This window comes from Gobio gobio (genome assembly GCF_949357685.1).
Source record: "Gobio gobio genome assembly, chromosome: 14".
NCBI lineage: Eukaryota > Metazoa > Chordata > Actinopteri > Cypriniformes > Gobionidae > Gobio > Gobio gobio.
The window spans coordinates 26,616,935-26,752,000 of record NC_137107.1 but is presented as its reverse complement, the minus strand read 5'-3'; the positions used below and the strand labels follow the sequence as shown (position 1 = coordinate 26,752,000).

General features: G+C 39.9%; 9 protein-coding genes across 12 annotated transcripts; 4 read left to right on the top strand and 5 right to left on the bottom strand.

The window, feature by feature from the left end:
- Positions 1-18,576: 18,576 nt before the first annotated feature.
- Positions 18,577-19,551, top strand: LOC307136955 (odorant receptor 131-2-like; the record flags this gene model as incomplete). Its single annotated transcript, XM_079834358.1, has 1 exon — positions 18,577-19,551. The coding sequence occupies one exon, from the start codon at positions 18,577-18,579 to the stop codon at positions 19,549-19,551; it is 975 nt and encodes a 324-aa protein (XP_079690484.1).
- A 3,737-nt stretch (positions 19,552-23,288) lies between these two features.
- LOC307136956 (odorant receptor 131-2-like) lies at positions 23,289-24,260 on the top strand (the record flags this gene model as incomplete). Its single annotated transcript, XM_079834359.1, has 1 exon — positions 23,289-24,260. The coding sequence occupies one exon, from the start codon at positions 23,289-23,291 to the stop codon at positions 24,258-24,260; it is 972 nt and encodes a 323-aa protein (XP_079690485.1).
- Positions 24,261-31,796: 7,536 nt separating this feature from the next.
- LOC307136957 (odorant receptor 131-2-like) lies at positions 31,797-32,765 on the top strand (the record flags this gene model as incomplete). Its single annotated transcript, XM_079834360.1, has 1 exon — positions 31,797-32,765. One exon carries the CDS (start codon positions 31,797-31,799, stop codon positions 32,763-32,765), a length of 969 nt encoding a protein of 322 aa, XP_079690486.1.
- A 444-nt stretch (positions 32,766-33,209) lies between these two features.
- Positions 33,210-45,829, bottom strand: ppme1 (protein phosphatase methylesterase 1). The gene is made up of 14 exons (XM_079834354.1): positions 45,572-45,829; positions 44,286-44,377; positions 44,074-44,168; positions 42,900-42,957; positions 42,660-42,711; positions 42,046-42,200; positions 40,932-41,022; positions 39,592-39,657; positions 39,346-39,478; positions 37,711-37,840; positions 34,190-34,234; positions 34,039-34,103; positions 33,892-33,959; positions 33,210-33,799 (listed from the first exon to the last, which is right to left on the bottom strand). Coding segments are annotated over exons 1-14 (1,134 nt in total). The 5' UTR covers positions 45,655-45,829; the 3' UTR covers positions 33,210-33,798.
- A 5,339-nt stretch (positions 45,830-51,168) lies between these two features.
- On the bottom strand, positions 51,169-60,722 carry sms (spermine synthase). Its single transcript, XM_079834356.1, has 11 exons — positions 60,529-60,722; positions 58,699-58,819; positions 58,005-58,092; positions 55,736-55,800; positions 55,427-55,602; positions 55,167-55,321; positions 54,979-55,068; positions 52,831-52,945; positions 52,662-52,741; positions 52,458-52,573; positions 51,169-52,181 (listed from the first exon to the last, which is right to left on the bottom strand). The coding sequence occupies exons 1-11, from the start codon at positions 60,572-60,574 to the stop codon at positions 52,151-52,153; spliced, it is 1,083 nt and encodes a 360-aa protein (XP_079690482.1). The 5' UTR covers positions 60,575-60,722; the 3' UTR covers positions 51,169-52,150.
- A 7,411-nt stretch (positions 60,723-68,133) lies between these two features.
- On the bottom strand, positions 68,134-113,194 carry cnksr2b (connector enhancer of kinase suppressor of Ras 2b). 2 transcript variants are annotated; one of them, XM_079834337.1, is made up of 22 exons: positions 112,700-113,194; positions 100,307-100,470; positions 97,219-97,421; positions 94,122-94,227; positions 92,192-92,233; positions 91,480-91,599; positions 90,697-90,756; positions 89,156-89,224; positions 87,860-88,006; positions 86,161-86,294; positions 84,381-84,571; positions 83,981-84,070; positions 83,165-83,370; positions 83,022-83,073; positions 82,154-82,329; positions 81,991-82,064; positions 77,154-77,225; positions 76,872-76,939; positions 74,850-74,953; positions 72,735-73,257; positions 70,997-71,196; positions 68,134-69,080 (listed from the first exon to the last, which is right to left on the bottom strand). In XM_079834337.1, the coding sequence occupies exons 1-22, from the start codon at positions 112,761-112,763 to the stop codon at positions 69,030-69,032; spliced, it is 2,916 nt and encodes a 971-aa protein (XP_079690463.1). In that variant the 5' UTR covers positions 112,764-113,194; the 3' UTR covers positions 68,134-69,029. The 2 variants fall into 2 exon arrangements, with proteins under 2 accessions (XP_079690463.1, XP_079690464.1); XM_079834338.1 differs by having other exon boundaries at positions 94,122-94,209; positions 112,700-113,186.
- A 3,283-nt stretch (positions 113,195-116,477) lies between these two features.
- Positions 116,478-121,914, top strand: nlrc3l1 (NLR family, CARD domain containing 3-like 1). Of its 2 annotated transcripts, none has more exons than XM_079834342.1 (7): positions 116,478-116,738; positions 117,386-117,583; positions 117,845-117,946; positions 118,279-118,374; positions 119,339-119,468; positions 119,574-119,814; positions 119,901-121,914. In XM_079834342.1, exons 2-7 carry the CDS (start codon positions 117,438-117,440, stop codon positions 121,475-121,477), a joined length of 2,292 nt encoding a protein of 763 aa, XP_079690468.1. In that variant the 5' UTR covers positions 116,478-116,738; positions 117,386-117,437; the 3' UTR covers positions 121,478-121,914. The 2 variants fall into 2 exon arrangements, with proteins under 2 accessions (XP_079690468.1, XP_079690469.1); XM_079834343.1 differs by having other exon boundaries at positions 116,488-116,738; positions 117,415-117,583.
- LOC307136945 (hydroperoxide isomerase ALOXE3) lies at positions 121,812-131,200 on the bottom strand. Of its 2 annotated transcripts, none has more exons than XM_079834345.1 (15): positions 130,986-131,200; positions 130,272-130,425; positions 129,951-130,155; positions 129,632-129,713; positions 129,411-129,533; positions 128,061-128,164; positions 127,781-127,953; positions 127,534-127,677; positions 126,100-126,300; positions 124,478-124,564; positions 124,234-124,403; positions 124,011-124,132; positions 123,831-123,931; positions 122,647-122,817; positions 121,812-122,557 (listed from the first exon to the last, which is right to left on the bottom strand). In XM_079834345.1, the coding sequence occupies exons 2-15, from the start codon at positions 130,419-130,421 to the stop codon at positions 122,378-122,380; spliced, it is 2,013 nt and encodes a 670-aa protein (XP_079690471.1). In that variant the 5' UTR covers positions 130,422-130,425; positions 130,986-131,200; the 3' UTR covers positions 121,812-122,377. The 2 variants fall into 2 exon arrangements, with proteins under 2 accessions (XP_079690471.1, XP_079690470.1); XM_079834344.1 differs by having other exon boundaries at positions 130,963-131,005.
- Positions 131,201-132,247: 1,047 nt separating this feature from the next.
- On the bottom strand, positions 132,248-133,608 carry mrps12 (mitochondrial ribosomal protein S12). The gene is made up of 3 exons (XM_079834385.1): positions 133,460-133,608; positions 133,297-133,356; positions 132,248-133,207 (listed from the first exon to the last, which is right to left on the bottom strand). Exons 2-3 carry the CDS (start codon positions 133,343-133,345, stop codon positions 132,825-132,827), a joined length of 432 nt encoding a protein of 143 aa, XP_079690511.1. The 5' UTR covers positions 133,346-133,356; positions 133,460-133,608; the 3' UTR covers positions 132,248-132,824.
- Positions 133,609-135,066: the final 1,458 nt, after the last annotated feature.

Below are 135,066 nucleotides of genomic sequence, written 5' to 3'. Positions count from 1 at the left end.
CTTTAAGTAAAGAGACACAATAGAGCAAAAAGAACACCCCTAAGATCAACATTAAAACCTCATTAAAGCTAATTAATTATTGAAATCTTTTCAGACCTGAGGCACTTGTCATAATTAAGGGGAAAAACAAGGCTTCTTCTTTCGGCCCTGTCAGGAATCCCTTGATAATCAGTGTTAGGTACGTTGCAGATAAACTTGACACTGAATAATGAACAGTTGTATTTTGTATTAACTAATGTGAACAAAGATTAATAAATATTGTTACAATGTATTGCTCATTGTTAATGTTGGTTAATGCATTAATGTTAACTAATGCGATCTTACTCAGAAAGTCTGAGAAGGTTCCTTTTTGTATCTTATTTAATGCAAATTATTACCTAAAGTGTACATATTAGAACCTAAATGGTACATGTTATTTTGAAAGGGTAGCCGACAGCCCTTTTTTTCCTCAGAGGGTAAAGGCTTACCAAATATATTAAGTAAAACTGAAAGCATAAAGAATAAAGTATACAGGTCTGTATTTCAATAATAATTTTTTTAAAATGTAATATTCAATGTAAGAATCAGGGGAACCTGTTCCATCTCTTTATCCATCCAGGGGTTCTTGGCCTGAAAAAGGTTAAAGACCCCTTAGCTACAGATTATGGGTATGTGTACAAACCATGGCCACTGGTTGTGTAAACATGTTTAATCTTTATTTTGTGTGTCTTTGTTTTGATGTGTTCACACCCAGAGGGAAGACTGTTCTGAACAGAGGCTTATTTCCCCAAGGAAGTCATGTTTTCACAAATACAACACATTTGATAGACAGAAGAATCATAAATTATTAATACATGTCATAATGAGGAGATCAGGGAGCAGTTTAGGACAGACTGTTTTGAATTCAACTGTGCCCAGGTTGTTTTCTGTTCTTCTATCTTTAGAGTATTATCAAAAGCCCAGCCAAAGTTCTCAATCATGCCATTAATTAATACAAAAACGATGTAGAATTTATATTTATTTATAAATTCAAATATCAGTCTTCTGATATTAATATGGCAGCATTTATTATCTGCGTGTGGGACAACCTTCTAAATTAAATCTAGATATAATATTTTTAACTTTTCATTAATATAAATAATGAATAGGCCTGTATTTAAAGCAGCACTAGGTAACTTTTCAACCTTCATAATATATTTTCAAGACTCTTGTGATGATACATCGACTTACAATAGGTTGAATGACACGTCTGCCATAGCCTGACGGGGTCTGTATCGTTTTTAATCGTACTTTAAAAACTTTGGGTTTCGGGTAGTAACCCGAGAACAAAAAGAACTACAAAATTCGACTGCTTTACGGCATATACATCACTTCCACCACCACCCCCACTTCCTTAAATTCGGACGTGCGAGCACGAGCCCAACTATCGTTTGTTTGCCTGATGTTATAGTCATGGCCAAAGCAGCACAGAAAAATAAGAAAGCAAAGGTTTTGTCGGAGGAAAGCAAAAAGAGGAAACGAGAAAGTGATCGGATTAAAGGCAGGACGAGGATCAACATTGGGCAAGCGTTTGCTCGTTGGCGTGAGCTGAAGGAGGAGGGGCTACATTCTTGCAAGTAAATACATAAGACGTACAAAATCATATTTTAGGATAACTAACATGTCTGTGATATTTGTTTATTTGTATTGCCTCAAGCTATAATGCAAATCGATAGTTCAAATTTGCACATTCATCTATGGTAGCTTGATATTATAATATTGACGATGTATGGTTATTACCTACCACTCAAACATTGAATTGAAGTATCATATAGATTCTGTAAAACGGGAACCAATAGACTAGGCTACTATAATGACGCTGGCTTGTAAACGTGAGCATCGCGATCATTTGGCGTTTGAAAAAAATAAAACCCATGAAATTATATTCATATGACATGCTGAAACATATGCCACTGTACCTGGGATGAAGACATTTCACACGCGACGCAAGCAGAACACCTGCATGTGAATTCCTCCTGCAGTGTTCAGGGCTATCATAGTTGTCATGTCAACAAATGCACGTGCGATGCATCCACTGATGTAAGATGATAAGAGTTTACGACAGTAGTAGAGGACAATACTGTTTCCCAACTGTAGGGGGACCCGAGAGCAAAAACTACCTAGTGCTTCTTTAACATATTTTTTTTACATTTGCATGTATGCATTTGGCAGATGCTTTTATCCAAAGCGACTTACATTGCATTCAAGATACACCTTTTTTTTACATTTTGTCAGTTCTTGCTTTCCCTGGTAATCGAACCCATGACCTTGGCATTGCTAGCACCACGCTCTATTGTTTGAGCTACAGGAAAGCTCACTTTAAACATATGTGTTTAAATTCTTAATTTAAATTATTTCCTTATGGTTTATTTACATGTAATTTTTTCTTTTATTATTTTTATTTGCCATACAGCACGTCATGCTATCCACCTTATTCTTAACATAAGAATGTGGCTATTCATAAATTGAATGTGTCTGACTTCCGGTGTCATTTGCTTCTAGGTATTTTTAGCATTATAAAACAGCTTGTTCCCTTTCAGTCGGTCACGTTCGACGTACATCGGAACTGACCGACGAATTGGGATCTGTTTTCAGAGACCGACCTACTTCGAGTAATTAAAAACGAGCCAATAAACATTGGCATGCGATCACGCATTCCACGCACCGCCCCGCGTTGCGGGTATAAATAAGGAAGTGGAAGTGCCGCATACCGCTTTCAACTTCGGAGCCGAGCATTGCAGTAATCTGTGTGTTCCTACGAAGAGTTTTTCTACAACGAGTCGAGAGAAGATCCTTACCTGCTTCCAGTGTTCCAGTGTTGGTGTGACGGTGCCCTGCAGCGGTGGTCGCGACCAGGAAGAAAAGGACGAACAGCTGTTCTCACAGCTTGCTGGGCTTTTTTTCTCTGAGTGCTCACAGCGGGCTTGCACTTTTGAACTGCTGTGAGCCGCGGCCATTTCCCCTGCGTGCCTCGGCACTGACGGAGCAGTTTTCTCTCTCTCTCTATCACTAAAAGAGCAACACGGTTTGACCCTGCGTCTTTTTCAAGATGCCATTCAAACCGTGTGTTTCTGGATGCCGTCGATTTCTGTCCCCAGTTGACGGACACGATCGCTGTCTCTCGTGTTTGGGCGCACGCAGAGGCGGCTTTCGTGGATGACTCATGTTCGCACTGCGCGAACATGACCATCGCAGTGCTACGGTCTAGGCTCCAATACCTGAAAAGGGGTGGAGTCCCATTGCGTATCCCCCGATCTAGTGGTCCTCCCGCTGCAAAGCAGAGGGCTGCTACTTTGGCTGATGCCTTTGGTGGAGATCTGAGGGTGACGGTCAGGGCACCCCCGCCCAGTCAACAGGCTGCTCGGGCCCCTCCCCCCTCCGCTGCGCCGGCGCAGTTCCCGGAAGATCGCGGTGGTCCTTCCCATGGGGGGCCACCCGTTTCTTTCGGGGCTCCAACTGAGGATATGTTGTCGATAGCTGCATCGGGGGACGAGATAATGGACTCTGGAGATGAGGATTCGGCTGCGTTGCCCCCTTCGGGTGTGGCACCGTTGCCCGAGTCTGATCCAGAGCTCACGGCTATGCTTTCCCGGGCCGCCGCGAGTGTCGGGCTCGAGTGGAACCCTCCACCGTGTCCCGAACCCTCGCGGCTGGACGATTGGTATCTCGGGACGGCCCGTGCTGGTTCTCAGCGCCCCGCCCCAGTGCCTTTCTTTCCGGAAGTGCATCAGGAGCTCACAAAGTCGTGGACGGCGCCCTACAGCGCTCGTTCACGATCAGCGAGTTCCTCCGTCCTCACTACCCTCGATGGAGGCGCGGCTAAGGGTTACGTGGAGGTCCCTCCAGTGGAACGGTCGGTTGCGATGCAACTGTGTCCTAAGACCGGCTCCGACTGGCGGGGCCATCCGCGTCTCCCCTCCCGGGCGTGTAGGTTCTCGTCCAGCCTAACGGGCAAGACCTACACAGCCTGTGGAGAAGCCGCGTCTTCTCTGCATGCCATGGCGCTCCTGCAGGTCTACCAGGCCAAGGCGCTCAAGGAATTGCACGAGGGTAGTTCCGACCCAGGGGTTATGCAGGAACTGCGTACCGCAACGGACCTCGCCCTCCGGGCGACGAAAGTTGCCGCACGCACCCTGGGTCGGGCGATGTCCACTCTCGTGGTCCAGGAACGCCACCTATGGCTGAACCTGGCAGATACGCGTGAGACCGACAAAGTGCGGTTCCTCAACGCCCCTGTCTGTCAGGCCGGCCTCTTCGGCGACGCCATCGAGAGCTTCGCCCAGCAGTTCTCGGTGGCACAGAAGCAGACGGAGGCCATCAAGAACATCCTGCCCCGGCGACCTGCTGCTGCCTCCACCCAGTCGCCGGCTGCACCTCCGCCTGCTCGTCGCCGAGGGCGTCCCCCTGCGGCCGCCTCCGCCCCTGCTAAACCCGAGCAGCAGCCTCCACCATCGGGGAAGCAGGGTGCCGGCCGTCAGGGTGCCGCCCAACCCGTGTCGGGGCCCGCTAAGTCGGCAGGCAAGCGCAAGGGCAAGCGGCCCTGACACGGGGAGCCCAGGGAGAAGAGGAGCTGCTCCAGGGGAGGTGGTGTCCGCACCCCTCCTCCCCCCGGAGGAGGACCGGGAGGAGAATGTCAAGACTGGTACCGGAAAAAACATCCTGCCGCTGGCCCTCCGGGGTCCAGCGGTACCCACATTCTCAATAAAAGAGCAGTTTCTTCCCTCCCTGAGCCCCGAGAGGGACAGGTTGGCAGTGCGCGACGCCCCCGGGCCTTGCCACTCCTTTCCTTCCCTCTCACCCCTCGCCAGGGGGCAGCAGAGTGGGCACCGAGGACGCCCCCGGGCCTTCTCACCCACTCTCTGCCCCACCTGGAGTATTCAGACAACACTCTGGGCCGCCTCCGGGCCTCCCGAGTCGGGTCTGAATACTCCACCTCGCTGCCTCACCCCGGGTACGTCTGTGGTGCCGTCGGTCCCGCTAGTTCGGTCTCTGGGGGCCTGGCTAGGTCTCCCCAGGCCGTCTCGCTGGCTCATCCGTACCATCAGACTCGGCTATGCGATTCAATTCGCACGCCGGCCTCCCAAGTACAGGGGCATCCTCTTCACCTCCGTGCGGTGCAGCGATGCCCATGTCTTGTGGTCCGAGATCGATGTCCTGCTGGCGAAGGGCGCGGTCGAGCCGGTTCCTCCTGCCGATATGAGGTCGGGGTTCTACAGCCCCTACTTCATTGTACCCAAGAAAGGGGGTGGGTTAAGACCAATCTTGGACCTGCGCATTCTGAATCGGGCCCTGCACAAGCTTCCGTTCAAAATGTTAACGCAGAAACGCATTTTCCAATGCATCCGTCCCCAAGATTGGTTCGCAGCGATCGACCTGAAGGACGCGTACTTTCATGTCTCTATCCTTCCTCGACACAGACCGTTCCTGCGCTTTGCGTTCGAGGGGAGGGCATATCAGTACAAAGTCTTGCCCTTCGGGCTGTCCCTGTCGCCTCGCGTCTTCACGAAGGTCGTCGAGGCAGCCATTGTTCCGCTCAGAGAACGCGGCGTTCGCTTACACAACTATCTCGACGACTGGCTCATACTCGCCCAGTCTCGGGAGCAGTTGTGCGAACACAGGGACATGGTGCTCAGTCACCTCAGCCTGTTGGGACTTCGGGTCAACCGAGAGAAGAGCAAACTCTGCCCCGCGCAGAGGATCTCTTATCTCGGTATGGAGCTGGATTCGGTCAGCCGGACAGCGCGCCTCACTCCAGAGCGCGTCCGGTCAGTGTTGAACTGCTTGAATACATTCAAAGGCAGGACAGCGGTCCCACTGAAATTCTTTCAGAGGCTCCTGGGGCATATGGCATCTGCAGCCGCGGTAACGCCGCTCGGATTGCTTCATATGAGACCGCTTCAACGCTGGTTGCACGACCGAGTCCCGAGATGGGCGTGGCAGAGCGGTCAGTACCGGGTCCTAGTTACTCCTTACTGTCGCCAAACCTTCAGTCCGTGGTCAGACCCCTCGTTTCTCCGGGCCGGAGTGTCCCTAGAACAGGTGTCGAGGCATGCTGTGGTCTTCACGGATGCCTCATCCACGGGCTGGGGGGCCACGTACAACGGGCACGCAGTTTCGGGTCTGTGGACGGGGCCCCAACTGCGTTGGCATATCAATTGCCTAGAGTTACTGGCGGTACGTCTTGCCCTGGCCCGGTTCAAGAAACCGCTTCGGGGCAAGCACGTACTGGTCCGTTCGGACAGCACTGCGGCCGTTGCTTACATCAACCGTCAGGGTGGTCTACGCTCCCGTTGCATGCTCCGGCTCGCCCGCCATCTCCTCCTGTGGAGTCAGAAGTTTGTGAGGTCACTTCGTGCCATTCACATCCCAGGTGCGCTGAACCAGACAGCCGACGAGCTCTCTCGCCAGTCGACACCTCCGGGCGAATGGCGACTCCACCCCCGGAGCGTCCAGCTGATATGGGACCACTTCGGAGTTGCACAGGTAGACCTGTTCGCTTCTCCGGACTCGACCCATTGCCAGTGGTACTACTCCCTGACCGGAGGTACCTTAGGCATAGATGCACTGGCGCACAGCTGGCCCCGGGACCTACGCAAGTATGCGTTCCCCCCAGTGAGCCTTCTCGCACAGACACTGTGCAAGGTCAGGGAGGACGAGGAGCAGGTCTTGTTAGTTGCGCCCTACTGGCCCAACCGGACCTGGTTCCCAGAACTCACACTCCTCGCGACAGCCCCTCCCTGGCCGATCCCCCTGAGGAAGGACCTGCTTTCTCAGGGGCGGGGCACTCTATGGCACCCGCGTCCAGACCTCTGGAATCTCCATGTCTGGTCCCTGGACGGGACGCGGAGGTTCTAGGTGGCCTACCACAAGCAGTGGTAGACACCATCGCTCTACGAGGCGCCTCTACTCTCTGAAGTGGAACCTGTTCGTCGAGTGGTGCTCTTCCCGCCGGGAAGACCCCCGAAAGTGTTCGATTAACGTTGTGCTTTCCTTCCTGCAGGATGGGTTGGATCGAAGGCTGTCTCCCTCCACCCTCAAAGTGTACGTCGCAGCAATAGCGGCGTATCATGATGCAGTAGACGGTAAATCCTTAGGTAAGCATGACTTAATCGTCAGGTTCCTCAGAGGTGCGAGGAGACTAAATCCTCCTCGTTCTACCTCGATACCCTCTTGGGACTTAGCCCTGGTGCTCAGAGCACTTCAGGGTCCCCCATTTGAGCCTTTGCAGTCTGTTGAGATAAAAATCCTGTCCATGAAGACAGTTCTCCTGATTGCATTGGCCTCAATCAAGAGGGTAGGGGACCTGCATGCACTCTCGGTCGACGAATCGTGCCTAGAATTCGGGCCGGCCAACTCTCACGTTGTCCTGAGACCCCGGCCTGGATACGTGCCCAAGGTTCCTACCACTCCCTTTCGGGACCAGGTGGTGAACTTGCAAGCGCTGCCTTTGGAGGAGGCAGACCCAGCCCTAGCTTTGTTGTGTCCCGTCCGCGCTCTTCGCGCTTACGTTGACCGGACTCAGAGCTTCAGATCCTCACAGCAGCTCTTCATCTGTTACGGAGGCCAGCAGAAGGGAAAGGCTGTCTCCAAGCAGAGGTTGGCCCACTGGATAGTGGATGCCATTGTCTTGGCCTACCAGTCCCAAGACGTACCTTGTCCGTTCGGGTTGCGAGCACACTCAACGAGGAGTGTTGCTTCTTCCTGGGCGTTGGCTCAAGGCGCCTCGCTGACAGATATATGTAGAGCTGCGGGCTGGGCGACACCTAACACGTTCGCTAGATTTTATAGCCTCCGTGTAGAGCCGGTATCTTCCCGCATTCTCGCCCCCAGTGGCCAGCAGCGCTAAGTGCCCGTTCTTGTGTCGGCTTGCATACGCCACTCCCGCCCTCTGGGCCGGATACGGGCGTCTATTTTTGCTCCAGTCGTGTTCCCCGAAATTCGGCTAACCCTGTGAGTTCCTCCGTCACCCCTTCGGTGTCAGACGTGGCGGCCGTCTGATGCCAGGCCTGCACCCGTATGCTTGTGGAACGTGTGTGTAGGCTGGGTTCCATATGTTGCGGTCCCCTCTAGGCTACCCCATATGTGTATTTTCCACGGTACCAGCTACCCTACTCGGCTAGCCCCGTGTCTTTCCCTCGACAGAGCTTCCTCTGTCGTCTCTAGTTGTGTTCTTCCCCCCCTGGAACCAGGTTGGGTCCACTCTAGAGACTGCCATTTGTTGCACTACCCTGTTAGGTTAGTCCTTATGTGTATTCCACCTCTCCTTCCATTGAAGGACGTGGTCCGCAGCGTACCATCTTCCGAGACGGGCACGCTTTCCCAGCGTTATCCAATAGTCACGCTGAGTGGGTCTTGCAGGAACAGCAGTGACTGTCCTTCCCTGCCCGGAGCCCTGACTCCCACTCTAACATAGGAGTGGTCCAGCGAGCTCAGGCAGGACGCTGGAAGGGCCAGCCTCCTGGCGTGTTGGTAGGGATCCCAATTCGTCGGTCAGTTCCGACGTACGTCGAACGTGACCGACTGAAAGGGAACGTCTCGGTTACGTATGTAACCCTCGTTCCCTGAAGGAGGGAACGGAGACGTACGTCCCGTCGCCAGGGGCTGTGCTTCAGCTGAAGGCCCGAGCCACTTATCTCGGCTTCTCAGTTGAAAACGGTATGCGGCACTTCCACTTCCTTATTTATACCCGCAACGCGGGGCGGTGCGTGGAATGCGTGATCGCATGCCAATGTTTATTGGCTCGTTTTTAATTACTCGAAGTAGGTCGGTCTCTGAAAACAGATCCCAATTCGTCGGTCAGTTCCGACGTACGTCTCCGTTCCCTCCTTCAGGGAACGAGGGTTACATACGTAACCGAGACGTTTTCCTGCTTGTTATTGCAAATTGGTATTTCTAACCATATTATTGTTATTTATTACCATAATTATAAACACACTGGTTTGTAGTGCAAATATGTGTACTGTTTACTGCACTTTGTTATTCTTAGTTATTTATAATGAATTGGAAGTCTCGCACATTCACAAAACATAAGGTGCACACAACGTTTGAGACCATACAAAAAAATATTTGTAGAATTTTTTTAAACCTGGAAATGAACCAAAATGTTTAGGATACTAAAAATGATGTTAGAAATATTTAATATTTTAATATGTCTGTCACTATTTAATAAGAAATTTGTGATAATTATCACTCATTAGTCTTTAAGCTGAACATGGATGCTGTCACCAGTATTAAAAACCGAGGAACCGAGTTGGAGCCAGGGTGCCGGAAGACTGAGGTGAAGGTGGAGCGACCAAGGACCAAGGAGGAGCTTGAAAGAAGGATGAGCCTGTCGGAGCCAAAGGGCTGGAGGGATGAAGTGGAGCTGAAGGCACGGAAGTCCAGGGTGCAGGCAGAGCAACGACTGACCAAGGTGAAGCCGGAGGGATGAGGAAGCCCGGTGAAGCCGTAGGGACAACGGTCGCAGGTGGAGCCGAGAGGGTGAGGAGCCAAGGCAGAGCAGACTGCTCGACATGCCGAGGTGGAGCTGGTTCTGGGCGGAGCTATGTGGTTGACAATCCAAGGCTGGGCTGGTGAACACTCAGATCAAGGCGAATCACTGGTGACCAGGGCAGGAGCCAAAGGGCCGAGGAAAGGCAGTGCAGGCAGGGCTGGAGTACTGGGCAGTGCAGGTGGGGGTTTAAAAGGGTCACATGAGACAGGCATAAAATTCATGAACAATACTCTTGACCGACGTGGAACAGGCAGGATTTTCTGGAATGACACTCTTAGGCAACTCAGAACAGGCAGAGGCTATATAAAATGATGTGGGTGACGAATAATAACACGGTGCTGGGTGACGAATATGGCTCAGTGCACGGGAAGACAGGCATGACACTCAAAGTCAATCAGCACTTCTCCATCAGCCACTGTAGAGGGGTTTGGGCTCCATGTCACGCCCTTATACTCCACCAATAATCCCTCTTGAACGGTCATTGTAGCCGGCTCACGCACCTGGTCAGACATTATGTCGGGCTCATGCTCCGAGACGGTCCTTAGCTGGAGCTAGGATCGTGGCAGGATCCAGCTCCACGTCTGCGGAGTGCACAGGCTTCACCGTCGCTAGGCTGATGGCTGTGGCTGGTGCGCTGATTTCCTCCTCGCTCTCGCAGATTGTGAATAGGGATCTGCTGTGGAGGAGTTCCCACTCCACGTACTCCTTAAAACTCCCAGAGGCTCATCTCCAGGCACACAACCATTCAAGCCCGCCGAGAAAAACACACGTAGGCTGGCATCGCCATAGTGGACAACATTTTCGCAAATCCAGGAAAGCCTGCATGTGTGCTTGTAGGAACTGGTTGCCCTGCAAAAGCAGGAGGATTCTGACTGCCATTAGATTCATGCTTTTGGGTCAGTTCTTCTGTCATGGTGAGGTTTCCCTTTTCAAAAAGGAAAAATGTTGAGAAACTGTGCACAAACAGTGTCACCACACAGCTCCCTACACGGACATCTCACAGGTTCAATAAAGGCTTCAGGCCCCAGTGTTCCCCTACACACACAAATTAAAAACAAAAAATAAAACGAATCAAATGAATCTGCAGAGAGAGAACATCTCTCTAAACCCCTGCATGTCACCCCTAGTTTGTCCACTAGATGGCGCCATTGCATGCCAAACGAGCCAGCTGGGCGCACACAAAGCCATCAGTGCCTCCCAGGCTCGCGTGGGAACACTCACAAGTTACCAGTAAGCTTGGCGGGCTGGTTCGGCTCCCCAGTGGGGGACGCATACAATAATGCAGGGCTACAGACTGCAGTTTGTAATAAAACCCTGTGTTTCAATGGTGTTCTCTCTTCACACATGGAGGAGAGTGCCGCCCACATTCTGAAACAAGAGTTCTCTTCCCTCCTAAGGGAGCGATTCTGGTGGTGTCCCGATTTTCCAGTCAATACGCGCAACTCATGGTATTCTGAACAGAGGTGCTGCTCACTCTATGAAGATTGGTGCCTCCACCCTCAGATTGTGGGTATGATTTGGATGAGATTCGAACAGATTTATTTGCTTTGCACGACAACAACCATTGTCCTATGTTCTTCTCACTAAAGGATGCACCCCTCGGGGTAGACGCACTAGCCCACCCATGGCCCAAAGTGCTGCTGTATGCTTTTCCTCCCCTGTGCCTGATTATTCCCACACTGGCCAGGGTGAGAGAGAAGGGCTCTCATTCTGATAGCACTCAGGTGGCCCAAAGCACCATGGCTGGGGTAGATCATTCCTCTGTTATATGCCCAGCCGTGTGTTTCCTACAAGACCTTACGGATAAGAGCAGGTCTTTTGAGCCTGGTTTCTCCCAAGGTTTATTTTTCTCCATTAGGTCACCTAATGGGGTTTTGGTTTCCTTGCCACTGTTGCCTCTGGCTTGGCGTGCTCAGTTGGGGACACTAAATTTTTCAACTAAACATCGAAATAAATCTAATTAATAAACTAAATTAACCATATAAACTAAATTACTGATCTAATTATTGATCTAAAGCCCACACTGTCACTGTATGATAATTGAAATGAACTGATGACATCAGCGTTTTCTCCAGAATGGCTTTACAGCTGAATAAAATTATGCTGCATTGTTTTCCTGTTTAACACTGTAAAGCTGCTTTGAAACAATCTACATTGTTAAAAGCGCTATATAAATAAAGTTGACTTGACTTGACTTGACTTTTTCCACAATTAAGGTCTACCTGGCAGCTATTTCTGCCTGTCATGTGGGCGTTGAGGGCTCAACGGTCGGGCAGTATCCTTTAATCCGCAGATTCATGAAGGGCGCCCATCGCTCTTTGCCAATCGTCAGGAGAACTGTTCCTGAATGGGACCTCTCCATGGTGCTGGAGGCTTTGTCTCAATATCCTTTTGAGCCTCTAGGAAGTATTTCCCTGAAGCTGTTGTCTTTCAAGATGGCTTTGCTCTTGGCCTTGGTGTCAGCTAAACGTGTCAGCAGGCTACATGCACTCCTTGTGCACTAAATTCTCCCTTAGTGGAGATATTGTTTTTCTTAAGCCTAATCTGGCCTTTATGCCTAAATGCTTCCCTGCGTTCACATTGGAGGTGTTGGAGCGGTCTGCTTTTCACCCTTCTCCTTTTTCCTCTTTGGAGGATCAGAGGCTGAATGCCCTGTGTCCTGTCCGTGCCTCATAGATGTATATGACCAAGACCAGTGCTTTCCGGAAGAGTGACCAGCTCATTTTTTTTCATGTGTGCTCCTTCACAGGGTGAAGTCCCATATCTAAGCAATGCCTCTCACATTGGCTTGTGGAAGCTGTAGCTGAGGCATATTAATTGAAGGGAGTGCAGCCCCCAAGAGACATCAGAGCTCATTCCACGAGGGGCTTAAGCTCAAGCCTTTTTGGCTTTGTTCAGGGGAGTGTCAATGAAGGACTTCTGCTCTGCTGCCAACAGGGCTTTTCCTCATACGTTTGTGCGTTACTACCGGCTGGATGACATCAGAACCTCGGTAGCACATTCTGTTTTGGGGGTGGGGTCTTCATAAGCCCCGGTGACCCTCCTTTTTCCTTCAATGACACATTGGAGTAAAGGATCAGAGGGTGAATGGGCCAGCAGGCCATACACTCTCCTGTCACCAAGCATGCATTTACATCCCTGCCTAGGCGGGTACATATGTGTTGCTGGGTTTATTCTCATGCGTGTGCCACATATGTATTTCATGCCCTGCCTGTGCACAGCAGTTATGTGTGTGCGTCAGGGTTGTCAGATGCGTGATTTTGGGACATGGCAAGTCCTTCTCTGGCTTACAGAACCTCACTGTGAGTGTATTGGGCAACCGGGGAGCTGTCCATGTCTCTCCCATATGTGGATCTCGAACACGAGATGATGAAAGAGAACCATAGGTTACTGTCGTAATCCCGGTTCTCTGTTCTCTGAAACATAGAGTGGAGAGATCCACCAGCTTTGCCCTGCTTGCCGCACTAGAAGCGAACATACTTACTGGAGAACAGCAGCACGTGCAGGCTAGGGCTGGGCGATATATCGCATGACATTGTTAGGCGCATCTCGTCAGTAAAGCCGGTTTCTTGATTAGTAGTAAATCGCCATCACCTGCTTTCAGATAGAGCGGCATTTACTACACAGAGCCGTAGTTCACTGACAAGCTGAGCCAAATCGCATTAATTATCGCAGGCGATACGTCCGTGATAATTAATGCGATATGGCTCAGCTTGTCAGTGAACTACGGCTCTGTGTAGTAAATGCCGCTCTATCTGAAAGCAGGGGATGGCGATTTACTACTAATCAAGGAACCGGCTTTACTGACGAGATGCGCCTAACAATGTCATGCGATATATCGCCCAGCCCTAGTGCAGGCCTTATGTAAGGGGGTGGGGCCTTACCTAGAATTGGCTGCAAGCTTCTGTCTGTCTAGCCAAACTTGGTGCAATTGGATGCTTCTGCAGAGGTCAGGTACGGATGCCCTTCCCATAGGTGGATCTCGAACACAAAATGTTTCAGAGAACCGGGGTTGGGACAGTAACCTTTTTTTGTTTGTTTTGTTTTTGTTCTGGCTTCTGAAATTACCCATTAGAATTCTATATACAATTCAATATAATTTTTATAATATGCAGACAGCCTGTATTCACTTGTACACTTTCGACGGTTAAAGAAAGACTCTTTTAGGTTTTTGTAACTATAAACAAAATATGTATAGTTTTACAGTGATTCTAAAATAGTTCAGCATTCATTTGTTGAATTTTTTTTTTTTGTCTGTAGAGTTGAGCTTGCTCACAATATGTTCTCTAAACAAACCTGTATAATGTCCATTTGTTGCTCTTTTTAATGTATTTTATTGAATACATTTAAAAATAAGTGTCTGGTGGGGACAGGACCAACACAGTGCACAAGTGTTCAACCTGGTGAGACGCAGGAGGAGCCAAGCCCGGAGTCACCCCACAGTGCCCGGAACTTTCAAGTGTTGCAAATGACTCCCTCCAGCACCAAGTCTGAGAGGAGGCAGATCAAGTGGCCAGCAGCGGCCATGACCTCACTGTGGAATCAGTTTGACAGCGATGTCGACCAGATTCTGGAGGCCACAATGAGGGGAGATGTTGACAGGAAACTGAAAGCCATAACGACAATCATCGTCAGCATCGCATCCGAATGGTTCGCTGAAGAGGTGAAGGAAGGAGGATCCAAAGGATCTCACTCAAAGAACCAACATGAGGAGAGAATCCACAACATCAGGCAGGAGATGAAGACCCTGAAGCGACAATACAAGCAGGCAGGAGAGGAGGAGCACAATGGCCTGGCACAGCTACGAAATATGATCAGGATCATGCGCCAGGCAGAGTGGCACCGGAGGCGCCGCCGCGAAAGAGCCTGAAAGCGAGCTGCATACATTGCCAACCCCTTTAAGTTCACTAAGGAGCTGCTAGTACAGAAGCATAGCGGCCAGCTGGTCTGCTCTAAAGAGGAGATCGATCACCACCTGAAGGAAACATACAGCGACCCAGCGAGAGAACAGGAGTTGGGAGAGTGCAGCACTCTGATACCCCTTTTCCACCAAGGCAGTGCTAGAGCTAGTTCAGAGCCAGAGCTAGTCCCAGTTCATTGTTGGTTCGACTGAGGAGCCTTCTAAGAACCGTTTGCTTTTCCACGGGCTGAGAGCCACAACAGAGCCATGTCTTACGTCACTGTATACGTCTCATCTCTCTCAGCAACGCTAGCGAGGTGTTGCCAAGTCTGCGGTTTTGCCACAGGCTGTTTTTTCATGTCTGTGGATTGAAGCGACCCCAATTATGTGATATTTAGCCCCGGGAATGCGAATTTTAGTAGGCAACCATGCCAAAAAAACACATTTTACCCCCAAATGTGTTTTTTTACAGGGGAAGCCCCCCTGAAATGCGATTGGGCTTGTTTTGAGTAGCAATTGGGCGGGTTTTGTTGTGAAAACCTGGCAACCCTGGGCAGCGGGAAACACAAACAAACCAGGCTTGTTTGAGATGCATCGGCGCTGCGCAGACCGATCCACGTACAATATAAATTTAAAAAACGCATGAGTGAATCAAAAGCATAAGGAGTCATATGCTCTCGCTGGACTCGTTATCATACGTCGATCGGTCTCTGCACAGCACCGCTGCGAACAAGCCTTCCATCAACAATGCAAACATTGCGTTACTATTGATTCACATGGCTTTACGATCCTACATCGGCATCAAAACACTGCGAATCCAACGCATTCATGCAGCTCGCCGTCATTTGTATAGACGGAGATTACAAACGAGCAGCAGCTGTTAGCTCCATTAGCTGCTATTTCAACAATGGCAGATCTCAAGTTTGTGTTGGTCTTGTTGACCCCGCCCCCAGCCCCTGACGTAATCGGTTCTTACTTCTAGCCCTGTTCTAACCCAGCAATGTTTTGGTGCTACTTAAGAACCACTTTTCCTGGCTCGGAGCTTGGGCTTTGGGTGTGGAAACACAAAGAACCGATTTGAAACTAGGCTCTGGCTCCGATCTAGCTCTAGCACTGCCTTGGTGGAAAAGGCAATTGATAGATCCTACAAGGCCAAGTGTGCAGTTCAACATGGCAGAGCTGCAGCTGAAGGAGGTTCGAGAGGTCGTCGGGAAAGTGCGAGCGAGCCCTGCTCCAGGAACAAGCGTCACTTCTCCAAAGTGTACAAGAACTGTGCTAAACTCCTGCTTTGGCTGTGGAAGATCCTGCATGTCATCTGGAGGAGGGGCAGGATTCCTGAACAGTGGATAGTTGCTGAAGGGGTCTGGATTCCAAAGGAGGAGAACTCCAAGAAGATACACCAGTTCCACATCATCTCACTGTTGTGTGTGGAAGCCAATATCTTCTTCAGTGCTGTCTCCAACAGGCTGTGCACCTTCCTCTCAAAGAATAGGTTTATCGACACATCAGTTCAGAAGGGGGGAATCGCAGGAATGCCTGGATGCTTGGAACATACAGGTGTGGTGACGCAGCTCATCAGAGAGGCCAGAGAGAACAAGGGCAATCTGTCAGTGCTGTGGCATGATCTGGCAAAAGCATATGGATCAATACCACACAAGGTTGTGCAGCTTACTCTGACAAAACATCACATCCCCACTAGGGTCAGAGACGTCATCGCTGACTATTACAACAACTTCAGGATGATAACCTCTTCAGGAGCAGTGACATCAGGCTGGCACAAGATCGAGATCGGTATCATCACAGGCTGTACCATCTCTGTAATTCTGTTCTCCCTGGCCTTGAACATGCTCATAAAGTTTGCTGAACTAGAGTACAGAGGGCCCAAGATGAAATCAGCTCAAAGTCAGCCACCGATAAGAGCATTTATGGATGACCACAGAGTCAGTCCCAGGCTGCCGGTGGATTCTAAAGGGTCTCGAAAAGCTAATGGAGTGGGCACGGATGCGTTTCAAACCAGCCAAGTCGAGATCAATGGTGCTGAAAAGAGGAAAGGTAGATGACAAGTCCCGGTTCAGTGTGACAGGGGCAACAACCCCGACTGTCACCAAAAAGCCTGTTAAGAGCTTAGGCATGGTGTTTATCTATCCAGTCAACCTGCACTGAGCTGGACAGATGGCTGAAGCCAATGGATCGTTCTGGATTGCCAGGGAAGTTCAAAGCTTGGCTATACCAGCATGGCATTCTTCCCAGGATCCTGTGGCCACTCCTCGTCTATGAAGTGCCAATCTCGACTGTGGAAACCTTAGAGAGGAAGGTCAGCAGCCACCTCAGAAAATGACTGAGGCTTCCAAAAAGTCTAAGCACCATCGCACTCTATAGTAAGGACTGGTCGGAAATGGAAGGCTGAGGGGGCTGTTCGACAAGCAGAGGCAAGATTACATCACAACAGGCTGGGGGGAGTGATAACAAGAGGCAGGGCTGGACTGGGTTCCTTTTCAACTCCCCACATTGACACCACCAAAGGGAAGGAAAGGCATCGCCTAGTCCAGGAGGAGGTGAGAGCAGTGGTCGAGGAGGAGAGAACCTGCAGGACAGGGGGAATGAGGCAACAGGGTGCCTGGATACGATGGGAGAATGCGATCGAGAGGAAGGTGACATGTGCGGAGCAGTGGAAGGCAGAGCCAGCGGATCAAGTTTCTCATCCAGGCGGTATATTTCACAAACCTTCACATATGGGGCAAAGTGGAGTCACCAGCATGTCCACTGTGCTCCAGGCATGGAACGCTAGAGCACATTCTGAGTTGCTGCCCAAAGGCACTGGGAGAGGGGAGGTACAGGTGGAGACATGACCAGGTGCTGAAGGCCATCGCTGAAGCCATTGCTGCAGGAGTCGAGTGGGCCAAGCGCTCCTGCCTCTCCAAGAAAGCCATCACCTTCATCAAAGCTGGAGAGCAGCCAAGACCAACCGCAAAAACATCTGCAGGCCTCTTGGCCACTGCAAGGGACTGGCAGCTGTTGGTGGACCTGGAGCAGCAACTCAAGTTCCCCAACCACATTGTGACCCACCACCTTGACAAGACCAGACGAGTCCACCAAACAAGTGGTTCTGTTGGAGCTAACAGTTCCTTGGGAAGGCCGCCTGAAAGAGGCCTTCGAAAGGAAGCTCGCCAAGTATGAGGGACTGGTCGCAGAGTGTCGACAAGCAGGATGGAGAGCAAGGTGTCTCCCAATTGAGGTCGGAAGCAGGGGCTTTGCGGCCCAATCCCCGTTTAGAGCCTTCCGTCTGTTAGGCATTCCATCTACAATACCACCGAAGCAGCAGAGAAAGCCTCAAGATGGCTATGGCTCAAGAGAGGAGATCCATGGGGCAAAGTAGCTAGATTCGCCAACTGGACACAAGCTGGGGTCTGATCAGCCTCAGCTGGGTCGCCTGGATGAGGGTGTATGATGTTGAAAGACCCGAAACACCCAAAGATTCCTGGAATATTACTGAAGATGTGTCCAGTAGCATCAGTAGATGTATTTGCACAAAGGGATGACAACGTTATAGCAGCAGAGATGGTCTTACATTTCTGTTGCATATGTTTGTTTATAGGAACTGTGAACATTGTATAGTAACAGCCCCTGGGTTCTTCGATGTTTGCCCAGCTGGCCCACTCATTTAAATCTGAACACATGAGAGTTTTTCATCCTTTTAACTACAATAGTCTACTATACAATGTTAATTTTTACCGCTTATTGCAAGAAAGCTAAGACAAGAAAGGGGCGTTTGCATTTTGTAAAACTAATAAAATAAACCGGGTTCTATTTTTTCTATTAAACTTTTCATTCATATTGTTTTGTTGGTAATACAAAATGACTAATGGTTCCCACCCAACACATACAGCATACCCACGTGGTTCTGTCTGTCACTGTTTAACATCTATTTAAGTTAAGGAGCAGTGTCTGTGTTTGTGGTATCTGCAGCCGGAGCAGATGAAAGGTTGATGTCTGACTTATTCACTGTAGAAAGGCAACACGTTTGTGTAACAGGTCTGTTGCATCTTATGCAAACTTTCACATAATTAACAGATGGAAAAAGAATGCATTAAAACTGCATTGGGCACGATCATCAGTATAAATTGTTCAAATAAGCTTTGTTTCACTGTTTCTTGTTTTTCAGCTTATGGCGGGGTCCAATGGCACAGCTGAGGATGCATCTTTCACTTATCATCAGCAAATATTTTATCAAAACATGGATGCTGGGCTCAGTACTAAAAGTGCAGTGGCTGTGTTAACATCTCTGTTCTTTGTTTTTGTAAACTGTGTGATGCTCTTTGCTCTAGGAAGCAAGCGCATATTCCAGGAGACGCCGCGTTACATTCTTTTTGGCCACATGCTTATGAATGACTCTGTGCTTTTGCTGGTTTCAATCATAATGTACACATTTGCTCAGTTTTTCCTTCCAATACCCAAATCTCTTTGCGCTCTGTTATCCTTTATCTCCTACTGCTCTTTCCGTAATGCTCCTCTGACTCTAGCAGTGATGTCTCTGGAGCGGTACGTGGCAATCTGCTTCCCTCTGAGACACTGCAGCATCGCCACACCAAAAAGAACTGGAATCGCCATAGGAATCATCTGGTTCCTTAGTTCTGTACATATTATAGTAGACATTATTTTTGTTTTAACTGTCGACCCCAATTATTTTGCCAGTATTATATTCTGCACACTAGAAAAATTGTTTCTATACAAATGGCAGCTGGATAAATATCAAGCGTTTGATGTTCTTTATTTTGTGTCTGTTGCAGTGATCATTATTTTCACGTACATTAGCATTATGATCACAGCCAGGTCTGTTTCCTCTGATAAAGATTCGGCTAAAAAAGCCCTTAAAACGGTGCTGTTGCACTTGATTCAGCTGGGACTGTGTCTCACCTCTTTCCTGTATGCCACAATAGAAAGAACATTATACATGATGACTGGAACCAACCCAGCTCTCTTCGTTAATCTCAGATATTTAAGTTTTCTTATTGTTCTTATTCTGCCACGATGCCTGAGTCCTCTGATCTATGGTATGAGAGATGAAGCCTTGTGGCCCTTGTTCAAATATTTCTTCTGCTATCGTTCAGGAAAAGTAAAGCCCTCTATTAATGTACATTAAATTGTTTTTTTGATATGCAAATGGTAATATCCAAAAAGATATTGTGGCTTGCAAGTTGCAAAAACGTAAACATAATATCATAATAATTGCAATTTTTAAACTTGTTCACCAAACTCTTAATCAACTTATATGCCTGGGTGCTGAAATTAAACTGTCATTTTTATTAAAATAAAAATAATTTTGAGGAAAATGATAACCAAGAATAAAAGTACCATAAAAGAAAAAGAAAAAATCTGTTAACACCTCATAAGAATTCTATATAAAATTCCATATGATTATAATTATAAATGCAGACAGCCTGTATTATGCATTTGTACAATTTTGGACTGTTAAAGGAAGTCTTGTAAAGGCTTTTTGTATCTACAAACAACATTTCTGTATAGTTTGTCATACATGTAAATAAACCACCCTCATGTGAGCTTGTGTAATAAATCGTTTATTAAATTATTAACAAATATACAGTGGTCCTAGAAATAGTTCAGCATTCATTTATTGAATATTTAATTTTTGTCTGTATGATTGAGCTTGCTCACAATTTGCATTTGTTGCTCTTTTTAATGTATTTTTCTTCTATTCATCATATCTATTATCTTGTATATATATTATTATCTTGTATATCTATTATTATGTACATGTATTGGGTGTATAAATAAAATAAAATATTATTATTGTACAATAGCCTACATAATCTTTATATTTTTAAAGATACTTATAGATAAACTTTTTTGTACAACATTTGTTCAATCTTACGATCTCATGAAAAACAATTTATATTATTAGGTGTACTGTATATTTATAAATATGTAAAGAATTATATATACACAAATAATATAAAATTAAAAGACTTTTATTGTTAATGTATTGTGCAGCTTTTTAATGGGGCAACAAGATATAACCTTTCAGTGCGTAAAACCATGATAATATGAAACACTTGAAAACCAGTTTATGTTGAAAACAATTTACACATATGCCGAAGTTCCATTTCGAAAGGGAACTACAGACACAATTAATAAATATTTTATGGACTCCACTACTTGAGGGTGGAGTCGCCATTCCCCAGGCTTCAGCCCCTGCCTCGACAGGATGTCTGTGGTACAAGTTTTTAAGCAGGTTAACCTGGTACGCCTGCAGAAATAAAAGCTCTAGCGTAAAGTTCTGCCAGGAAGATTCAATGTTATGTCACTTATCACATTCAGACCTAACCAATCATGTCCTAATTCTCACAGTATAAAAGATGCTCACTTACACATGTCTGAGTTCGCAGATGCTGACGGCAACATTTACCTCCATCTTCCCCACCACCACCAGGATGGTCCCCACCTATACCTCCCAGGGGGTTCATCTTCAGGCAGGAAATGCAGAGTCTGTTACCCTCGAGACGAGACTGGGCCTACGCCAAAGAACCTCTAATTATAATACTTGCTGGTCTGTTAATAAACTTGCTACTTTATTGTACTTCATCTGGCCTCCCGAGTCTTTCTGGTAGAACTGTCATAGTGTCCAGGGAAGCACCCGTGGAATGGGGAAGAAAGGAAAATGGTGGTAGGGAGGCTGCACTCATGCAAATGTGAGGAAGCTGTCATCTAATTTTGAGAGCAAGATTGCCCGTCTCACATCGGGCCAATCTACACTATATTGCCAAAAGTTTTTGGACGCCTGCCTTTACAAGCACATGAACTTTAATGACATCACATTCTTAATCCGTAGGGTTTAATATGGAGTTGGCCCATCCTTTGCAGCTAGAACAGCTTCAACTCTTCTGGGAAGGACAATGTTTAGGAGTATGTTTATGAGAATTTCTGACCATTCTTCTAGAAGCGCATTTGTGAGGTCAGGCACTAATGTTGGACGAGAAGGCCTGGCTCGCAGTGTTCACTCTAATCCATCCCAAAGGTGTTTTATCGGGTTGAGGTCAGGACTCTGTGCAGGCCAGTCAAGTTCCTCCACACCAAATTCGCTCCTCCGTGTCTTTATGGACCTTGCTTTATGCACTGGTGCAAAGTTGGGAGTATGAAATTGTCCAAAATGTCTTGGTATGCTGAAGCATTAAGAGTTCCCTCCACCAAATTTTACACTTAGCACAATGCAGTCAGGAAAGTACCATTCTCCTGGTAACCGCCAAACCCAGACTTGTCCATTGGTTTGCCAGACAGAGAAGCGTGATTTGTCACTCCAGAGAACACGTTTCCACTGCTCTAGAGTCCAGTGGTGGCGTGCTTTACACCAGGGGTTCTCAACCCTGGTCCTCAAGGCCCACTGTCCTACAGAGTGTCGCTCCAACCTAGATCAAACTCACCTGCCTGTAGCTTTCTAGTAATCCTGAAGAGTTTAATTTGCTGTTTCAGGTGTGTTTGACTAGGGTTGGAGCTAAACTCTGCAGGACTGTGGGCCTCAAGGACCAGGGTTGAGAACCCCTGCTTTACACCACCATATCCCACGCTTTGCATTGCACTTGATGATGTAAGGCTTGGATGCAGCTGCTCGGCCATGGAAACCCATTCCATGAAGCTCTCTACGCACTGTTCTTAAGCTCATCTGAAGGCCACATGAAGTTTGGAGGCCTGTAGCTATTGACTCTGTGACGCACTGTGAGCCTCAGCACATTTTAATTGTTGAATCTGTGATTTTACGTGGCCTACCACTTCGTGGCTGAGTTGCTGTTGTTTCCATTGCTTCCACTTTCTTATAATACCACTAACAGTTGACTGTCGAATATTTAGTAGTGAGGAAATTTCACGAATGGACTTATTGCACAGGTGGCAACCTATCATGGTACCACGCTTGAATTCACTGAGCTCTGAGAGCGACCCATTCTTTCACAAATGTTTGTAGAAGCATCTGTATGCCTAGGTGCTTGATTTTATACACCTGTGGCCATGGAGGTGACTGGAACACCTGATTTCAATGATTTGGAAGGGTGTCCCAATACTTTTGGCAATATAGTGTATCTTTAATTTGGCCACTGCACGGGTAACAACTTCAAACGGTGGTTCATACGAGGCTATGTTGAGAGGTCAGTAGCCCAATGGTACTTTCTTTATATCTTTTCATTACTTTAACAATCCTTCTCACATGTGCATTCTTTAACCCTGTAGAGCCTGACATATGAAATACAAATACATATAGACATATGAAGTTATTCTTACATTTACTTTATAAAAATTAGCAAAGATTTCACAGACAAAGTAGCATGTACCTATTTATAATTGTAATAAAAGGCTAACAATCAATCAAACAACAGAAGGCATGTAGTAGATTGTGTACAATATGTTTTTCAGTTTTGATCAAGTTAATCAGTTTGATCAAACTATTATGTTGATAGTTTAGGTCGGGTTCTCTGTGATCAGACAAATGGGGTTTTGTAAAAACCATGGATTAAGCCAGTTTTATGTTTTTCGTTTCAATTAAACTTTCCACTCATATTGTTTTGTTGATAATACAATTTGTAATGGCACATTAAATAAATAAGGGCGGGCTCTTACTCACCCAATGACATACCACCCATACGGTTCTGTCTGCCACTGTTTAAAAGCTATATAAGTTCAGGAGCAAAATTGTTTGTGGAATCTGCAGCTGGAGCAGATGAAGGTGTCTGAGGTCAATTGCATTTATTTTATTATTTAAAAAAAAAAATGTATCTCACATTATCACAATAAACAAAAGAAAATGCAATGGACATGATTATAACTTTGCTCTTATCAGTCTTGTTTCTCTGTTTTTTTTTTTTTTTTCAGCTTATGGCAGGTTCCAATGGCACAGCTGAGGATGCGTCTTTCACTTATCAGCAAATCTTTAATCAAGACATGGATGCTGTTCTCAGTACTAAAACTGCAGTGGCTGTTTTAACATCTCTGTTCTTTGTTTTTGTAAACTGTGTGATGCTCTTTGCTCTAGGAAGCAAGCGCATATTCCAGGAGACGCCACGCTACATTCTTTTTGGCCACATGCTTATGAATGACTCTGTGCTTTTGCTGCTCACAACTATCATGTACACAGTGGCTCTATGTTTCCTTCAAATACCCAAATCTATCTGCACTCTGTTAGTTTTTATTTCTCACTGCACTTTCCGTAATGCTCCTCTGACTCTAGCAGTGATGTCTCTGGAGCGGTATGTGGCGATCTGCTTCCCTCTGAGACACTGCAACATCGCCACACCAAAAAGGACTGGGATCGCCTTAGGAATCATCTGGTTCCTTAGTTCTATAAATTTTATAACAGACATTATTTTTGTTTTATTTGTCAACCCTAGTTATTTAGCTGGTATTATATTCTGCACACTAGAAAAATTGTTTCTATACAAATGGCAGCTGGATAAATATCAAGCGTTTGATGTTCTTTATTTTGTGTCTGTTGCAGTGATCATTATTTTCACGTACATTAGCATTATGATCACAGCCAGGTCTGTTTCCTCTGATAAAGATTCAGCTAAAAAAGCCCTTAAAACGGTGCTGTTGCACTTGATTCAGCTGGGACTGTGTCTCACCTCTTTCCTGTATACTATAATAGAAAGAACACTGTACATGATGACTGGAAGCAGCCCTTCTCTATTCATAAATCTCAGATATCTTAATTATCTTATTGTTCTTATTCTGCCACGTTGCCTGAGTCCTCTGATCTATGGTATGAGAGATGAAGCCGTGTGGCCCTTATTTAAATATTTCTTCTGCTATCGTTCAGGAAAATTAAGGCCCTCTGTTAATGTACATTAACTTTCTAGTCTAAAAGATATGAATTAATAATTTGACATTCACAGTGGTAATATATCAGGTAGGCTACACATCCATATTGACTGGTGACACGACGCACAATGACAGTTGGGTGATTTTAGCTCTCCACTTCCTGTGAAGTGATGTATCGATGTTCCCTTATTCCCCACGGCGTTCGCAGTGCCTTTTGAACTGAACATGTTCGCTCCCTTCGGATTGGCATTAATCGGAATTACGAGTTTCCTAGTTAAAAATTCCACATGAATGCCCTTTGAAGTCACTCACTTCAATGCAACGATCTTGTAATCATGACTTCAGAAGTGGGAATTACAAAACACTTGTTTTATTGTTTTCATGAGATTGAGACACTTTTGCCAGTCAGTGTGATTAAATGTGCTGTATACATCCTTCAGATCGAATGTTGCATACTTTTTATTTGAAGACCTATACTCATTTAATGAGCACTGTTTAAAGCTCTATGGTACCATTTAATAACTTATAATTGAATGTAACAGAATTCCTGCTTTATTTATTTTTATTTATTGCAACATCAAAAAAAAAACACAATTACAATAAGGCAATTCAAAATCATTTACAAACTCTAAATAACAGAGTACAACTAGATAGAAAGGAAACAAAAGAAAAGAAAAAGTAAGGGGGGAAAGGTAAATGACTATATATATTTAAACAACTGGGTCTTCCAATAATTTGAATTTCTTCAATAAACCAAGTAGTCACAACCACTTTTCAATTTTAACCTTCTTAAAGATTTACAGAAAATTATTTCTGAAAAACAGAAAACAAATTAAAGCTTTGTAAGGCATTTGCATCTATGAATATAAAAATGTTTAAAAAATTGTTTGGTAAAAAGTGTATGTGTACATCTTCCATTATTATAGCCTACCAAAAATTATGTAATTTTTAGAAAATGAAGGAATCAAATTAATTGTAATTTTAAGCCACCCGTAGGCCTATGTCAGCCCAAAAGGCTCTAGCTAGCCTATACTCAAACAGTCAAAAAAGGATCAATATTAAATCTAGAAGCTCTAAGGATGGGTAAATATAGTTAAAAATTTTAAAATGTAGGGGGAGAGTGGGGCACAATCTAACGCAACCTAACTTAATTTTTCATCTCTTTTTTTTGTGTTTATTTAAAATAAGATAAATCAGATATTATTTTAATCTGATATCTGTTATATAATTGATATAGTTCTTTAATGCTGATCTAACCAGCAGAAGACAGGAGCCGGGGTTAAATCCCAGTTGTGCAGGTGGGGCATGTTGTCACACCGCGTTACAATGAGCCCCTATTAGAATTATGATATTCTATTCTATACTTTTATGAATTCTATTGAAAAAACAACGAGATAAAGGTGAATAAAGACGGAGAGTCAATGTTCAGAAATGCTTAATTATTATTTTTTTTTTAACTATGCTGTATAACTGTGTTTTGAGGTGTGTTTGTTGTCAATCTCAAAAATGTGTTTATTGTTAATTATTAAAAAATTTGATTATTTTATTTGAAAAAGTTAATAATTGTATTTTATTGACAAAATATTTTAGTTTGTCTTGTATATTTTTGATTATATCATATAACATTTTAAGCTGTCATTTGGTCATGTTACAAATACAATGTGCCCCTCATGTTACAATGTACCCCACCTATGGGGCATGTTGTCACATTTCACTTCCATTCTTTCGGGGGAAATCAAGAAAAAAGTATATACTGTATTAATAAAATAAAACCACACAATTGTTCTAGACATGTGCGCAATTAATTGGGGGGGGGGGGGGGGGGGGGGGGTTTGGGGGGATAAATACTCTGAACCACAAACTGAGAAAGTCAAAAAGTGTTAGGTTGTGCCCCGCTCTCCCCACTTCCTTAGCTCACCATCCATAGGTCACCAGCAGGGGGCACAAAGAGAGGCAAAATAAATTAACAACACATTATTTTCACATACATTAGCATGATTACAGCTAGGTCTGTTACCTCTGCTAAAAAAACCCTCAGAACTGCATTTGTTTCAGCTGTGACTGTGTTTAACCCATAGACTGTAAGGCCTAACCCCTTCCTGCATACTAAACAAAGCACTATATGGAGAGCGCTTCTCTTTTCATGAATCTCAGGTATTTGATTTTTTTTTTCTCATTGTACTGCCTGGCTTGAGTCATCTGATCTAGATAAAGCCGTGTTGATGATTTTCCCCTGTGTTTCCCTCTGTTGTGCATAATTGTATGGTATGATATATAAATAATTTAACGTGCAATAATAATTTATCAGTTTGTGTGTGTGACTTAATGCTAGGCTTTTTTATTATGATGATAAATGCCATTTTTAAACGTACACGTTCAAAAGATAATTACAGAACCTTGTTTTTACAGCATTTGTCTTGAAATAAAACATCTGTTAACTGTTAAACTCCTAACAAGAAATGTTTTTTTAAATAATTTTTGCAGCGGCCTGTATTATGCCCTTGTACATGTTGAACTGTTAAAGCAAAACTCTTTTGTGTGTGTTTTTTAAATAAATTTGTATAACTGATCATATACACATTTAAATAATACTTTATCTGAGCTTTAAGTGATGGTGTAATAAAGTAGTATATTAAATTATTAACAGATTCAGTAGCCACTAAATTAATATTACACTCAATATTACTTTTTTTTGTCTGTAAAGGTCTTGGTTCACAAAGTATTTTCTGTACAGACTACATACGTACATACATACTACATTACATAAGTAACCTGAGACGTTGCCTTTCAAATAGGAATTTATATGCTGTGTCATGGCATTGGTACTATGGGAATGTTAATACCCACATCGCCATACCCAGGGAGGATGTCTGTTCAACAAGGCTGTGGTACTCTGGCACAGACAACCGCTGAGAATATTCCCCAAAGGACCTGGGGTTGGATCCACATCCAAACTGTAAAACCTTATAAATGTGTGGAGATGACCTGCCTTCCTGCAGCACAAACATCTGGCAAGCGTGCACCCCTGGCAAGAGCTTTTGAAGACGCAACACTCCTAGAGGAGTGGGCCGTAACTCCTACAGGCAAAGCTCTGGAGCTCTGGAACTCAGAATTGTCTCAACAACCTTGGTTGAAAGAGCAGAATCTGTGAGCTGATACCCTTCAGGGGCGGGACCCAAAGTTTCCAAATCTCCAGTTGGGGGTGGTAGATTGTCCCCTGCACTTGAGACAGAAGGTCTCTCCAGACAGGAATATCCAATGGAGTGTAGTCCAAGAGAAATATAAGAACTGGTGGTGTTAGGGCAAATCTGAGGGGATAGTGTGTCGTCACCTCGGAGGTGAACAGATCAACTTCTGCTCTGTCATACCTCTGCCATATGTCGTCATTCCCCAGGATTCAGGCCCTGCCTCGACATGATGTCTGTCCTGAAAATTGACATGCCCCAGAATGTAAACTGCCCTCAGAGAGAGCAGTTTAGTCTCTGCCCAGAGCAGGATCTGCTGCGCCTGCCTGAAAAGGGAGTGCGAACACGGCCCGCCCTGGTGATTGATGTCAGACAATTTCCCCTTAATTTCAGGAGGAAGTATTTCAATGCTAGAAATACCCCCCTCATCTCGAGATAATTTATGTGCCAAGAAAGATGAGGGTTCTTCCAAAGGCCACAAGCTGGGGTGGCATCGAGAACCGCATTTCAAAACATGAGAGAGGTGACTGTCGTGAGAGTCTTGTGATGACAACATGCTCTGAGAGTAGGATCCAGGTTCAGAAACAAAGGTCTCCTCCAAAGCTGGGGGGTACAAAGCCCTCTACACATAACCCTTATGACACTGGAAGGATAAAAGGGGAGAAAAGAGGTTCTCTGACTGGGAGATATTCCCTTCTTGAGGTCTAATCTGAGCTCCAAACACATCATGTGATATCTCGATGCTGTGCTGCTAGCTCTTTTGACTGGGATAAAATCAGCCAATTGTTGATGTAATTGAGCACTCAGTTGCTCTGGAGTCGCAGAGGAGCCAGGGTCGGAACCATGCACTCCATAAAGGTGCATGGAGTCAAGTCTAGGCTGAAATGAGGAACTCGATACTGGTAAGCTTAACCTCCGAAAGTGAACCTGAGAAACTTTGTGTGTTCTGGCCAAATATCGATGTGGAAATAAGCATCCTTTAGCTCCATTGTCACAAACCAATTCTCGTATTGAATTTGGTCTAAAATCTAAAATCTTTTTTGGGTACTATGAAGAGGTACATTTTGTATAGCCCCCTTTGCCAAGAGAGACTGGAGTTCTTGTTTTAGAAATAACGATTGTTCTTGGTTCACCACTGTTTCTAATACCCCATTAAAGTAAGGTGGATGGAAGGCAAACTGAATTCTGTAACCTTTCCTCACATTATTCAGGGAGTCTGAAGAAGGGATCATTTTTTCAATAGAATTGACCTGTTTGGAACCCTGAATTTGAAAATTGGCAAGGAATGACCCAACAAGCACTGAAGAGAGATCACCTGTGAGCAAAGATGTGACGGATAAACTGCCAGGTGTCTCTGCTTTCTGAATCACCAACGCTGACAGGGTTGGCAGAAACACCCCCTGAGGACATCACGGCAGGCCAGGTACACAATGTTGTGGTGTACCCAGACCCCCCTGGTTCACACATCTCCTATACTGAGTTCCTGCCATTACAGACTAACTCTTATTCTTAAATTCACACACACACACACACACACACACACACACACACACACACACACACACACACACACACACACACACACACACACACACACACACACACACACACACACACACACACACACACACACACACACACACACACACACACACACACACACACACACACACACACACTTTATAAATGTTTCTACAAACACGCATTCAACAGACATGCAGCTCCTGAAGACAAAGAAGCTGATGACATGCATTTCAGCTGATAACGTGCAGGTGTCCGTTTACGGTCTCGTGATGCATTGTGCCACGCTGTCACACCATTCGCTCAGCCAAAAGACCCTTTTCACAGACTGTGATGACGCGTTTTAACGGTCATCAATATTGTAAATCCTGCAACGTTTTTTGTATTTTAATTTTTTTTTTTTTAATTATGTACATTTATAACACTAATACTTTGTATTTTATTACTTTTGCATCAAATTACAATAAAAAAGTTACCGCTGCTGTGAGGGTGTTTAGTAATAGCGTCTATGGGAATGATGGTAAAAATTTACATATTTCTCTCTTTTCAATGCCGTTATCAATCTCACTCTATTTTTTCCCTCTTTTTGAAAGTTGTGAAATCACTACTGTGGCGTTTTTCTTTTGCTATGTGAGCAAATGGGCACACAAAAAAAAAAGTAATGTATTCTCTCATTCACAGCTATAATATTTAACCCAACTATGACGACTTCCGCTCTGAGAAACCCAGAAATGTGAAAAGGGTCTATTGAATTGCCATGTGTATACACATGCTTCAGACACCAGTTCATGCAGAAGCGTTTCCATAGCGTCAACGCCATGACGCAGGGTCAGAGTTCATATTAAAAAGGGAACTATATACACTAGGTGTTTCTCAATGTCAAGGATACTTCCTCTGCAGGACTGGTCCTTCCAAGTCACTTCCTTCAGAGGCTAGGCGAGGCTCCTCTTTAGCATTCGGAGAACAGGTAAATGGAACAGGCTAGCAAGTGCACGTCATTGCGTCATTACATCAGTGAAAAGGTCCGTTAGCCATCAATAACGTAATTTGTATAATATCAATACGGTAGTCATTTGTACTGGCATTTAAATGTTAAACTTTACTTATATTTACTATGGTTATAACAAATGTTTGGTGACGTAAATATTACCCCGTTAGCGCTCCGACTCTGCCAACGTCCGATATTTTGTATTTTTTGAACAAGATAGCAAAGCTGCGCGCATAGGATTGTGGGTGATTTGAGAGCACGAAGTGCGCGAAGTCTACTCGTATGCATCCTTTCCTGTATATGGCATATTTTTTGAACAAAGGACTCAGACCTTGGTTGAAATTCCGAGGATCCTCGACATTGGAACAGCCCTTCGACGGCTGTCGATGACGTAGCATCCTCGGAATTCTGGCTTCCGAGGATCCTTCCTTGACATTGAGAAACGCCTACTGCCCGGCCCCAAAAAAAAGCGCTGTTTGGATTTAAATTGGCAAATGCTTAAGAGTCAATGATTGAATCATTATTGCAGTCCTTCTTATGTTATAAATTCATGTTATATGTTTGGCAACAGTTCTTCTAACCCTAATTGATTACGTGTGTAGCTTTTCATTTCTTAACCATGTAGAAAGACATCATGGCCATAATCCAGGATGACAATGTCAAGATTCATCCGGCTCAGACTGTGAAAGAATGGTTGAGAGGGTGCATGAAGAATCATTTTCCCACATGAATTGGCACCTCTTGAGTCCAGACCTTAAATTCATTGAAAGTCTTTGGGATGTGCTGGAGGACACTTGACAGAGTGCTGGACTCTTGCATTGTCAATACATGATCTGGACCAAAAATGTATGTGTATGTATTTTGGTGTGTGTGTGTGTATATATATATATATATATATATATATATATATATATGGCAGAATGCAACCTAAAAGTCCAAATAACAAAACCACAAGGTACACACAACAGTTTAAAAGCCCACAAATCGTCTCATCAATGCTTGCAAAGGTCACCAGTACAAAGACGAGGAAAAATACATTAACCCTGAGTCCATTATTGAGAATTTATTGAGAATAAATTATGTTATATTAATCACTTGCACAATATGTATTGTGCATTTATGGTATTTTTTATTTTCTTTTATTTCTTTTTTTGCTGAACTATCTTGGGAAGTTGAACAAGTGATATATTCCTTTTGTTAATGTTGTCCTCAACAATCAATGATCGCCTCAGCATGTTAAAGCCTCTGTGGTAGCCATGAGCCTCAACAACAAAATCTGTGATTTTTATACAGTTGATCAGTTATGTAGGCTACAACGAGCCAAGAGGATAGAGATTTTACATGGTAACCATAGTTTCTGCCAAAATACTACTAATAAAATAAATGTAAAAACCACCACGTTAACCACCAAGTTAACTATACTTTTCACTCAAATTCTTTTGACCTTAGAGTAAATATTGATATTATAAAATTAGAAAGAGCATTTTCACTAGTGGTCTCTGATTCTTGGGCCCCACTTTTAATTCTTAAAATGACACCCACACACATCTCTCTTTTGCTCCCTCCCTCTCAAACACCCAGTGGCACGTAGGGCATACCCATGTGGTTCTGTCTGTCACTGTTTAACATCTATATAAGTTCAGGATCAGAATTTGTTTGTGGAATCTGCAGCTGGAGCAGATGAAAGGTTGATGCCTCACTGTAGAAAGGCAACACGTCTGTGTCTGAGGTATGTTGCAAACTTTTTCAAATGTAATTTTTAAAGAAGCCTCTCAAAATACATTTCTATCAGTATAATTGCACAATTTAAACTGTAAACTTGCTCTAATCAGCCTTGTTTATCTGTTGTTGTTGTTTTCCTTCTTTCAGCTTATGGCGGTGTCCAATGGCACAGCTGAGGTTGCATCTTTCATTTATCAGCAAATATTTAAGGTAGACATGGATGCTGGGCCCAGTACCAAAATTTCAGTGATTATTTTATTATCCCTGTTCTTCTTTTTTATAAACTGTGTGATGCTCTTTGCTCTAGGAAGCAAGCGCATATTCCATGAGACGCCGCGCTACATTCTTTTTGGCCACATGCTTATGAATGACTCTGTGCTTTTGCTTCTCACAACTACCATGTACACTATGGGAACGTTTTACCTTCAAGTAACCAGAGCCGTCTGCACTCTGTTAGTTATTATCTCCTACTGCTCTTTCCGTAATGCTCCTCTGACTCTAGCAGTGATGTCTCTGGAGCGGTACGTGGCGATCTGCTTCCCTCTGAGACACTGCAGCATCGCCACACCAAAAAGAACTGGAATCGCCTTAGGAATCATCTGGTTCCTTAGTTCTATAAATATTATAACAGACATTATTTGTGTTTTAATTGTCAACCCCAGTTTATTTGTAGAGGTTTTATTTTGCACACAAGAGAAATTGTTTTTATACAAATGGCAGCTGGATAAAACTCAAGCGTTTGATGTTTTTTATTTTGTGTCTGTTGCAGTGATCATTATTTTCACGTACATTAGCATTATGATCACAGCCAGGTCTGTTTCCTCTGATAAAGATTCAGCTAAAAAAGCCCTTAAAACGGTGATGTTGCACTTGATTCAGCTGGGACTGTGTCTCACCTCTTTCCTGTATGCCACAATAAACAAAGCACTAAACATGGTGACTGACAGCCCCTCTCTCTTCATAAATCTCAGATATCTCAATTTTCTTATTGTTCTTATGCTGCCACGTTGCCTGAGTCCTCTGATCTATGGTATGAGAGATGAAGCCGTGTGGCCCTTGTTCAAATATTATTTCTGCTATCGTTCAGGCAAAGTAAGGCCCTCTGTTAAAATACATTAACTGTATAGCATGAGATGATTTGAAAAAAGCTAATGTGCAATAATAATTTTAGCAAAAGTAAATGTTTTATGAATGCCATATTAAAAAATGTTTATATGAGAAGGATAAGAGAACCATATACTTTAACATTAAATTGCATGGTTCTATTATTTAAAAAGAATATAAATGTATTTTTATACTTAAATTTGTTTTCCTATTATATGATTTTTTTGTTTTTTTTACGTCTTGCTGCAGAAACGACGCATCCTCTGTTAATTGGTAACAATGTTTATCATATATGCATACAGCTTGTGTTATGCACATATACACTTTGAATGTTAAATGTAAAATAAAAAAAAAAATTGAATAATTAACAGTATAAAAAAGTTTAACATTTGTCTGTAGAGTTTATCTTACAATATTTTAGTATAAGCTAAATGAAATATATTTTCTGTACAAATGATTGTGATTCTTGATGTATTTTATTATGTTCATATATTGATTCTATAAATAAATGTACATATGAATTTGATTATGACTCATTTGGGTATATTTCATTTAAAATTCAGTGACAATAGGCATAGAGTAATATATTGATTTCAACACCCTGTGAAAATCAACACTTTTACCCAGAACTAAAATGAATGAGAACAAACTGCGGAAACCTCTCTTTTTATTGTTTCCCTTGAAATCGGCAAACAACCAACACTTTGAACACAATATGATGCAATTATCCTAATTACAACGACAAACAAGCAAGGCATCAGAGGAAATGCAAAAGAAATTAGTTAAAGGGGAAATAAAAATGTAAATATACATAACGATTTTAAATTATAAGTATTATTATTTCCTGCCAAAGTAGCCATGAGAATTGTAACGACTACAGCAAACATACATAAAGTCATACAAAACTGAATATAATTTAAGAATGAAGTGCTAAGAATGAGTTCGCAGTAGAGGAGTCATCATGATTTTGGTTGTATTTTAATCCCTGGTGGAGAGCAGAGAGGGATGACAGCGCTGGATGAAGACTACGAGTTGAGGCTACACATCGTCTGTTGAACACGCACAAAAGAGCAAAAGGCAAGATTAGAAAATAAATAAAAATACATGAATTATACAATTCAATCAATATCTGACTTCTTACCAGGGGAAACCGTCCTTGAATTCAGTGAACTTGTTACGGACCATGAAGGTGGCTAGAGCATCAGCTACCTGCAAAACGACATATTATAGTTCAGAAGAAGTTCTACATTTTCAATGACTGAGACCCTGTAATACAAAACAGACATACTTTTTCTGGGGCATCTTCATGAACAGCATGGCCACATTGTGGCAGAACCTGCATCTGGAACTTTCCTGTAATAAAAACCACAAAAGACATGAAGGACCTTCTGGCCACAGTAACGTGACTTGCCTGAAGAGCAGGAATATCAATGCCTTACCTTGCATTTGCCCAATGGTAAGATCTTTATCAAGCCTGTCAACACCTGTGGGAGACACATTAAAGTCACTATGAATTCAAGATTGACCATTTACATTTTTAATATTGAATATTTCAGTATTTTATTTTTTAATAAAATTATTTATCCATGTACATCATTATTTTTTTTCATTTTTTTTCATGTGCCCTTGTTATCTTTAATCAAAATAACTCCCCCTCCCTCTTGCAGCGAAATCTCTTCTCTGATGACGTGTTTACTGGCATGAGGGCAGGACAACCTGTCTCCCACATGACATCACAGCAATAGCAAACGCCAACAATCAAATCAATTGCTGATAGACAAAATTAAGTACTGCCATACATTTTTTTTGTTCAAGAAGCCGTTTCACTGGTATGTCACAATGGAGAAAAATACCACGACTTTAAAATGCCGCTATCATGCGATTTTATATGGAGGACCAAATTACTCAAAATGAAATAATTAAATAAATAATGAATTCAATAAAACAACAATTAAATGTACCAGTTTATTCTGAAATAATTAATTAAATAAATAAATGTATCTATTTATTTTGTAAAATTACATGAAAACACAACATTTATTGTTCAATATATTTCTCAATAATCTCTTTCACACACTATTGTTATGCTTAAAAATATATTTTTTCATTATTAAATGTGATATTTCAAAAATCTTTTTTTTATAATAATATGCTGCATTTACAAAGGACGCCTATTTGACGAATCATGCATTTCCAAAGCACGATTTTCATTTTCAGTTTTTTTCATAATAATAGAGGACATTTCACAAATGCCAATCAACAGGCAGTGGGCGCCTGGGCGGTGCTTGGCACTGATTGGTTTGAAGTTAAAGAGTCAACAGACATCACAAATCGATCTTTGTGTGGTGACATCACGGAACGCCAAGGGTGCTTCTCATTTCTTATTTGTGCCTGAAAATGTAGTTTGACTTGACTGAATTTTCTAAAAACCTGAAAACTATGAGAACTGTGGCAGAGCTTCCAGGTCCAAACGCTCTCTCTCATATCACAAGAAAAAAAACAAATGGTGCTTAAAGGGTTAGTTCACCCAAAAATGAAAATTCTGTCATTAATTACTCACCCTCATGTCGTTCGACACCCGTCAGAAATTAAGATATTTTTGTTGAAAGCTGATGGCTGAGAAAGGCTTCAGATAGGCCTCCATTGGCATTAAGTACATTCACACTTCCAAGATCCATAAAAGGCACTTAAAACGTCGTTACAAAGTCCATCTCACCACAGTGACTCTACAATAATTTTACGATGCGACGACAATATTTTTTGTGCACAAAAAAAAAAAAAATCAAAATAACACCTTTATCCAACTTGTTCTTGTCTTCCGTGTATGCCTCCACGACGCATGCGCGAGAATATGACACAGATCCAGCGTTCGGACATATGACCCAGAAGCGATTTGTTTACAATCAGAGGAAGACGCGCGTGTCTAAGCTGTTGAATTCTACATTGATTGTGCTTTAGGTCTCTGCGTAGTTCTCAAAATGGGGCTTAAGTGTGCATTTCATGGATTCCCGAACCCCGGCGCTACGTCATATTCTCGCGCATGCGTCGTGGAGGCCTACACGGAAGACAAGAACAAGTTGGATAAAGGTGTTATTTTGATTTTTTTTGCGCACAAAAACTATTGTCGTCGCATCATAAAATTATTGTAGAGCCACTGTGGCGAGATGGACTTTGTAACGACGTTTTAAGTGCCTTTCATGGATCTTGGAAGTGTGAATGTACTGAATGCCAATGGAGGCCTATCTGAAGCCTTTCTCAGCCATCAGCTTTCAACAAAAATATCTTAATTTGTGTTCCAAATATGAACGGAGGTCTTACGGGTGTCCAACGACATGAGGGTGAGTAATTAATGACAGAATTTTAATTTTTGGGTGAACTAACCCTTTAAGGAAGCACCCTTGGCATTCCATGATGTCACCACACCACACAAAGATCGATTTGTCATGTCTGTCGAATCTTCAACTTCAAACCAATCAGCGCAAAGCACCGCCCAGGCGCCCACTGCCTGTTGATTGGCATTTGTGAAATGTCCTCTATTATTATGAAAAAAATCTTTGGGAAAATCGTGCTTTGGAAATGCATGATTCGTCAAATAGGCGTCATTCGTAAATGCAGCATATAATTATGAAAAACGGCTTTTTGAAAAATCACATTTAATAATGAAAAAATAGATTTTTAAAGCATAACAATAGTGTGTGTGGAAGAGGTAATTGTGAAATATTACACAATAAATGTGTTTTCATGTAATTTTACAAAATAAATTGATACATTTATTTATTTAATTAAATTAATTAGTTAATTATGAAATTAATTAATTAATTAATTATTTCAGAATAAACTGGTAAATTTAATTGTTGTTTTATTGAAATTTTTTTTTTTTTCATTATTTAATTTTGAGTAAATTTTAAAGGTTCCTATTTTTGTTTTGGAGCTCTCCTACAACAGGTTTACATGCATCAAAGGTCAAAAAACACTTTCATTTTCTCATATGCGATCTCTGACCCAGTTTGTTTGCTGGCTTCCATGGCTGCTGAAATAGGCTGCTTTTCTGCCAACTGGCAACCTGGGGTGTCGAACTACTATTGGGTAAACTGGCAATGTGCAGTTTCGCACAGACCAAAACAAAAGCAGACAAGCCGACACAGAACGCACATTTCAAAGTAGATTAACTGGCTGTAGTATTGATTTTTTTCAGAGAAGCAAGTAGGTGAATTTAACATGTCTCCTAAATATCTGCAAACATAATATGGTATTCTTATGCTTTAGTAAAGTGAAAAAAATACATACAGCACCTTTAATTTATTGAACAATTTTCATTGTCTTTAAACTGTGATCCTAAAGGATTTGCTATCCTGTGGCTCCCTCAGGTGGACAACATTAGTATTCATCTCTGAATCGCATTGATATAGATGGCTGATATTTTTTTTGATTACACATTTTTTAATGACTACTTTATTACTAATAATACACCCACATCAAACTCAAATGCACTGATTTGTGGTACTTTATTTCAACTTTCATTTTTTTGTCTATGCAGTAATGATGCATTTTTATATCACTTGTTAAATGGTGCTGTTGGAAGTGTTTACAAAGAGAATTTGCAGAAAACAGAGTTCTCTCGACATGTACAAACACCAACCAGCTACAGTGTTTGAGGGCAGGTCAAAGTAGACGTTGTTCGCGAGCAGCCAATAAAGACCATAGGCGGGCATTATGCTAATTTTTTACCACACTGGAATTGACTGGAATTCCTGACGACTCGTTTTAGGCGGTTCAGAGTCAATTCTTTCTTTTGGGAGATAATAACTTTATTTATCGAGCACTTTCGACTTTACAACTTTGCAGGTTGTTTACATTCACAGACAGCTATATTACACACTGCATGAAAGGCAATATTCGAAAAGCATAATTGGGGCACTTCAAGAGTTGTTTAAGTTTAAAATTCACATCTAAGCCTTACCAGCAAGCAGGAGGAGTTTTGGCACGGAGCAGCTGAGAAAGAGAGAAGACAATCCTTTAAACCAGCCCTCCCAGTACTTCTCTGTCTTTGAGAGTTCAATACGCCAGGTGTACAGACATTCTTTCTTTATCTGTAAAACAGAAAAATCATCAATCATTTGTAAATAAAATAACATGCTTAATTTTCATTGTGAAACATAATTAATAAAGTATGGGATAATGTACACTACTGTTCAATAGTTTGGGGTCTGTAAGAGTTTTTGAAAGAAGTCTCTTATGCTCACCAAGGCTGCTTTTTTGGGGGGGGGATAAAAAATACAGCAAAAACAGTTATATCGTGAAATAGCATTACAATTTAAAATAACTGTTTTCTATTTAAATATATTTTAAATGTAATTTATTCCTGTGATGACAAAGCTGAATTTTCAGCATCATTACTTCAGTCTTCAGTGTCACATGATCCTTCAGAAATCATTCTAATATGCTGATTTGGTGCTCAGGTAACATTTCTTATTATTATAATCAATATTAAAAGGCACAATATGTAATTTTCTCCGCTAGAGGTTGCTTATTCAAAACAAAGGTGTGGCTTTGATTTCGTGGAATCATGGGAGATGTTGTCTTCGCCTCTACAGCTGGTGGAAAATAATCCGACGGGACACTTCATGAATGAGCTAATGTGTTAAAGATTTATTAACGTTACTGTAGAAGCTGTTGGAACAGAACAAGGTCGCTGGAGCGATTGCTAATGAGAGACAAGCGTGACATGGCTCAAGAGCAGTGGAGCTTTTATTATGCCGCAGACGAGTGCTTCCACTTCTGGTCAAGCATATGTTGGGTAACAGCGCTGTTTTATCATATTAGATACATTTGAGTGTGTTGAAAGTTATGTTATGTTATAATGCTACTCTGTGTGTTCGCTCAGCAGCTACTATGAGACACTTGTTGCACACTGCAGTGAGCTAGATCGATTTTAGGCTTGGTAAAGCATGGTACACTCGCTGTAAATCAAGAAAACGAGATTGAAACAATTAGACTAACTGTTGAGTTATATAACAATGAATGTATCTAAACAGTTGCTCACCTGTCTAATAAAACACATAATATATTAAAGTATTTGGTTTTTCCATGGTTTCTACAAAATAAATAAAACCCAGAAATCGTGGGTAAAGTGGGTATGATGTCATTGATAGGCAACGCACGCACACGGTACGTGTCCTGGTTAAAATTGCTTATTTCTCTGGATTTAAACATTCTTGGAAACATTTGGGATAATGTAAGTACACTAGTCAACAAAATATATAATAATGTTCTAGTGGTTTTTGCATATTTTAATCCAAAAATCGTACATATTGTGCCTTTGTGCTGTTTGTGGAAACCGTGATATTTCCAGGATTCTTTGATGAATAGCGAGTTCAAAAGAACAGCATTTATTTAAAATAGAAATCTTTTGCAACATTATAAATGTCTTTACTGTCATTTTTGATCAATTTAATGCATACTTGCTGAATAAAAGTATTAATTTCTTTAAAAAACATCCACTGACCCTAAACTTTTGTATGGTAGTATAAAGTCAGTGATTGTTGCAAAATAAGCCCTGGCAGGGTGGTCAGATAAGAATTGAAATATTTATTACCTCTTGGTCATCCTCTTTCTTCCTTTTATGGTTAGATTCCCCTTCTTCTTCATCCTCCTCCTCTTCTTCTTCTTCAATAACGCCTTCACTGATGCTCTTGGAAACCCCTGGACTACTCAATGGCTCATCGCATCTAAACATCCAAACACATCTGATCAGTGCAATTTATACAATAGCTAAATATTTCTACAAATGTACAACAATTCCTGTAGTTAGTTAAGGGAATCCATACTAGGGAATACTTACTTTTTCACCTGTCCAACCATGGACACTCGTGCAGACTCAATATTTCTGATCTGGCCACTTTTCACACTGGAAAGGGGGAAAAAACAAAACACAGTTACCAGTTGGGATATATGAAGCATACTGATCTGGACCATGTTTAGCAAACTAAAATAACTGTATAATAAATCAATTTGATAAACAATATGGGCTGCATTTCTCAAAAGCCTCCTAATCATCCCCATTGTTTATATATATAATATATATATATATATATATATATATATATATATCTCCACCAATCAGCTGATGGGTGGTGGGAGTTCTGCCGCAATATGGCTTTGAGTGCCTAGAAAAGCGCTATATAAATGTAACAAATTACAATCTAATTAGGTGTACAATGCTTTTGGGAAACGCAGCTCTGATAATTTACAGTTTAGGTCTGGCTTTCAATCATATGGTAATGTTGAATGGTGAATTACTTATTTTATCCCAGAAATTGAAAATAAAATCCATTTAATAGAGGCATCAATACCAGTGGCCTTCTATCATAGTACTTAATAAAAAGATGCCTTTAAACAAATAATTTAAATATAAAATATTCAAAACGCTGTCTTTATGTTGTTTTCAAATTAATTTGGAGATTTATTGTGAAAATTACAAATTTGAATGTTAGGTGCAATTAATAACAACTAATTACAGAAATCTGTGCAATTAATTGATTGACAGCCCTAGGTTTTATATATAATACAGCATCAATTTGCTCTTTAACCTTTGTCCCCACCAGCGTTTAAAAAAAGAAAGAAAAGTTGCCAGCCACTGCCAGTGTTTTTGATAATTTTCACAATTTTCATGGCCCCCAGAATATTTTGTTGCATGCATAACTAAACATGCAATATATCAAAAGAAAGAACAGGGCCTCTGCTTTTAAACAACAACTTTTATTCTAGCTTCATGCATTCTTTTTTTAATCAAAAAGCTGAGAAAATCATGTTTTTGTCAAAGACTACATCCAGATCGGATTCAGAACGATGATCAAAACACAGATTGAGTAGATTTAGTTCATCAACACCCCTAATACACCCCGAACTGGGAGACACAGTCCTATAACACGTCCTGGGTCAACCTTTCATTCAGTAACATTAAGGCAGTTTTGATTAATATGCGGTTTAATGTTGGTGATTGCAATATTTTACAAATGCATGATATCGCTAGCGCCCCCTAGCGTATAACAGTAAAAACACAGAAAGCTGGAAAATTCCATCAGTGGCGGGGAAGCGTTTTCTTTCAAATGACCATTTTAATTTCCATAAATGGAGGGGAAAGAGTTAAAAGCTGTCACTAGATATTATTTAACTGTGTACCTCCATTCGATTGCGTTCTCCACAGATTTAAACGTTTTTGGCCGACCTCTCAGAAAGTTTTGCATGCTGTTCAAGGCATCCATTGCTGTACCTGAACAATGAGCAAAAATGCATATATAACACACAGTCACATATAATCAAACTGCATTGAAATCAATGACAAAACATACAGTGGTTTAATAATGTTGTGTATGCATCAATAACTGCATTTACACTGCTTGAAACTCTGAGATGTCAAAAGAGCAAATTTTTTAATGTATGCACTTTCTCTTGTCATTAAAGGGATAGTTCACCCAAAAACGAAAATGTTATGTTTTTCTGCTTACCCCTAAGGCATCCAAGATGTAGGTGTTTTCGTTTCTTCAGTAGAACACAAATGAAGATTTTTAACTCCAACCATTGCTGTGTGTCACTCATATAATGCTTGTCAATGGAGTCTAATTCTATTAGAGTAAAAAAAAACATGGACAGACAACTTCAAATTAAACCCCGTGGCGACACATTGAGGTCTTAAGACACGAAACGATCGGTTTCTGAGAGAAACCGAACTGTATTTATGCAATTAATTTCACCTCATATCAGACAAACGCTTTAGCTCTCCAGACTGCCATCACTTCCCGTAGGTGAGGTCAAAATTCCGGCCGGGTCATAGATATGTATACGTAGATTCCTCATTCGAGCAATCCACGCCATGATCCTCGCAGGCACTAATGAGGTATCTATGTATATATCTATGACCCGGCCGGAATTTTGACCTCACTCACGGGAAGTGATGGCAGTCTGGAGAGCTAAAGCGTTCGTTTCGTGTCTTAAGACATCAATGTGTCGTCACGAGCCGCGGGGTTTAATTTGAAGTTGTCTGTCCATGTTTTTTTTACACTAATAGAATTAGACTCCATTGACAAGCATTATATGAGTGACACACAGCAACGGTTGGAGTTAAAAATCTTCATTTGTGTTCTACTGAAGAAACGAAGACACCTACATCTTGGATGCCTTAGGGGTAAGCAGAAAAACATCAAATTTTCGTTTTTGGGTGAACTATCCCTTTAAATATTTTTGCTTGTGTGGAGTATGAAACAAAGGAAAATAGGAATGAGGGGTGAAAACTTACCTTCCACGACATCAATAACACAAAGGCCAAGCAGTGATGGTACATGATTGGATGCAGCCGTGTGAACTGCTATTGCTCCACCCATGCTGTGACCAATAATCATGATCGGAGGTGGGTTTTCGCCATAAAGTGCCTCCACCACTTTTCCAATATCCCTGAGAGAAAGTAACATTTCTAAATTAAGGGTACGTTTACCCAACAACGATGTGCTAAAAACTGATTTTTTTTCCCCCCATTGCGCCTTTCACATACAGACGACAACGTTGCCGTTCACATAGATCCATTAAAAATGCTGTATTATGCATGCCAGGCCAGTAATTGGAGAGGTCACTTTGTAAAGAAACACCACGCGCTTGTAGACTGAACATGCAATACACATGCGCATGATGTCACAATTTTCGCAAATTCGCGATAAAAGCATAGTTTTCCAAAACTAGCACTTTGAACCCCGTTTTACAAATGTTTGCGTTTTCAGACCCCGAAAACACCTTTGTTGTGTAAATGAACGGCCAAAACGCATACAAAGTTTTTAGTTGAAAATGGTGCTGTGTAAAAGGCACCCCTAAATTTTCTTTATACAGACATTGAAAGAAGAGAAATGAGTATGTACTCACTTAGCCATTGTTTCAGCAGAGAGGTCATCAGGGTTCTTTACTTTAGTATCACCTGAATTTTATGAGAAAACGTGACATTTGAAAACAGGTCTATTAAATCCTATATATCATATAATTACATGCATGTTATCGACCCATGTGATTTTAAAATGTCTAAATGTCAAAAGTCTATGGTTTGTTATCAGCTAATTAGCTCAAACGAATATGTTTTCTGAAATAAAAGAGTTTGAAATCCCTTACCATGTCCTCTGAGGTCCATACCAACAACCCTGCAGTTAATCCTACTGCAAATAACAGACTGAAAATACAAACATCAGATTATAGAATTTATAATAACAGCGGTAATTATCTGAATTAAATACTTTTGCTTCATATTTCTGTGTAATGTGATAACAAAAAACATTCCAGGATTCTATAATAAACAGAAATTTCAGATATTTTGTTTTGTTTTGTAACAATATAAAAGTCTTTACTATCACTTCTACAAAACTTTTAAACAGCAGTGAATGTGTATGTGTGTATATGGGTCAAAACACAATACTGGTCTCGGCTTGTTGGTAACATGGACAATTAGGGCTCGGCTTGTTGCTACCAACAGGCCTAATTGTCCATGTATGTATATTTAAGCAGGCCTGTCACGATAACTACTTTTTGTTTCGCTATATATCGTCCCAGAAATAATTGCGATAAACGACATTATTGTCATTTTAAGACTATTTTATGCCACTGAATATATTATCCTAATATAACAGCATAATAATGCAAGTAGACCTACACACTTTCAAATGACAACCTTTTAATTCTTTAGATCATGGAAATTAAGGGTAAAAAATATATTATCCTAAAACATTTTTTTTTTTTAAATAAATAGTAATTAAACATTTTCCCTTGTGAAACAGCTTTAACACTCGTCGTTCTGCGTTGACATTTGTGCACCGGAACAGGGGATTGCAGCTTTGAAATAGAGTCCATTTGGGCTTATTCTTCCAAACTGTCAGGAAAACACTATAATGCCTCAAATGGCACCTTTTTTCACCTGTCGATAACCGCTCTGTGTGGAACTGCCCGAGAACCACTTTTGCCTCCGTCACAGAAAACATACAAGATGACAGCACAATCGAATAAAATGTTGGTGACATTCATTATCATGTAAACATAATGGGCGATATATATTGCATCACAAAAAATTATTGAGGTCATGTACATATATTGTGCGATATATCAATATATTGATTATTGCGACAGGCCTATATTTAAGTAAATAAGACATATCTATATACGCATTACACATGCTGCATAGTAGTGCAGCGAACAGAGGGCCTGTTTTGTACATCTGTCTCTGTATGATGCATCATAAAAACAGCACTAAAAGTGACGTAGTGAGGTACGGCTTTGTGAGATGTAAGAAACTCACAGTGAACACTGCCCAGGACAGTGCAGAGTGACCTCCTCCATGAAGGAGCAACAGGACGGGACCATCAGAGCCACTGCTGTAAATTCTGAATGTGTACAGAGGAGTTAAGGAATGTTTTACAGAATAGAATGGATTATATTACATGAGGTACATAAAGCGCAATATTTGATCATTTTCCAAGAGTCTCCTCAAAAGTTAACCAAAGGATATGTCTTTGCTGTTATCATTTTCCACCTCCACATCCTCCATGGTTTCGAAGTATTGACTCCAGGGCAGAGGAGTAAAATCTCGTTTTCTTCCTGGTCTGCATAGAGAGGCGGGAGAACAAAATACAGTCAGTGGCATCCATGCGTTCTTGTGAATAGTTATTAGATCCTTGTGAGGTCAAAGACACCTAGGGGTCACAGACTAAATTATTGACCAAATGGATATAGAGGTTAAAGTGTAAAGATGAAAATGAATCAGAAGACACGCAAGCATGTGATGGGAATTCGGTTTCGTTTAGGCGAATTGGTTCTTTCGAACAGTTTGTGTCAAAGAACCGATTCATCTAATACTTCGTACCATTACATAATTATAAGCTGCTATTTAAAGTTAGCATGAAACAAGTTTTGATAGGCTTTTCCTCCCTGTTGTTAGGTATATCCTAGTGAAACGGCTTCTCGAACAAGAAAAAAAAAAAGTAGGACGAGACTTGATTTTGTCCATCAAGAATTGATCGTTGTGGTTTGCAATTGACAGGTCGCCCAGCCCTCATGCCAGTAAACACGTCTTCAGAGAAGAGTGAATGTTTTGACCTATATACTGAATATTTGGTGTCACATTTAACTCAAACGAACTGGGAGACATTTTTTTCAACTACTCATGAACTCTTTGAAGCCATTAAGTGGAACAACATTTTATCGACAGTAGGTTCACTTCTTGCTAAATTCCTGACCGGTGATTTGTGATTAAAATGGTTAAGACCATTAAAAGTCCAATAAGAATTTTGCCATTTTTGGCTTTTGTTTTTTTTGCCAGGGAGCACAACCAAGTAGTAAATACATTTTATTTTGTATAATCTGTAGCAACTTTCTAATCGCCCGCTCATTCGACTTAGCGACGGTTGTTGCGTTGTTTATGACTGGAGAACCGCTCGAGCCGATGAAATCTCGTTCAATCGATTTATTGAACGATTCAGTCATGGCTAACGAGTCGTGATAGCGGTGGCTAGATGAGACACAACGCAGGAGGAGGCACCGCGCAGACAGTTGACCAGAGAAGCCAAATTTAATCGTGGATGGATGTTAGACTTGCATTTTATTCCGTGCGACAAATATCGAAACAGTTAAACGCACATATAAAGCAATAGATCCCGAGGACAGTTTAGAATTTGTCACTTCATGAATCCAGCTCGTGACAGCTATCAGCTATCTATCAACGATAGTGTTCTTAAAACACCTTGTATGCACTGATGTGCATATGATTATAATGAATGATATGATGAAGTGTAACTCACCCCATTCTTATTTTAGATCCCGACTGCAAACCTGCCATTGGGGGTTTGGAGGCTAGCAAATTCAATTGCAACTGTTTCTCCATGGTGTGAGGAAAACAAAACCCTTCGTGCACGTAAAGCGTCTAGCCCTCTTTGCACCATACGATCCTCTTCTATAGACAGTACAGGTGTACAATTTACACATTCACGATAAATCAGACTAGTTCAGCAGACAGGTACAGAAATCTATGTTCACACGGGTAGTCTCCGCCCACCAGTATTTTGCCCACAAGTGCATTATGGGAAATGCAGTCATGTAATTGGTTCTCAACGCTAACGCTGACGTAACGGCGCATGGAAAGAACTACAACTAACAGAAAACACCAGTTTTGGTTCCTTTGCACGTAATCCACCCTGAAAATATGACGTAATGTAATACAAAGGATGATGGATTGATCATCGTCAGTCCCGACCATATTGTTGATACATTTTGTTTATTGTTGTATACAAAGTTGTATATTATCATGTCATATCTGAATTTTCTTTTGCGTTGTTAATAAATAAAACAATAAAAAAAAAAAAATTGTGAAGCCTTATATTTCATATTCCTAAATAATATATTTTTTAATTATTTCTTGTTAGCAATGAAACACTTCTGCACATAGAATAATAAAATTAGCCATTTCTAAATGGAAGTCCAAATTGACCCCCACTCTGTAAAACATATTTTATAAAAAAAAAATAAGAAATGGCTCAAATTTGTCTTTTTGCATCGTTTTTTATTTTAAATCATACGATTAATGTATTATGCACTCTTTTTTCTATTTTTGAGTCTTATTGTGACTTTGTGAATCCAAACTTAAAGCACTGAATCAATTGTACATGTATTAGTTTAATATTGCATACATTTTGTACAGGCTGTTTTGCAATATATGTCAAGAAAATGCCAATTCAAATGCAATCTAATTTAAAAAGTGATTTGGACCAAGCATTATGAAACCTGAAAGATTTTTGTGAAGGTTATTAAATTAAATTGTAACTGAAAAACAAATTCCAGCAGTGTAAACATGACCTGCTATGCAGATTTGTTGACATTAGTTATAGGTTGACAGTAATAATGATAATTAAAGCTGCGAGCAGCGATGACGGGCCCAAGCCGGTGGCACCGCCACCCCGGTGGCATCAGCTTAACTGTGCACAGCAGGCAATAGGCATTTAAAATTGGAAAAACTAAAAGGACTATGTCAAAGTCATCTGAATTCACCACATTAACTGCAGCAGTTGGTGCTGCTATGACAACGAACCACAACAGCCACATCTATGAGATCAATTAAATTTAAATTAATTTCATGTCAGATGATGTCAAAGGTCAAATTGGAATGAGTTCACAATACCATTCAAATGCTGATGTTGTATTATCCTAACATTTCTCTTCATGTGTTTTTGACCTACCTTAGCTACCGTTTGTGCACCAATCTTATGCACCATAAAGCGTGCTTTCATTTCAATATGGGTGGTCCAATAAAATTTTTTTTATAAGAAATTTTATTAATTGAGCCAAATCACAGTAAAATGCAAAGATGATTTTAATATCAGTGTCAGGTAAGAGTAAGATACGTGTCTACATTTTATGGAAGTTTATTATAAACAGCCACTTTTAGAAAACCATGTGAAATTTACTTTTAATACATTTAAATTATATCAGTAAATTATTCATTAAAAGACATCTGCATCATATGTGATCTTGGCAAACACAGCACATGACGTTTTTATTTCAAGTGATAGTTATTTGTGAAAGCCTAAGAGAGAGTGGCAGAAAGAAAGACATGGAATGTTTTTTTTATCCTGTTTCAAAACTAACACAATGCTGCCATCTTGTGTACATTGAGAGAAGGGCAGCACACACAGGCACAATAGATTATTCAAAGAAATATTTATAATATATATATTAGTGCTGGGCATCGTTAACAAAAAAATTAACTAATTAATCACATTTTTTTCTGTAATTAATCGCGATTAATCGCAAGTTTTTAATATTTTAAGTTTTTAATATTTTGATATTGTAATAATTTCAGTTACTCTCCAAATTAATTTAGAAACAATTTAAAGACAGCATATTGTAAATATGTGTTGTGTTGTCATTTTTTATGAATGAAGGCCAGTATCACTGATACTAAAGTCTCTATGAAACATTAATGACGTTACATTACAGTATAACTGAAAGCTCCCAATTTCAACATTTATTAGGCTTTAAAAAACAACTTTTAATTTAAGTGAACTTAAAACAATCTTTACATAAACCCAAAATAATAAATGTTATATTTACCCATGGCCTTACCTGTTATACAGAAATGTAATAGTTATCAAACCTTGCATAAATAATAAATCAAATATAGATGAATCATCATTAAAGCTACAATTTTCTCTGTTCCCGTTGTTCTTTGATGAACATTAATGACAGGCATCATCAGTGCTACTGTCACTTTAAGAACAGCCGCGGATCTCACGCGCGGTCCCGCGCATCTCATTTCCTCACAGCTCTTTAAAGTTCATTTAAGACGTTATTTAACTAATTTAAGACTCTAATATGAGAATACTCAAAATCCTCTGTGTTATTGGTTGTTCAAGAGCAAAAGAGAACTCGATGTGAGCAGGAAACTAACGCGTGTCTATCTATGCGTCGAGTGTGTGTGTGTGTGTGTGTGTGTGTGTGTGTGTGTGTGTGTGTGTGTGTGTCAGTGTCCCTTGATTAGCTGACATGAGACGCATCCACACAGACAGGACACTGACACACACACACACACACACACACACACACACACACACACACACACACACACACACACACACACACACACACACACACACACACACACACACACACACACACACACACACACACACACACACACACACACACACACACACACACACACACACACACTGACACTGACACAGACAGGACACTGGCACACACACACACACACACACACACACACACACACAGACAGGACACTGACACACACACACACACACACAGACAGGACATTGGCATACAGCGCGCTCTCTTGTGTCTTGTCGCGCTTGGAAGCATTTACATGAATAGGAGCGTGGTGATCATGTAACGCTAAGCAAAAATGGATATAAAAACGGACGCTGCGTTATTTGCGTTAAATATTTTTAATGCGTTAAGCTTCCGTTTCACATTGAACGAGTTTGGTGGAGATTGAATAAATCGCCTACGAGGAGAACGTAAAAACTCAGACCCTGAATTATAAAAATATTCACGTTCAAACAAAAACTTTCTGTGAAAAAAAGACACTTATAAACAGACACTTGTAGAAAACAATGTGAATTTTGTTTTAAAATAAATTTGAACTATGCCAGTAAATAATGAATTTAAAGACAAATGTGTCAAAAGTGATCTTTGCAAACACAGCACATGACCTTAAAGCACATGTATAGAAAACACACTCACACTCCTCTGTTTTAAAAAAGAGTTCTGTCTGAATGAGTACATGGAATCACGGCTGTCAGGTGATAAGATAATTAGTCCAGAGATGTTTTTTCAAGAATTACTTTTTGTAATTGCAATTTTTTTTAACTATCCACTCACCTAATTTAATATATATTTTTGTTATAGCTTATGATTATATATTTTTATTTTATTGCTCAACAGTAGTTCTCATCGCCGATGAGGTCTTTAAATATTTTGAGAAGGTCTTAAAAAAGTCTTAAAAAGGTATTAAAATTTACTTCAGGATTCCTGCATATACCCTGCATATGCATCATACGTGATCTTGGCAAACACAGCACATGACGTTTTTATTTAAAATTAGAAAGTTTTAAATTAGTTAAATTAGATTAGTTAAATTAGAAAGTTGTCCGGCTCGAAGAGAACAATATATGTACGGGGACACATGAAATGTCTACAAATGTATGTCCTCAGAAATCACAGAAGCACACACACACACACACACACACACACACACACACACACACACACACACACACACACACACACACACACACACACACACACACACACACACACACACACACACACACACACACACACACACACACACACACACACACACACACACACAGAAAGAGAGAGAGAGAGAGAGAGAAACAAGTTTTTTTTTTATCCTGCTTCAAAGCTAACACAATGCTGCCATCTTGTGTTCATTGAGGGAAGGGCAGCACACACGGGCACAATACATTATACAAATAAATATTTATAAAATATATATATATTCATCTGAAAAATAGTACAGTCATTTTAAATTAATCTAAGTTCAATTACCAAACATACAATCTTAATTTAATTTAAATCAAAATATTATTTTACAAGATATGAGACAATTTCTGTTCCCCTTTTTTTGTCCTTATTTAATCCCTCGCCATGGCAACACCGTTTGAGATATCCAATATTCGTTCGCATTTTAGCATCTTCCGTATCTTTGTTTCATGTTGACCGAGTTTGGTGGAGATTCAATAAATCGCCTACGAGGAGAACGTAAAAACTCAGACCCTGAATTACATAAATATTCACCTTCAAACCAAAATATCTGACTTCCTGTTGGTCGGAGCTAATGACTGTAAATTAGAAAGTTGTCCGGCTCGAAGAGAACAATATATGTACCGAGTTTGGTGACTGAAGATAAAACTAACCCCCCCACTTTTGTCAAAAGGTGGCGCTAGAGAGCCCCTCATCCCCGCCCGTTTCTGAGGCTTTGTCCATGTGTACTGACTGACATCTCTGATGTGTGTGTTGAGTTTCAAGCAGTTTCAAGCAATTTCAAGCATGCTAAGAGCCTCAAAACAGCCAAAAGATTATTCAACTTTGACACGTTGCCATGGCAACAGTATTTGAAATTTCAGGAATCCATTTCATACGTCTCTATCTGTCATGTTTTCACATTATACTGATGAAGTTTGAAATAAATCGGGTCAAAATAAGATGGTGATTCAAAGCATTTTTGAAAGTGACACACTTCCTGCTGCCAGTTGGTGGCGCTATAACTTTGACTCACAAAAGTCATATCCATGTGATCGGCTTCTTACAACAAACACACAGCTGAAGTTTCATCCAAACCAGTCAATGTTTGCACAAGTTATAACACACTTCCTGTTTCCCTTTTCTCGCCAAAAATTCGTTGCTTCGCCACGGCCAAACCATTTGAGATATCAAAAATCCGCTCGCAATTTAGCATCCTGGATATGTTCTCTTCATGCTGACCGAGTTTGGCAATGATCGAAAAAACGGCCTCGGAGGAGTATATTAAATTCCAGAGCATGCGTTTTCCGAACAACCCATAATAGCTCACTTCCTGTAGGGCTGACGCATAACTTAGAGCACGAAAGTTGTTCGGCCTGATGAGATCTATATGTGTACCGAGTTTCATACATGTACGTGCAAGTGTGTTTGATATATGGACCAAGTTTTCAGACCCCACTTTAGGGGGCGCTGTCGAGCCCCCCTGCCACGCCCGGGTACCAGCTTCAGCCCGGCTCTGATGGCCGCGCATTCCGACGCCCGTGCGAAGTTTCAAGAGTTTTCGAGCATGTTAAGTGCCCCAAAAGTACCCGAGAAGTCGAAAAAAAAAATAAAAAAAAAATAAAAAAAGAATAATCTGAGGAAGAACAATAGGGCTCTGCGCCCTTTCAGGGCTTGGGCCCTAATGAGACAAAAAAAAGGAGATTTGACATTTTTCTCCTTAATTGCTTTAATAGATGATTATCACTCTCATTAACAGAAGTTTCTTTTCAGGGCAGGATCACTGGTATACCGGTATGGTGAAATAAAATCAAATAAATAATATCAACGAAGCACCATAATATGGATAAAAGGCATGAATCTAAGTGGCCTACATTCAGTAAAAACTTTCTTACTATAAAACAATGCAAAAAACATTAAGCAGGGAAACCTACTTTGGACCTAGTTTGTGCTAATCATAAAAAAATTAAACATTCACAGTTCAGAAAAAAAGGAAACAAAAATGAAAATTGCCACAGCAGGGACTTTTTTTTCCCTTTTAAGACATATTTAGGGGCTTCAATAGACTATTTGGTGAAATCCCATAATGCAACACTGCCAATAAACTTCATGTGAAGAACTTAAAATCAAATCACACTCAAGCCAGCAGTTACAAAAGGATGAAAAAAATTCAAACGCAAGAGGTCAAAAAAAAAAAAAAAAAGGAAAAACTGTGGAGCTAGAGTACAACACAAAGAGCATTGTAAAATCTGAATCATAAGAGTTAATCCTCAAAGGCAGGAGTCGGAAATGTGTCTGGATGCTTCGCCACTCACTCGCACACCGCACCACAGCGCTCCCTGGAGGGCCCCACGCAAACAACATCAAACCAACGCTGGCAAACAAACAAACGATCTCAGTCAAATTTCAAACACAAAAATGCAAATAGCCATGTCAAAAAAAGGGAAGGCTGTTAATTTTTGGACGTGAAGGGACAGTAGAAACAGAAACAGTGCTTGGAGAGATATGTGCACGTCTCTCCTCAGTGCATCAGAGGTGAGGGAGAAGTCTTCACATTCCGGCAGGACTTGGAGGAGAGAGTGGAGGCGGAAGAGACATTACTTCTTCCAGATGGTGTAAAACACCCATCTGAGTCAGCGTGTTAAGGAACAGACCATTCATATGAGGGGGGGCTATGAGTGTCTCCCTGTCAATAATGCCACATTTCAGTGGACAACAGCAAAATATATATATATATTAAAGCTAAAAAAAAATTACTTAAATATAAAATAAATAAATAATAATAATAATGTTATAATACATAATTATTTATCATCATATTTTTTTATAAATAACATTTTAAATAATAATAGCTTATTCAGAAACACACGCTGAGGGACTGACCAGGTCATTCAAAAAGGATACAGCTCCATATATGAGGGAACACACACCACCTCTTTGGAAAAGTCCACTTTGCACGAAAGTCTCCCCAAAAGCTTTTCATATTCACCGAGCGCATCAGTCAGATTCACACAATTACCCTGCAGGCAGCAAATAGCATAATAACATATTAAAGGAATGAAAAACAGCAAAATATTCACAGAAATTTTAACCACATGCCTTCCTCACCTGCGTGAAATACTTTCCACTAGGCCGCAAAACTCTAATAGAGAGGTCGAGGATGAGTCTCAGGAATTCCCATGTGGAATCTATAGAACAAGACACATTAAATAATTGATTTAATATTTGTAAAACATGTAAGGCTCAGACAGAAATATGTAGGCGCATATAAACTAACCCTCCTCTGGTGCTGTGGAAATAGGGACAGCTGTCAAGTCATTAATGACATAATCAAACGTCTTCCCTTGCTCTGCAAACTTTTTAAGTACGGGAACACAGTCTTGAACCAAAATCTGAAACAAAGAAGAAGAAATCAGGTGGAAAAAAGTAATTTTCATAGTGGGAAATATACATTCATTGTTAGCCATAAAAAAAAAAAAAAACTGGCAGCTGCCCATAGTTTGGCCAATTTCCCTGAACTGACTACATTGCACTTGTTTCAAAAGCAGGAAAGGGGCCTCATTGTAACTTCAAGCAACTGACAAATGGGTCGGAGAGAGAGACAAAAAAGAACAAACAAACGAGAATGTGTAATACAGTTTAATATACACTACCATTCAAAAGTTTAGGATCGGTAAAAAGAAATTAATAGGGACACATTAAATTTATCAAAAGTGACAGTAGAGACATTTATAATGTGACAACAAAAGATTTCTATTTTAAATAAATGCTGCTATTTTGACCTTTCTATTCAACAGAACATCCTGACAAAAATGTATGAGTGCTTCCAGAATTTTTTTTTTTCAACATTAAAATAAAAATATTTATTTATATACACTTGCGTAATAATGCTGAAAATGTAGCTTTGGAATGAATTACATTAAAACAAATATTCAAATAGAAAACAGTTATTTACTGTATTTTAGTTTGAATGTTTTGATCAAATGCATGGTTACACTTGGTGAGCTTAAGAAACTTATTTAAATTAAAGAATTTTTTTTAAAGGGATAGTTCACCTAAAAATGAAAATTAGCCCATGATTTACTCACTGTCAAGCCATCCTAGGTGTATATAGACATTCTTCTTTCAGACGAACACAATCAGAGATATATTAAATAATGTCCTGGCTCTTTCAAGCTTTATATTTTCAGTGAATGGAGGATGAGATTTTGAAGCCCAAGTAATCCATACAGCTCCGGGGGGTTAATAAAGGCCTTCTGAAGTGAAGCGATAAGTTTGTGTAAGAAAAATATCCATATTTATAACTTTCTAAACTAAAATAACTAGCTTCAGACGGCCTACACAAGTCGACTTACACTAAAAGAGTAACCCCTGACACGATATATGACGTAGGAATTAGGTGTATCTTAAGCTTTGACACCTCTCACGGTTCAAATAGGGCTGGGCAACAAACTCAAGCTCATCTTCTCTTATACCAATATCCTCCAACATTTCTCTTTAAAAATCCTTATTTTAGACTTCTAATTTGTGACCAGTGTTTTGTTTTGCGTCAGGTCAGAGTTAATCTTTCATAGTAAATCGATGCCTAGCCTACGGCCATTTGTCTGAAGCTTGTCATTTTAGTTTATAAAGTTTTAAATATGGATTGCTTTAATGATGGATGCGCTTTTTTGGGCTTCAAAACCTCCATTCGCTGCCATTATAAAACTTGGAAGAGCAAGGACATTTTTTAATATATCTCCAATTGTATTCATCTGAAAGAAGAAAGTCATATACACCTAGGATGGCTTGAGAGTGAGTAAATCATGGATAATTTACATTTTTGGGTGAACTATCCCTTTAAGAAATCCATACACTACAAGATAACGCCTTCCGACAATCTTAAGTAAGAATCTTGATGGTTCTACAAATTATCCTCTCAGATTTTCCTGTGGTGTGAAGCGTGTTAAGAGTGATTGAATCCGCTTGGAAGAACGACGGGGCCGCACTCTCTCTAATCGTAAATATCCAGCATGTTGAATATTTATGATCAGAAATCCTGTTGTGTGGGGGAAACCCCGAAGACAAATGCGCATGCACTCTGTAGATTGTCCCGTTTAACGAAACAATACCCAATCAGAAAGCAAGCTGACGGAAACATAACACGACTTCAACCAAAACGTTTTCTTTTTTCACGCAAATTATCTGTAACAAGCAGTCCAAACACTATTATCGCCATTTCTTCTTGCCCGGTGTCTGCCATGCACACTATAGGAACAAAACATTTTTTATCTTCATGTTTATGCTCTCTCACATTTTTTTAATCTTTTAGTGTGATCCAGCCATTACCGACTTACTTATAAACTAAAGCCTGACTTGTATGTTTAGCAACCAGGACCGACATAAAGAGCTTTAACTGATAAAATGTCACAAAGTCAATCCTTACCTCATAACAATCTCCCTTCAAGTTATCCAAAACATTCCCACACGTCTTCCTCATGTGTTTGCGACATCCATCAATCACCAGCTCGTCAATGTAAATACTTAATTAAGGGAAGTAAATATCTATAACCAATTAGAGAGCTACAAAATACTGAGTTGTTTTCCATTTTTAAGCGTTAGCATAAAGGATATCTCAACCATGGTGATCATCTTTGGTTTGAGCTTTACCGCCTCATGGAGAATTCCACCATCTCCTCCTCCCAGAATAAGTACCTCCTTTCCAGCAAAGTGCTCCTTGCCGCTGCCCATAATGGCCTGAGTGTAGGGCAGATCACTTTCTGCCAGATCTGACATTTGACCACACTAAATTACCACACACTCATATGATACAATAACCCCAAATCTTCTTGTGTATTTGAAAGTAGTAAATAAACAAGACCCTTTTAACTTACTGACATCCCCATTAAGAATAAGTATATTGCCAAACTGCCGCGAATGCAAAATTTTGATGTTCTGGTAGGCGGAATCCTTCTCGTACACAACTTCATCAATGTCGTACTCCATCAGCCTGCCGTCAGCCGTGGGCCAGTATCGATCCACATCACTGCCTCGAACCAGCGCAGGGAGTCTGACAGGACACAGATCACAAAAACGTTCCACAGGACACGTGTTTGGAACGACATGAGTGTTAGTAAACAACGAGAGACGTTTTTTCATTGTCTGTAGTAATTGATTCAGGATGAAAATAATGCTAGTTTCACCTCTTGATCCTTTGGATATTTCCATCCAGGAGAGCCTTTAATTTCTCCTCTAGTGCATTCAGTAGCTACAAAGAAAACATTGTCGTAATTATGACATGAATTCTGAATTTGGGAAGTAAACACATTCTGGAATGGTTGAATCACTCTCGCCTACTGGTTGATCTGTGGCCAGTATGACGTACTGTTCAGAAGTTTTTAAAGAAATGAATACTTAATTTCAGCAGGGATGCATTAAATTAATCAAAAGTGACATTTTTCCCCTCAACATTCTATTGATCAAAGAATCCTGAAAAATGTATCAGTTTCCACAAATGTTTCTTGAGCACCAAATCAGCATGTCCGAATAGTAGTAATAGTAATAATATTTCACAATATTACTGTTTTTTACATGAAAAAAACCTTACCAAACACAAACATTGGATGGGTAGTGTATAAATATAGACTTCAGAGTGTTGAGTAAAAAGTGATTTTATGTAAAGATTGCATCCTATAGTTATCAAGTGACAAAGAATGACTCTTTTTTTTTTAGTTTTAAAAGCTAATGTATGGCAACTGTAAACATAACATTCATTTTGAGATTTGCTAAAGATTACATTTAACAGCGTTTTTTTATTTTTTATTGTAAGTGTTTTAAAGATTAACTCTAAAAAAACAACAACTCTAATATCAATATGGTACTAGTTAGAGGTCGACCGATTTTACTGATAACTATGAAGTGACGTGAAGGATAACCCATACTTGGAATTTGTCCTCTGCATTTAACTCATCCAAGTTAGTGCACACACACTAGGAGCAGAGTAGTGAACACACACTGCAAACTGTGTGGATCGATTTGTGGTTAGGTGCCTTGCTCAAGGGCACCTCAGTCATTACCTGCTGGTATTGAGAATCGAACCCGCGACCTTCGTTTAACCGAAGTCTGACTCTCTAACCATTAGGTCATGACTCCCCCATATAGACAACATGGTTGAACCGCACAGGCCGATAACAGATTAACCAACCGATTAAATTAATTTAAAATGGATACTGAATGAAACAAAAACTAGTCCTGAACTTTATAACCAAAAAAAAGAAAAAAAAAAGTGCTGAACCATTGAAATGTACTGTACTTATTAAATGAAATAGGATTAAATATATAAATATTAATATTTGAATTAACCATGTTAGTTCATAGTGCATTAACTAATGTTAACAGATACAACTTTAACATTTAAAAATGTATTAGTAAATGTAGAAATGAATGATTAACAATGAAGAATACTTCTACAGCATTTATTAAACTTAGTTAATATTACATGGACTCTTATTGAACATGCAATATATCAAAAGAAAGAATAGAGCCTCCGCTTTTAAACAAAAATGTTAAAAAAGAAACATTTTGAGCAAAAAGCTGAGAATCGTTTTTGTCAAAGACTACATCTAGACTGGATTCAGATTCTAAACTTAGATGGAGTAGATCCGAGTCCATCAAGGTCGCACAGTCCTATAGCTCGTCCTGGGTCAACATTTCATTCAGTAACACTCTGCAGTTTTGATTTATATGCTGTTTAATGTTGAAGATCGTGATATTTTAAATATGCCTATGTATGCTATCGCTTGTTTCTGCTTCTTTTTCCCCTGCGTTTTGATCCGGAGATCCTGTACTCGTTCAGAAGATGCTTAATAGCGCCCTCTACTGTATAACAATGAAAACACAGAATGCCGGAAATTTCTGCCAATGCCGGGGAAAGAGTTAATATAAATCCAAACAGTCATGCTTAAACATGGCCATCTTTAAATATCTACACAAAGGCCATAGCATTGAAAAGAGTCCCAGACTACAACGTATGTTTGAGCTGTTTTAACTGAAAGCAACTTGCACTGGCACATCGTAAAATATGTCAGTGCCATTTTTTGTCTCAAGATGCAGACCAGTAATGTTTTTTTTTCTAAGGCACATTTATAAAAGCTGAAATGCCCTAATTGAACTAAGGCCTAATCCTGGCTTAATCTGTGGTCTGTGAAACCAGGCCATAGTGTTGAGTACTTTACATATACTGTGTAGTTGTCTATGTTTTAAATCTGCATCTGAAGTGTCCCGCTCTGTGCAGCCATGACAGCGGACCCTTCTCAGTCGCTCCAGCAATGGACGCAACCCGCAAAATGTATCGGTAGGGATTTTTTGCCGATAACCGATTGTTCCAGCAATCGTGCCGATTAATCAGCAAAACCGATCAATTGGTCGACCTCTGGTACTAGTATCTCTATCACCTACATTCTGTTAACTCACATTGTTCACTTGCACTACATCATCCCCTTCAAGACACTGCAGGTCAAAGGTCACCAGACCACGGGAGTGCATTCGTAAGATGGCAAACCTGATACAAAGAAAATACAGAGGCAAAATTAAAACCTCAAAAATGCAGTCAAAAACAGTCCAAAAAAAAGTGATGCGGCGCTCAGGCCATATTCATCCCAGCTTAAGCCCAAACAAAGCCCCAACAGCTGTGTTTACAGCAAGCCACACACAAAACAGGAAGTGAGTGCCAAAGCCTTTAGATCAGATTCACAAAGCCACTAAAATGACCCTGCGCTCTACTAAATGCAGTCCTTTGTTGCACAGAGGATGCACTTAACTGACCAATCAATGGTCATCCTAAAGAGGGTCTGAACACTGGAGCACACCTGGTGTTTTCAGTGGGGCGTTTGTGTGGTCAGTCATCATTATTGTCAGTTAGGTTCAACATTATGCTTAGCTGTTACAGAGCAAAAATGAAAACACTCCATGGGATGGCCTGATGGAAAGGAAACTCGTCTCTTTCTCCCTCAATTACAGTACGAGTCATTGCGAAACAAATTTGCCATAATGAGAGGACGGTTACAACATAATTCATTCTTCAAATTCCTGTTGAAGAGTTTTTACATAATGTTGCGAAACACTGATGTTCCACTAACTGAAAACATTCAGAGGCAAAAGTGCTCACCTGCCATTCTTGCCGACGAAAGTTGCCAGATATCCGTGTCCCTCAGAGTCGTGGACATTCTCTGTCATTTCCTGCTCTTGAAACATAGACTGCAGGCCACGCACAGTCGCAGAGACATCAGCTAAACAGAGAGGGGGAAAACCGACCGATTCATTTATCCTCCACCTCAACAGACCCTTAAGAAGATCTTCTTACTGAAGATGACTGAACCTAAATCCAGTTTTACTGCACACAGATCAACTCATTTGCACATTTAACAATGTTTCTAAAAATACTTAAAGGGATAGTTCACCAAAAAAATGACAATTCTATCATCATTTAAACCCGTATGACCATTTTTTTAATTGGAAAAGCAGATATTTTGAGAAATGTTTTTTTGGGGGGGTTTTTACATCCACTGGAAGGCAATGGTGACCAAAGTGGTTTGGTTACTAACATTCTTCAAAATATCTTCTTTTGTGGTTCCATAGAAAAAAGAAACGAATACAGGCTTGAGTGGGGTGAGTAGATGATAACAGAATTTTCATATTTTCTTTTTTTTTTTTGAGCGAGCTATCCTTTTAGGACCGATAACTTTAGCCACTATTCACTTGCATCACAATGTTTTCTCATACACTGCAATACATGGTAACTGAGACAGTCATTCTGCCTAACATCTTTTGTTTTCCACGGAAGAAAGTCAGATTAGTTTTGAACAGCATGAGAGCGAATAAATACTTTTTTTTTAAAAAGAATAAAACGTGTTTGTGTGAACGGTCCCTTTAAAACTCACTAATCACAAATAAGTAGCAAAAGGGTTCAGTTGTGGGTCTCTGAACGTTGGAGTAATGGACGTCATGAACGGTTGGGCCGTGCCGAAAGGTAGGGGGCGTGGAGCAAGGTCTTTATCATTGGTCACAAATGCTGTCTGACAGAGTGTGAGGTAGGGTTTCTGTTGTAGCAATACAACTTTTGACATGCCCATTTTACTCTGACCTGCAGCTCTCCCTGTCTCAGTGCGTCTGTCAGAATAACCTAGTTATGCAAAACCCAAATGCAAGCCAATCCATATCGATTCCTATCCATTCTACAGTTTATAAAGTAGGGTGAATTGTAACATATCGATCTGTAGCAGTACATCTATCTAATGTAAATCTATAATAATAATAATAATACATGATACTCTGCACCTGTCACACTGCTCAAAAAAGATACTGCATGTTTGTGTGTAATATCGAAGTATGATCGCTGCAGTACGCAAGTATGGAAAACCCATCGGCTTGCGATATTATTAGCCAGTGAGATAGAGGAACAACTGGCATAGGAGGTAAAAGACGTAAGTTACAGATCTTGTCAACATACAGAAAAACGTCAATCGCTCAAAATTATGTCACGTATCCCTATGGGTTTACACGCTGTGCATACATAATAATAGGTCATACATAGTTGGAAATATCAGTGTAAGTATGCGCTGCGGCTAGCTCGCCTGCTAGTGCATATATTTGTGCACATTTGAGCTCCATTCAAATTCATGATACGGAGCCGACGGCAGCTTCGTCGGACAACCGACATTAGCCTCTGCTAACACCGCTATGCTATCAAAGAAGGTCATTTATCAGAGCAAACGTCAGAAGGATATTATGCACAACAATAGAATTTTCGCTCGCTTGCAATGACATTCATCCCGCGGTTGTCTCGGCAATGCAGCAGTGGCTGCAGCCTCGCTGCTATTATAGAGACAATAAATCGCTTACAGGGCAGTTGCGAGGAGGCCCGTATGTCTGCAGTGCAACACGAGCCCCCCCTTCTTCTCTACCACTCGACCCATCCATACATTTCACTGAAATTTACCTGGCGCACGGAGCTTGAAGTCAAGGGTGTAATGTAGCACTGCCATGATGGGGTAAAGCCGTCTGCCATGCCTGGATGAGGCAGCCGGTTGTGAATCGGTGGAGAGTCTGTGATGACAGAACGAGCACGCCGGAGGGAGGGAGGTGTGTGTTGTGTGCACTGCGCTGTCTGTCTGTCTCTCTGCAGTCGAGTTCGGAAGTGGCCAAGTGGGTGGTGGTGGTTGTGCTGGGGAGTTTGATTCCTCTCAGCGAATCGAATCTTTTTGAATCCGTTTATCAAGGAGATTCGTTCACAAATTCTTTTTAATTGAGTTTTAACAGGGGGAAACTGTTAAACATATACACAGCACGAGCGTTACCTTAAAGTTTTTTTTGTGTGTGTGGAATCGAACGTTCCAGACCAACGGAACCATTGCTGTTTTGTTTTTTTTGGAACCAAAATCTTTTTTGGGGGGGTTGTTTTATCTTTATATAAAAAAAAAACTAGCGTTCCCAGAACTTTCTGGATGTTAATGTTTCCATATTATAATGTATGGGTGTACACATCCATAGACCTTTGTATAATATAGCCTACCGTTTACAGAAAAAGAAAGAAAATTAAATCATTTAAAAAAAATTTTTTTTTGACAAAATATATAGCCTAATTTAGATACATTTTACTTTATGTAGTGATATTATCCAAATTCGTTCAGTGGCCCATGCCGCTTTCTGCAGATTATCTATCATTTTTCATTCATTTTGTCAGTGACATGACATCAGTAACGCCTGATTTGTGTGTGTTTTTGTACTGTTTTGTATTCTTTTTAGCTGCAAATAATTTGAAAATACAAATGTAGCCTACAATTATTTATCATAGCCTATAATAATGGACAACTGACAGAGACGGAACGAACAGATGATTCCGTGCATGGATGGGAACGCAAATGATTCGTTTAATTAGAAGATTCGTTCAATAACATTCGTGGAAAGAGTGGCCCTGAAGCGTCCAACCCCGGTTTCACGAGTGTTGGGCGTGGACTCACTGCTGCAATCCGATAACCACAAAAAAACTCATTATATAGCCTACTAAAGGGTGCGCTTTAGGCTATCAGATGGAATTGGAAGGCTTAATGTTTTATACAGTTATTTTTGCTGTGAACGATCTAATAGTAGATGATTTGTGTCCTTTGCACATACACTTTCAAGTAATAGCATTCACACTATGAACTTGAAATGTTTAGTATAAACAGAAATGCTTGCACAATCAGTGCATTTAACATTTGGAACAACTAAGACTATGACCAGTTGTTGCTTACCTTAAATACTGTGGCAGTAGCCTATCAGATGGTAATAGCCTACCATAATATTTTGATGTAGGCTACCACAGTGTGACTGAGTGATTACAATATTAATGTACCAGGTTTTTTAAGGAACCTCAACGCATTTCAGGTAATGCATAACAAGTTACATAAGGTTACTTATTTCAAGTAGCTACTGGTAAAGTAACGCATTACTTTTAAATTTTCAATAAAATATCTGCCTACTTGCCAACTATATAGTAAGCAAAAAACCTATATAGTAAAAATCAGTATGTCCGAATTCACAGCCTACTCATAAAAGAGTAGGCAAAAAGTATTTGTGGAAAGACATGAAGCAATGTAACTAGGTCACATGATAATGACAGCATGGTGAATGTAGTAGCCTACGTCCGAATTACATACTTTTTAGGAGTTGTGAAGTAATTATTCAAAACAAGTACAGAGAGTTTGCGATTTCAGATGCAACCTACAATTGTGTGTTGGAGGGTTTGGAACTAAACTCTGTAGGGCTGTGGCCCTCCAGGAACTAAGTTTGACACCCCTGTTCTAAATGTGAGCAATTTACTCATCTCATATCTCACAAAAAACAGATTCAGTATCCCTCAAATGCAAACTCAGAATATTACAAAAACCTGCAATAATTAAATGTTAAAAAAACACAAATATACACTGTAAACCTGAATAAGTCGGGTTAACTCAAAACATTTGAGGTAATCAGTTACTTCACATTTTTTTGAGTTATGTTTCCAATTTTAAGTAAGCAGAACTATCAGGTTTTGAGTTTGTACTCATGCATGTTAATTGCTCCTAACTTGAAGTACTGAGTTATCTAACTTATACATTTTGATAGCAATTAACATAAAATATTTAGTTAAATAACTTTTATTTTGAGTTCTTGCAAATCAAATGAGTTGTTTCCTTCACTGTAAACCCTAATAAGTTGTCAGAACTCAAAAGAGTTGAATGAGAATGTTAACAATAGCATGGTACCGCACTTACTGAATGAGTACAGCAACTGAAAACATGTAACTTACCTGCTCTCAAACCAAGCGCCACTTGTCACCATGATGGTAACTCCAAAAACCCATTAACAGAAATTATCCATCCATCCATCCATCCATCATCTTCCGCTTATCCGGGGCCGGGTCGCAGGGGCAACAGTCTAAGCAGAGACGCCCAGACTTCCCTCTCCCTAGCCACTTCCTCCAGCTCTTCCGGGGGAACCCCGAGGCGTTCCCTGGCCAGCCGAGAGACATAATCCCACCAGCGTGTCCTAGGTCTTCCCCGGGGTCTCCTCTCGGTGGGACGTGCCTGGAACGATCCGTCTGTCAATCTCCCGTTCCATCCTTCTCTCACTCCACTTGAGGCAGGAACTCTCCACCAACCTGAAGTGGGCAATACACCCTTTTTTTTCCTGACTGAGAACCATGGCCTCGGACTTGGAGGTGCTGATTCTCATCCCGGCCGCTTCACACTCGGCTGCAAACCACCCCAGTGCACGCTGAAGGTCCTAGTCTGAGGAGGCCAACACGACAACATCATCTGCAAAAAGCAGCGATGGAATCGTATGGTCCCCAAACCGGACACTCTCCGGCCCTTGGCTGCACTTAGAAATTCTGTCCATAAAAATTATGAACAGAACCGGTGACAAAGGGCAGCCCTGCCGGAGTCCAACATGCACCGGGAACAGGTCTGACTTACTGCCGGCAATGTGAACCAAGCTCTTGCTCCGGTCGTACAGGGACCGAACAGCCCTAAGCAGGGGGCCGCCGACCCCATGCTCCCAGAGCACCCTCCACATGATGCCACGGGGAACACAGTCGAATGCCTTCTCCAAATCCACAAAACACATGTGGACTGGTTGGGCAAACTCCCATGAACCTTCCAGCACCCTGGAAAGGGTATAGAGCTGGTCCAGTGTTCCACGACCGGGACGAAAACCACACTGTTCCTCCGGAATCAGAGGTTCCACTATCGGCCGAATTCTCCTCTCCAGTACCCTGGCATAGACTTTCCCGGGGAGGCTGAGAAGTGTGATCCCCCTATAGTTGGAACACACTCTCCTGTCCCCCTTCTTGAAAAGAGGGACCACCACCCCGGTCTGCCAGTCCAGAGGTACTGTCCCCAACCGCCATGCAATGTTGCAGAGGCGTGTCAGCCAAGACAGCCCCACAACATCCAGAGAATTGAGGTACTCAGGGCGGATCTCATCAACCCCCGGGGCCTTGCCACTGAGGAGCTTTTTAACCACCTCGATGACTTCAGCCCGGGTGATGGAAGAGTCCACCTCCGAGTCCTTAGCCACTGCTTCCTCAGACTTGTCGGTGGGATTGAGGAGATCCTCGAAGTATTCCTTCCACCGCCCGACGATATCCCCAGTTGAGGTCAACAGGTGCCCATCTCCACTGTAAACAGTGTTGGTAGGGCACTGCTTCCCCCTCCTGAGGCGTCGAATGGTTTGCCAGAATCTCTTCGAGGCAACCGATAGTCTTTCTCCATGGCCTCACCAAACTCCTCCCAGGCCCGATTTTTTGCCTCCACGACAACCCGGGCTGCAGGCCGCTTGGCCTGCCGGTACCTGTCAGCTCCCTTCAGAGTCCCACAAGCCAGCCAGGCCCGATAGGACTCCTTCTTCAATTTGACGGCATCCCTTACTTCCGGTGTCCACCACCGGGTTCGGGGATTGCCGCCTCGACAGGCACCGGAGACCTTACGGCCACAGCTCCGAGCGGCCGCATCGACAATGGAGGTGGAGAACATGGCTCACTCGGACTCAATATCTCCAGACTCCCTCGGGATCCGGTCGAAGCTCCGCTGGAGGTGGGAGTTGAAAATCTCTCTGACAGGGGGCTCGGCCAAATGTTCCCAACAGACCCTCACAGTAGGTTTGGGTCTGCCGAGTCTGTCCAGCTTCCTCCCCCGCCATCGGATCCAACACACCACCAGGTGGTGATCAGTTGACAGCTCCGCCCCTCTCTTCACCCGAGTGTCCAAGACATACGGCCGAAGGTCAGATGAGACGACCACAAAGTCGATTATCGTCCTCTGGTCTAGGGTGTCCTGGTGCCACGTGCACTGATGGACACCCTTATGCTTGAACATGGTGTTCGTTATGGAGAAGCCGTGACTAGCACAGAAATCCAATAACAGAACACCGCTCGGGTTCAGATCAGGGGAGCCGTTCCTCCCAATCACGCCCCTCCAGGTGTCACTGTCACTGCCCACGTGGGCGTTGAAGTCCCCCAGTAGAACGACAGAGTCTCCAGTCGGAGCACTTTCCAGCACCCCTCCCAGAGACTCCAAGAGGGCGGGCGCACTCTGTCGTTCAGCCCGTAGGCACACACGACAGTGAGAGACCTATCCCCGACCCGAAGGTGCAGGGAAGCGACTCTCTTGTTCACCGGGGTGAACGCCAACACATGGCAGCTGAGCTGGGGGGCTATAAGCAAACCCACTCCAGCTCTCCGCCTCTCACCATGGGCAACTCCAGAGTGGTAGAGAGTCCAGCCTCTCTCAAGAAGTGTGGTTCCAGAGCCCAAGCTGTGCGTGGAGGTGAGCCCGACTATCTCTAGTCGGTACCTCTCGACCTCCCGCACAAGCTCAGGCTCCTTCCCCGCCAACGAGGTGACATTCCACATCCCTAAAGCCAGATTCCGCGTCCAGAGATCGGGTCGTCGGGGGCCTTGCCTTCGACTGTCGCCCGATCCACTATGCACCGGCCCCTTACGCTCCCTCCTGCAGGTGGTGAGCCCACAGGAGGGCGGCCCCACGTCACTCCTTCGGGCTGAGCCCGGCCGGGCCCCATGTGGGGAGGCCCGGCCACCAGGCGCTCGCATACGAGCCCTAACCCCGGGCCTGGCTCCAGGGTGGGGCCCCGGCTGCGCCATGCCGGGCGACGTCTCGGTCCTTGTTGGAATTGTAGTCATAAGGGGTTTGTGAACTGTTCTTAGTCTGGCCCGTCACCAAGGACCTGTTTGCCTTGGGAGACCCTACCAGGGGCATATAGCCCCAGACAACATAGCTCCCAGGATCATTTGGGTACTCAAACCCCTCCACCACGATAAGGTGACAGTTCAAGGAGAGGTAACAGAAATTAATCACTAATAAATCGCCCTTACCATTATTCTTGCACACACACTATTTTAATTTTAGTATTACTCTCCCTTTCGAGTGCCATGGGCAAAGCATACTGGAAAATAAAAAATGCCAGCCCAGTTTCAGTTAAAATTAAGTTTAAATTAAAGGAAATTAGTTCATACAACTCAAAACAATGAAACAGTTCAACATTTATGTGAAATATGTCAGTGTTGTGAACTCAAAAGAAAAAGAAAGTTCTAAATACTCATAACAGTTGATTGAACTGAACTAATTTGTTTAATTTAAGTTTGTCCTACCCAAACCAATTAAGTATTTTGAGGGTTAGGGTTAACAGCGTACTTTATGTATTTAATATCACTTTATTAACCAATGTATTTGCTTCTGGCCTTCGATGATCCAATTCAACCATATTAATAAGCCAAAATTACTTTAGATAAACATCACGTTTTTTTATTATTATTATTGCTGAAGTAAGAGTGTTGAACTTTCTTCTCCTGTCCTATTTTTCTGCAAGCCAGAATGGCAGCACAGCTGAAAGTTTTTTTTTTGAGTTGCGCCCTCTACTGTACAGGTGTGAATTTGCATTTCCTTCTGTCTAAAGGCCCATTTATACTTCTGCGTCGAGTGTACGCCGTAGTGTACGCCGTAGGCTACGCGCGTAGCCGACGCCGTCGTGAGCATTTATACTTCTGCGCTGTTGTCTGCGTCAATGTGCAATTCCACATGCAGACGCTAGAAGGGAGTGTCCTCGGGCATGTTGGTGTAATCAAGACAACAGCCGAAGAAGAAGCAGCTTGATGTGTAGAATCTGTACATTCATGTCGGAATATCAGCAGCAGTGAGAGAGCGGCTTTTCTTGCAGCTTGAGTTGTTGTATCGAATACAAATTTAGCATCTCTAGTTGATTAGTAAAGTTAAATAAGGCGATCTGGCGCTGGAATGCATTTGTGAAACTATGCGGAGCTCGTGGCCGCTGTTTTCAGCAGCGGTGGTTCAGCAAGCGATTGTTGTTGCGGAGACTTCATTCACGAAATATACCCTAATGTGTCCCTGTTCTTGATATACAATTACTGATTAACATCTTTGGTTTTAATGAGAAAATAAATAAACTATATTCAGCGGATCTATGTATTTATTTACTACCATAAAGAATCGCTGGACTGCAAAATAGTGTGTTATAGCAGACGTAAGGAACTATCATCCAATTTCTGGACACACACACACACACACACACTCCTATCGCAGATTTTTTATTTATTTATTGACCTGAGGGAAGGGTTCTGGCAGACCAATCACAGCGCTTGCGGTCCGCGTAGAATTGACGCGTTGTTACATTTTTGGAGAGGTGCGCGTCAGGCTACGGCGTAGGGTACGGCGTATCCAACGCGTCTATGCGTAGGGTACGCCGTACCCTCTGCGTGCACTCGACGCAGAAGTATAAATTGGCCTTAAGGCTTAGGGGCTGTTTACACAACACTGTTTTCAACTAAAAGCGTAAAAAAAATTATGCGTTTTGGCCATTCATTTACATTGAAAATGCAACATTTTGAAAATGGGTTTGAAATGCAAAAACATGAATCTGTGAAAATGATGACGTCATTGCGTCCGTTACTTTTTTAAGGAATAACGCAATATTGTAACGCATTACTTAGTAACTTTCCCCAACACTGGTACCATGGTAATTCTGTTTGAGCATGAAACTGCAGTCAATACAGACAGTGTTTAGCTTTTAACGAAAGCCTCTCTCACCACTTTCAATAAGGGTGCCCTAATTTGAATCCTTACCATTACCCTCATAATGCTGGCTTTATTCCAAGCATTTAATTGCCAACTGAACTAAACTGGGTATTGCACGTTTGTGGGCATGTGCACTGAATGCCTATCATAGGCAGCGCCTGGATATAGGTTAATGTAAGTACAGCCCAGCTGTCATCATCACGATATCAGCCAAGGCCGTAACATGTCGTAACAAGGGGGGGGGGGGGGGTTTCTTTTTTCTTTTTTCAGTTTTTTCTTTGTAAAAAATATATTTTTCTAACCTTTTTGTCAGAAGAACTGCAGCAGAGCAGTGCATTAATTTGGATATTCCACAAATCATAAAATCATAATATTTTAGAAATAAAATCCACTGAACTGTCCTGATGCCCCAGCCATAAAAATAAATCAAAATGTTCATGGGAGACCATACAAGTCACATTGGAACTTAAACTAATGTCAAAACATCAAACAATTTATTGAATCCTTTTTTTGGAGATACTGGAACACTGGTGCTTTCACATGAAAGTTTCATTTTGTTAAAGATATTTCAGGAACACATTAAAAGGGATTTATGCTTGCCGTTATCTTCAGATAACACATAGTTCAGCATACAAAACAATGTACAAACATCTCAATAAATATCATGCTTACAAAAATAGACAGTGTCAAACTAATTAATCGTTTTAGTTCAACATTATTGCAAGAACCTTGCTGCTAGGGTGCAAACGGTCAGAATATTACAACATACATTATATACAACAAACCTAGGCTTTCAACACACCCGCACACAGACACGCAATCATTATATCCTGTCAATTCTTCTCTTACAGTCATAGTAACATTTACCATTGAAAACTGTTAGTTTCAGAGAAGCTGGAATCAACACTCTCAGTTAAGACAGATCACAGACAGAAAATCTATTAACCAGACAATGGTCATGCAAATCAGATTTAGAACAAAATAATTTCTATATCAGTAGTTTTATTCTTTCCCTATGTGTTTTTTTCTTTCAGTCATAAAAGACTACTGTAGGGTAGAGTTCATTTGAAGTGCAGTTATTTGGCCCCAGATGGAGGCCAAAGTCGTTATTTCAAACACAAAAAAACTGTACATACAAAATAATGCCATTATTATCATGTGCGATGACATAGAGAAAAGAAAGTGAGTGCAACGAGAGGAAATTCATGAACGCTGTAAAGGAGTAAAAGAATGAGAAATATTCCTTAAGAAAGCTGTAGATGTTTGATAAAAGCAACTAAGATGAACCCTCCAGGGAAAGAGAATGAATCTTTTTTTAGCAGATGAAATGACTGGTGCTGTGCCCTGCTGCGTTCTCTTGTAACTCTGGCTACACATCCCGATGGATGATCTTAGTTTCTGCCTCTTGAAGAGGGATGTCCTGTCAAAACAAGACACGGCGATTAATGATGCGATTTAAATTATGCAACACATGTCTATGATCATGAGACATAAAACAAAGATTTTTTTTTTCAAAGCTGAAAGCACAAAGATTTTTTATGTGTAAGTTGATGTGCAAATGTCCAAAAATGTTGAAATATAAATACCCCTGGTAAAAATAAAAATAAATGTAGTGCATTTAAAGCTGCCAAGCAGAAGCGTCATGGCATCTTCCACAAAAAAAGTTTCACCCACTGAAGGTCACTTGCTTTAGGCGGAATATTATAGCCTGACAAGCCAGACCCACATCAAGATGTTGGGTCTGGAGATTCACCATTGACAGGGCTCAATCCGAGGGGCGGGATAAACGGTTGTCTTTCAAATTCCCTCTGCACGCAATTGGATAGCGCCATGACCGCCACAACCAACCAGAGCAAAGAAGAAGGTGAAGCGGAGCTAACGTTAGTGGATAGACTTTCGCAGTATCCGGTAGGCAAAATTTGAACACATCTTCCTTTCTTAAGAATGACTTCAGTGCCGTTCTATGTTCTTTTCTCAAAGAAAAGCTTAACTCCAAGTCTTCCAGAGTCGTGGCCAAAGCCGATTCAAAAGACAGCTGTTCGTCGGCTTCTTTGTTTACGAGTAGCACGCAGAACCTCCGCAACTCTGCCGTGACGTGCCGTCATTATGTTAAGCTCGCCCACCGACTCTACACACGCTGTGATTGGCCTGACCAGACTTTGGTTTTTCCAGCTCTCAGGTCTACCGAGAGTTGCTAGACTACACTCGCGGCAAAATACATTTTCTGCCGCTAGGGTACGTATAGATTTCTAGGCTAGGAATATTATGGTCTCATCTACCAATGCACATGTCACTTAAAACAGAGATTTTTTTCTGTGAAAAACAAAAGGAGATTTTTTCCCATGCATGATGATGTCAAGTTTAGATTTTGTTTGGTATATTTTAAAAATGGGAACACTAAAACCTATATTATTAAATGCCAATGTACCGTTCATTGTTAGTTCATGTCTAATGCATCAACTGCTGTTAAAATAATTGAATTTTATTGTAAAGTGTTATCAAAAATGATTAGGAAAAAATAGTTTAGTCAAGTTTAGATTTTGATTTGTCTATTAATATATTTGACAGCACTAATATATATATTAGTGCAGTCAAATCAATTATAACATTTTGTGTTTACATATTATATGTGTGTGTACTGTACATGCATGTATATATTTAAGAAAAATGTTTTATATTTACAATATATATAAAATATGAATATTTATATATAATATAAATTATATATAAAAAAATATATATATATGTATATATATACACAGTACATACATGCAAATATTTCTTAAATATATATATAATATATAAATATATAAATATATATTTCCCTCTGAATTTTTATTTCAAATAAATGCTGTTCTTTTGGACTTCCTATTCATGAAAGAATCCTGAAAAATGCATAGTTTTCACAAAAATATTAAGCAGCACAGCTTCTTCAACATAATATTTAAGAAATGTTTCTTGAGCAGCAAATCAGCATTTATAGTGATTTCTGAAAGATCATGTGACACTGAAGACTGGAGTAATGATGCTGAAAATTCAGCTTTTCCATCACAGGAATAAATTACATTTTAAAATATATTAACAGAAAACCATGATTTTAAATGTATTACTGTATTTACTGTATTTTTAATCACATAAATGTAGCTTTAGTGTGCATAGCATACTTAAAAAAAATCGTACTGACCAACTTTTGAATGGTATACGTTAGGTTGGAATTTGAATTTGAACTACACATCTTTCACTTATGCTATGTTTTTAAAGAGGGTTTTTTGTGGACCTGTTGCTCAGGGAAAGCAGTAAACCAGTTCTGCAACCGGTGTCCCCAGAAAGCCGCACCTTGAACGAGTTTTGAAGGATCCGCAGGCGGTGCAGCTTCTCATTGAGTAACGGATCATTGCAGCGACGGACGAATGATCGCTTGTACTCTAATCGGGAAGAGGGCCTGTGCTCATTGACAGATGATAGACTAGTCCTCTCCAGAGCCCTGTACAAATCCCCCAATGAGTCAGCCTGGTGCCTGCGCTCCCACTCTGGACCTACAGAGGGCAGTGAAGAGTTACTTGCAATATCACCACAAATGCAATGTATTCAAATTAAAATGTAATGCACAAGTATATAGTTTTGTATATTAGTAATGGTTATTTGAAAAATCATCATAAAGCAATGAAATACATGAATATGGTACTATATTATTATAGGCATGTTATTATAGGCCAGGATTAAAATCCGACTCAGTGTTACACAATGGGTTCTCAGCTCTATCTCTTCATCTCTAAGGTTGAAAACCTTTGTTATAGTAAAAAACAATACAATTAGATGTGGTGTTTACTGAAAAGATCATATTAGCTGTTATACACTTTAGAGTAACTATCAGGGAGCTCAGGATGGAAGAAAGAGAGAGCAAATGGCCCTGAAGCCATATTCCTCTGCTTCCATCCTGAGAAGACATTAACACGGACTGAAGGGACTCCTCCTCGTGTGCTTTAAGGCACAGTACAGTTCTGAAGAGCGGTGAATGTGTTGAACAGAAAGGAGGGATGAAAAAGGATAGACAGGGATGAGAGCTGTCACGTTGGATTAGTAGGACTGCATCTAATATGAAGCTATTGGAAGTCTTAAGGGAGATGTGTATTCAGCTGAGATTTGCAGCTACAGTGCATCTGAATCAAGCAGCAATATGTTTATCATTACAGTCAACAATACAAATAACTGGAGCGAAGCAAAATGCAGCATCCTCTCAATAATATTTTGCAAAAAAATTATTCAATCATGATAACTCCCTAATAAAACAACAATGTAACAGTGAATACAGTTATTGTCAGCTTGCCATCAAGCCATTCCCAAAACTACAGAAGTGCAAGATTGTGATTCTTATTGTGACTGTAATGCCTTCTAGTACATTCAAATCAATAATATTATTTCTAAATAAAAATCTAAAAAGAAATGTGAAGCTTAACAAAGATAAAAAATTATTTTACACACACACATTTTCATAAATATGTCAAAAATAACAATCTGTAAAGATAATAAAATATATTATTTATTATAATGATTATTATTATAATGATACTTATTCATAAAATATTTATAAAACAATTAAAATCAATTAAGCATATTTGTTAAACAAAAATAATTAGTATTGGACAAATAATTAATAATTATAAATTATTTATAATCATTATAATAATATCAAGATTATTCAAATATTCATAATATTTATTCAAATATTCAGATTTGTTGATTGCTATTAAAACAAGGAACATTGTATTATGAATCTTAATAAATGTTATTAATATTTATATAATAATATTAATGATATCAACAATGTATATAATATAATTAATATAATTCTTATTATTATATTAATACAATTTATTTACAATGTTTATTGGTTTCATACAAAGATATGTAAGTGAAATCAATAATATCATGACACACTGTCACTCCCTAATCTGGACAAAATATGCCACGGGCAAACATGCAGTAACTACTCACCTCTGCCTACACATGCTAACTCACCCACTAAATTCCCTCTGCATAATAGGCAAAGGCAAGTTAGGAAATGTTTCCTGACCTGTGTCTCTGGCATGGGCCCGGCCCAGGTGGTAGCGCTGTGCATCTGCGTGTTCAGCTGCACTGCTGGCAGCCAGGATGGCATGAAGACCACTGTCACGGGGCAAAGTGAAACTGCGGTGCTTGCTTCCTACTCCACCTCCTTCTACTCCTTCTCCTCTTCCTACAGCTGTGATGGGTTTTTGGCTGAGTTGGGTGGGTGTAAGGGGCGGGAGGTAGTGTTCAGGTGGCAGCCCGTGCTGGGCGGGGAGCGTTGATTGGCGGCGGAGCTCGACGGGCATGATTCGGCTGGGATCGACGAAAACGGAGTCCTCTAATGGCAGAGTCTGCAGGAAATGGAGGCCGGAGCTGGTGAGGGGAGTCTCGATGAGGTCCTGCCATGAACGCCGCTGGCTGGCAGACTTTCGGCCCGGGGAGCTAGCACTGCTCAGGCTGCCCCCCTGTGTCTCGGAGAGGGGGGAGCGAGACTGGATGGTCTCCGTGGAGGGTGGGCAGATGTGTTGGGACTCCTGGAACGGACTCACCTGTAACACAGTGGGATGGACAATATGCAAGGACCTTTTAGTTGGTATATTTTACAACTTAAAGGTTGGTGCAACAAGCATAAATCCAAAACGAAGGACAACTATAACAAGAGGGTCATTTATATCCCTGTTTTCCATTTTCCCTGCTGTCGTCTTTTACAAGCTCACTGCTGTCACCCTTAGTTATGCTCTGCCTGGATGGAATGGTCTAGGACAGCAACAAACACACACGCGCACACACACACACACACAGACACAAGCTGATTTGCATCTCCTTCCTTAAGATTACAGAAGGCTGGAGCCAGAGGACCTCCTTAAAAAGTGTCCTTTGACTATGAATTTACAGTGGCCACAATCATCCCAAGAGTCTAAATAATTAATGTGTCCTTCATCTCCCTTCTCCTCACCCCTTCACACCTCATTCTTCATCCTGCTCTCCCTCCCTCTCTGTCCTTCTCTTGTCCCATCATGTCCTTCTGCATTGCTTCACCGCATTTGTTTCCTTCAGTATTAGTTTTGTTTATATGGAGTACACTACTGTTCAAAAGTTTTGGCACAGTACGATTTGTTTTGTAAGAAATGAATGCTTTTATTCAACTTTCTATTCATCAAAGAATCCTGAATTTTTCTACAAAAGTATTATAAACAGCGCAACTGTTTTCAATATTGATAATAATAAGAATTGTTTCTTGAGATCAAATCAGCATATTAGAATGATTTCAGGATCATGAGACTGAAGTAATGATGTTAAAATTCAGCTTTTCCATCACAAGAATAAAGTACATTTGTGACCCTGGACCACAAAACCAGTCATAAGGGTAAAATTTTTTTAAATTGAGATGTATATATCATAATCGGAATAAATAAGCTTTCCATTGATGTATGGTTTGTTAGGATAGGACAATATTTGGCCGAGATACAACTATTTGAAAATCTGGAATCTGAGGGTGCATATTGCGGGAGGCGAAATATTGAGAAAATCGCCTTTAAAGTTGTCCAAATGAAGTCCTTAGAAATGCATATTACTACTAATAATACATTTTTGATATATTTATGGTAGGACATTTACAAAATATCTTCATGAAACATGATCTTTACTTAATATCCTAATGATTTTTGGCATAAAAGAAAAATCAATAATTTTGACCCCTACAATGTATTGTTGGCTATTGCCACAAATATACCTATGTGACTTATGACTGGTTTTGTGGTCCTGGGTCACATTTTAAAATACACTGCCCAGGCAAAAAAAAAAAAAAATCTTGACCAAAAATGTATGAACCTTTTGATAAAAATAACTGTTGTGATGTAATTTCCATCAAGAGGTGCATCAATTTGCATTGTCAATCTTGTATTGACAATGCAAGAGCCAAACACTCCATAAAGTCTACTCCAGCACATCCCAAAGACTTTCAATGAATTTAAGGGCTGGACTCAGAGGTGCCAATTCATGTGTGAAAATGATTCTTCATGCTCCCTCCCAACCATTCTTTCACGAATTGAACCTGATGGATCTTGACATTGTCCTCACACGCATATTAGACACAGTGTAAACACAGGAACCCACGCAGAAAAAGAAATACTTGACTTACTGAGGTAGGGTGAGGGTAAGTATCATAAGGAGGTGGAGGGCTGTCCTGTTTGGGCGTTGAGGGCATGTGATCAGCATCCTCATGGTCACTCTCGCTCCAGTAGTCTGAGGAAATTACAGCACACAGCCGTTAAATGCACAGGACTTCAAATTCATTCCTATTTAGGAAGTCAAATACTGAAATTTGAAGGCTGCAGAATGTACTATATACTATTACAATATACTGTAAGACAAGCCATGTGCAAATTCATCAGTCAATACCATTGCTGAGTATTTTCTCCTTAAAACTGCAGTGTACCAAAGAGAGTAAAAAAAATACAGTTTGAAATTGCTGGTGTTCTCTACCGCCCCAATCAAGTAAACAATCCTGTCAACGTACAGGGCGGGGCATTTCCTTTCATTGCTATCATGCTCTGTGGTCATTTGAACACAGTGAGCATAAAAACACCTTTAAGAAGGGACAGGTAAAGTCAGGTACAAATAACAATATAGCAGTGAATTATGAATGTGATGTATATACTGTGCTGAGACTCTCGTACGGCTCATGTATTGAGCAGACACATTCAGTTTTTTTGTCTGTTCTCTAACTGAACTAAATTATTTAATTACTATTTTTTTAAAAACAACAGTGGGGGCGGTGCCAAGGTGGGAAAGTGATGTAACCGGTGTTGTGTCTGAACACCGGTAACACTGTCAACACCGACTATCGCAGCAAGCCTAGTTTAAAGTGATAAAATGATTGATTGTAGGGCGACTTTAAAAGATGTTTGTGTTCATTTTCTAGTCATCGTCATTGTAGCATTTATTCATGGAATGATGGAGAAGAACATTCTAAAAACTAGTGCTGTCAATCGATTAAAAAGATGAACTAATTCATCATTTTCATATAATGCAGCATAAAGACAGTAGCCTATATTTTAAATATTTGTTGTAATGGCATCTTTTTATGAAAGAAGGCCAGTATCACAAATACTGCTACTGATGTCTCTATGAGTTGATTTTTGCCATTAATTATAGGCATTCAACATTACAGTATAATTAAAAGCTGTACATTTGAACATTTATTAGGATTTAAAAAATCTAACAACTTTAAATTTAAATGAACTTAAAACAATCTTCAAATATAACCATTATAATAAATTTCACATTTAACTGTGCCCTTCAATATATCAGGGCTCAATTTTTTTTCAATTGGCCCATTCAGACCAGTTCAGATGTTTACTTGCCCTGTCAAAATGCTCAAAAAGTTATTGTTTTCTATGTTTTTGACCCATGTAACCTTGTAAACAGTGCTTTTAGGTAGGTCTAACAGCTAGGATATATACAGAAATTGAATAAAGTTATCATACACTTCACACTCTTCCCTGCATAAAGTATAAAATAAATATAGATGAATCCTTATTAAAGCTACAAATGTTATTCAGTCAAGAGTAGTGAGTGATTTTCTCTTTTTCTTTTGTTCTTTGATTATCCTTAATGACAGACAGCAGCAGGTTTATTAGGCTGTACTTATGAGTATACTCAACAAAACAGGCATTTTGGCATAATTTTGTCAATAATTCAGTTTTTGTCCATTCAAGCGCTGTCTGAAGTGGCTTTCTGCGCACATAAATGTGTGTGTGTAACAGACAGGAGATTCACAGACGCGCGCCAGTACCACACAGCGTTCTCTTTTGTGTCTTATCACGCTTGAATGGTTTAAAAGCATTTGTATGAATAAGAGTGTGATCATATATTGTAACCCTAGCCAAAGGATGCCGGGAGAAAACGGATGTTGGGTTAATTGCATTAAATATTTTTAATGAGTTAAAACCAAATCACATGTGTTCACACGTTTAGCACTAATAAAAAACTAACCTATTCTTATTAAAAATGACTTCCTTCATTTTAACTTAAATGTTCATCCAACATGTTGTACTTCATATGCATATATTTATAGGACTTGCAGACCAGACCACACAAAGTCAGAGTGGGAGAATAATTGATCCGACAGGCTAAGCGGAGCATGAAAGCATCTTCTCACCATGATCCTGTCGGATCCTTTTCTGCTCCGAGTGAGCTGTTGCCGCCATGTTCATCCGACTGAGCCACCTGTGAGCAAACATATAAAAAATACAAGTTACCTGGGGAGCACTGCGGAAATGCAGAGCTGAAAGGGTCTTTTGGGATGTTGCTAAAATTAGTAGCTTTGATCTGCTTAGGGAACATTAAATGAGATTCAGGAGCCAGTGCACGAGAATTCGTGAGGAATCGTGAGTCTTTTTTGTTTCTTATAGACATGTTAGAATGTTTCTTCTCATCTTACCTATTCATATCATCCATGTTGTCCGCAGCAAAGTAGAAGCTCTTGATTTTAGGATGGCAAGCCTTAAAAGCACTGAAAACAAGCAAGAGAAATAGACAATTAAAACATACTGTCCTTTCCGATAGGAGTGTAACGATTCAAGTTTCTCATGGTTTCGGTTTGGTTTGGTAAATACTTGATACACTGCTGTTAGGGGTGCACAGCTTAGAACATTTAAGGCAGATTCCAATAATATAAATTCTAACATGGTATATCAAGTTGATATTCAATATTCAATATTTTCAAGAGACCATATTACCACAATTTTATATTATGTTGCATCAAAACAAACTACATTATAAAATAAGAAGTTGCTGACATTAATTATATTTTATGAAATATAAAAATGTATTGGAATATATTGAATACAGACATAAGGATTCTGCATCACAACAAAGATACATTCAAAAGGAAAATATACTTTCATTTTATAATTATATATTTTCAATTTTTATGTTATATTTATAATTTTTATATAATTTTAACGCTAATAACTGTTCTAGTAGGAATTCAGTATAGTGTTCAAGTGATTTGTTTACCCTCTTTATGTTTTTTAAAAGTAAAGTGCCCCTATTATGCTTTTTCGAATATTACCTTTCATGCAGTGTGTAATATAGCCATCTGTGAATGTAAAGTATCTAAAAATTTGTGAAGCCGAAAGTGCACGATAAATTAAGTTAAATAAAGAAAGAATCGACTCTGAACCATCTAAACAAGTCATCAGGAATTTGAATCCCACTTCCGTTACGGCTACACATCACTGGGTAATACATTTGATTTGCCTAACGCCCCCCTATGGTCTTCGTTGTCCGCCCGATAACAACTTGACCCGCCCCCAAATGCTGTATCTGGTTCCTGTTGTGTACATATCAAGAAGACACTGTTCCCTGACACCCGTCAGGCCCTGCCCCCAATTCCTTTCTTTCCCGAGGTGCATGAGGAGGTCACGCGGTCCTGGAAGTCCCCGCTGTCTTCCTGTGACCGCGTGGTGGCCTCCTCCGACTTCTCTGCCCTCGATGGGGCAGCGGCCAAAGGGTACACTGGGGTTCCCCCGGTTGAGCGCTCTGTTGCAATGCAGCTATGTCCAGTGCTTCAACATGCATCTTTGCATCATGCATCTTTGCATCATGCATCATGCATCTTCGCCACCTCTTTGCATGCCATGGCCATCCTCCAGGTCTACCAGGCCAGGATGCTCAGGGACATGCACGAGGGTAGAGCTGACAGGTGATGTCAACACCCGTGGTCCAGGAGAGACACCTGTGGCTCAACCTGGCTGATATGCGGGACGCCAAGCGAACATGTTTCTTAGACGCTCCCATATCCCAGGCTGGGCTCTGCCAGCCTCTGTTCCAATAGTTCTCAGCCGCCCAGACGCAGACTGAGGCCATCAAGCACATACTGCCCCCGTGCCCAGCTGCTGCCTCCACCCCGCCGCTGGCACAGCTGCCTCAGCTGCCTCAGCCTGCTTACCGCCGAGGGCACCCTCCTGCGGCTCCAGCCCGGTCCCTGCAGCAGCCTTCACCTGGGTCGCGCCTTGGAGGACGCCGCAGGAAGGCGCCCTAGTCCGCTCCAGCCCCACAGCCTGCCAAGCGCCAGGCTAAGCGGCACTCCTGATGCGGACAGCTCAGGGATGGGCAGTTCTATCCAGGAGATGGTAGCAGGACCACTCCTTCCCCCGGTGGAGGGCCAGGAGAGAATCTTTTGCACCCTATTGTGGTTAAAGAAAGAACTCATTCCCCCATCCCTGAGCACCCAGAGACCATGGGTGGTAGTGTGCACCGCCCCCGGGCTACGCCCCCGGGCCACTCCACTCTCTTCCCCCTCTGGCACCAGACTCCTCTCAGAGCAGACCCCAGTGGAACGCACGTCCTTCCATGGTCTCCTCTGTCAGGATGCGGCAGATGATCGTGCCCCCACACCGGGACACTACGCCTCCCACGTCTGGGCCGTTCATGCCGCCTTGCTGCCCCACCCGGGGTACGTCTGTGGTTTCCATGACCCTGCTGGTTCAGTTCTTGGGAGCCTGGCTAGAGCTTCTCAGACTGTCCCACTGGGTCGCGAGGACCAATAGGCTTGGCTATGCTATTCAGTTCACCCAGTCTCCTCCCTGCTTCCGGGGAGTCCGCTGTACCATGGTGGGCCCCAGTGCCCCTGTCATGCGTGCGGAGGTTGCTACTTTAATGGGAAAGGGTGCAATTGAGACTGTCCCTCCAGCCGAAATGAAGTCCAGCTTCTACAGCCCCTACTTCATTGTACCCAAGAAAACTGGTGGGTTACGGCCGATCCTGGACCTGCGCATCTTGAACCAATCCCTTCACAGGCTTCCGTTCAAGATTTGACTGACTTACCTTGTTCGTCTCCACGACCTGGTCTTCAGATTCCTGAGGGGGGCTAGGAGACTGAATCCTCCTCGCTCTCCCCTCATACCCTCTTGGGACCTCGCAGTGGTCTTATCTGCCCTGCAGAGAGCTCCCTTTGAGCTGTTGCGATCAGTCGAGCTTAAGCTCCTGTCTATGAAGACTTCTGATCGCTTTGGCCTCCATCAAGAGGGTAGGCGACCGGCAGGCATTTTCGGTTGACGAAGCGTACCTAGAATTCGGGCCGGCCACTTCTCACGTGATCTTGAGACCCCGGCCTGGATATGTGCCCAAGGTTCCCACCACTCCGTCCAGGGACCAGGTGGTTAACCTCCAAGCGCTGCCTTTGGAGGAGGCAGACCCACCCATGACACTGCTCTGTCCAGTACGCGCCCTCCGTGCTTACGTAGACAGAACGCAGTATTTCAGGACCTCAGACCAGCTCTTTGTCTGTTATGGTGGGAAGCTGAAGGGAAAGGCTCTCTCCAAGCAAAGGTTGTCTCACTGGATAGTGGACGCCATTGTCTTGGCTTACCAGACGCAGGGTCATCCATGCCCTAGAGTGTGGCCTCCTCTTGGGCTCTAGTGCAGGGCGCCTCGCTGACAGACATCTGCAGAGCTAAAGGCTGGGCGACACCCAACACATTCGCCAGGTTTTATAATCTCCGAGTGGAGCCAGTGTCCTCCCTTGTACTCGCCTCAAGTAGTGGCCAGTAGCTGGACAGGCTCCACGTACTGGATACGTGCAATATTTTCCTCAGGTTGCTTCCCTGAAGCCCTGAGTTCCTCCAGCACTGTTGATGTTGACACCAGAGTGCATGCCCGTTCGGTCAGCCCTCGTGTTCGGCTAGGTGCAGCCGTGTGCATGGTTCCCCCGCTGGGCGACCCCCACATGTGTATTTCCACTGTAAGCCTCTCTGAGCATGTGTCTTTCCGTTGGCAAGCCTTGCCACTCCTGGGGTGTAAAAATCCAACATCGGCCCCTCCGCGGGTCATATGTGCATCCCTAAATCCTCCCTGCGGGCGGGCACTTGGTGCATGTTTCCACATGGAATTTGCTTCCCAGTGTACCTTGGTATTCCTGTGTTAAGTGGGAGTCCTTCGTCCGTATTAGTCTTACGTCAGGGAGCTCACACTTACGCAGGGCACTGGATGACAGCCGAGTGGCGTGATTAGATTGAACCCCCATTCGTCAGTCACTGACTTAACTCGGAGTGACTGAACGAAAGGGAACGTCTCGGTTATGTATGTAACTCTAATTCCCTGAGAAGGGAACGGAGACGTTACATTCCTCTGCCACTTCACCTGTACCGGCTGGGAGCTCAGATCTCGGCTCCTCAGCAGGTAACAATGCGACATTGCCAGCGTACTTCCTTATATACCCACAAGGTGGGGCGGAGTTACACTATGCAAATTCCGCAGGCCCATGGCATTTCATCACCATTGGGCGTTTTCTATGATCTCGAAGATGATAGGCTTCTAAGCGAAACCCCCATTCGTCAGTCACTCACGTAACATCTCCATTCCCTCCTCAGGGAACGAGGGTTACTTATGTAACGAGACGTTTTCTGCTCTGCAAAAGCAAATTCTCTTTGTAAACACTTCCAAAGGATGAGAATGTGAAGATTCAGTGGTTAAATTTACCACAGCGATACAACAGCAGTATAACCTTTTAACGATTGCTTCTCAAATCTCTGTAAGGTCTAAATGGGATTTACAAACTGATTATCCATTAAAGATGGGACAGTACCCTCTTTAGTTGGACCAACTTGCTCCTCAGAATCACAACCTGTAAGTGTGATTAATTATTGATATATGTTTTACTGGGTGTTCAAAATACATAGTTTTGTGCTTTATATTGTGTACTGTATGTCTCCAGCTAACCAACTAACTCACGTTATTAATGTCTTACTGAAATACTTCTGCTAATCAAATGTGGGCCACTATTACCTAAAATTGTGTCCATTAATGCAGATTGTCTGTTGTTTTTACTACTTTGAGTAATGATAACGGATGGAGCAAGATTTGTTTTACAAACTTTAAAAGTTATGGTAATGGTCATTTTGTTTAAGCGGTAGACCAATTACAACATACTGGGTCATCTGGCCAATCAGAACAGAGTAGCTTGCGGAAAGGAGGGATTTAGAGAGTCGTTCTGAATCATCAGGCCAGTCGTTTGAGGATTATTGAAAAATGTGGTAATGTTCAATGTATATTATGAGAAAATGAAAGTGTTTTTTGACCTTTGATGCATGTAAACCTGTTGTAGGAGACCTCCAAAACAAAATTAGGAACCTTTAAAATAGCTTAATAGGGGCATTTTAAGTAAAACCTTGCAAACCTCATTTAGAAAAACACTGACGCTATTGTAGGATAAAATGTTGTTGCATGCATACTGAACTGTTGGTTTTTCAGCTCTAATTTATAATACCACTCACAACTTTTTGCGACATTCGTTGGCTTGATCAATGTTGAATTCAGGCAGACTGACAAAGCCCTCTGCCTTCTCATCCTGAGAAAGAACAGAAATGATGTAAACAGTATAATGGGAAATTTTTTGCTGTGGTATTGCATCATGCAGATATGGCCTCATGCCCTCACCTCTTCATTGGTGTACCAGTATAGGCAGGCATCTTTCAGCACAACCCAGTACTTCTTCCATTTCTGAGAGAAGTAACTCTTTGCATCCTTCTTCTTCCAGAGCCATCCCTCACAGTCACCCTGACCCAAGTCTCTGCAGGAGATTCGCCGCTTACTAATAGAGGGCAGGGATCCAGCTGAGAAGGACAAAAAGAGAGTGAGAGAGATCAGAGATGTCAACGCGGGCATTATAAATGAAATTAATGGCAGGAATAGTATCAAAACAGTGACATTTTTGATGTACTGCCAAGTCTGCCATATAATGGCAGAGAAACGTCTTGACATAACAATTATTCAGAGTGAGACTGTGTAATGAATGTGTGTAGAAAAAAAATAATTGCAGTGCAAAAATCCTTTTCTCAGTCAGTTTTTTTTTTCATTTCCAGTAAAATTATTCAAACATCTTTGAAACAACAAATTCTAAAATTGTTATTATTAAATAAATAAATAACATATTATTTAAAAAAATTATTAAAATAATTAAAAATAAAACAGAATTAAAAAAAAAATTATATATTTAATATATTTAATAATAAACTTTAACACATTTACTTAAATTATTAACATTTCATATATCATTTTGAATTGTATTAATAATTGTAAAATATTTTAATAATTTGATAATTATTCTTTTAATTATTAAAAATATATATCTTGAATTGTTTATTTTCCTACCCCAATTCTTTCAGATTTCTTGAGTTTCTCTTAAAGCTAAACATACTGTACACTAAATTTGAAGGGTGTTTAAGTATTTTTCTGGTAAAACAATGTGTCAATAACCACATGACAGGGTTTTAGAGCTAGTAGAATTTAACATTTGACACCTCACCTCTTAACTTAACTTTCTTTGACCGGGAGAGTATGGACGATCGATCAAATGTCTGAAAGATAGTAAATAAATATAAGATTTAAATAATTTTATGCTGTGTACCATAGTCTTACATGACATTAAGTTGTCTTCAGAACACTCACAAGATAGACAGAAGAGGTTTCAGATGTGGGTGTGGCCAAAGAGTCCTGCTGCAGCATGTCCATCTGGAGGGTGGGGACTAGGGTGTAGTGGGCGGGGCTTCCACCTTTCTCACTCTTTCTTCTACTGCGCCGACTGCTGCGACGTCCTGTGTGGTACTCCTCTGACCCTGCCTTGTCCTCACTCACATATCGCAGCAGGGAGTTCTCTGTTAATAAATGTATGGGATTATGAAACTACAGTATACTGATTATGAAAATTAAATGGGACAAAGCGCATTTTCAATGCACTCTGTTTTTTAAATTTAATAGACCACTTTTGATTCTGCCTTTTAAATAAATGTAATGGTTAGAGTTGAAATCTAATTATTCAGAGGTCTCATGATCAAAGAATAGGGCTGAAAGATGCTGTTACACATGTACAAATTAATATAAATTCTGCCAGCATGACTAAAGAAAGCATTCTCTCTGCTCCTACTCCTTCAGCAACAGATCCTGGCCTCAACCAATGAGAAGCCAGCATCTTGGCAAGACTTCGATGTTGGAGTTACCATGGCAATGCAAAACCAAAAAATCCCAAAATCTCAAACAAAGAGCCAGCGAGATACTGGCAGACAGGTCCCAGAACAAATGAAGTAAATATAGGGGAGACGGGGATCAGGACAATCTGAACGGAATGACTGAAGATTTTAAATATGTGCAAATGGAGAGGTCAGGACTAAAGTGATGAAATCATAGGTTTAGTATAACCCAAGTAAAAGAGATCAAAAAACATCCCCCTCAAAGCTCACCCACACACACAAACACACACACACACACCTCTTCTGATCTCTTTCTTCAGCTTGGCTGGATCTTCATAGTCTCCAACCCAGTTATATTCTACAGGCATGGAAATAGGCCTCAGCCGTCCTAGTACACAAGCACAGAGAAATAAAAAATAACAAAATAAAAAAAATAAAAAAATACTGCACAATACACATATTGGGCCAGGAGAAGAAGATAAAGTATAACTCGATTGTTATGTTTAATCCAATGATTTATGGCCTTTATCTGGTTGCAGATTTAAAAACATCCCTTCTGACTGACTGATCCCTCGTCACCCTGGCAAGACCGCAAACTTGAATCTGACTTAAAAAGAGACCAGCATGAAAAGACAACATCTCCTGACACTGAAGCTAGCCTGTAAAGATCAAACATGATCATGCAACAAAGCATGTACCATATGTGGGAGTGCTGTCCCTGCGTACAGGTGGAGGGCCCTGATTCTGATCATACTCGTAACAGTACAGGACCGCATCCTCATCCAACAGGGGGAATCGCCTCCGGCACTCCTGATCCAAGAAGGAATTGGGCGAATCGGAACCTTTAGCAGCCTGCTGGCAATTGCTGGTCAGATTCCCCATTTCATCTCTGCAATGGTAAGAAAAATCTTGTATAATCTTCTATTACACAGATCTTAAATGTGAACTAGATTTAGAATTTTCTTAAAGAAAATGTAGTTTTATTAATATTAATAAAAATATATATATATTAAAAGTCACTGCCACAGTGTTGCTATGCAGTTGCTAGGGTGTTTCTGGTTGCTTATGGTTGAAGCCAAAAGAATCCACTTTCAAGTGGTCTCATGATTATGATTATTGAAATGAATAGTTCTTGGGGGAAATAAAGTGATCATACATGACGATACATGATGATTTAAAATGTTATAAAAGATTGCCAGATTTTTTAAATAATTGCTGTTCTTTTGTGCTACTCATCAAAGTATCCTGAAAAACGCGTATCACGATTTCCACAAAAATATTTAAGGGTTAGTTCACCCAAAAATGAAAATTCTGTCAGTAATTACTCACCCTCATGTTGTTCCAACCATGTAAGACCTTCGTTCATCTTCGGAACATAATTTAGTATATTTTTGATGAAATCTGAGAGCTGTCTCACTCCTCCATAAGCTTTCAGAGGGAATGAAACTTGATGGCCCAGAATAGTAAGTAAAAACGTCATTTAAGGAGTCCAAATGACTACAGTGGCTCTGTATTAAGTCTATCATGCGACGAAAATACTTTTTGAGCGGAAAAACAACAAAAATAACGACTTTATCCCACTATTATTGTTGTTCAATTTGAGCCTCTGACGAGAGTTCGCGGGAGTGCCACGATGCATGCGCGAAAACTGAGATTACGCCGTTCTTCTTCTACTACTACTTGTTACTGGCTGCTCACTCTTTCGGAGTAGGGTTAATCTCAGTTCTCGCGCATGCGTCGTGGCACTCCCGCGAACTCTCGTCAGAGGCTCAAATTGAACAACAATAATAGTGGGATAAAGTCGTTATTTTTGTTGTTTTTCCGCTCAAAAAGTATTTTCGTCGCATGATAGACTTAATACAGAGCCACTGTAGTCATTTGGACTCCTTAAATTATGTTTTTACTTACTATTCTGGGCCATCAAGTTTCATTCCCTCTGAAAGCCTATGGAGGAGTGAGACAGCTCTCAGATTTCATCAAAAATATACTAAATTATGTTCCGAAGATGAACGAAGGTCTTACATGGTTGGAACAACATGAGGGTGAGTAATTACTGACAGAATTTTCATTTTTGGGTGAACTAACCCTTTAAGCTGTTTCAAAATTTTTGAAATGTTTCTTGAGAAGTGAATCAGCATATCAGAATGATTTCTGAAGAATCATGTGACATTGAAGACTCAGCTTTGACATCACAGGAATAAATAACATTTTAAAATATATTAAAATAACAGTTATTTAAAAATATAGTATTTAACAATATTACTTTTTTTTACTGTATTTTTCTGCATACAGGACGTCTTTCAAAAACATTAAAACCTTACCAGCCCAAAATGTTTGTAGTCTCGTCCAAAAGTGCATGTTTGAGGTGTTTCATACATATTCATGCATATTTACAGTGTGCATCAGTTATGTGCATACTAGTGTGTCCTTTTGTTTTAGAGATTGTCATTTTTGTGTGAGTGTGCCTGTAAACTATACCTGGGTGTGTATGGCTCGTCTGGGGGAGGGGGGATGTAGAGGTCCTGTAGAGCGCAGCTGTCCCGTCTGGAAGGGGTGCTGAGGGTGCTGGATGGTGTGGCCACACTGCTGCTGGGGCTGGGGGGGATGATGGGCTAAAAACAGGGGTACAGTTAGCTTTAGCATTTCCCTTAGGAAAGTGTACCTTCAAATGTACTTTTGAGTTTTGAAACAGGTCATTGTCAGATTTTTACTTTTTGATAATGAGTGCTTGTTATTTCATTGCAGGTAAAGAAACACATCATAAATAAGTATCCAAATGTCTTCTCCATTCACATGTACCAAGAATGCATTTATTTGATCAAAAACAGCTATATTGTGAAATATTATTACAATTTAAAAATAATTGTTTCCTATTGTAATACATTTTAAAAATGTAATATATTCAGTCACATGATCCTTCAGAAATCATCTTTTAAGAAACATTTATTATTATTGTCAATGTTAAAAACAGCTGTGCTGCTTAATATTTTGTGGAACCTGTGATACATTTTTTTTCAGGATCCTTTAATGAATAGAAAGTTTAAAAGAACAGAATGTATTTTAAATAGAAATCTTCTGTAACATTATAAATGTCTGTACTGTCATTTTTGATCAATTTAATGCATCCTGAAAAAAAAGGATTATTTTTTTTCTCTCTCTCTCTTTTTTTTTTAAATCCTACAGACCCCAAACTTTTAGTGTACATCACCAAGATTTAGATGAATTTACAATGATTTACAATGTAATTGAATCCAATCCCTTTATCAGATTTCTATGTACAAATATGATGCCTAAAATAGAATGTAAAGCTTTCCAGGTCATGTATTTTATTACAGCTGCATCTCTGCAACATATGAGGGATAGTTATTAAATGACAAAAAGGTGATATTTTTTATTGTCTCATGAAAATTTCACTGCATTTTCAACACTGGAATATAATTAACACAAAATAAATGACAATTACTAAAGGAAATTAACTGAACATAAAAGTCAACAAAAAAATAATAAATAATTTTACCAAACATCAAACACAAACACTCATCCTAATGGCAGAATAACCTGACCTGTGTGTCTTCGTGGAAGAAGACAATGCGAAAAAATAGCAATGACCATCATTTGAGTTTATAGTCATGTTGAGTCTGTTTCCTCCTGATTTTATGCATTTAAAACACGGAACACATTGTGCACTCTGATGCGGCTCTGGTTCTGTGTAAATGAAATGCCGTCTCAGTGTCTTCAACTGTTGTCATGACAATCAGCATGTCTTGTTATATGTCAGCTATGCAATAGAAACAGCAAAGAAAAAATGAATGCGTGCAATTTACACTGCGCAGTCAAGCGTCTAAAATGACATTCCACATTTTCCTCTCAGGCCACAGTAAAGCTTCCTGATGCACAGGGGCTTCGGTGAAGCTGGAGAGGAGATTGGGGAAAGAGGGATAAGCAGCAGATTAGAGGTAAAAAAGATGAAAGAGGAAAAAAAGGAAGGTTAGTGGGTGGGGGAAGAGTGGAGTGAAGATTTGCCATGCAATCTAGTTGGTCAAAGCCCTGAGGGAGGGGAAGAGGGCTCTTAATGCTGCTAAAAAAAGAACATGCACAGATTGGGGGACTACGCCACAGCATATCATCAATTCACACACACCACTTAATCCTCATACCGCACACATCTTATCAGTACCTGCAGGGCGAGGGGCTTCCATCTCATGTTCTTGAGTAAGGCTGGGGCTGAGGTGAGAGTACTCTGAGGTCGTTTCTTCAGCGTGAGGGTCACACCCGCGGGATTGCTACGTAAAGAGTTTACCAGGTTCTTCAGCTGCCAGCCCACCTATGTAAGTCCAAAACACGTGTTGACCTCACCACAAGAGAATCAGATAACATTCCAGAGCACACAAGCATTTTGAAGTCTTGATAGCAGGTCATTCTTCATGTCATATACGTCTTAACATGTTGGTTCAATCATTAAAGAATTTTGAAAGATGGAAAACTATACACTACCATTTAAAAGTTTAGGGTTTGTGAAAGTAAATACAGTGAAAACAGTAATATTGTAAAATATTACTACAATTTAATATACCGGTTTTCTATTTTAATATATATTTTAAAATGTAATTTATTTCTTTGATGCAAAGCTGAATTTTCAGCCATTCAGTGTCACATGATCCTTCAGAAATCGTTCTAATATGCTGATGTAGTGCTCAAATAACATTTTCCTAGTATTATGAAAGCTGAATGAAAATAGTCATTATTATGAAAGTTGAAAAAAAAACACAATTCAGGATTCTCTGATGAATAGAACGTTGAAAAGAACAGCATTTATTTAAAAAAAATATTGCATCATAAATGTCTTTTTACGGTCACTTTTGATCAATTTAATTTTTATAAAATTAATATATATATATATATATATATATATATATATATATATATATATATATATATATATATATATATATATATATATATATATATATATATATATATATATATATATATATATATATATATATAATATATATGTACACAAGTGTCTGAAAGGGTCAGTATATATATATATATATATATATATATATATACAGTATAAACGTACTGACCCTTACAGACACTTGTGTACTTCTAACATGAAACATATTGAGTTTTTCTTAATTTTTCTCTAAACATTTGAAACAAAACCTGTTTTCTTTTAAATAATAAATTCATTTTAGATTTTTATATTCAGTTTTATATGAGAAATGACAAACCATATCTTTTATTCAATCGTGTTCCTTTTCATCTTATTGTGTAATAATAAGGCGGTTAAAGTGTAGATGCCTGATCTTGACAAGAGCATATTTTTGATATACTAAAGTATATCTTTTTATAGAAACTAAAATGAAAACAGGGAAACAAAATATGATTTCTTCATTTATGAACAGGAATGATCTAGTCATGTTAGCAGTTAAAGAGTAAAATGATTGTGTTCAACAGAAACACTCACCACTGTCTGATGATTGACCTGTATGACCTCATCACCAGCATGTATTTTCTTACAGCGGTCAGCTAGTGACTGTAAGAGGAAGAGGGAGAGAGAGAAAGCCATTGGATCACATGTGGCAAAACACACAATTGTTTTAAAGGAGTCATGACATGAGAGATCAAATTTGTCTTTGTACACTGTAAAAAAAATCAGGTCTCCAATTGTCTCCAATCTCCAATTCTGTGAATTAAATTGCATCAATTCACAGAAATTAAATTTGGCCAACTGAAAAATTTAGATGTGATCAGTTACTAGAAAATTTTCAATTGGAGACCTGATTTTTTTTTTACAGTGTATCATTAATACTTCCTGCAAGTCCTCGTCATCAACAAAAAAGCATTTATATAATCAAACCGTAAAAAGCTTGGTTTGGATCCGAGGTGGCATGTGATGTCAAGACAACAACGGCTACTTTTACATCGTATCGTTGTTCCCGCCCACTAGTGTTCAGTCGATGACTCGATGAGCAGCGAGTGGATCTAAAGAAGGCCTAGTTTATGATAAGATTGTGATGCCACGCAGACATTGTGCTTTTCCTGTCTGTGGAAAAACATCATCCAAGCTGCTGAAGGACCCCAATGTCACAGAAAAATTAATTCAGTTTATTTTTAAACAGACATCCTAGTCACATCAGTGCTGACTTGCGTGTTTGTACCATATATTTTACCAGCAATTGTTTTGAGAACAATTCGCAATACGATACTGGCTTTGCCCAAAAATGTTTGCACAGAGATCAGGCTGTGCCAACTGTTCTGGAACCAGCAAGGACCCCGCTAACTGTAAGTAACGTGTTTAATTTGTAAACCGGTAATGACAGTTAAATTCATAATGAATAATCGACAAAGAATGCTCTCTTTATGACGGCTGAAGCTGTTGATTACGCAGAACGAGTTTATCTGGACACTTGCCAAAACCCTCGTTATAGTGACTCTTTTACACTACACAATGAATCTCTTACTGTATTTACATCATGTTTGCATTATAGTTATGGTGAAAGCATTTTGTGAGTGTGAAATTGCTTTGCAATGACGACGCAATGTCATCTGCTCAATGCTCATCACTGCAACCTTCCATGTGATGGGAATAGATCTAAATACAAAGACAATAATCAACACTTTTCACGATTCATTAATTTTGACAGCTGTAACAGTAAAATCGGGAATTCGAGAGGATTCCACATGTAATAGTTATTTAATATGCAAATATGTCAGCCAATCACAGCAGTGGGCGTTTACACTGAAGTATCACAGCAGACACGCCCCTTCAAACAGAGTGTTTAAGCCAGAGGGCTAAAATCAGGGTAGAAAATAGCCATTTAAAATAGACCATTTTTTTAATGTAAAAATCATATTAATATTAAAAGTGCACATCAGGAAACATTATAAAATAGTAATAAAAAATCCAGTTCATGACCCCTTTAAAGATTACATGTACAACCAATTGTTCATGCATGTCATAGTGAGATGAAATATTGTACTGAAATATTGAAAATGACCACTCACTCCCTCTGTAGTGCCTGTGATGACATGTAGGCCATCATAGGTTGATTTGATGTACATGCCCTAGGGCAAGGAGAAAGACACTTTAGAGCCATTGCCTGAAAATATTGGACACACTGAACACAGACACAGAAAACACTGAAAGTAGCTTGCTGACATGACATGAGAGCACAAATCCCCTCTGACAAAGTCTCATAAAGGAGAGATATAGGGGGACAGAGAGAGGGTGTATGTTTATTTTTATCTATCTCTATTCAGGCTTTATTGAGCGGATACTGACAGTGTCAAGTGTGCCTATATGTAACTGTCGAAATATTACTGCCTGAAGCTCACATAAACACAACTACCAGCACTACATCATTAATGCAGATGGGGTTAACATGGCTGAATGTGGTTTCTATCTATCTATCTATCTATCTATCTATCTATCTATCTATCTATCTATCTATCTATCTATCTATCTATCTATCTATCTATCTATCTATCTATCTATCTATCTATCTATCTATCTATCTATCTATCTATCTATCTATCTATCTATCTATCTATCTATCTATCTATCTATCTATCTATCTATCTATCTATCTATCTATCTATCTATCTATCTATCTATCTATCTATCTATCTATCCTTCCATGTAAAAATTTATGAATAAATGAAAAAAAAGTTAAAAAGTGCCCAGCATATATAGGATCTCCTTTGTTTAAAACACTGTTAAAAAAACATCCTAGTTTGAAGTTTGTGCATAAGGTGAAAAGATGAAAAACCAGGCACCCAGATACCCACCAGTCCCTCGGTGGACCTTATGTTGTCCAGCTGCACCACTTCCAGATGGGCGGCCTGGGACACCATGGGGTCCGAAGAGAGGGAAATGATGTGGTCACACACACCTGAGAGGGTTTTACACTGAGGACAGAGAAAAAAAGAGAAACATGAGAACATTTTAACAAGAGAGGCTCAGAAAAGATCTATCTGAAGCCGCTACTAGGCTACAATATGCTGATCATTTCATTGCATGTTCACGGCACTGCTTCATAAACACCATCTGCGTGGAGACAGAGAGTCGCCAGGATGTACTATATTATGAAGTAATTCATATAAAAGCATAATTTTCCATGATCTTGCTGCCTTCTTCGAATTGATCCATCTAATCACGATTCTCCCTCAATCTGCTGCTGGTGACTAAGCAGTGAAGGTGTTTCTGGTGTTGTAAACGCAAACTCTTCTCTTTCTCTCACTGTCACTCTTAGGTGAAATGTGGCCTGTCCTGGTATTTATAGCAGAGAGCCAGCTGTACCCTTACTGACACTGCAGCATGGGCTAGACTCAAATGTGAATCAAATGTGAATTTATTTCTCTCTCACTCACCTCACACATACTCTCGCTCTCTTTTTTTCTCACTTCGACACAGATATCTATTTTTGAACAGAGGAGCTAGATAAGGAGTTTTATGTAAATTAATCAAGAGGATGTGTGAGAATATAAATGTCACTCTTACCACATGCAGTATCTTATTTTCTGTCTCATACACCGTGCCGTCCTAAAACACAAGAAAAGAAAAGGCAATTTTAACAAATTACATTCTGAGTCCATCACACTTACAGCCTCATTACTGAAATACTGCATGCTATTGAAACATAATACATTTAATTTATAACACAAAAATGTTATAATCAGTATTTTAGTTTTCCAGTAAAAAAGATATGTATATACGTTAAACAAGAAAACGCTACTTATTTTGTCTTATAATTTAATATATTTTAAAATATTTAAAATAGTATATTTTTATATTTACATTATTTAATATTAAGACTATATATTATGGATTATGTTTATTTTTCTTAGCCCACTGCAGAAAGTTCTTGTTTTAAGCATAAATATCACTAAATTTTGTTTGATTTATGCTTAAAAATAAAAATAAAATATACATATATTCTCTAAAAACAAGTCTTCTGGTGCAGTTCTGTTTCTTAAGTATTTTTTTTCCTTCTTTTTAGATATTTTTACTGGAAAACAAAGATACTAATTGTTTTTATAGTGTTGTATAATGCTAAATGGTTATATAATGCTTTATAATTAATGTGCACTCATGTCATAAAACTTTGATTAATATATATTCAATGGTGAATCATCAGAAGTATTATATAATATTTGTATTATATAATTATGACATATCAACAAAAGTTATAAAATGCTTCCCATTTATGAGATACGAACACATTATATCATTTCTGCTCTAATGGGTAAACACAGTTTTGGGATGTCTCAGATGAGGAGCTTAGCTTTGTTTGTAGGACACAAGGAGAAGAAGATTTGTTTGCTGGCATGGAGACATGCACCTATCTGAAATAGCCAAAGGCAGCGTTCTCTGTCTTGAGCAGACAGCTGAGGAGGACATGAGTCATCCTCCCACACCGAACCTGGTGCAATACTTTTCCTCTTCCTCCTCTCATCTGCTCATTTTCTTCCACTCTCCATCACTCTGCTTAATGGTAGTCTGATTTCCAGCCCGTGGGTGAAGGAGCTTGGGGATCTCGACTGGCCAAACTCATGATTAATCTTAAACATATTGGGAATCTCCTTCAACACTCAACCTACACATCACAGCCTGATTCATAGGAGGAGAGTAAATAAAGCTTGAGCTAATACACACAAGTGTTTAATTAAGAGAGGACAGCTTTATATAAGGTCCTTCAGAGTGTGGCATTTTTCACACATACTGTACAGACTCACTTCACAAGACGTATCATAAAGAGCAAATTCTACAGGCCTTCATACATGTTCTGGGACACATCGCTTTTCTCCCACCTGGGACAGTCTGTCCTCGCCCTCAATGGCCCATGCCAGAGCAGCACTATTTCAATCCAGGACAGAAAATTGAGAAGGAGAAAAAATGTCCATGGCCTCTTTCTATAGAACCTTCTGCCCTAGAAACTTTACCCTGCTTTCCATGCATTCTCAAACAAAAGAGATTTAGTCCTGAAGTATGGTATGACACTGGTGTGGGTGAAACAGAACATAGACTACAGGTCAAAAGAGACTTCTTAACTTTGCATTCAATTTGATGGGATTTAATGGGATAGTTCACTCAAAAAAGAATATGTTAACAAGATTACATTGACAGCCCTAAAAATACATTTTATAAAATCATATTTATTGTTCTTTTTTTTTTGTTTACCACCTGTTACTTTTATGATACGTTAATGATGCTTTTGCTTTTAGCTTGACAGTAAAAATATCGCCATCCACTTTCCATTTACTTTACTGAAGCTTTGCTGAAAGCAGAAATGAAAAGAAAAAATATAATACAGGTTTGGAATGACGTGGGAGTTAATGAATAACGGAATTTTCATTTTGGAGAGAACTATCCCTGAAAAAAAGATAATACTGATGGTGATATGTTATAATTTGAGTGTTTCAGTTCATACCTGCTGAACTATTGTGGTCAACTCCAGACACAGCTGAATCACATTATTCCTGGTCATGGAGTAGTCTGCTACGGCAGCGAACGGAGACCTGATGAAGAAGTAACATCTGCCATTAACCATTAGATCACTTCTAATCACAACCACTCTTTGTGTCTAACCGTCCTCACTGTCGCTGCACTGCCAAAGGCGAACTGTGTCTAATTCAGGCAATGCAGGACATTCATGATGAGGAATGAGAGCTAGAAAGAGGTGAACCAAGGAGCATGTGGAGAGAGAGGGAGATGAAGAGTAACAAAAACAGAGAGAGACAGACAGAGCTGAAAGAGAGAGGAGAGAGAGGATTTTTCGCTCCAATGCACTAATTCACAGAAGCTCAGGCAGCAGAAGGAAGCTCTACTCACGTGCCCCATCATACAGACAGCAAAGATCACTGGGTTTTCTTTCTTTATCACTATTAGAGTCTTTCATTTATACCATGCTGTTCCCTTCTGTGGCCATAATAAATGATACTGAATTTTGGTCGGATTTTCTTCAGAAGCATATTATTACTACAGCATACAGTATTGTTTTGCTAAATGTACTATATGGTATATGTTTATTTTACAGAATAGACAGGGCTCAACTGTAAGGAACAACAAGGCCTCGTCTGCGGCCAAGTAGTTCAGATTTTTACTTGCCATGCCAACATTTTCATGGGCCCCACCACAATTTTTTTATTTTCTATTATTACCTATTTTAGTAATATATTTTACACACTTCTGTTCAAACGCTTGGGTCAGTTACAATTTTCAATACTTTAATTCAGCAAAAACACAATACATTTATCTAAAGTTAAAGACATTTATAATGTTAAAATTTCTATTTTAAATAAATGCTGTTCTTTTGAACTTTCCATTCATCAAAGAATCCTGAACAAAATCTCCCACAAAAATATATTAAACAGCACAACATTTTCCCCCAACATTAATAATAATTGTTTTTTTGAGCATCAAATGAGCATATTAGAATCATTTCTGTAGGATTATGTGACTGAAGTCTAGAGTAATTATGCTGAAAATATTTCACATTACAGTTTTTACTGATCAAATAAATTAAGTTTTAGTGAGCGCAAGAAAAACTTTTGAACAGTAGTGTACATGCTCCAAAATATTTTATGAAATGTTTGCTTTTCTTTTCAAAAAACCCTTTAAAAATACAAATAAATAAATAAATAAGGTTTTAAATTCATATAAAGTTGTAAATTATAAAAGGTGCATTTTTATACTTACTGATTCAGCTCGTCATTATTGCAATTTTGATAAAACTTGTCATCTAAGCTATAGCTAGATCACTTTAGCTTCATTTAAACAGAAATGAAAACAAAATGTTCAGTATATTAGAGGAAACCAAGTATTTTAACATAAAAACACATATACATGATCATCTTTGTCAGTTTCAGTCATGTCCTGCTTACAGATTCAGTCAACAACTTTATTCGTTCCAGGTCGGTTCACAAGAAACATGTACGTGAACACTTCAAATGAACTCAAACCATATATCAGATACCCACAATGCATGCAGTGGGACTGACTCAAGACACTGACTAGAATAACCAATCAATTAGTCGACTAGATGGTGCAAACCTTAATCCAGAAATCCTCTATAGAAGAAAGCACAAAGGGCATCATTTATCTTAATGAGTGCACCGAGCGCACACATCTGACTCCAGGGTTCCTATCTTACACTGTATAATAAGACTGTAACAAACGAAATGTGATCACCCAGGACAACACTCCTGCTGTCATCCTGTCTGGGGAGAATAAATGAGGGAGACCCGGAGGCCAGGAATAATCTAGGGAGACGCAGCAGCAGATTAATTGCACTCAGAAATTATGAGTGTGTGCGGTTAGGCAGAAGACGTGGCGTACAGCACTAACGAGGAGGCGTGGCCAACCAGAGCTTTAGCTGATGAAAGAATTAATGCAAACTCACAAAAACGTGACCTTGCGCACACACTTGAGAGACAAACAGAAGTGCTTAGCACACACGCTGGCCGTTTTCAGGGCCAGCTCCTCCGAAATAGAAGAGACTTACGTAAGCTCTTTACTCATCTTTTGTTTGTCAGCTGATTGCTCATGGGTGTTACATAAGGAAATCGGCGTGATCGTGTCATCTGTGGCCACTTGAATGACCTCACTGATGAGTTCGAAACAATGAAGCCTTTTAGCCGAGATGAGCGGTCATGTGACCGCACGCATGGTAGATAAAGAAGCAGGATTACTGAGGCTGCTTTGATTGAACTTTGTGTCTGCTTGTAAATAAATACAGCAGCCCTAATAGTACTTGGACAAATTCGGACACTTTAAATGTATGAATTGAATTGTCCTCACAAAATATCAAATCGTGAGGCATCTGCAAACCAATTTATCCCCACTAACTTAACTCTTTCCCTGCCATTGACGGAATTTCCGTCATTTATGAGACAACACTTCCTCGCCATTGACGAAGTTTTCTGGCTTTCCGTGTTTTCACTTTTATACCGTAGGGGTTGCTATTAGGCATCTTCAGAAAGAGAAGAGAATCTCCGGATCAAAACACAGATAAAAAAGGAGCAAACAAGCGATAAAGGCATTGCTTATGCATGTTGTAGTCTTTAAAAAAAATTGCTTTTATCAGCTTTTTGTTCAAAATGTTGCTTATCCACATTCAAGTGTCGATAAAAAAAGCATGAAGCTAGATTTTTTTTTAAAGCATAAGCTCTGTTCTTTCTTTTGATATATTGAATGTTCAGATATTTTCAAACATTAAATACAACAAAATATTCTGGAGGCCATGAAAGTTTTGTGAAAATTATCAAAAGGCTGGTGGTGGCAACTTTTTTTTTAAAACGTTGGGGGAAAGAGTAAATTTCAATATATCTATTGTTAATTAATCATCAACAAAGTATTTTAATTTGCACAAAACATTTTAGCACATAAACTTAAACTTTATCCTATTTCAGTAAGTTGCCAATTCAACTTTTCTAATTTTCGTTTAAAAAAAAAATTATTTTTAAAAATGTGTCTGTATGCATATCTGTGTTGGGTATGGGCTGTTTGCACCTCTTTGCAGGACTAACCTATCCAACCAAGCCAGCAGACTCTTGGCGGCGGCGATGAGATCCACTACAGAGGTCAGAAAGTCATTAGGAAGTTTCCGCGTGGCTCTACCATCATAGTGACCGCCCCTCCGCCGGCCCGTTATGAAGTTCTGCAGGTTCTTGGCTGATGCGTTCAGCTTATGGGTCAGAGTCTTCAGGTTCTCTGTCTCTAGTCCATAGTTCTGAATAAGAAAGAGAAAGTAAGAACATCACAACCTCCAAGAAAGAGCTAAAGAAACTTTTTGTGAGCATGGCTAAACTGTGATGATAAAAAAGGTATGTCCTATAAATAAGCTTTTTTAAATCTCTCTTTTCAGAATTTTCACTTCTTCTCCAGCTTCTGTAATGTAGCTTAGCCTTGAAACTCTGCAATGTGGTCCTGCATATATTTTTGGCTCTTGTGTGACAAATTGCTTGTGATGTTCTACATTTGTAAGTTGCTTTGGATAGAAGCATCTGCTGAACGATTAAATATGGATGCAAATGTAAATGAAACGGGGGAAGGTAAAGGGAAGGTCAGAGGCACTCTGTGATGTAGTTCAAGTTCACTGGGAAAAAAAGTAGTTTGAGTGGTTTTAAATAATGGAGGAAAGAAAATGGAGAAGGAGAAAAGGGTCACTCAAAGGCACACAACCCACGCTATATTAACTTGAACTTAACATCATAGTTCAAATGAAACTTAATAAATACCATGCTATAAAAATATACAAATACATAAATATTCATATGTTATCGTTCAAAAGTTTGGGGTCGGTATACGATAATTTAATGTTTTGAATTTCATTTATTCAACCAAAAATACAGTAGAAAGAGTAATATTGTGAAATATAGTTTCAATAAAAAATATTCTCTATTTTAATATATTTTTAATGTATTTTTTCCTGTGAAGGCAAATCAGAATTTTCATCATAATTACTCCAGCCTTTAGTGTCACATGATCCTTCAAATATCATCCTAATGTATGCTGATGTAGTGCTCAAGAAACATCTCTTATTATTATCAATAAACATAATGTGCTGCTTAATATTTTTTGGGATGTGACTGTGATGCATTTTTTCAGGTTTTTTTTTCATAAATATAAAGTTCAAAAGAACATAATTTATTTGAAATAGAAATATTTTGTAACATTATAAATGCCTTTCCTGTCACTTTTGACAAATTAAATGTGTCCTTACTGATTAAAAGCATTAATTTCTTTCAAAATCATACTGAACCCAAACTTTTGAAGGGTAGTGTTTATATATCAATGTATGTCTCCATCTCTATTTGGACTGCTGAGTTTCTCCATCACTTACAGTGAAGTGAAAATATTATGAATATGTACAGTGCATATTTGTATCAAAATGCTCATTTTCTCTAGCTATAACTAGGGGGGGGGGGGAGGAGGAGCGGGCAAATCCCTCTACCCGATACTCCCTAACGGTCATATACTGTGACAACACACTGTACGGATCTCCCAGAATCCCTTGCTGCACACAAAAGCCAGTGGGGATCTGTCATGCAATAGACCCAGCATGAGGGACAGATGAGTAATCATATTTAATGCAGCAGGGCTCCATGTTGGACAAACTCAGAGAAGCATTACATAAGAGGCTTTCGGGCACTAGCTGGGCTTAAGCACATGACATAACAAATGGTGGGAACAAAAAAGAGGAATACAGGGGGCCAGTTTGCAAAGGCATTGGCTAATATACCCCCATTCACCCTCCTTTTTCTGCCCTCTTCCTTCATCCGCTCAGGACTGCTGTGTTCCTTCTCTCACACTTTTCTTCGCTCTCCCTCTGAGCCTTTCTCTCCTGTTTTAATTTGCTATCCTTCTCTCATCCGACTGCTGCCAGTTTTCTACCCACTCTGCCCACACAATCTTTCAGTCGCTCCGCCTCTCTTTCCCTCCTTCTGCATAAGCGTCCTTATTTCTCTTGTACCCCATCAGAACAGCCTGGAAACCGTGAGCAGGATGACAGTGGGGAATGAAGGGATAATTCAAGGGATTTTCAAGGATTTAAAGTGTTTGTTTTGGCTATTATTAATTGCACAGGATGCAATTACCATAAACATACAGGCAGCATGGGAAAAACAGGGTCAGGTGCTTCAAGAATAAATATAATGTATAGTGCTTGAGCGATTTGGGTATTTTAATAGTTAATATCTACAGTAGGGGTTTTCGACCTTTTTGATGACACGGACCCCCAAATATGATGATCCTTTTTGCCTTGCTAAATGTATCTTGATACATCTAAAAGTATTCTGATGGTGGGTAAGAAAAGAAAATATAAAAAAAATGTAAATATAGTAATTTTTTCTATAAATATTATCCATATAATAATGAACACATATTTATAATATAAATTTTTTCACAGATTAAATGAATCTTGATACATGAAATATGCATAATAAAGACCTTAATTATGCTTATCCACATGCTATTTTTATTCATTTTGACATATCAGAAACTTTGTAGTGAGAAAAATAAACAATATAAACTTGTGTAAATATTATATGGAAACTATTTAGAAAATATATATTTACTTTTTCTACGCACCATCAGGATACTTTTATAAGCATAAACCTAAAGAAATACTTTAAACTATGGCTGCAAATTGGGAAAAAAATGTATCTCATGTTTCTGACCAGTCTTTAGAAAGCAGAGTGAAATTCTGTATATTTTAACCTTTTATTAATTTTTTGCTTTTTAATTTATTTTATTTGAAGAAGAAAAAAAAAGTCAAAACCCCTGATCTATAGAACAGTGTGGATGTTATAAATGTACATTATACAGTTTATAATAATAATACACTAAATCGTGAAATATAACACGGCTGGAACACTGTATTCACCAATCTGCATTCAGATCCATTACTTTTGTAGTTGCTTATATGACATTTCAGTCATGTTATTATAAAAACATTACACTGGCATAAAGCAAAACAGTTTCTCAACAAAATGCTATTACTCACTTAAAGCAGATACAATTTGTGTTTGGTGAGAACACAATGCACCTGTGTGTGTGTGTGTGTGTGCGTGCGTGCGTGCGTGCGTGCGTGTGTGTGTTTGCGTATTTGCTCACCAGCGCACAAAGCAGATCCACAGCCTCCAGAATTAGTTCCTGGTGGCCAATTCGAGAAACACCAAGATCCTCGAGCTCCTGATGTGTGATTCTCAACAGCTGTTCACCCCCCACCTTCTCCTGCTCAAAGTTCTTAATGTACTGCTGCAGACAGTCATCCAAGCCTTGAAAATAGCAACAAACAGCAAAATCAAGACATCATTCAAGCTGCTAGAGCATCCTGGATCATATGTGTTCAGTTACAGCATAATTCGCTAATAATCTGATTAAATATGGCTAAAAAAGAGATTTTAAGCAACTACAGTCTCACATATATCTCCGGCATGAGAGTGTTGGAGCATATTGAGTGTTTACATGGTTACCCTCAATGTGTACAGCACACATAAATAAGCTCTCTTGGACAGTAGTGAGGGATTGTGAAAATTTTGGCACACAGCTGTTTAAACAGACGTTATTTTGTGGACCGATCCAGACACACAACTTTGAAATGCTTTGCTGTCACGAACAGACGTCAGTGGACTTCAAGCACTATTGTCACTAATAAGGGAAGACCTGTTTGGCGAGCGCTAGCTGTTGTCTAGGAAACACATGCCTCCCCCGTGCCCCCTACCCTTCATCTATACTGATCCTTCACGATTGTTTTCTTCTCCCACAGATTCACACAAAACATCATATATTTATAGAAGAGAGACAGAAATTAATTCACACGTTCAGCTGAACCAGAAGCATTGTTGTTTTGAGATCATTTAAGTACAAGTAAGGAGGTAGTCGTGCAATTATATCTCTCTCTCTCTAACCATTCTCAGGGTTCCAGACTGCAAATAAAATGGTCTCAAATGCAATAAATTAATTGTGAAAATAATCATAACACATACATTTCAAGTTTCTTTGCGTATCATCTTGTGAGGTGGCGTTTGTTATTAGCGTGCATCAACATTTCAACAACAACAAACCCGATGTCAGAGGACAATTTCTTTGATTCAGTTATTTGTCAGTCAAAAAGATTCACGAAAAAGCCTCAAATTTGCTCATGAGTTAGCACTCAGTTAGTGAGTTGTACTGGGTTCACAACTTCCACACTGAACTGTTTGTTTAAAGATATAAAACGTATAATAAATGGTATCAATACATTATTTTACAAACCCATTCTCAGGGCACCTGTTGGGACTGTAAATAAAAAATTCTCTCAAATGCAAATGCAAAAAAAAAACGTTGTGAGAATCCACATACAGTTTCTTCATGTATTATCTTCTCTGGTGTACTTCTCTGAAGTTTCTTTAACACCAGCATTAAAGGAACACGCCACTTTTTTTGAAAATAGGCCAACTCCCCTAGAGTTAAACAGTTGAGCTTTACCGTTTTCGAATCCATTCAGCCGATCTCAGGGTACACTTTTAGCATAGCTTAGCATAGATCATTGAATCTGATTAGACCGTTAGCATCTCGCTCAGAAAAAATGAACAAGCTAGGAACTATACTCTCATTCCTGCATAATAATCAAGGAGCTTTGCTGCCGTACCATGGGTGCAGCAGGCACAATGATATTAAAGGGATAGTTCACCCAAAAACGAAATTTTTATGTTTATCTGATTACCCCCAGGGCATCCAAGATGTAGGTGTCTTTGTTTCTTCAGTAGAACACAAATGAAGATTTTTAACTCCAACCGTTGCAGTGTGATAGTCGTATAATGTATGTCAATGGGGATATTTTAGAGTATGAGAGCAATGAGAGTAAAAACACATAGACATACGAATCCTTATTAAACCATGCGGCTCGTGGCGACACGATCGGTTTCTGCGAGAAACTGAACAGTATTTATGTGTTTTTTTTTACCTGTTATCAGACGAATGTCATCTAGTTTTCCAAGCACCATAACTTTTTAAGGTCAAAATACTGGCGCGATCAAAGATATATATACGTAGATGTCTCATTCGACCGATCTGCGCAGGCTCTAATGAGGAATCTATGTATATCCTATGAGCGCGCCTGTATTTTGCATGTATTTTGACCTTATTCGCCGGAAGTGATGGCGTGGGGACGGCTGATGCAAAGCCATAGAAAAAAATGAAATACATTTTTAAATATAGATATTTTTCTTACACAAACGCATCGATTAGCTTCAGAAGGCCTTTATTAACACCCCGGAGCCGCGTGGAGCATGTTATTTGACGGATAGATGACTTTTTTTATGGACTTCAAAAACAGAGCAACTATTACTGCCATTATAATGCTTGGATTAGCCAGAACATTTTTAATATAACTCAGATTTTATTCGTCTGAAAGAAGAATGTCATATACACCTCGGATGACTTGAAGGTGAGTAAATCATGGGCTAATTTTCATTTTTGGCTGAACTATCCCTTTAAGTAGTGCCTGAAAATAGGCTAACTTAAGTCAACATAACCAACGTGTCAACTTGCTTGGGGACAATTTTCAGGCGCTGCGTAATATCATTGCGCCTGCTGCAATCATGGTACGGTAGCAAAGTTCCTTGATTATTACGCAAGAATGAGAGTATAGTTCCTAGCCATATCGGCCTAGAAAATCGCAACTTTTAATTTTCCGTCGGTCTTAGTACACGATGTAACTACAGAAGAGTCAAGTTTTAAATGGGAAAAATATCAAAACTCTTTGTTCATTTTTTTTTTGCGAGATGCTAACGGTTTAATCAGATTCAATGATCTATGCTAAGCTACGCTAAAAGTGCTACCGCCAGACCAAGAGATCGGCTGAATGGATTCAAAAACGGTAAAACTCAACTGTTTAACTCTAGGGGAGTTGGAAAATGGGCCTATTTTCAAAAAAAATGTCAGATTTACAGAAAGTCTCTTATGAACTGGTTCTTTTTAATGAGTCAGTTAGAATATATTCACGAAAAAGCCTCGGATTGGTTTGAGTTAGAGCTTGAATCAGATTCACTCAGTGAATTCTTCTGAGCCGTACTGGGATATCAAAACAAATAATAACTAAATATATAAATGTATTTAAAATAATAAAATACTATTGATAATTTTGCAAATGAAATGTTATATGGCTTTTTTTATTTCTTAAATATTTATAAAATTGTATTCTCTGTGTAGTTTTTACTATTTGTAACTCTTTTAATATGCATATATGTGATTATTTATATAGAAAATGCTTTATAGGAGATACGTTTCATTTGCTCAGGCAGAACTGGCCTCCAACAAACAGCACCTTTACCTCAGCATTTTTCCTCCCAGCTCGCTCCTTCTGTCCTCAGCACTATTCATTTCCTCTCCACTTCCCTTAAATTCCCACACAGACTTGCATTTTCTCCTCCATGAGGTTTCATTATCTGTATGCTCATTCCACAACAAAAGACGAGGACGCAGAGCATGTAAAATGTCCCTTTCATCAAACCCCTGATATTCATCTCTCTGTTGCATTCATCTAATGGACCGTGAGGAGAAAGTTCAGATACTGGCGGCACGATTCAAAACTGCTGAAAGCGAGCATTTCACAGCTTTGCATGCAATTTGAGGGCTTAACAAATCCGCTTCTTTACCAAGCTGATCTAAACCCGTTCCAAATGAAGGAATCATCACGTTTGTCGCTGTAAGTTGCTATAGAGACGGTATAGGGACGGGAAAAGCGTTTGAGTAGGACCTCATTACCAAGACAAAACTGGCAGTGAGATGAGAAGCTTATAATATGCGAGACGTTTGAGTAGACAAATAAATAAATAAAGAAACATCTAATACTTACATCAATGGACTATTCATAGATATAGCTTTTGTGGCATTTGCATTGTAATGCTAATAAAATATTATAGGAATATTATTATTAAGACTTTAAATGGATCTACTGCAGTACCAGTGCCATAGATTGTACCATGACATAGTCGTAACAGAAACAAGTGTGTTTTTTTCAGAAGAACTTCCACAATAATTATAAATAGCATCATGAAACTGTCTTTTAACTAATCCCTATGGTGAGTGTTCCTTTTCCTGTGGCTGAGCGAGACAGGCCAGCTCTCACAGCGCCAGTGTACACAAACAGTAAACTCATTGATTAGGAGGACATTAATCTGCTGTTAATTGCAGCCGCTGTGGCTAAGTTGTGTTAAACGCTACAAAGAAGAGCGCCACACGTTCATCTGGGACCATTAATCTCTGTCAACCGAGGCGGGTGGTCGGCCAACAACAAGAACCGAGGAAGATGAAGCAAGAGGGTGAGAGTGTAAGTAGGCTAAGGAATGAGTAAGTAATGAGAGAAAGTTGTACTGAAGAAGCAAATCTGATTGTAGCTTTACAGTATGTTGACTAAAGTGGCTTAGAAGCTGGTCCACTTCAACCGTGACCTGGAAACCTCTAAACTGTCCTGAATCCATGATTTGGCAAATGGTGTGGCCCAGAACCGAAAGAGGGATTGAGAGTTTCGTAACTCTGAGCATGGATGATTAGAGTTAGACAGATAAAATGAACACTTTCTAGATTCATAAAAAAAAAAATGTCATCATTTACTCGTTACAAAACAGTTTCTTTCTTCCTCTAAAGGAGAAACTGTGCTGTTCCCTCTTTTCCATGCAATTACAGTGAACTGAGATTGGAGCTTTCAAGCTTCAAAAAGGTAGAAAACCTTACATTTCCAATCAATTCCAATACAATTCAAATATTTGTTTACATGTACATTATATGTATTCCAAACAAAACTTCAGCGCATACCCAGTGCCCAGTCACCACATTCAGCACTGGAGAAGCCACTGTCACCGGAGCTACCGTGAGTAAAATTTTCATTTTTGCCTTGATGACATACACTCTATTGCCAAAAGTATTGGGACACCCCTCCAAATCAATGAATTCAGGTGTTCCAATCACTTCCAAGGCCAAAGGTGTATAAAATCAAGCACCTAGGCATCCAGACGCTTATACAAACATTTGTGAAAGAATGGGTCGCTCTCAGGAGCTCAGTGAATTCAAGCAGTTTCAATAAGTCCATTCATGAAATTTCCTCACTACTAAATATTCCACAGTGAACTGTTAGTGGTATTATAACAATGTGGAAGCAATTGGGAACAAAAGCAACTCAGCCACGAAGTGGTAAGCCGAATAAAACCATAGAGCGGGGGTCAGCACATGCTGAGGCACACAGTGTGCACAAGTCGCCAACTTTCTGCAGAGTCAATAGCTACAGACATCCAAACTTGGTGTGGCCGTCAGATTAGCTCAAGAACAGTGTGTAGAGAGCTTCATGGAATGGGTTTCTACGGCCGAGCACTTGCATCCAAGCCTTACATCATCAAGTGCAATGCAAAGTGTCGGATGCAGTGGTGTAAAGCACTCTGCCACTGGACTCTAGATCAGGGGTTTTCAAACTAGGGTCCGGGGACCCCCATGGGTCCTCCAGAAGGTCCTAAGGGGTCCCCAGAAGATTTCAGAGAATAAAAAGACAAAGCAAAAATGGATAAAGTCTACTGAATATTCTGTTTAATTTCTAAATGTTTCTCTCATTTCTTGCCGTACACATAGACTACTTTCCAGAATTGTATATGTTTGCTTTGTATCTTTCTATTGAGTCCCTTTGTCTTGCTCACTGGGGTTGTAAGGCAGTATTCTTAACGCAGAACGTAAGTTGCTTACATACATTTACTGTGAAAGTTGCTTATACAAATAATTTTTAATTGAAACATTTTCTTCTTCGGGTTTAAGTATAGCCAATTTATTAAGTTTGGAAACAATATTTTGTATTTATAATGTCACACAATTTATCTAACAGTTGTTTAACAAATGTTTTTTTCATAAAAATAGATGGAATTTAGGATGGGGGTCCCTCGTAAAAGATTCATCGTATTTGGGGGTCCCTGGCATCATAAAGTTTGAAAACCCCTGCTCTAGAGCAGTGGAGACGTGTTCTCTGGAGTGACAGATCATGCTTCTAGAAACTCTTAATGCTTCAGGACAAGACATTTTGGAGTATTTCATGCTCCCAACTTTGTGGGAACAGTTTGGGGATGGCCCCTTCCTGTTCCAATATGACTGCGCACCAGTGCACAAAGCAAGGTCCATAAAAACATGGATGAGCGAGTTTGGTGTGGAGGAACTTGACTGGCCTGCACAGAGTCCTGACCTCAACCCGATAGAACACCTTTGGGATGAATTAGAGTGGAGACTGCGAGCCAGGCCTTGTCCAACATCAGTGCCTGACCTCACAAATCCGCTGAATGGTCAAAAATCCCCATAAACACACTCCTAAACCTTGTGGAAAGCCTTCCCAGAAGAGTTGAAGCTGTTACAGATGCAAAGGATGGGCCAACTCCATATTAAACTCTACGGATTAAGAATGGGATGTCACTAACGTTCATGTGCATGTAAAGGCAGACATCCCAAAACTTTTGGCAATATAGTGTATATAAAAAGACACCCGGCATACTGTATATCATGGCACTGACCATGTGTGCAAGGTATTTTTAAATCGGATTGAGGAAGTAGTTTTTTTAATTGATCAGATTATTTCAGGTCTACACCACCCCTTTCAATCTGATTCAAATTGAATTTGGATTGAGCTCAATCAGGTCGATTGAGGTGTAGAAGGACTTTCAATCAGACTGAGCCATCATTCAGATTAGTTACATATTACTTGGCTGCATGTAATTGAATGAGTTGAATTTATGATCTCTGATTTATGAATGAATTGTGAACTGGATCAGGCAATATACTGGCAAGGAACAAATCTCAAAAGAACAAATAGTTTACATGTTAGACATCGCTGCTTATTTCGTGTTGAGGAGGAGCGACCATTACAATTGCAAAAAAATTTCATTCAAAAGAATGTACTACAGGTTTGGAAGTCAATGAGGATGCTATGATGACGACGACAGAATTCTCATTTTTGGGAAAACTATCCCAATAATGTTATTCCTCTGAGGTATTATGCAAGGATCTGCCTGTTATTTGCACACTGCAGCACACAGTTATTTTACAGTGTCTGTCAACAAACAGCACAACAGTCTGTGTCTGGTCATTACGAGTGAAATCCTGTTGCACTGCTCATTTAAATAGATTAGTAAAACATGCATTTAATCAAGGCTATATTTGAGCTTCATTGTGTGCAGTTTTATTGGATTTACTGCCATTATTCTGATGGGGGGTGGGGGGGACTCGGAATGAGTCACAGGAAGCACTGAGGGGGGCAGGAAAAAGAGAACATTGAGGGAAGGTCACAGGGCTCTTCTGCTGACTGGCCCTCAGAGGCATCAACCTGGGGGCATCACCACTGAACTGTATGCTAATGTTAGAGCTGCAACATGGTAATCACAGCGTGCTAGGAAACCTGTGAATATGGAAAAAAGAAACACAGCATACATCATGAATTTACACAGAAAATATGACTAAAAATATTCAAAACGGTAAGTTACTATTTAGATCAAATCTTTCACTGGAGCCATGGTGCAGTGGTAGCGCATATTTTTCTTGACACATTAGGAACAAAGCACTCAGAAGGGTGACGTGTGATTTGCATCCAAACCACAACATGACCTGATCCCATTAACCCCTTTCTTTCCCCAGTGATTCCTCCTTTACTGTACTATCCAAAAGAAGTCCAAAAAGGGGAAAAAAAGCACATACAGTGAGAAAAAAAAAAAGTTTGGGTTGGGTCAGTAAGATTTTTTTTTAATCTCTTATGCTCAACAAGGCTGCTTATTTGATCAAAAATACAGTAAAAACATTAATATTGTACACTATTATTACAATAATAATAAAAACTTTTCTATTTGAATATATTTTAAAATGTAATTTATTCCTGTGTTGGCAAAGATGCGTTTTTAGGGGCTTTTACTTCAGTCTTCAGTGCTGCTCAATATTTTTGTGGAAACCATGATAGATTTTTTTCTTGAACTGCATTTATTTGAAATAGAACTCTTTTGTAATATTATAAATGTCTTTACTTTCACATTTGATGGACATTTAATGCATCCTTGCTGAATAAAAGTATTAATTTCAACAACAACAAAAAACGTACCGACCCCAAACTTTTGGACATTTATCAAAATATGCAAAGTTATCAGTTCTGTGTATTTTATGGCATTTTATGGTAAATGGACTGCATTTATATAGCACTTTCAACAGACCCATGGCCACCAAAGCACTTTACAGATTTCCTCATATTCACCCATTCATTCACCGACGGCGGTGTCAGCCATGCAAGGCGCCATCCAGCTCGTCGGGAGCAGCTGGGGTTAGGTGTCTTGCTCATGGACACCTCGACACGTGGTCAGATGGAACCGTGGATAGAACCACCAACCTTCCGGTTTGTAGACAAGCTACATGAACCACTGAGCCACTGCCGCCCCATGTTGTTATGTTGTTGTGTTAATGTTTATTGCATTATTATATTGTCATGGATGTTACTCTGACCACTGTACACAATCTATACATGTTTATTATAGCCACTGTCCACAGAAAGTCCAGTTATGAACTTAAAATGTTTACTTTGGCCTTAATCATAATGGTTGTTTTCAATATATTTTAAGGCACCAAGCAGTTTTTAGTAGTTCAGGTAGTTGGTACAGAACTACAATACTGACTACCGAGTGTATATCAGTTATTGATGTATATGGTTATTAAAAAATATATAGTTACCTTAATTCCACTCCAGTAATACCTGAAACATTTCTGATTTTTTTACCATGAATTTCTTGTGACCATAATCATTTACACATTACCATGATATAACTAGTTAGGCACCGGTGTGTTTGGCAGGGATGGGTGCATCACACTAACAGTTGCTGCTTGTCAGATCTTTCTCATACCTTTAACGGCATCCATATGATCCATACAACATTTCCATTTACCTCCAAACCTATACCATATGTTAGAAGCCCAATAGGAATACAGTTTACACATGAAAATGTTGTATGCTGCAATGAATGCAAGGCTGTGGACTTGGACACCAGTCAAATACATAATCCAGAGATGAAAATACAGCATTTAAAGAGTGTTCTGGAAGGGTGCATTTTCATATACAGCACAAGAGACTTAAATAAGCAAAATGATTGCAGTCTAGTTGACAAATTTGTGCCATTGTGTGTGGCTACGTGGGCAGCATATAACCATGCAGACTGATCATAGATGTACTGCATGCTGCATAATGCTCTTTTAGCTTAATAAACGCTGCTAAAGCAATTTCATTTTGTCATCACCCTCATGTTGTTACAAAAGTCATCCATAGAACACAAAAGGAGAACATTAGTAGAACGTTCACGCTGCTCTTTTACATAATGAAAGCACATGGTGTAGTCAAGCGCAAAAAAATGACAAAAAGCAACATGAAATTATCATCAAATATATATATGGAAAAATAGCAATGAGTGATGACAGAATTTACATTTTTGAGTAAACTATCCCTTTTATTGTGCAAGGAGGATTGTGAGTGCAACTTTGAACGCATTATTGCATGTCACTGATCAGAAGGCTCTAATGATCACACAGATATAAACAGACACCATCAGCTCATAGGGGTTAAAAACAGCCTTACACTGATACACATTCACATAAACGCTTCATCTTCTGCTTCTCGGTGTGTCTAAGCAGCTGAGCTGATACAGCAGCATGCAGGTTTTGTCTGCACATAACAGACAGATGCCGATTCAATTCCCCAGCTTTTTAGAAGCAAACATCAAAAAATCTAAAAAGCTTCTTAAATGTCTTTATATGACCCTCAGAAAAGGTTAACTTAGAGAGCGACGATATGTACTTGTGAGCATGCTTTTAGTGTGCAAACAGCATAAGAAACCCTCTCTGGCATTCCCTTAGGGAGGAACACCGCCTCGCTATAATTCTTTATATGATTCCTACACTGCTTTTTCATCTTGCATCTCTCGCTTATCCTTCCTTAACTGTTAAGATTTGCTCCAAATATAAGGTTGTTTGCACATTAAACAGTTCCCAACCTCTAGGTATTTTCCTTCACCGCACAATATAGACTGTGATCTAAATCACAAAGCATAATGTAGAACAGTTATGTTCCGGCGTAAGAGCAAAATGAAACGAATAACACATTAAAGCGCAGTTTGTTAACATCCATTTGAGCAATCGCTTTATTTACCCACTCAAACACATCACACACACACCATCTGACAAACTAAGCTCAAGCCAAGACATCCACACGTGCCGGCAAACAAGTGCACATTGTTGTACGTTTCACGGAGCTGGTTATTGCTGAAAAGCACACCTGCAGTCATATTCACAAACAAGCGTACACATCGAGTACCAAATTCCTATTTTGTGAATCCTCACGGGGAGGAATGAGATGGAGATGCTGATCTACCTTTTTCAAAAACATAATAACTTAAAGGCAAAACATTCAGCCAAGTGGAACACTTTCCTCATTTGAATTGCAAATGACTGTCTTCTCTTTTCTCAGTTCCTGAGCAAATAAACCAGCCCATTACACTCAAATGATCTTTCTCAAAGGAGTTTCCCTTATCTAATGCCAAATATATTTACAGTGTTGTAATAGGCCTAATGTGCATGTTTCATAATGACACACTGTTTACCTATCACATCACCTAAAACAAAATCACAGATACAGACAAATGATAGTAGAGGGATCATTTGACATCCTTTGTATAACAGTAAACGACACATAAAAGAACTGTGAATGGTTTCTTGACATGTCGATCAAATGGTCTGGTATGAGGGCAGGTGGGTTTTTTTGCCAGCAAAGGCTGCAATATGGACTAGACCTTAATCAAAAATAAAAGCTTCACTATATAAAAAATTACAATTTTAACACAAAATAGCATAAATTCTGTACATTATACAGTAAATGGTTACATTTTTATACTAAAAAAACATATTAAAGTTAATCATATTTTTTTATTATTTTCTTATATTTGAAAGCTAAAATAAAATGTACCTATTTGGTTATTTTTTTTTTATTTAAATATTTGTGTCCTTTTTGTTATCATGTATGCACACTTGGTTGTTTATGTAATATTAAATCACATTATTTTACAGTGAAAGCTAAAATAAAAATAACCTATTTGGTTATATTTTTATTAAATATTTGTGTTCTTTTTTTTGTTATCATTTATGCAGTGGTTGTTTATGTTACAATGTATGATGTTTCAATCATTGATATGGTGACGTGTTTTAGGTGTTTGTGTGAGTGTGTGTGGCCCAAGTATACCCTATGTTATGAGGACAAAATGTCCCCGCAAAAATGCCAATATCCGAATAAACCCTTGTCCTTGTGAGGAAATTGTATGGTCCCCATGAGGAAAACAGCCTAAATCATACTAAGTGATGTTTTTAGAAAATGTTTTCTGTGATGGGTAGGTTTAGGGGTATAGGGTTAAGAGAATACAGTTTTTACAGTATAAAAATATATCTAGGCTATGGAAAGTATGTGTGTGTGTGTGTGTGTGTGTGTGTGTGTGTGTGTGTGTGTGTGTGTGTGTGTGTGTGTGTGTGTGTGTGTGTGTGTGTGTGTGTGTGTGTGTGTGTGTGTGTGTGTGTGTATGTGTGGGCATGTTTTCGTGAAATATCAGGACACAAATGTGTATAATGACATGGGTATGTCATAGGTATTACAAAAAGAGGGTGAAATATGAGGACGTTACCCATGTCCTCACTTTTCAAAATGCTTATAAATCACACAGAACAAGTTTCACAGAAAGTGAACTGCACAGTCTCCTGTGAGGGTTAGGTTTAGGGGCAGGGGCAGTGTAAGGGGATAGAAAATACGGTTTGTACAGTATAAAAACCATTACGCCTATGGAATGTCCTCACATTTCACAAAAACAAACATGTGTGTGTGTGTGTGTGTGTGTGTGTGTGTGTGTGTGTGTGTGTGTGTGTGTGTGTGTGTGTGTGTGTGTGTGTGTGCGCGCGTACAACACAGTGTTCTGTTCATTGGTCGTTGCTCATGAGAAAAAACATTTTCATGAACTTCAGTGGCCATGGAGGAGCCATTGAGCCTTTAACTGCCAGAGGGGTCCCAGCTGATCACTCAGCCTCCACGTGACCCGTCACTTTACATTCAATTTGATGAGATGACGTGACTGCTCTTTATCCAACTTAATTCATCAACATCGTTTTTAAATACATTGTAATATCTGAATCCTTTTACGTGTATTGGGACATCAACATCTGTTAATAACAGCCATCGCTACAAGCTCAATATAAGATAGATTACATCTTAATTGCATGACAGCTAGAGTGCGCGCGCGCGCGCTGTCGCGCCTTGATACAGAGACGTTTCTTTAAAACGAGTTAAATCAAATACTGTAAGGGCGCAAAAAAATGGACAAATAGGTAACATTTGCATTTTTATAAAGCACAAACAATATACAAATACGAGAATATTATTGTGTGCACAGAATTTCCTCTATTATTATAGCAAAATACATACGAATGTAAAATGCATACCTTTCATCCAGTCGACCACCTGGCTTGTTGACCACCTGCTTACAGGTTCCATGACCAGAGCCATCGTGGAAGTTTTTGCAGACGGTGCCAAACAAAGGTGCGAAAGAAGCGCTTCAGCACACTCCAGATCCACTCATGCAGAATTCTGCCTGTTTTTCATCCGCTGCATGTTTACCCTGCAAATTCTGCCCTGGTTCTTGAGAAACGAAGCGTTGGTGGTCTTTCAAGTTCAAAGCATCGCTCTGCATTCCTTCGCACTAGTCTTTGTGAGAGAGCTGTCAGAATAGCGTTAGATTTCTCTGGGTCTCGCGCGAGGGTTTATCCTCATTTCTATCATATTCATTCACGTTGCGATGCCTTTACTGTTTCCATTCCTTATCCGTATATTGAGCCGTAGAAGAAAAACAACGGTGAATTCACGCAGCTGTGTGCCTCGTCTCAAGCTGTTACCAGTAAACAGTAGTCTGCACGCGCGCCCCTCGCGCACACTCGTATGACTCGCGCCTCGTCCATTCTTGTCAGTCGTTGGCTCTGGCAAATGAGCCGTCATGAGGGCCAAGCAGCGGAAACATCTCCATAATCGAGCTGTGTGTGCCAACCAGAGTATTAAATGAACGCTCACAAATAGGCTAGTATTAAAAGATTGGGGCTCTTGCTTAGCTATTTTATTGTTTGCAGATTCACATTAGTCATTTGCTTTGAAGCCATTCATGTTTTTACATAGGCTATATATTTAAACGCTTAGATGAAGATTATTTGTTTTAAACGACCAATCATCATTTCTTAACTTCTTACTGTTATTTTATGAAGAAAAAAAATGCAATAAAAATTAATGGTGACTGAGACTGTCATTCCCTAACATTTAGTCCCACCCCCTCGTTTTGTGTATGTAAGAAAGAAAGTAATTTTCATTTTTGGATGAACTATCTCTTTAAAACAACATGCATACAGATATTAGATGCACACACACACACACACACACACACACACACACACACACACACACACACACACACACACACACACACACACACACACACACACACACACACACACACACACACACACACACACACACACACACAAACACACACACACACACACACACACACAATCTAAAGGAACATTAATATGTATATTATAACGACTATACATTCAATTGAATGTATGACTAAAATAGCAATTTCCATTTTAATAAATGCATTTTTCAATAAGGTGTTTTAAATGCCTGCTGTCCTCAAAACTGAAATGACCTATAGTCAGGGCTTTGTGCATGATCATTCAAGGGGAAACATACAACGCCATCGGCTGACTTTCATGCCACTAGCCTGTCCCAATTAAGTCTCTTTCTTTAAAGAAACATTGTGCCAAACAAAGAAAAAAACCCAAGACATGCAGACAAGCCAGTTTGGTTTTGTGTGACTGTTAATTATGAGATCGTGTTTCCAAAAAGGAAAATTCTATTACAATACACTCTTGCCGTTCCAAAACTGTACTTTGTTCTGTGGAACATAAAAGAAGATATTTTGAGAAATGTCACAGACTCAGTGTATTTTTGTCCATAAAAAGTCAATGGTCACCAAAATGATTTGGTTAATACTTTTCAAAATTTCTATTTTTAAGAAAGAAAGTCATACAGGCTTGGAACGACATGAGGGTGAGTATAATGACCGCATATTCATTTGTGGGTGAGATGTCTCTTTAACTCTTTATCAATGTTTCCAACATTAGATTACAACTAGTTGGCTATATTCCATATACAGATCAGTATTGTGATTATATTAATAGAATAGCACCAAACCTAAAACTTACAGACAAACTAAATTCATGAATATGGATCACTCCAAGATAAAAACGAATCATACCTAAAAATAACAGAGATGTATTTCACAGTGCTTTATGTTTATTTCCCATGGAAACATAAGGGGAGTGTGTGCACTGCTGACAGATGTTGAGAACCCTTGCTGCCTGCAGGGGTATTGAGGAGAGGCTTTTAAGGGACAAGGGGAGGAGACGAGATCAAGGTTCAAGAGCTGCTCCATTAAGACTCAGACTCACCATCTGCAGTTAGAGTTGGGGGCTTAAACAACTATAACAAATCTACAGCATATGCGATCAGTGCCTTTCACTGGGGGGATTCAGGCCTTTAAAATATAGAAACAACACAGGGATCAACACAGGATCCTTCACCGAAATGGTGTCAAAAAGGGTATAAGTCAAGTGTCTTCAACCTTTTTACACAAATGACCCTTTGGTGCACAGAAAGACAGAGTTGGGACTCCCTGTTAATTATGAAAAATATAGTTTAAAATAAATTCATAAATAATATAAATTATAGCTAAATATTCTTATAGCCATTGTTTAACTTTTTTCACACAAAAAAAAGACCAGAAAAATAATTTGGCAGACCCCTGTTGAAGACCTTTGGTATCAGTAGATTTATTTTAAACATGGGGAAGCAAAATAGAAAGGGAAAATGGGAAAAATGAAAAAGAAAGGCTATAGGCTACAAGCCAAGAAATAACCAAAGGATTAGTTCACTTTAAAATGAAAATTACTGTATGATTTACTCACCCTGCAAGCCATCCTAGGTGTATATGACTTCCTTCTTTCTGAACACAATCAGTTATATATTTATAAATATCCGGATGTTTTCAAGCTTTATAATGGCAGTGAACAGGGCTCACGAGTTTGAAGCTCAAAAAAGTGCATCCATCCATCATAAACATACTCCACACGGCTCTCATGGGGTTAAAAAAGACCTTCTGAAGCAAACTAATGGGTTGTCGTAAGAAAAATATCCATATTTAAAAGTTTTTTAGAGTAAAATATCTAGCTTCCGCCAGGCCGCCTACAGTATTCAACTTCAGTTCAAAACGCTTACGCTATGTCCTAAGTCACGTTGCATCAGTTGCGCTTTTTCCGTAAGTTGAATATGGAAGGCAGTTTGGCGGAGGCTAGATGTTTTACTTTATAACATGTTAAATATGGATATTTTCCTTACACAAATGCATCACTTCGCTTTATAAGGACTTTATTAACCCCCCGGAGCAGTGTGGAGTAGATTTATGATGGATGGATGCACTTTTTTGCGCTTCAAATTCTTGGACCCCGTTCACTGCCATTATAATGCTTGGAAGTGTCAGGATAGGGGAGAGCGGAGCACAACCTAACGCTTTTTGACTGTCTCAGTTTGTGTAAATCCACTTGCGGTTCAGAGTATTTGTTTTTTCCCACATTAATTTCACACATACAATTATGTGGTTTTGTTTCATTAATACAGTGTATACTTTTTTCTTGATTAACCCCGAAAGAATGGAAGTGAAATGTGACAATATGCCCCATAGGTGGGGTACGTTGTAACATGTGAGGGGCACGGTGTAACATGACCAAATGACAGCTTAAAATGTTACCTGATATACACTCCTCTATTTATTAATTTAACTCCAATTGTGTTCATCAGAAAGAAGAAAGTCATATAAGCCTGAGGATGGCTTGAGGGTGAGTAAATCATGGAGTAATTTTCATTTTAAAGTGAACTAATCCTTTAATGAAATAGGCCTACACATATTTACTGAATGAAGAACACAAATATAAACCTTAAGCAAATCATATGTGACAAAACACACAAACAACTCAAAACATAAAAATAAAAGTAGATCTGTTCCCAGAAACACTAAACGTATCAGGTGACACATGACTACTGACACTTACAAGATCCACGTCACTAAATATTCTTACTGCTGTCTCTTTAAGAAAAATAAGGAAGTAGCTAGCTACAGAACTTCAAACCGAAAGTGATATGGTCAGAGTCTGTATAGGTGCGCTTTTGCTACATGTTTGTTCGCTGGTAAATTGTAATATACACGGGCTTGCAGTGGCACAAGGGCCCAGAAATTAATCGTAGATGAAAATGCTTTATGAAAGGATATAAATTAAAGTTAACCAACCGGTTTTATTTGTTTCGTCTTCCGGAATTATATGCGAACCACCAGGCGTGGATCGAGAGGATTGCGGAGCCAGAAACACTGAAATAAAGGTGAAATCATTCTCTGAAGCTCTCATTTGACCACATATAAGGTCCTATAATGTGAAGGTACAAAACTTTCTTGCAGCTAGGCCTTTACAATGAAACAGGCTTACCAAATATTGACTTATTTAACATGGGCTAGTTAACTTTTTCCACACTACATTGGTAAGCCTAGTGCTAACGTTCATATGTATAAGGTCAACAGCATGGATTAGACCATTGCAACTTGTTTTAATAACTACTTATGTCACGTCAATATTTAACTCTAGTTGTGTCGAGTCTCCTAAAACGTACAAAAGTACGCTAAAAGTAAAACAGCGCATTTTAAAATGTATGCGCGTGTGCATTTCTCACATAACATGAATATTTTATTGTAACCACATAGGCGGTTTATGATTGGCTGTCAGTTGCTAAACAAACAACTCGCTGACATTATAGCACCATTGTTTTCACACACTGCCTATAGTAATGGAATAAAGAACACAAAATGTAAAACGTTACTTAACCAGGGTTTAGAAAAGGTTAAGCTCTACTGTAACAAAAAAAGACTTTTGTTTTAGCAATAATAACGCAATATTGGAGCCTCCCACTGGAAGAGACATGGGTCATCCACATGAAAGACATATTAAGCAATATCTGTGTATCGCTTTTAACAGGTTAACAACACCAATCTCTTTCTGATAAGCGGGGAAAAGGTTGCAGTACGAGATGGACGACACAGACATGGCGTCAGACAACAGTATTCCATTAGGTGTTGGGGCTTCCGCCTACGGGAGTGAAAATGGGGATGAAGAGGGCGACTTCATTCCTCAGAGGACACTTCCATTCACCCTCGGATACTCCGATCCTGTGGGGTAATATTGTTTTTGGTAATCGTATATTATTGGTGTGATAGAGTAGGTTCAGCGAAGAATTTACCCGTTGTTGACGTGCCTTTTAGACGAACGCATACATGTTGTTGTGTAAGTGCGACACCTGCTGGTAAGATCAGGAACACTCCATAGCAAGATTGGACTTGTGTACTAAATTCTGTGTTGTTTACCGTGGTTAATTACATCTCATTCACTTTCATTTGTTTCCATTTACTTATAATTTACAATGATCGTTCTCACCAGACAATACGTGGAGAGAGCAGAGTCCCCTGCATCCAGTTACGCCTCCATGCAAAGTGAAAGCTGGTCTGAAACAAGAGAAGAGCATGAAGAAAGTGGCACACAGTAAGTTTGCTTCACTTTCATTCAGCCCAAAGATTTTTCTTTTTCTTTTTTAAATGGCAGGACATAGGTTCAGAGCTGAGCCTTCTTTTATATATTGTCATCTTTGCTTGCAGGATTAATATATTCATCATAAAGTTGAGGGTTAGTGTATTTTAAAGAAAGTATTTAGACTTTAAGCAGTAATGGATATGTAGCTAGCAACTGTATGAGGGAAAATGATACCTAAAATGGGTTGTTTGAAAGTTCAGAGACTTTGCTCTCTGTGTGCTTGGGGTGTAGTGGTCGTTCTTGTAATTCTGGTTGCCCTGGATAAGATTTTCAACTTTCCACAGGGTTCAGTTGTGCAGAAGGGATTCGTCTGCTTCTAGCAGTGCATCCTTTGTTAGTGACGAAGAGGACATGAATCTAGACGGTGATGCTGAAGAAGGGTGAGTGAAAGTCACATGATGCATCTGTATCGTTCTGAGCTTTGCCAATACCATGGTCATATATTGGCATACAATTCAGAGAATATAATCAAAAATATTTTAAGTCATGTGTGGTGAGCACCCCTTGATGGATTAAGAGATTATACATATATTGTTAAAAGAGTAAAATGTTAAGCCTGGCCTATATAATTTAACTGATTAATGTATTTACATAGTTATGATACTTACATTTTAATTCAAATAGTCATTTTTGTTGTACAGATTCATATACATATTTTTTATTTTAAAAAACAATTAAATTAAACAAGTTAACATAATATTGAATATTTTTTCAGATAATATGTTCAATTCATTTGCATATTATTTATTTAAGTCATCCATAAAATACACTGCCCTTCAAAAGTTTGGGATCAGTAAAAAAAAAAACGAAAATAAATTACTTTTATTCAGGAAATACATTACATTTACAAATTGACAGTATATATATTTTCAATATTACAAAAGATTTAAATTTTATTTAGATTTTATATTCATCAAAGAAACCGGACAAACTATATGGTTTCCACGCAGCACAACTGTTTTCAACATTGATATTAATAAGTAAATATAAATAAATGTTCTTTAAGCAGCAAATCAGCATATTAGAATGATTTCTGAAGGATCACGTGACACTGAAGACTGGAGTAATGATGCTAATAATTCAGCTTTGCCATCACAGGAATAAATTACATTTAAAATATATTAAAATAGAAAACAGTTATTTCAAATCGTAATAATATTTCACAATATTACTGTTTTTACTGTATTGTTGATCAAATAAATGTGGCCTTGGTGAGCGTAAGAGACTACTTTCAAAATCATTAGAAAAATCTTACAAACCCCAAACTTTACAACAGTAGTGTTAGTGTAGTTTTCATTTATTCTCACCTGAATATTCTAAATAAGTCTTTCTTTTTAAAATAAGCTCACGGAAGAAGGCCAGGAAGGAAAGTATCCTGAAACAACAAAAAGCTCCTGTTTCCATAAAACCAGAGTTGGTAGTAGACCCAAATGAGAAAAGGCATCCAGCAATGACCGTGAAATTTGCTTTCGAGGTAAGGCCTACAACCAATGGTCATCCATTTAAAGCAATCCCAATATTACCGTTAAGTGCCTTTAACAATGAGTTGAAAAAACTATCATTCTGTGCTTCATCTCAGGCCCTCACAACCTGCCTAAAGAAACTCACACCGGACGAATTAAAGCACTTCAAAAAACTAATGTGGGAACGATATCCAGAGCGCTTCCGTGATCCCCTGGACGAACTTGATATTGTGGGTCTGGTGGATAAGCTGCTGGAGCTCTGTGATATTGAGGTGTCTCTGAAGATCACTCTGGCGCTCTTTACTGTCCTGAACTTTAAGAAACTGATTGCACATCTGCAAGGACTATGTAAAAGAAGTAAGTTATATTATTTTGTCCTTGCTAGAACATTACAGTGCATTTCAAACTGTTGTATTTAAGTCTTTCATTATGATGTTTCACAGATGAAGTGCGCTACGCATTGAAATTGGCCCTGAAGAAGAAGTATGAGATGGTGTATGAGGGGTTTAGTCCACAAGGGCAGCCAGTTCCCTTTGAATCTGTCTATACAGACCTTTACATTACAGATGGCGTTAATGCATCGGTGAACAGTGATCATGAGTACAGGCCAAAGATAGAAGAGCTCCAAGAGACTGGCAAAGTGAACAGGACGCCATTAACCGGAAATGACTTATTTCCCACTGAGACTACGAGGGCAAGGCACATAAGGTCCGTGTTATCCAGAGGAATCCCAGGATGTGGCAAATCATTTGCAGTGCAGCGCTTCATCCTCGACTGGGTGGATGGAAAAGTCCACCAAGGTATTTTCTTTCTCCTTCCTATGCAGTTCAAGGAATTGAACAAGATGCTGGAAGGAGAGTATAACCTTCTCTCTCTAGTCAGCACCTTCTATCCAGAGATGAAGGAAATAGACACTCTCGATTTTGAGGGCTGCCCAGTAATGTTCATATTCGACGGCCTAGATGACACTCAAATCGCCTTTAATTTCCGGAGAACAGCATATTGGTGCGATGCGTCCAGGCCTTCGAAAGTGAAGGTGTTGCTCACCAACCTCATCAGGGGGAACCTGCTCTACAATGCTTTCGTGTGGACCACTACTAGGGCAGGAGCTCTGGATGTGATCCCACCAGAACACGTCCACCAGCTTCTGGAGGTTCGTGGCTTCACCGATGAACAGAAAGAGGCCTATTTCAGGAAGACGATCGTAGACCGATCCCTTGCTGAGAGGGTGATCGCTCACATCAAGTCTTCTAAGACGCTGTATATTATGTGCCACTTGCCGCTGTTCTGCTGGGTGGCATCTAAAGTGCTGCAGCAGCAGTATCAGGCTCTTCCAACATCAGCACAGGTGCCCAAAACACTGACCAATCTGTACACCATAATGCTGCATCGTCACACTGAATTGTCTGTTCAGAAACTGCTGAATGACCCCACCGAAGACACCAAGGATGTTACTGCTGACCAGCTGCTCATTAAGCTTGCAAAGCTGGCCTACAACCTGCTCGAGAAGAACGAGTTTCAGATTGAGCGAGAGCATTGGGAAGAGGTTGGATTGCCGGAGTCATACCCAGCCATGGCCTGCACCGGTTTCTGCACAGAGTTTTACAGAGAGAAGTACATGATTTACACCGAGAAGGTGTGCTGCTTTGCTCATCCGACATTTCAGGAATACCTCGCTGCTCTTCATGTTTTCTTCTGTTTCAAGAAACATGGGAAGAATATCCTTGAGCAGAGCAAGCTGAAGGTCTTAAAGGTTTCCATGTCAGAATTACTCAAGAGTGCAGTTGACAAAGCATTAAGCGCCAAGAATAGCAACTTCGATATGTTTCTCCGCTTTCTGCTGGGTTTGTCTGTGGAGGCCAACCAGGAGCTGCTCAAGAACCTCCTTCAGATCTCTACCAGTTCCAGCCAGAATGCACGGGAGGAGACAACACGCTACATTACCAAGAAAATCAAAGAAGGCCACTTCCCGGAAAAAAACGAAGTCCTTTCACAGTGCATTGATGAACTTAACCCATGACTGTAGCACTGACGTGTTGGTTAAAAAGAGTCTCATGATGAACTTGTGAGAGTGATGCTATTGAATTGTCTCTTGCCAAAAGAGTGAGGTGGTAGAAAAATAATCTGTGAGGAATGTCTACCATCCAGGTCTACGTTGAATGTCTTGTAGTGGCATTTTGGATGCGCTTTTCCATAAGTAAAAGACAAATTATGTGTAAACTCTATAAGAATTGTTCAATCACTTTTTGGGGGCAGTTGTGTTATTGCATTTGGATATTGTTACTGCAGCTTTTTGTATTCAATACAGTTCATGGGAATGGAGGTGTAAAAGTTAATACATTTAAAGTGTGGATAGTATTAAATGCTTTTATTTGGAATTATTCCAGATCAAACATAAACATTCATGAAACATTTGTAGCGCTTGAGTCTATAAAATAAAGACCTGATCAAATGTCAGTTTTGATGTGTTTCTACTTTTTAAGAATACATTCTTTATTATGCTCGGTTTTAAAACACTATCCAGAATGATTTCAAAAACTTAAATGATTTTGAAATTTTAGATCTTTCAACAGCATCTTAATCAAATAAGTATTTACAATACACACAAACGCACAGTGAATTCAAAAAATTAAAATAGCATTCATAAGAATATTAAAAACAGAAAATTATAACTTAAATGTTGAATTTGACATTTTAGATGTATAAAACAGCAACTAAATCAAATCAATATTGACAAATGAGAATAAATCTGCAGTAAAGCAAAATAAATAAAAAAAATGTATCTCCGAATATTATATAGCAAGTAAATATTCATCCTCATTTAAGTTTAAAAAGGATTCCAATTTCATTCATGTAAAAAAAAACAAAAAAAAAACATGTCAAAATAATACTAAAATGGATGTTTTAGTAGTCCCGAGTTTCAAATGCTGACACTGTTGCTTATCATATCAGGGCACATGTACGTGTAAGGCACTTGCAGTCCTGCGTTTCTGTCTTTGATGGACTCGCTTAAAAAGGACAGCTCTGCTTGATGATCTCTGATCATTTTTTGGGGAGCCGTCTGGCAAAAGTAGTCCTCAGGGTATTGCCCAAGTGAAACCTGCATAAAAGATTAGAAAGGATTTGTAGGGATTTGTGATTATTTACAACAAATGGGATAATCCAATTAGTTGAGTAGGAAACACTCACTAAATCTGATGAAGGTTTGCTCAAGAGCCAAAAGACTGATACTAGATATACGGCGGTGTTCATGTCAGGCAGAGTGTCCAGCAGGGTGTTTTTGTCGGAGCTTCCCTTAGATGTAGGAGGGGGTCTTTTTAGAGAGCCAGGGGCATTGGGAAACCAACTACCATAGTCAAACTAAGTAAAACAAAATAGAAAATTACATTACACACACACATACACACACACCGATCAAGCATAACATTATGACAGGTAAAGTGAATAACACTATCTCTTCATCACGGCACCATTTTGTGACATTTTGTCCTCAAAATTGATGTGTTAGAAGCAGGAAAAATGGGCAAGCGTAAGGATTTGAGCGAGTTTGACTAGGGACAAATTGTGATGGCTAGACGACTGGAGCTTCTCCAAAACTGCAGCTCTTGTCCCGGTCTGCAGTGGTCAGTATCTATCAAAAGTGGTCCAAGGAAGGAACCGTGGTGAACCGGTGAAGGGGGTCATGGGCAACCAAGGCTCATTGATGCACGTGGGGAACAAAGGCCCGTGTGGTCCGATCAAACAGACAAGCTACTGTTGCACAAATTGCTCAAGAAGTTAATGCTGGTTCTGTTAGAAAGGTGTCAGAATACGCAGTGCATCGTAGTTCGTTGCATATGGGGCTGCATAGCCGCAGACCAGTCAGGGTGCCCATGCCTTGGGAAACCTTGGGTCCTGCCATCCATGTGGATGTTACTTTAACATGTTCCACCTACCTAAGCATTGTTGCAGGCCATGTACACCCTTTCATGGAAACGGTATTCCCTGGTGGCTGTGGCCACTTTCAGCAAGATAATGCACAAAAATGGTTCAGGAATTGTTTGAGGAGCACAACAACGAGTTTGAGGTGTTGGCTTGGCTTCCAAATTGCCCAGATCTCAATCCAATCGAGCATCTGTGGGATGTGCTGCTGAAAAAACAAGTCCGATCCATGGAGGCCCCACCTCACAACTTACAGGAATGAAAGGATCTGCTACTAACATATTGGTGCCAGATACCATAGCACAACTTCAGGGGTCTAGTGGAATCCATACCTCGACAGGTCAGGGCTGTTTTTCCAGCAAAAGTGGAACCAACACAATATAGGTCATAATGTTATGCCTGATCGGTGTACATATATATATATATATAGGTACAGTTCATTTTTAACTTACTAGTCCTGCTCTGAGGGCAGAATGTTGAGCTGAAACTGTGAAGATCACCATGGTTACAAATTTAATGACCTCCTCCACTGTACTAAAACACTGAGGTATTCCTAAATGAGAAGAAAAGGAAGATCAAATATGAAAAAAATAATGACATCACAGCTATATCAGCCATATCATTGGACTTACCCGTGCAGCTCTGCTCAAGAAACCCATGAATGAAGATCTCCTTGATCCAGTCCTGGAGTTCAGTGTCCCGCTGCACATCGCCGTCACCCTGGTAATAAAACTCCACCATGCTTCTTACAAAACTAGAGACAGATACCAAATTCATCACACAGTCATCTTATTTCTATTTGTCATAATGAAGAATGCTTTCAAGATGTCATGAAAGAAATGTAAAAAAAATTACTCATTTATGTGGCCCCAGAGTTGTAATCCATCGTCTCTGTAGAAGAAGTTGGGAACAGATTCCAGACCCCGGTCACTGATGTCTTCAAGCAGGCAGAGAGAGCTGTAGGTCAGGTCTGAGAGCGCCTTCTTCATGAGGTCGGTCATGCCTTCATCGCCAATACTGGTATTCTGAAGTGATAATGATTTGCAAGTAATTGTGTAAACTAAAAAATTATGAAAATAAAAATGTCCTAAGTCAATACCTGAGCGACAGCACCCTCAGGACCGAGAAGTCTTTCCCGAATAAGGGTGTTTATCTGGAGGGTATAACGTGTGTGTGGCATCAGCAACTATGAGAGAATCACAAATATGAAAATGAGTCATGATGATTTTAAAGAGGACCTATTATGCTTTTTTTTACATGTTAAACTTTCTTGTGTTTAATGCTGCTGCACAAAATGGAGTTATTGTCTAACAGTGTGCACTGTTTCTGAAATACTTTGATTGTCTTCAGTTTTCTTCCGGGAATGTACAAGTCACAATATTCCTCATTTAAATAATTCCCTCCTATGGCAAAAAATGGGTGAGGCCTGGGCCCCGACAAAACGTTGCAAAACGTTTTTTAAATGGAAACGGTGCAGCGTTGAACACCCTGTTCTGATGACGCAAGAGTTGTAACTATGGCAGCTGAGAAGGCCATTCTTTGTGTTATTTTTGAGGAATTTTCGGAGTCTGATAAAATCGATATTAATACGTGTTTAATACTGTAAAATACATGCAATCACTGCCCTTGCCATCCAGAATAAAAGACAACATCCCAATCCCATTTATTTAGCTTTTTATCTCCTGGTAATCAATTCTATTTTAAATAATTTTATTTCTAGTTCTTACTTTTTTAATAGCTTGTATTTTCTTTCTCACTTTATGGCATGCACTTAATTACCATATATGAAATTTGGCATAGCCTATAAATAAACTTGCCTTGCAATGAAGCTAAAGATATAAATAAATACATCATCATGTTGATTATATATATATATATATATATATATATATATATATATATATATATATATATATATATATATATATATATATATATATATATATATATATATATATATATATATACAATTACTAGAAAACTCTTACGACAATCATGTCTTCTAATATCTTCAATTGTTGCGTATACATACTGAGCTGCAGCGGACACATTTGTAAACAACTTTACTTGGACCCATTGTGTGAGCTGTCTCTTTAATACCGCGTGGTTTATATACATGTTGCTGCTGATTGGGCTGACATTTTTGACACACCCACCAAACGAGATAAAACGCATCTCAAACCCGTTGCACACCATTACACACCGTTTCCAGGAAGCATGATGTTCAACCGGAAACCGTAGCAAAACGTTGTGCACCGGTTTGAGCTTTGAACGTGCCCCTGGTTAAGTTGTGGTTATGGTAAGGGGTGTGAAATTTCCAAAGCACTCTTGAAGTTGTTGACCAATCAGAATACAATGGTCCAGCCGACCAATCAGAGCATATTACGCTTTTCGGAAGGCACAGGAACTAAACAGTGCGTTACTGACTAACTGGAAAGAGAGGTGCTGCAACAATGTAAAATATGTGAAAAAAACGTTTTTTTTTTCAAGCATGTACAACTATTCTCCTAGACCCCAAAAACAAAATCAAGACTTTGTAAAAGGGCATAATATGGCCTCTTTAATAAAACAGATCTTGAAACTCTCAATGAAGGCTATGGCAGAATGTCAGGTATTGTTCAGATGTTTAGTACTGGACTTATTTCTTTGGCAAGTGTGTTTTCTCAGAGGTGTTAAAAAAAGTCATGTAAACAAAGCTGTATCTGACAGTATCTTGAATACCTTATGTATTGGGTGAGCTGCCGGGAGGTTCCTTAGTAATGACACTGTAAAGGTCTCAGCCAACAGATGGGTGCGCAGATAGAAAGATGCTTGATGCTCAAGCAAGTCTGCATTCCTCACATAGAGTTTGGCAAGCTGCCAATCGTCCTCGCAGTCGCTAGGCAGGAAAACTGGATTGTCCTCTGATGCCTGTTGCTGCAACTGACACCGCAATGACAGACCGAATGGGAATCACAATAAATCATTTGCTGTAAAAATAACAAAACACACTCAGCAGCAAGGTTAAACTTCTGTTATACTTTTCCATAATATTTTTTCCTACTATAGAAATCAGTGTGGTCCATAAACTGTCTGGTTACCAACATTCTTCAAAATGTCTTCTTTTGTGTTCAACAGAAGAAAGAAACTCCTACAGGTTTGGAACAACATGAAGTATTTTATTTCATTTTGTTCATATTTCTTCAGGGAATTCTTGTTTGCCGTCGTATGCTGTTTTTTTTTTTTACTTTATATATAAATGGGTGATATTAGCATGATTGTGATGCCAGAATGAATATACATATTTTAAGATTTGGTCCAGTCCATTTTGGTACTGTCTTTAGGGGTACTTCAGTGATTTAGCATTAAGCTTTGTATCAGTAGAAACCCGATAGTATATTCGAATTATGGTACTTTCCCCCCTCATATCCCCCTGAGACAAGAGCATTATGCATTTTATTTCTGGAAAAAATCCTCCGATGACGCAAATATCATCATTTTGCGTCATCGGAGGATTTTTGGCCAGAAGCTAGGAGACTACAGGAGCTAGTTCCGCATGTTTTCAACCCGCCCACAGAGGAGGGATCTCACTCACAGAATGTAAATGCGCACGCCCGCTGCCGCTCGGCTCGGGTATTCATAACGGAGCGGAGCAAAGTGAGTGTTTCAACTTTTCAATTAATTCCTATGAAAGTTTAGCTTCCATATGCGATCTGATAACGCGCGGATAATGACAGCCGCGCTTACCTCAGCTCTGCTCAGCTCTTTGCTCTCGTGATGAATGAAATCTGACTCGACTTTCGTTCGGCTCACTCACACTTTATTGAAAAGACACATTCAGTTTTTAATTGTAGTGTCTATTCTCTAACTGAACGAAATTATTTTATTACTATGAATATCAAAACGACGTTGGGGGCGGTGCCACGGTGGGCAAGTGATAACCAGTAGCCGTGGCGTTGGGAGTGGCCTCGTAGGGCAGCGAAGCAAGTGCATTCTTGGAGTTGTTGTCTTTCATCCACATGAGACAAAAATAAATTTTCTGTCTTTTCTCAGTCTAGAAGGCACCAAATTCAAAAATAATGTCACATTTCTACTACATAAATGACACAGTTTAAATACACATTCATCTTCCCAGCGCTGAAGTGCCCCTTTAAGTCAGTGAAACCCAGGAAATACCTGAATAGCAATAGGCAGAAGTTTTCCCATTTGGTTCTTGTACAGTAGACACAGCGGAGCTGTCACATACTGCTGCTTCCCATTGATGACTTGAGTTGGTAAATCTGCCAGTCTTTTATAGTCACATAAGAATATGTTTCCTTGCTGTTGTGTTAAAAAAGCAAACAATTGATAGTTTGTGTTGAGGCATTCAGCATTCATATTGAGAGAGCGTATTTGCAAGAGAGCAAATTTGATATTGTTTTACCTTCATCTCTAGGGTAAGAGAAGTTACACTCCCTAAAAAAGGCTGCACCATATCATCATTAACAGCAAAGTTCAGAGGAAGCTCAGAGCACCGGCGGAGCATCATTGGATTAGGGCCATTTAGGAGCTGGTATCCAAAAAAGTCATCATCCATCCAGTGCAGCTGTACATATTCTATTAAAAAAAAATGATTGCAACAACAAAACAAATAGATTATTTCAGTTTTACTGCATTCAACATCAAACACATCTTCTGATGTCAACGCATCTGTGCTATCATACCGGAGATAGTGGTTCTAGATGACCAAAAGGCACTCTCCATGTCTTCCATTTGAACCCACTGATCAGGTTTTTTCACCAGTTTCTTCATTTTGATCTCACCAAGCCTGGAAGATAAATTCATCATTGTTCTAAAGAAGTGACCAGATAGGATATACAACTACCCATAATAATACAACCACATTTCCAGGAAAGTTGGGACATTTTGTAAAACGCAATAATGTTAATTCTCTTTCAACTTTATTTATCTGACAAAAGTGCAAAGAATGATTTTTGATGTTTTTTCAAATTTTCATGAAGGCTGCAACACACTTCAAAAAAGTTGGGACAGAGGGAAAATAAGAAGTGAAAAGATTATAGAATGTCCAAGTTCAACTGAGCAGGTGAGGGTCGTGGCCAAAGATGGGCTCATCACTTTGTGCCAAATTTCATGAGAGAAGTGTCCAACAATTCAAAAATCACATTCTCAGTGCCAGATTGTACAGTATTTAGGTCTTTCACCATCTACCATACATAATATTGTGAAAAGAAATCTCAATACATGTAGGTCAAGGCAGAGAACCTCTGTTGAATGTGAGTGACCTTCGAGTCCTCAGATGGAATTACATGAGACTCACATGGGCTAGGGAGAACTTTGAAAAAAAAAAACACTAATTTCTGCCATGTTCTCTGAGCCCGAGCTCATCTCAAAAGGTCCAAAAGGCAGTGGAAATGTGTGTGGTGGTCAGACGCGTCTCAATTATCAGTCCCAAAGGCGAAGTCTGGGACCATCCAGACTTTCACCATCGACAGGTGCAAAAGCAAACATCTGTCATGTAATCAGGTGCAGTAGTGTAGACGGTATGGGTGACTTGCATATGTGTACAATTGACATGGAGGCATATATTAGAATTCTACAGAGACATATACTGCCATCAAGATGACAATGCCAGGCCTCATTCTGCACATGCCACACAATGTGTTTTGTAGACACTGGATGTGCTTGAATGCCTGCCTGCAGTCAAGATATGTCTGCTATTGAAAATGTTTGGCCCATTATGAAAAGGAGAATCAGACAATGACAACCACAGGCTGTTAAGCAGCAGTCTTGTATAAGGCGTGATTGGGCAAAAATTCCACTAGCAAAACTGCAATTACGATCCTCAATTCTCAAATGATTAAAAAGTGTAATAAAAAGGAAAGGTGATGTGACACAGTGGTAAACATGCCTCTGTCCCAAATTTGTTGGAGTGTGTTGAAGCCATTAAAATCAAACGTTGTTTATATTTACAAAATACAATTAATTTTTTTTTTGCATTTTACAAAATGTCCCAACTGTTCTGGAAATGGGGTTGTAGGTTTGGAGGAACTTACGCAGTGGAGCTGTTGAAAGCTGAATCCATGTCTTTAGTGAAAGAGAAGCGGACCACTGAGGGTAGAGACTGGGGCTCCTGAAAACACGCACACTTTGGGAGACCTGTTTTAAACTCAGTCCACCTCGAGGAAAAGCAAAGATTCACAAACACATACCGGTATGTAACAAAGAAGAGGGCAGAAAATTATTGCAAAGACAAATCTTGGTCATGCAGACTTACTGGTAAATTTGTTTGTTAAGCTTCAGCTCATTTTTTCTGTGCTCTTTCAGTTGTGAATATTTTTCATCGTAGATTTTTGTAGCTGTCAGACATTATAAAAGTAACAGAAAGTTTGAAAGTCGAGTTCGACAGAAAATCCCAGACAGAAAAGACATACATTACAATTCAAAAGTTAGTCAGTAAGATTTTATGTTTTTGAACAATTATGGTCACTATGCTGCTCAGGCTGCGTTTATTTGATCAAAAAAGTTCAAAAGAACAGCATTTTACTGCTTACAACAATGATATTTGTAATGCAAAAATAGATATATATGCAAACCTTTGGCCTCTCGCAGCTCAATCCTTTCCCCCTCTGCCATCCAGCGATAGCATGGGAAATGGATCACATCCTTCTCGGGGGTTCTTACTTTTACCAGAGAGCAGAACCAGTCATTCTCTGGCAAGAACATTAAATTATCTTTCTCAAGTCTGATCAGCAGCAGGTTGCCGAGGGTGAACCTGCTTGTCACTTTGTACTTTACTTTCTAGGTAAAACAAACAAACAAAACCATACTACAGTTGGAGAAGCTGATGGCTGATTTCAGTCCTGTGAATTATTTGTTTTGTTTTATGTAATAAAAAAAAGAAAAAAGAATCTCACCATCCCAGTCTTAAAATCTCTTCCATAGCTGTCAAGCTTGGTCCGCTCACTCTCTCCATGTATGCCAATTAGAGTAATGAATATATTGTCAAAAGTGCCCGCGTGGGTCATGGAGCCTGTGGTCACCTCTACTTCATATATGGCCTCCATGGCTCTGAATAGGAATACAAGAGGTTTTGTACTTGCTCTTGATTTTTATTCTTATTCAGTAGTTTATATTTGTTTTCTAGTAAAATATCTTAGTTTAATAATAAAGTTTAATGGTTTATTAAAGGGATAGTTCGCACAAAAATGTTTTTGTCCAATAGAAGTCAATTGTAACCTAAACGGCTTGGTTATATCAACATTCTTTAAAATGTTTAAAATATCTCCTTTCGTGTTTATAAGTGTATATAAATAACAAAACCAAAAAAAAGTTTTATTGAACTATGCCTTTAACAAACAATAACAACAAAAAACTTTAAACCAAAATTGGTTAAGATTTGCTTTTCAAGAATGTATCTTCTTTGCTTTCACTCTGTCTGTTTACACCGGACGCGAGCGGAACTTATAATCGATACACTTTCTACACTGATTGGTTGCATGCGTTGCGACGACCGCAGACGATGTGTCCGGCGTGGTTTCTAAGCATAAACCTCACTAAATGTAGTTTGGTGTAAAATTACAGTAGGCTATATACATTTTAGCATACCTTTTCAAAGAAAACATAGCTACCTGAGATGAATGTTCAAGCAGAGCCTGGGAGAGAGAGAGAGAGAGAGAGAGAGAGAGAGAGAGAGAGAGAGAGAGAGAGAGAGAGAGAGAGAGAGAGAGAGAGAGAGAGAGAGAGAGAGAGAGAGAGAGAGAGAGAGAGAGAGAGAGAGAGAGAGAGAGAGAGAGAGAGAGAGAGAGAGAGAGAGTAGCAGGACCCTGCCAAACTGGATAGTGAAAAGCTCAAGTCAATATTACGCAAATCGAGATGCAGGTGAAACTAAAATAATTCTGGTTGTAGCCTACCATAAAAGGACATTCCTGCGGTGTTTATTTCCCAACCACTGACTTCTGCCTTATTTAAAAAACTGGGCAGTTTGAACAGGGTGTTTTAGGTGTGCCTGCACTGTAAAAAAATATTTCCATGATTTATCACAACTTTTTATCTTTTGACAAATCAACTTAGATAATTGATGTGGTTCAGATAACATAATATTTTGAGTTTCTGTTGATTAAACCAATCTCCTTCATTGTATTAACTAAAAAATTTAATTACAATTCATTTTAAGGCAACTAGGTAATTTACTTTTTTTTAAGTTAAACCATATATATATATATATCATAATGTGGTTTAAATGTTGTATAACTTATTTACTGCAGGAACAGTTTTTTGTCATCTTGTGAACACTATTTCTTGGAATTCAATCTTCATTTGTGTCATTGTTTGTACAGAATAGCAAACATGCAGACTCCAGTTTGTTTGTATGAGATAAACCATGAGATGAGATTTGATTACTTTTCTTAATTTCTAACAAATCTTTTCAACTGTTAATCATTTTCAAACATTTAACCTGTAAAAAACAGAGATAGTTATATTTAAGAGAAAACAAGTCTATATCATTATACTGTAGTAAAAAAACTTTTTGTTTTTCTTCTTACTGTTATTTAAAAAAATACAAAAAATCTGCATACTATTATATTTACCACTATGTGTGTGTGAAGGGAAACATTATACCATATAAGGCCTAATATTGATTTCTCACTAACAGAAGCAAGAATAGATTCTAGTTTCATACTCACTGGCAACCCAAACAGACCCAACAGTGTGCATGGTATTGTTTTTTTGAATAGTTATATTCCACCTAAAATATTGTTTAGACTCAATGACCAATCGTTGTGTAGTTAAATAGCTCTGTTTTGCAAGTCAAAAACAGGACCAACTAATAGAGATTTCATTGAGAGAGGTTAACATTCAGATGCTTCCTCAGGTTTGACAATGAAACCTTCGATGTCGATAGCATTTTAATAATTGTCAAACATATTTTGCACTGAACTGTTATTTGCGCCATTCTCTGATTTCTGGATTGAATGATTTTTACATTTCCAGCACTGGAACTCATTTTTACCATTCGCCATGGTGGCAACTATCAGACAGGTTGTAGCCAAAGCTTTCAGCAGCAATGTGGATTGATGTAATTGATGACGTGAAGAGAACCAAGTAAAAGCATCAGAATAGCATCGCTTTACCAAATAGCCTTTAAATGGCAGGAGACATTCTGCACATCAAAAACATCAGGCAAAGCAACAATTTTATATTATTAAATTGCAACAAATCCTAGCTTTTTACAGAAAATATTCAGATGTAACCCCCTTTGTAATCGTTAACATTTTCCTAAGTAACTGTAGTTTAATTGCACGTTTTTCTCAGTAACTGTAATCGAGTACAGTTACATTTATTTTGTAATTAAATTACATAACTCTGTAACATGTAACTAGTTATATTCCCCAACACTGCATGATTGACATTTCAAACCAAGTTTATTTGTTATTACAGATATATCCAGTTATACACAGTCATAGTAATTACTGTTTCTTCTTCACAACATGTGCACAGTCATATTTGCCCCTGACCACCTTGAGCTTGACCCCTGGTAAGTCCTGTGTCCTCCCTCCTTTTACCAGCACTACATTGTGCTCCTGGAGGTTGTGTCCTTCCCCTGGGATGTATACAACGGCTTCTTGGCCATTGGAAAGACGTACTCGTGCACACTTGCGGTTGGCTGAGTTGGGCTTCTTGGGTTTCCTGATCATGGTCTTCAGAACTACAGCTTTTAGCTGTGGATGCCCAAAAGTGGCGCTGATCTTTGGGCGAGGTGGGGGAGGTTTGCCCCTGCGGTGCATCTGATTGAGAGTGGCCATGGTCCTGGTGAAGACGGGTCCAGACCAGAAAGGTACAGAATGCGATGCTGACAAGTAACAAAGGACAAGTGGCATAATTCATTTCAATTATTCATTTTAATAGTAGTTAAATTAATATAATGTTGCTAGGACTCACCCTGCAAAACAGACGAGAGCATTGGTCTCAGACTTCCAAGAAAAGACATTCTTAATTCATCTGTAGGAACAATTGCGAAATCTAATCATAAGATGTGTGTACTGTCAGTTTAACACACTGTGACAGTGTAAAAGGATTCCTTTCATGTTTAATTTAGGCCTACCTGTATGTACGTTAAAACAAAGAAGAGGACGTTTCTTAAGTGCTGACTTTAGTTTTCAGTCAAGGAGGAAAGAGGACGAATTCTTCCACCATCACAGTTATGTTCCAGACATGCACGTCGCCATGTTGAAAATACATCGACCCGGAGGAATCTTCCTCGATCCCCGACCAGTGACGAGCTGTATACTCAACTGCCTAATACTGCCATCTAGTGGATGGGTTTTCACGTTCACATATCGTAAATAATTCTCAAAATATAAGGCTATATCAGTAGTTTTTTTTTAAATTATTATTTAGAAATATGTTAAGAAATGCAGTTAATATAAAACTACTTAATTAATACAATGCACCTTTTCTGTCATGAACAAGTCTAAAATTTCTGAATTATAGGCTATATGTTATTTTGATATTATTTGTGATAAAATGTCTGTGCTGTAACTTTCCAGAGGTTGTTTAAGAAAAAGGTTGACATTCGTAAAAAATGGAAATGTTGTAATGCATGCATAAGTGGTTCGGCATTATCTTTTATTTTTTAAGCAGTGAAACAATTTTATTGTAAAATGTAATTAAAATCTAAAATAAAATAATTCAACATTTATCTAACATCTTAAACATTAAACATTTCAAATTCAGTGTGTGAACTAACCAACACATCATTTTGTTGACATGTAGAAAACCATAAAACAGAGATGACCTTTTTATTTCCTCACGTTTTGTTCAGTTCAAATGAACTAACACCTTGTTGACACTTACCAATTTAGACTGCACAATATGTGAAATATCACTGAGAGTCACATTTGAAAATTGTCTATATTTTATTAGGTTAAGTATAAATGAATGTGTACTTGGTGTTCTTAAACAATCTTAAAGGTATATTTAAAAGTCCTAGCAGATAAATAGCTTACATTTCTGAAATAAAAGGCCACATTATGTACTTAAAGAGATACACTTTCATGTTTCTTAGCACACTTAAGTGCAAAATTGTAATATTCAGTGGTGAACATTACATAAATTTCACACTTAAATATAAAAATTTAAAGTAGGCTATATTTTTCCGTAATAAGGCTACTCTTTTTTTTTTACGCTTGTTTCACATGGGCACCAAAACAGAAAGAAATTGTATAACGTAAGATTATGTTTAATATAAACATATTTGTTTCATTCATCAACATAGATCAACATTTCCAGATACTACTAATTATAAGAGGTAGTTTGAGAGAAAAATGTGGTCATTTGTCTGTAATGAGAGGTTAAATTTGTTAAAGAGAGAAACAGGTGCATAATTTAAAGCAATTAAACATTCTGTACAATTCCCAATAATGACCACTGAACGTCAGCATTGAGCAGTGTTTACAGTAGATACACTGACAAATCAAAAAGGAGGCCATGGTGATCAACAGAGGCCAATGGTTGAAATCGGTCAGGATGCCGGGGTTATGCCCCTACTCTTTTTCGAAAGACGTCATGGGATTTTTATTGACCACAGAGTCAGGACCTCGGTTTAACGTCTCATCCAAAGGACTGTGCTTTTTTTTTGTTTTTTTTGTTTTTGTTGACATTATATTGTCCTCCCCATCAGCTGTGGCCTGTGGGTTAGGAGGACCCACA

Bases quoted from the DNA above. Each gene is read 5' to 3' on its own strand.
- ppme1 (XM_079834354.1), bottom strand. From the start codon at position 45,654: ATGGAGAAACAGTTGCAATTGAATTTGCTAGCCTCCAAACCCCCAATG. The intron at 44,378-45,571 runs GTGAGTTACACT...CTCTCTATGCAG, and splicing joins GGATCTAAAATAAGAATGGG to ACCAGGAAGAAAACGAGATT. The intron at 42,712-42,899 runs GTAAGGGATTTC...CATAAAATTCAG, and splicing joins TATGGACCTCAGAGGACATG to GTGATACTAAAGTAAAGAAC.
- sms (XM_079834356.1), bottom strand. From the start codon at position 60,574: ATGGCAGTGCTACATTACACCCTTGACTTCAAGCTCCGTGCGCCAG. The intron at 55,603-55,735 runs GTGAAACTAGCA...GTGTCCTGTCAG, and splicing joins AATATCCAAAGGATCAAGAG to ACTCCCTGCGCTGGTTCGAG. The intron at 52,946-54,978 runs GTAAGGATTGAC...TCTTTGTTTCAG, and splicing joins TGAAGGGAGATTGTTATGAG to ATTTTGGTTCAAGACTGTGT.
- cnksr2b (XM_079834337.1), bottom strand. From the start codon at position 112,763: ATGGCTCTGGTCATGGAACCTGTAAGCAGGTGGTCAACAAGCCAGGTG. The intron at 83,074-83,164 runs GTGAGTGTTCTG...ACTATCTTTCAG, and splicing joins AAACCTCTTCTGTCTATCTT to ACATTTGATCGATCGTCCAT. The intron at 77,226-81,990 runs GTGAGTGGTATT...GCTTGTTTTCAG, and splicing joins AACGAATGTCGCAAAAAGTT to TGCTTTTAAGGCTTGCCATC.
- nlrc3l1 (XM_079834342.1), top strand. From the start codon at position 117,438: ATGGACGACACAGACATGGCGTCAGACAACAGTATTCCATTAGGTGTT. The intron at 117,584-117,844 runs GTAATATTGTTT...CGTTCTCACCAG, and splicing joins GGATACTCCGATCCTGTGGG to ACAATACGTGGAGAGAGCAG. The intron at 119,815-119,900 runs GTAAGTTATATT...GATGTTTCACAG, and splicing joins GCAAGGACTATGTAAAAGAA to ATGAAGTGCGCTACGCATTG.
- LOC307136945 (XM_079834344.1), bottom strand. The intron at 127,954-128,060 runs GTATGATAGCAC...TTTTTTTAATAG, and splicing joins ATCTAGAACCACTATCTCCG to AATATGTACAGCTGCACTGG. The intron at 124,404-124,477 runs GTATTGACTTAG...TTATCACTTCAG, and splicing joins CTGAGGGTGCTGTCGCTCAG to AATACCAGTATTGGCGATGA.
- mrps12 (XM_079834385.1), bottom strand. From the start codon at position 133,345: ATGTCTTTTCTTGGAAGTCTGAGACCAATGCTCTCGTCTGTTTTGCAG. The intron at 133,208-133,296 runs GTGAGTCCTAGC...GTTACTTGTCAG, and splicing joins GCTCTCGTCTGTTTTGCAGG to CATCGCATTCTGTACCTTTC.